Source organism: Artemia franciscana, chromosome 13, assembly GCF_032884065.1.
Source record: "Artemia franciscana chromosome 13, ASM3288406v1, whole genome shotgun sequence".
Taxonomy (NCBI): domain Eukaryota; kingdom Metazoa; phylum Arthropoda; class Branchiopoda; order Anostraca; family Artemiidae; genus Artemia; species Artemia franciscana.
The window spans coordinates 7446719-7568614 of record NC_088875.1 but is presented as its reverse complement, the minus strand read 5'-3'; the positions used below and the strand labels follow the sequence as shown (position 1 = coordinate 7568614).

The 121896-nt window shown below is 35.4% G+C and overlaps 1 protein-coding gene across 4 annotated transcripts; it reads right to left on the bottom strand.

Moving 5' to 3' along the window:
- Positions 1-2995: 2995 nt before the first annotated feature.
- On the bottom strand, positions 2996-97774 carry LOC136034470 (SNF-related serine/threonine-protein kinase-like). Of its 4 annotated transcripts, XM_065715664.1 has the most exons (10): positions 97678-97774; positions 89731-89860; positions 46539-46771; positions 40056-40232; positions 34275-34497; positions 29043-29184; positions 27900-28109; positions 23925-24038; positions 12408-12507; positions 3000-6510 (listed from the first exon to the last, which is right to left on the bottom strand). In XM_065715664.1, exons 3-10 carry the CDS (start codon positions 46743-46745, stop codon positions 5218-5220), a joined length of 2466 nt encoding a protein of 821 aa, XP_065571736.1. In that variant the 5' UTR covers positions 46746-46771; positions 89731-89860; positions 97678-97774; the 3' UTR covers positions 3000-5217. The 4 variants fall into 4 exon arrangements, with proteins under 4 accessions (XP_065571739.1, XP_065571736.1, XP_065571737.1 ...); XM_065715667.1 differs by lacking the exon at positions 27900-28109 and having other exon boundaries at positions 2996-6510; XM_065715665.1 differs by lacking the exons at positions 89731-89860; positions 97678-97774 and adding an exon at positions 58049-58135.
- Between the last annotated feature and the right edge of the window lie 24122 nt (positions 97775-121896).

The window sequence follows — 121896 nt, the reverse complement described above, 5'->3', positions numbered from 1 at the left end:
ATCACACTCAAAGTAAAATTATAAATAATACCTCAACTTTGGCTTGGTAAAAGGAAAGATCTCAAATTCGACTGACAAATGACAATGACATCATGACATTGATTCGAATGGCAAAAGCATCTTGTGCTTTCGGTGGACGTTCCTGCTAAAGGCTCGTCACGAAATCGCATCTTTTAGAAGGAGACAGGATGAAAAAAAATTGAAAAAATAGGATGCAAAGGAGATTTGAACTTCGCGAGGGAGATAAAACTCATTGGTTTCACGATGAATTGCAAACAGTATAATCCAAAATGTCAAATCATTTATGTTCAAACTAAAAGCTTACAATCTGTATTGTCAGTTTGCATATTTTTCTTATTAAGCATTTTGGCTACGTATGAATATATTACATACTTGCCGTCAATCCCGGCGTTGACGAATTAGAAATTAAATAAAATAACTGGTATATGAGAACAAGTCTTAATTGACATTTTATTTATTTATGATCCTAGTAAGCATGTCCCCAAAAATCGCCGAAAGCTTTTTGGATCTCAGTATAGTACGAATTATTATTGTTATTATTGTGAACAGACAAAACTCATTGAACTGAGTCGAGGCTCAGGCTACAAAGCCCTATTGCCTATTGCAATAGCACTATCGCAGGGCTATTGGCACCTTTTCGGGCGTGGTAATTTGAGACATGACTTCCCATCTTTTATTCCCTTTGTAGGACATCTATCCCTGGTTGTGTCAAGGTGTCCACCATTGCCTCCCCCCCTATCCAATGAGCCCCATCCGCAAGCTTCAGACCGACCTGAGCAGGCAAACTGGAGGGGAAAGTCACTCACCAGTTGGCAGCGATCTTCATCTTCAGAATCGGTAGTAACAAGAGAACGTCTTTCTCCCACCTCAGATTGCTCCTCAAGGGATTTTTTGTCACACCACGGTCAGCACTTCAGTTATACTGGAGAATTATGGTGGCCATTATGATTTCAGTCCATCCGATCTCATTAGCGTATCCTACAATATATCCTGCCTCATGGTCAACCACTTCAGTTATACTGGAGGATTTTGGTGGCCATTATGATTTCAGTCCATCCGATCTCATTAGCGTATCCTACAATATATCCTGCATCATGGTCAACCACAAGACGGGACAGACAGTAGCTGGACAGTGACTGAAATTAGAAGTACCAACAAGGTTTTCATCACTATCTTCGAGAAGCTATAGTTGAAGCAAGCTGTTTTCCGACACATATTGAAGTTTTTGCTCAAAAATGCCTTGGAAACCGAACATTTTCAATGGAGCAATAGCGACTCATCAGGTTCTACTATAGTACTAAGCACGACTATATGTATTAACTTCGGTACTTTGGAACTACTGGCGTAAACTATTGGAGAAAAAAAGTATATCGAGACCTCAGAATCATAATTCAAGCTTGTTTATTAAGTTTTTAATATTATATTTAGCCACATCAGAATGTTTATAGTTAGAAAACATGCGCATTTCCGCTGCTTTAATAATGTCTTATTATATGAGAGAATGTGGCCAATTAAGATCACCGAAAAATTTCATACCTTAGTTATTTTTGATTTACCGAATTTTTTTTACAGATATCAAGGAGGCACACTCGTGCCTCTATAAAGAGGCGACACACGACAATGTTAAGCGATCTTCGGTTCCAGTGGTCGCAGACGGATGGGGAGGGATGCATTTCGTAGCCAGAGCTCCAACTAAGAAACCTGCAAAATTTCATCCCCCTCCAACTTTTTCTTCATGGGGAAAATCTGGCCGAAAGTTTCGACCTGTCAACCCAAGCCCCCCTTTAACGTTGTCCGATCGGGCTGAAATTCACAAGTTAAGGTCCCCTAGGGCCCAGGAGCTTATCCGCGAAATTTCAGCTTGATCCGATAACTCCTTCCCTGTTTTCCAGAAACCACGCATAGCCACTTAAAATTCATTTACTTTTTTTTCCTAGACGCCTACATGTCACATCCGACATCGGATCTGGGTGTACGAAGACTCATTCGATGCGGAATTCTCCGAGTAAGTGCCCATGAAAGTTTCGTAGGAAAATCTTAACCCCCCGAAAGTTTCGAACCTCCAACCCCCCCACCCCTTTTAACGTTGTCCGATCGGGCTGAAATTCACAAGTTAAGGTCCCCTACGGCCCAGGAGCTTATCCGCGAAATTTCAGCTTGATCCGATAACTCCTTCCCTGTTTTCCAGAAACCACCCATTAGCTATTTAATTAACGGATTTCTCTCCATAAGAGCCCATGTTAATTTGAAATTTTTAAAAGCTATTGAGAAGTTATATTTACACACATGCAAGTTATTAGCTCAGTTGGTAGAGCGTGAGACTTTTAATCCTCGGGTCAAGGGTTCAAGTCCCTTACGGGCGGTTTTTTTTCCCAACATCAAAAAAATTTTGATAACACCTGGACAGCTTATCATTTGAGAGATAACAGAATATTAGCTTCTTATGAGCAAAAGAAACATTTCGGTCATTCTATCTATTTTTTTTCTATTTTATACAATGATTTAAAAGCGGGGGGGGGGGGGTTCCTCTCCTAATTCCTGTACGAGGAGTACAGGAATTATTAAATTACATCCACCATGGATTGTAGAAAAACGTACAGAAATAATATGAAAAAAACTTCGTTTTCTTAAAGAGTTAAAGAGGCTGCATCCCAAAGTCGAACCTTAAAACGTACAGGAATTAGAAAAGGCAGTTGGGGGGCTGCCGCCCCCCAAACCCCCCGCTTTTAAAGACTCTTTTGTACAGGTTTTTTGTTTTTTTGCTAACCCCCCGCTCTTGGCTTCGGAAAGGCCCTCTTTTAATTAAAAAATAATTGAAATGAATGAATAATGGAATAACTTCGAAAAATGTTAAACACAAGAGGACAGGAGAACCATTGCGCCGAAACTAGTAATTAGTAACAATGAAGTCCCCCCACAAAAAAAACCTGTCCAAAAGAGTCTTTAAAAGCGGGGGGTTTGGGGGGCGGCAGCCCCCCAACTGCCTTTTCTAATTCCTGTACGTTTTAAGGTTCGACTTTGGGACGCAGCCTCTTTAACTCTTTAAGAAAACGAAGTTTTTTTCATATTATGTAGCTAAAAGATGCACCAAATAGAATGTTACTGACAAGACCCAAAACAGCTTCAGTGGGTCTTTAAGCATATTTCCTGTTCAGAAGCTTATTTAAATATGTGTCATCAGCGATGAAAAAGAATAAATAAGTAACTAACAGTCGAAAAATTAAAACACAATAAAAGGCATCGACAAAACTAAATAAAACATATTTACAAATGCGAGCGTTATAACAGATAAATCTCGTTTATACCGTTTTGTAGCAGTGAAAAGGCAGCGTGGAGTTTGCAACTTCTCACTATATTTTTTTTATTTTAAATTACTTCTTTTCTTTTTTTATTCATTTTTTCTTTCCAGATTTGGAATCAACAATTAAAAGTTGGAAATAGATCCCGGTCAGTATATCGTAACAACTAAGACCATTGGGCGTATTTGATGCTTTGAAAAGCAAAAATAATTCTTCTATAAAAAAAAAAAAAAAAAAAAAAAAAAAAAAATCGAATACATCTGAAGAAGTCAAGGCGCACAGCTAAGTAACATGGCAATGTTTAAGTACACACTACATAAATTACAGCACATAGCCGTATAAGGGATCAGAAGTAGTCAATGAATATGTTACTCTAAAAACGTCATTTGCACATACACCCCATGGAATGATCTACAAATTACTAGTGAGAAAATAATAACAACTTTAAAGTTAAATATGCCTTTTCATTTGGAGTTTAAAATGGATATTGCCCGTTTGCACAAGGACACGTTTCTCCAATGCCATTTCCTTCGTATAATCGGATAAAAATTATAAGAAAAAATATATTTTTCAAAATCTAGAGGGAAGGGGGGAAACTCTTCATTTTTTCCTAATTTTATTCTTCTTTTCGTCTTTTTGTTTTCAATGAAAATACCAAAATAAAAATAAAAATTAAAGAAAAATATTTAACAAAGTATAGTTCAAAATACAGGTCGGGGTGATCAAGGAGGTCCCCTATCACCCCCTTCTCCTAATCGACACCCCTGCAAGAGATATGCTTAACAAAGTATAGTTCAAAATACAGGTCGGGGTGATCAAGGAGGTCCCCTATCACCCCCTTCTCCTAATCGACACCCCTGCAAGAGATATGCTTTAGTCTATAAATTTAGACGCAAATTTAAAAGAAACTTTGAAATGCAAATTCTTTTTCATTTCTGCTCACATACAGGAACAATTCAAGGATATGGTATGTATTAGGTTTTTATTCCTGTGAGTATTTTAATCAGTTTTTTCCACTATCCCCGAATTTTCTGAACAGGAAAATGGGTTCTCGAAAAATTTTCCGGAAATTAACATTTGCGAAACTGAAGGATTAGTACTTTGTGTTAACATTTGTGCATTAACGAACATCACAGTTTCGGGAAGATTTCGAAGAACCAATTTTCGTTCAGAGATATTTGGAGAAACCTCATAAAATTTGAGGTAGAAGAAACGCGATTTTGACAGATTAGCGATCTTTTGTAAATATAATAGCTCCCACTTCAAAATAAATGGATTACCACTACAATTAAAATTATGGCAAGCTCAATTTGAACTTACGAATCATAGTTTTAATATTAATATACTTTAATATCATTAATATTATAATTATTATAAATATTCATAATTATTATAAATATATATGATATTAGTTAATATTAATATTAAAAATATTAATATACGTTTTTGCGACAGGAAAAATTAAATAAACTAGCCCTAACTACAGCAACTTATTTGAAGTTGAATAAAACAATCAATGTAAATGATGACAAGCTCGCTATGAGCTTCTGAATTTTATTGATTTACTTCGTTGTAGTATTTAGTATATACTCGTCTTTGTTACAAGAAAATTATATAAGCTAGCTTTGATTATAAGAATTAATCTAAAGACAAATGATACAAACTTTGAAATTGCTAATTTTACTGTTTAATACTAGCTTCTGTCACAGAAAAATAAAATATATAGCTTTAATTACAACAAAATAATTTAGAATTAAATATTACTACTATTAACTCAAATATGACAAGCTCACTTTGAACTAACTGTAAAGCATTCGGCACGCAAAAAAAAAAAAAAAAAAAAAAAAAAAAAAAAAAAAAAAAAAAAAAAACACACAGACAGGTACATTTAACAAAATCAAAAACTAGATTTTTTAACACTTAAACTCACGCCACTGAAACGTTTCCAAATCTCTTGTTGACAATGATTCATACCCTTAACTAATGTACCCAAGCTCTTTGCCTTATGAAGTCTATTTCTAAGAGCAGATAACATTGACTCACTTTGAGTACTATCCCTTGTTTTTCCTTCCACTTCTTTAGTTTCATTCAAAAGACAATCAGTTGATTTACTGCACAAAGATTTCACATCTCCCACTGTTGAGGATTTAGCTGAACTGCGCCGACGCAAAAGAACACGATGATTATCCTCCTCATTATTTGAACACTGGCGAATAAAAATACGTGGGGTAGTATCGTCCAGATCAGTAAGAGAATTCAGAGAATGGCTAGATGAAACGCGAGTTTCTTCAGATCTTGTAGTTGATTGAGAAGCACCTATATTTTTATTGGAATTATTTTGATTTTGAGAGGCTATTTCCTCCCTTACATTAGGTTTTACAATGTCAAAAGCAGCAATATGTAGGTTTAGTGGCCGCCCACTATCTGATCCATTATCACTTGAATCGTCACGTGAATCACGTCGGCGAATGAAATAAGGTATATCCTCCGCTTTTTTCTTTCTGTCTTCATCATCTGATGTTTCAGAACTGCTACAGCTCGGAATTCTTGCTTTGTTCAATTTCTTTCGATGTTCATACCTCCTTGCTAAACTTTGTGATAAAGCGACCGGATTTGATCTTGCGTGAATTCGAAGTTTTCTTTGTCTAACATTTGGAATTACAGTTCTATAAAATACATTCTCACTTAGATTTTCGTGATCAGATTCATTTTCCTCTTCATAAATTTCATTTAATACAAGCTGAGGTGAGCTTCTTACGGAATGGAGGGTTCGAGTAGTAACCCTAGGCTTCCCTTGAGTGGGAGACTGTGATGGAGAAGTCGGGGTGCTGGGTGATGACGGTGATATTGATATAGGGGTATTACGACCTGATCCACCTCTACTTCTACTCCTTATTCCCAAGGGGGAAGCAGACGGAGAGGTACTTCTCGCGATCATACATCCTCTCTCTATGATATCCGAGACCTCTTGATCGCTATTAGTCCCACTAAGACTTAACTGGATTGATTTCTGTGGAAGAAAGCCTTTGGAGCGTGCTGAACTGGTCAATGAATGACTTGATGATCTCAAAGATGAACGTAAATAAGATTTTCGAATTGATTGGTTAGATCCTCTTTGACTTCCGTCAGAAGAAAGTTGATCTTCTGCTTCTTCTTCTAAAGTAGGGAATGCCAATGTTCGGAAATTAGTCTAAAAAAAGAGTAAATTTAAGTGATTAGTATTTTTTATAGTAAAAACAACTTCAAAGAATATATTTTTTTTAAGCCCAAGTTCAATCCAATTGAGTAACTCAATTCAGTAAGTCATTTTAATTCCATTTTTTTATAATTTTTTGTAACATTATTTCATAATTTACACGTTGAATGAAGTTGTGAATCTTGTTTTTGAACTAATTTACTATTATATTAGGTACATTCTTTACTTTAATTCGATAACGATAAACTACAAAATAAACAAATTATATTTTAAATGAGAAATTTTAAAAATAAAAAGTATGTTATGGCTTCGTTTCTAACTAGCAATTTAAAGAATGTTTAGGGTGTTTTATGCGTATAACATTCCATTTAAAGTTGAACTAGAATATGGCTAATTGCAAGACTATAAAAGAATAAATTTCGAGTGTTTTGGTCAAATTTTTATTTTTCGTTCACTATTTCTAGTACCCGTTTAAGAAAATTTTCTTTATCTTTTTAATGGTATTAAGCATACAGTAACCAAACGGCAGAAACTCATTTGAATATTTGGGTATCATACCTAAATATAAAATATAAATACCCAAGTATCTGGGTATCATACCTGTTCACTGTACCTAGTACTTGTTTAAGACAATTTTCTTTATCTTTTTAACAGTATTAAGCAAAAAGCATGAAAACGGCAGAAACTCATTTGAATATTTGGGTATCATATCCAAATATAAAATATAAATACCCGAGTACTTGAGTATTTCTATATTCCACATAGATCTCGAGCTTCGAGTCTGTTTAAATTTTTAACTTGTTTTCCTGACTTAATGGTTTAGTTTCATAGACATTCAAATTTGAGCCACTATGTAAAGTAATTGAATAAAAAAAAAGTGTATATTAACCAAATACACTAAAATTTCACACAACTTTTTAATATTTCTCATACGAATTTTACAACGGCTTCTTTGGATTTACTGTACTGGTAAGTCATCTAAGTCCAACAAACTGGCTACTACCACTTCTCCATCCCTCCCTGTCCAATGGTCCTTCATTTTCAGTTTTGACGGAGATTTAAAGGCATTTTAATATTGTCCGAACCTAGTTTGAGGTCTCTTATCTTTTTTTCTCTGTTTTTTTTTTTTTTTTTTTTTTTTTTTTTTTTTTTTTTTTTTTTTTTTTTTTTTTTTTTTTTTTTTTTTTTTTTTTTTTTTAACGAACGCAGGGATGTGGGAATATTGAGAGCAAAGGAAATTTCTAGAGCTAAGGATATCCATATCTATTAACAAATGAACTAAACATCATTTTATACAATCTTAATAAGGGGGGGGGATTAATGCCAGATTTACCTCTTGCTCAATTGGACTATCTGTCTTGGCCTTTTCTACAATTAGCCATGACTTATGTATATTTTAACAACAAGGGATTATAACAATTCAATATTTGAATATTTGGGTATCATACCTAAATATAAAATATAAATACCCAAATATTTGTGTATCATACCTGTTCACCAACTACTTGGGTATCATGCCCGTTCACTGCATCTAGCACTCGCTTAAGACAATTTTCTTTATCTTTTTAACAGTATTAAGCAAAAAGCGTTCAAACGGTGGAAGATCATTTGAATATTTGGGTATCATACTCAAATCTCAAGGCGTACTTTTTAACCAAATGTTACTGATACTTCAGCTGTTTCGCAGGAAGTGCCGCATTGGTACCAGCAAGCCTGTAGGCTTTAAATTGCTGGGAACATGCAGCCCGAGAACTTACCCTTCTCAAAAGCCAATAAAATTTTTATTCTGTTATGATTTCTTTTAGGTCTTTGAAAAAGAATTTCTATGGAGAAAAAATCTGTATAGAGAAAAAGAGGAATTAGCAGTTGAGGTATTTGGAGATAAGTTTGTTGAAAGCAGAAAGGAGCCCGTTTAGGGCTATGGCTGTTAAACAAAGAAGAAGAACCTATTGTGGAGGATCAAGGTGGCAATTGCAGCTTAATCCTTGTCATACTTCCAGAGTGATTATACATACTTCCAAGGTAATGAATAATAACAGTAAGCCAAATGAAAATTCGAGTTACTGAGGTACAAAATCGCTAAATTTACTCCCTACAGTCATTACAAAGTTAAGAATAACTTTATTAGTGCATTGTAATTCACCATATCAAGACTTCACTTTCAAATGTCAAGACTTGACATTTAAATGCCAATAATAAATTTAGTTTCCTAGGAAATAGACAAGTGAATAATAACAGAATTTGATACAAAAATAGGTTAAACAAAATTGGGAAGGGGGTTAGTGGCGTGACTCTGTAAGCTCAACCAGAGTCGACCGAGCTCTAAATGGGTACCCAGAGTTATCCGGAGAAGGTAAACAGGAAGGGTCTGCGAAAGCATTTGATAGTTGCCCCCCCCCCATTGCACTTCCTGGCTGAAGGGCCAAGAACAGCTTCTTGGCCCTTCAGCCAAGAAACGGAGATCAGCACCGCTGGTAGGGACTGTAAAGTCCAATGCCGTATTCTTTTTTCTTTTCTTTTTTACACGTAGCAACCTACACACTAGGGTTTCAACAAACAAAGGTCTATCGAAAAACTTCAGGAAACAGAGATAAACTTTGAGTTGTGGAGGTAGAGTGAAAATTAAATGACAACTTATAAACTGAATTTCGAGTTATACAAGTCACTTCAATTTACAGAGGTATATTATCCGCTTATTAGTTCGATAAGAGGATAGGTGATGCGAAAAATTCTTTGTTCGGTTGTTGTGCCTCCTCTTTAAAGAACGTAACAGGCTCGACTGTCCAAATTCACAAAATATTAAAAGCAATATTTAATTTTGCAATGGTTTTTAAATTACAAATATAAGAGCCAATAAGATTTCAAAAAGTGTGACTAAATTTTGCGTGCATAAAAAAAAAGAAAGAATAAAAAACAAAGAAAAAAAAATCGAAATTCAATTTTAAATCCGCAAAATTATTTCAAGTTATGCATGTTTTCTTTTCTTCGACTTCAAGTTCTATTTATTTTCATAAAATAACAACAACAAAAACAATATCCCAAAGGACTCAATGGCCCGTAATTTGGGAAACGGCATACAATAAACAAAGAATCATAAAACGTGTCATAAACATACTAACCAACATCTAAATATAAATATATAAGGAAAAGAAATCAACTCACCGGCAGTCCCCAAAAAACAGCGACCCTCACATCACCCGACAATAAAATACAAAATAAAATTATCTGCATCATTGAGGATACAACACCAACAAAACAACAACCAAAAAAATAAAAAAAATAAACCATAAGAAACATTTAATAAGAAGCCTTTAATAAGAAACTTTTCATCTGTCTCTTAAAGGAGCCAAGTGTCCGTGACTACCAGATCTCAGGAGGAACCAAGTTCCTAGCACACCCCAGAGTCAGAGCCAGGCCGAAGTCTGAACGAACCGAGGGATTAGCTGGAATCATCACATCCTCCCGGTCACGATCCATATACAAATTTACTTCCCCTACTAGTTTGAGCAGTCCCGAAAAACAACATGGGAGATCTTCCTGGTAGTATTGATATGCCAACGAAGATAGAGATAAAACATAAATATCTTTAATCTTGAGGAGGTCAAGAGGAGTGTATGCAGCCGACTGGAGAATTCTTGCCGCTTTCTCATGAAGATGGTGAATAGGAGCAAGTACCGAGGTAAATGTGGACATCCACACAGACGAACAGTAACATATATAAGGGTAAATCAGAGAGAAGTAAAAAAGACTTAAGACAGTTTTTTCCAGGGGGATTAAAAATAATTCGAGATATCGAGGATTTCGAGTAATCGAGATTCGAGCCACTGAGAATCGACTGTATCTGCTTAAGATCAAGCTATTTGATCCTTGGTTCCTGATTCCATAGTAATTTGGTTTTCTGTACTCATTTTACTCGCTTTTCTTCCACTATGCTATCATTCGGCTTTGGCACTTTCGTTTATTCCCTTTTCTTCCATAGCTGCTCCATTCAGTTTAAGCTATTTAATCCTTAATCTTTCTTATATTTTCCGGAGTAGTTCGGTTTTAAGCACTTGCTTTTATTCGCTTTCCTACCAATAAACTTTTCCATTACGACTAAGGTATTTTTTCATTACTTTTTCTTAAAATAAGTAGAAGAAACAAGTTTCTTTTTTAATAAAAATAATGAGCTACATTAAAACTTAAAGCAGACAGAAATTATTCCCAATAACTGACTCCCCCTTCTTGACTCCCGCTTTTTATGCAAGTTTCATACCTCTTATTTAAAAGCGTTTACGAATACAGCGAAAGTAAAACAGTTCAAAATAGGGATGATACCTTTTTATTGACAGTGAATAGATATAAAATTATTTAACTGGATATTTCGAACACATATACAGTGTTCATCATCAGCAGTAAAACTCTAATGATGAGTAAAACTCTGAGGTTTACTGCTGATGATGAACACTGTATATGTGTTCGAAATATCCAGTTAAATAATTTTATGTCTATTCACTGTCAATAAAAAGGTATCATCCCTATTTTGAACTGTTTTACTTTCGTCATGGAAAGGCAGTGTGGTCTTCGAAGTTATCTGAATACAGCGAACCTGGTAAAAGGGTAAATGCATGTGTTTTGTTTACCAATCACCTTTTAAACAGTCGAATTGTAAATTTTATTTGTTAAAGCGCATTAATAAATTAACCCATTTTTGAAGCTTTGTGAAAAATAAATTTTATCACATTCTAGAGTGCGGAGTTCAAGCGGGGACAGGCCACTCTACCTCACCCTTCATATACGGAATAGTTTCTGTTCGTTTCAAATTTAACAGCATTCTTTACTTTAAATGAAAAAACTTGTTTTTTCAGAAATCTAAAATTTGATTTCTGTTCATTTTTAATACCATAACAAGAGTTACTCTATATCTGAGGAGGGCTATCGCCTCCTCAAACCCCACTCGAGTTGAACAAAAAGAAGTTGAAACAAAAATTCAACTTCTACAGGGCAACATTTCGATAGAAAGAGGTCATATAGTCTATTTGCTCTTCGCAATTTCCCAAAATAAAGCATTGTCCCCGCAGTAAAAGGGAACGTTTCACCCCCAAAGGACTCATACTCCACGGTTCATCCTAAATTTATCAATATATGAATATTCATTAAATCCATCTCGAATATTTATAATAGAAAGCTTGAAAATATGGACTTGAAAAACCTTTTTTTGAGGACTAGGTACCCCTCCCCATTAGAGAATTCATTGGCCTAAACTCTATTAAATGCTGTGAAACTATGTGATACTCTACAGCCATCCCCATTAGAGCCCATCTACATCTACATCTACAGCCCTCCCCATTAGAGAATTCATTGGCCTAAACTCTATTAAATGCTGTGAAACTATGTGATACTCTACAGCCATTAGTTTCATTGGACAAACGGTTTATCCTTTACAGGTAGCATATATGTTTAGCAAAGAATGACATAGCACACGCCAGTATGTCGATGGCTTCTGAGGCAATATGTATTATTCGGTTTTGCTCGGGAAAATGTTTTGAAGATACTTCTGCATATCTCTTCTTCTCCATCTTCTTCTTCTTTGAATTGTTATCCAGACGCTTTCGCACAATCTTTTCTTCTTATTCATGTTTGTCTTGTTACGGAGAGGTTTTCAAATAAACTCGTCATTGGAATCAAATTCCAGGACTTCCAGCGCGGTGAAAGGTTCTATCTATATAAGGACTCGCAGAAAATCTACTAAGAAAAATGAATTTTTATATGGATTGTCATAAAGACTTTGGGACAGCAAAATCAGAAAATTCAGGCAACCCAGCCATCTTTGCTGTGAAAAAAAATGATAAAATAAAATTAATTAGAATAGCCACAACGGGACATATTCAAATGTGCTTGAAAAGATTTACCTGTGGAGATTCCAGTGTCTTAGTTAACGGGATGAAATATGACTCTGGACTGATCTTGGAATTAGGAGAAGGAGTTTTTTCTTTGGTCCCGGAGTCACACCTGAAAAAAATTCAATATGAGAGGGGAGAAGTCTAAAGAAAACAGATGCTAAAACCAAAAAATACAAAAATTTCAAATAAAAGATCAATAGAATGGGAGTCTTTTAACTATTTATAAAACTTTCAAAATTCCAAAATATTGTGGTGTGATAGCGACACAAATAGTGTATTTAAAGCCATTCAAAGGAATTTAATAAAGTCAGAATTATTAGACCAAATTTTGTAGTACTTTCTTCGAGTTAGGTTTGGTAATGTTGATGTTGCAAAAATCCACGAAACTTACAAGAACAAAAAATCCAAGGACGCTAGGTCTGAAATGCTGAAAATGGGCCTGTTGATGCTAATTTTACACTAAGCCTTCAGGCCAATTTGTGGGGCACTCTTACCCCTATATAATTTACCCCTATAGTTATCTGAATTGCGGAGTCAGATCAGTTTATTATCTTACTTGTTTGTTTGGGGACCCATTGGCATCTTTTTTTTTTTTATTGATTTTCTTTGTTGCAGATTTACTTGGTGGAGAACCCTTAGCCTTGGTCTCCTTAAAAATCCAACTAGGCCAAGACTAGCCTGACCAATTCGGAAAAGACTTGCCAGCAAAAGTTTTCAGGGTTGCTTTAAAATGTTTGATTTTACTCCACTGTGACAGTCTATCACCCTTGGACAATCCCACGTAGTTTGAAGCTCATTGAAGGAAAATATTTTTTGCCTTACCAGGAGGGGAGACCAACCATGCGAAAGCTTTTCAAAACTATTTGCCAATAAGCTATATAGGGGTTCCTCCTCAACGCCCCACTCTTTACGCTAAAGTTTGACTCTTTCTCTCAACACTACTTTTTGAAACAGAAAAAAAAATATTAACAGAACTTCTATATTCGTATGTTTTTATTACGTATATGAGAGGGTTCGCCCCTCGTCAATATATCCCTCTTTACACAAAAGCTTAAACTTTGTCCTAATTCCTTAAGAATAACCACCTGAATCACAAAGGCCGTAGAATAAATAGTTGAAATTACTAAAAATATTTTAACTTAAAGAGCGAGGTATTAGGAGGAGGTGTACCCTATATGTGTTATAATTTCTGTTCGTTTTATTTTTTAATGCTGCTCCTTACTTTCAGTTGAAAAAAACTTTTTCGTATTTATTTTTTCATTGTTTTTTTTTAAATAATGCTAGAAAATCCTGCTCTTCCTTCATGGAAATTCTCTTCTCCCATGAGAGATTCCTCCATGGAAAGATCCCCCCCTACATATAGATCCCCACATAAGATCCCACCACCAGAATTTCGATCCGGTGTCTTTGGGAAAAATGAGCGTGGGAGGGGGCCTAGGTGCCCTCCAATTTTTTGGTCACTTGAAAAGGGCACTAAAACTTTTAATTTTCGTTAGAATAAGCCCACTCGCGACATTCTAAGACCAATGGGTCGATATGCATCGCTCCTAAGAAAAAAACAAAGAAACAAAAAAAAAACACGCATCCGTGATCTATGTTTTGGCCAAAAATACAAAATTCCACATTTTTGTAGATATGAGCTTGAAACTACTGCAGAGGGGTTCTTTAATACGCTGAATCTGATGGTGTGATTTTCCATGACTTTTAGGGGGTGTTTCCCCCTATTTTCTAAAAAAAAGCAATTTTTTTAGCCTCGTACCTTTTGATGGATAAGACTAAACTTGACAAAACTTATATATTTGAAATCAGAATTAAAATGTAATTCTTTTGATGTAACTATTGGTATCAAAATTCCGTTTTCAGAGTTTCGATTACTATTGAGCCGGGTCGCTCCTTACTACAGTTCGTTACCACGAACTGATTGACAAGAACATATCACAGGATATGGAAGTACTTTTAAATATAGACACTTAAGTGAAACTGCCCACCTCATCAATCTTTTCATTATCCAACGTCACCTTTCCATCTTCAATTGTTCCTAGCCTTAGTGAATTAGTCTTCTCAATATTGATTTTAAAACCTTATTCTAGCACCCTGAATTCGCAAAAGCTCTAAAAGTTCCTGAATTTTGCTCAAACTTTCATCTAGGATGCTTAAATCATTAGTCTAATCTAAATCTAAAAGAGTTCTTCCTCCCCATTCGATTCTGTGGTCTCCCATTATCTTTCCTAAGCTTTAATATAAAATACAAGGATAAGACCTTGGCTAAAGCTCTTCTATCAACAGAATCGAACGCTTGCTCATAATCTATAAAATTGAGGACCAAAGGTGTTTGACAACTCACGCACTTCCCAATTATTAACCTAAGAGTAAAAATTTGGTCTACACATCCTCTACCTTTTCCAAAACCGCACTGTTCTTCTCTTAAAACTTTATCTACGGCATTTCTCAGTCTAAAAAGTATCATATTACTATGTAATTTGCTACCTATAGAGACCAGACTTATGCCTCAATAATAACGAAATTCACTCTTATCACCTTTCTTATACAGTGGTTTAATTTAGGTTTTCCTAAAATCGTTAGGTACTTCCCCTTTTTCAAAAATCATATTCATAATCTTCAGAAACTTATTTCTAACCTCAGAGCCCCCTTATTTAAGAAAGTCTTTTACCACACTATCGGCACCTGTCGTTAATTCTTCTTCAAAAATAAATCCTCCCTCACATCTTAGGTACCACCAATTTTTCCATTTTCCTCTTTATCTTTTCCAGCAATTCTACGGTTTAGGAAAATCTCAAAATGTTCTACCAATCTCTCTTTAACTCTTTCCTTATCCCTATGTGTGTCCCAATTCCTATCTTATACTGGGACAAGTCCGGATTGACTACCCCCTCTCAATTTGTTAGCGTACCAGTACAATATTTTGCTATTATGCAACATAGCTGCATCTTCCAGATACTCGGCAATTTTATCCAAGGCCTCCACTTCACGCCTGCTAAGCTCACATTTTAATGCTTTACCCCACTTCCTTTACCTTTCTATTGCTGTCATATGATCTATCACACAGATAATTATTGCACAAGCCCCTTCTCCTCTCTATTAAACATAGAGCTTTTTCACTAATATTCCTAGTCACAGTCCTAACTTTCTTCCTCAAGACATCATCAACAACTTCACAAATTGTTTTTCAAAAACTATTCCAACCATCTTCCACATTGTCAAATTTTGAACTTTCAAGTTTAGTATTCAACTGTTACTGGAAACTTCCTCTCAAATTCTCATCCTGGAATCTACCAACATCATAACTTCCCGGGAGGTAGTTACCATTCCGAAATTCAGCTTTACGTTAACCCTAGACATTACTACATGGTGATTTTTACCTTTAACACCAATAACAGCACTCCTATATACCCTAGTATCTTGTATTCATCCTGCCAGTTTTCGGTTTACTATAACATAATCAACAAGGTTTGCTGTCTTACCATCATGTGAAAACCATGTTAACTTAGGTGCCATTTTATGACCAAACACCATATTGGTTATAACTAGATTGTTATCTATTATTAGGTTGTTATTAACCTTCCTACCCTTGTGATGTGAGTTTCTGAAACTCGCTAATAAGTACAGTTCGAATCGTACACCTAATAAGTACACCAAAGCGCTTAAGCCGGCTTAGAGCGGGACAGCAAGAAGTCCCTGAGACCTCCAGTATGAGTAAAGGCTTTGTGCATCCCGGGCCAATCTGTGTCCCAACACGGTTTTCAGGACTTGGTGATGCTTTTCTATCAAGAAAATTCGAATTCCTGCACAGAGAGTCTCAACCCTGTTACCTCCGACTCATTATATCTTCATGGCTACAAATATTATGCTACTACAGTGAGGCCGCCCAGAGTAGAAAATTAGCTAGGAAAGAGGTTTTTCAGCCCAAAAACGCCCATCAAAACAGACCAAGCCCAGAAGAATTATCCATTAATCGGAATCCCGTACGAATGCTTTGTCGTTTACTATATTTCCCTCAAGAGGCACCATTCCTCAAGTGGCAATAGAGTTGATGGCAAGATCTGCTGTCTTACAAGTAACCCGGAAAGGTCAAGGCAGCCCTTGGCAAATGCCGTTGTCCATAGATCTGTATCTTAGAGCCTGCCGCAGTTGTCCTCCTATAGAGGGTCCTCCCACGATGGTGTTCTGCATCACCATATTTAAACAATACTGGGGGAAGTTCTGTAGCTCATGGGGCGTGTGGACACGCCAGTGGGCCCTGTTGAGTGTACATGAGGGGCCTGCTTCATCCTCCATCTGTATATATGGCCCCGGGCGAGGGTGCCCAAGTTCTATTGTGGACCCCCAGGGAAAAGGTCCTCCCTTGGTCCATGCCTCCTATGGAGGTACCCTACAACTAAGGGCCCTAGAGGAGGTCCCTTAAAGCTGGCAAATGGTAAAGACATTTTGTTATAATTACAATTTAGCTGTCCCAAAATATGATCAAATATTAATGTTGCTACCTATTTTATGAAATAATTCTATAAAGGAAAGGAAATTGTTCAGCTTAGTACAGGAAATAAACTTGTAGTACTTTTTCTAGTCATTTTGTTAGTAAGCAAGTATTTCAGTTTGCAAGTTGTCTTGGTTTGGGGAGGGGGACGCGACGACGAAAGTTGGAGAGTTTGAAGTTTATACTTTAAATCTCTTCTTTCTCTATAGGCTTAGCAAGCAGAAAGTTCCTGAGTAACGTGACAAATATAAAAAGAAACGCAAAGAATAAATTCAAGAAAAACCCTACAATGTACTACGTCTTGTACTACTTTCAATGTACTACTGTATATAATCTTACTGCACTTAAACCTATTTTAAATTCAGATCCGTGTGTCTATTTTTAGCATATTTTCCGACTTCTGACTTCTGAGTCGACTGTGTCGTTTAATAGTCTTTGTTATTCCATGTCCGTGTCCTTACAAACATTTACCCTGGCCACAGGTAAAATAAAATAATCCCTCATAATAAAGCAGTAAGAGACCAGACTAGTCCCCCCATAAAGGCTCCATGGCCTGGAAAAAAAGCAGGGAGGAATGCAAATGTAAATTAAACTAAAAATGAAAGAGAAGGGAAAACTGAAGAGAAAAAAAAATCAGCTTTCTATCTGATTTCTTACTGCTAAAAGGTCTGTTATGAAGAGTGGTCCTTACAGTTGTCTGATGTGTGGAGAGTGGGAGGGAAATTTATTACATTTTCGGGGCAAATGTCAAGAGTTAAGAGATTTGAAGAATTTAGCTTTTGGAGTGGAGGAGGGGGAAGAGTTGAGCGTGGAAAAATTGCCGAGGAATGGGTGTTTCATTAATATTAAAAAATCTGTCGTGGATTACTCTTGTTGGAATGGCCCACCATGACCCACGCGGCATAACTTAGGTATACACTACTGATTAAGTTCTTATTGTTCCTTTTTGTTCTTTTGATTATTTGTTTGATATTTTTTGTTCTTTGATTATTTGTTTCATATTTTTCGTTCTTAGATCATTGTTCTTTTTTGTTTGAACCATTCTGTTCAATTGTTTCACTGATTCTTTAAATTATTTTTGTATGATGTTTTCTTTTTTATTCTTTTCTTGTGGCCATGCCCCTGTCTTTTTTATTCCAATTATATTATACCATGTGAAAAATAGCTGTGTTAGGTCCTTCGTGCTTTTCTGAGTACGAGTAATGTCCTTTAGTTCTAAGAGCCAAACTTTATTTGCTGGTTTACTTGTTGTTTTATTCGTGTTCGCTTATCATAGAAGCTATCATACTACTTTTACAATCACAAAAGAAATAGAAAATGAGAAAAAAGAAAAAAGGTCACTTGTTAAATACGCTTATAAAACATAGTACGAAGGACTTTACGGACGGGTCGTAGTTTATTATGATACCCAATAATTTTACTGGTCTTTTAAGATGGCGGAAAAATAAATCGGTGCTTCTAATTTGCTAATAGTTTTGTATTTATATTTGTATTTCTTGGTTTTCTATTTTATAAATTTTATTTTATTTTCTATATTTTATTTTCAGTTTATAAATTTTCAATTCATATCTATAGATTTTATAAAGCATCGTGTTTTTTATATAAAGCATGGTGTTGTTGGTTTATGCGAGAATTAATACATTTTATTTGCGTTGGTTTGCGCAACTAAAACAAAGACAGGTCGATTGATATCACGAAATTATATTTTTTTTACAAAGCATAATAAAATTCATAAACATTGGGATAACTAAACCCATGAACCCAATTCTTTCAGGTAAGGTCAAATTCATCAAACTCTTGTTGAAAGGGTTTCCAAATACTATATTGAAGTTCAAGCAAGTAAGGCAAAGTACTATTATCCATTTCTTGAGCTGCAAGTACATTTTTGACATTTCCAGCTATTTGAGATCAAATCTAAAGGTAAAACTTAGGCTATTGAGGTGACGAAAGTTATGAAGGTATGTTTACTCTGATTTAAATCGTACGTCCATGATTTGCCATCATACATGTCTTGCTCTACATTCCCACACACAGAAAAAAACGGAAAGGCTTTTGAAAATGTTGGTAATTTCAATCAGAGGATTTGCAAAATAAGTAGATCCTCGTGCGCCTATATATCTCAACGCGCAAGTGAAAACGTAACTAGGTAACTGAAGTTGTGTTCTAAGAAAGGCATATTGATAGACGAACTCTATATGTGATGTGACAGAATGGTTTCCTGCTTAGTACCAGCACGGCATATGCATACGCAACTTAAATTATGTAGCTGTAAATTGAACATCCTCCAATTATTTAATTTTGACTCGCTTCTCTTTGTATGCAACTCAAAGTACTTTTTTTTCCACAGTTTCAATGCGCTTGTTAGCATCAAAATACGTTTCACTACTACTACAGGCAACTCACTGCAGCACCAAGCAACCTGAGGCTAACATAGCTACGCACGCTCCTCCTCCATCGCAATATATTCAAAGCTTTCCTCTTATCACCATCTCAGGAAGTTCCCATTTCCCTTAATTCATTCTTTATGACTTCCTCCCACCCCAGTCACGGACAACGTGCTTTCCGTTAAGCCCTGGTCGGTTGGCCGAAAAAGATGATCTTCGGCAATCTGTCATCCTTTATCGGCAGAACGTGCCTTAACCATCTCAACCTTCCTGTCATTATAGCCCTAGAAAGCGGTATTGAACCACACTTTTCGCATAGCTTACTATTGGAAATACGGTCATTCAGCCGGGTACTCAGAACAATCCAGCAATTGTTCTGAGTACCCGGCTGACTGACCGCATTTCCAACAACAGGCTGTACGAAAAGTGTGGTTCAATACCGCTTTCTAGGGCTGTAATGAGAGGAAGGTTGAGATGGCTAGGGCACGTTCTGCCGATAAAGGATGACAGATTGCCGAAGATCATCCTTTTCGGCCAACCGTCCAGGTTGAGTAAAATTACTTAACCTGTAATTTCGGAGCGCCTTCAATTCAGCTTTTCGGAGCGCCCATAGTGGAAATACGGTTTGACCTCGGGGGAATTACAACAGAATTTATTTCTACACCAAAATGTTCAGAAAAATCAGCTTAATTACATAAACAAAACTCCACCTGAATCCCCCATGCACAAGTTTCTCAAATTTGCCCTTGAAGGGGGAAAATGAGGGGGAGGAATCCATTTTGTGTTTATAAATATTTAGGAATTCAAATAGTCGTTTTCTATTAAATAAAGCAAAGTGCGCAGATCATTATTTGACGGACTCCTGTAGCTGAAGGGTCGTTTTATATAATATAAAGTAGTGTATTGCCAAAGATGAGGTCAAAAAGCACTTTTTTTACTATTTACCTTATTTTCACCTCTGAGGGGCCTTTAATATGAGGGGCTGCTGAGTGTTATTTCTTTAAAACCACTGCTTTGATCAAGATCAAAATTTCACATTAATCAGTTACAAAAAGAAACGTTTAGAACTCAGGTAAATTAATCACAAAAACATTTTGATTTTAAAGCACAACCTAAAGCTAATTCTTCTTCCTACTTGTCATCGTTATCGTCTTCATCATACCTTGCTGCAGCTTTAGCGCATAATGCCCCTTTACACTCGCCACAAGCAAAGCTGCACGGTAAACCGTTCCGATGGCAGCTCCATCTGATAGACCCACACCCGCTAGTACACTAGCACTGTACCATCTTCAGCAGATTTTCTGGTGCTGGTGAACCATCTGTCATACTGGGAAGATACATCTTCCCTGACGAAGAGAGGCACCAACATCACTCTTCGAGCTGAAGCGAATTGGACATGTCTTGCCACTTCATTGTTTGCAAATAGCACCTGTAGAAGTGGTACTTTGCGGCAGCTAAAGTTGGCAGAAGCCGCTCTGCCTGAATGAAAGTATTTGAACTTGTAACCCGCATAGTAAATAACCGCACCCGGACATCCTTCAGGGTCTTCTCATTACTTTTCCCTTTGTATATGCGGGGCGAAGCTTTCTCTCCAGCTTCGGTGATATCCTGGACTATTGGTTTCCCCACGCCGTAAAGTCTAGATGTGGTTCAAATAAAATATTATTAAAAATAAGTTAAATAAACATTGTGGTTAATAATAAAATAATAATAATGTGTCATAATAAAACCAAACATTGCGTGGCAAACGAGTAGATTTTCTGCTCCTTCGGTTCCTAGTTCGCTCTCAATCCTTCTTATGTCATATATTCGTCAGATATTTTCATGCGTGTCTGTCTGTATAAAGATATCACAAGCTACAAGCTTGGCATGGTAAGGACTAATAGGTTGGTATCATGCTAAATTAAAGTGGTCGACAAAGTTTCAGCACAACTGACTGCAGTTAGTATAACTAAGACATCAGCATCATCATGAACATGTAGAACTTTACATCTATTACATCTATATTCTCATTAACGTTTGTTTGATCACTAAATCAGGAGAAAGTGCCACCCAGTAGCTGTCTGCTCTAACAATGAATAAGTATTCAAGTAACATTCTGTACTGCTCTGGCTTGTCTTTCCTCATCTGAAAAGTCGACTGAACGAACATCCAAGTAGACTTCACGTAAAGATTATGGCCGGAAGCAGCAAAGTAAGGAAGTATTTCTAAAAAATACCGTAGATAAAGCTAAAAATTACTAATTCACCCAAACTTCAGGCTCTTTCTCAAGAGTCCAAGTAGGTCCAGATACTGAAACCCAACACAGCCAGTTCTGGACTAGCATAATCGCTCTTTTACACTATGAACTATTTCATGGATAAGCTCTGCTGCTTCCAACACCAGCGCTTCGTCAATAGTATCTCCTTCAAAGAGCAACACGTTTTGCCTTTTCAAGGGGTTCTGGTAGCATGACATTACCATCAAACAGTATTATTCAGTTCTGATTAAGGTTCGCATAAAGGGCTACCTCCAACAGACCATGGCCTCACAGAGCACGAGACAGCTTTTCCTTCTAACATACTTCAACCAGTGTTAAGCGCGTATACTTGACTTGTGAATTTCAAAAGTCCTTAGTCAGCCATAAGGAAGGCAATAGCTCCTGGGAAACTCATGCGAGTGTGAAATCTGCCTAAGAAAACAATAACATTTCTTAAAGCACTTATGGCAGGCTCTGGATTTACGATACACTTTGCCTTCCAGTAAAGCAGTTGGTCAAAGTAATAACTGATGTTTTTTCCATATGACTAGCGTGCTCGTTAGCTATATTTTCGGAAGTAAATTAAAGGAAACAAGCCTTTTATACAGCCTTGTTTCCAGTCATGTAGCAAGTACTATGGTAGATGGACCCACTGATTAGATCATCTGAAGAATGGAAAACAAAACTGGAGGGATGAGGGAACTGTTGAATACTGGTTTAAAATTAAACTGTTCGAGACTCATATTCTAAGGCGCCATTTTTAACTTGATAGGAAATGGTGAATCGACCAAAAATGTTTAAAATAGCTAGTTCATATTAGTCAATTTTCACAACTCTTTTAGGTAAGATGACGTACTTGATTACGTAAAATCAAGTTTTAACTTCATCTTCGAATTCACCACCATTCATTTCACAGGAAACAAAAAAAAACACGACAACCTCTTAATTTCAAGTTTTAACCCCTCCTCATCCTTTTAGGGTGGAAAAGGGCATAAGAATACAAAAAAACGGAGACCTGAATTCCGATTTGGAGTCAGCATGCTTAATTTGATAGGAAACAACTAGTTAAACTCCAAATTATTAATAAACACAAAAATCAATTTCCCCATTCATTTTCCCCCTTCAGGGGCAAATTTGAGACACTAGTGCAAGGGGGATCCGGTTGGATTTTTTGGTGTAATTGAGCTGATTTTTCAAAATATTTGGGTGTAAAAAAAATTCTGTGGCAATTTCCTGATGTTTGACCATTTTTCCCGGTAGTTTTCCTCCTCTGCCATGCTTCAAAACCACATTTGACCACTGTCATCAGTGTAGCTTCCAATATTCTAGTCTTGGTTTGCACATATATCCTCCCATTCTTGCAAACTGTTTTTAACTGCAAAAAAACACCCTGAGTTTGCCAACTCAACCAGCTCTAGGTTAGAGTTACGGGAAAAAAATTACACCCTGAGTTTGCCAACTCAACCAGCTCTAGGTTAGAGTTACGGAAAAAAAACACCCTGAGTTTGCCAACTCAACCAGCTCTAGGTTAGAGTTACGGAAAAAAAAAAACACCCTGAGTCATGCCAACTCAACCAGCTCTAGGTTAGAGTTACGGAAAAAAAAACACCCTGAGTTTGCCAACTCAACCAGCTCTAGGTTAGAGTTACGGAAAAAAAACACCCTGAGTTATGCCAACTCAACCAGCTCTAGGTTAGAGTTACGGAAAAAAAAACACCCTGAGTTATGCCAACTCAACCAGCTCTAGGTTAGAGTTACGGAAAAAAAACACCCTGAGTTATGCCAACTCAACCAGCTCTAGGTTAGAGTTACGGAAAAAAAAACACCCTGAGTTTGCCAACTCAACCAGCTCTAGGTTAGAGTTACGGAAAAAAAACACCCTGAGTTTGCCAACTCAACCAGCTCTAGGTTAGAGTTACGGAAAAAAAAAACACCCTGAGTTTGCCAACTCAACCAGCTCTAGGTTAGAGTTATGAAAAAAAAAAAAAAACACCCTGAGTTATGCCAACTCAACCAGCTCTAGGTTAGAGTTACGGAAAAAATAACTTAAAAATAAATAAAATAACTTAATAAAATAAATAAAGAGTAAAACATAACTACGTAAGTCTATATCCTGAAGGGCAATAATTTTAACGTCATTTAAATTGAGAACAATAGAATATAAATATATTCAAATCATAATATGGAAATTTAATTTTATAACAATAAAATTCAAACACACAACTGAATTTAGATTTATAATGAAAACTAATTTAAAATAAAAGAGCTTTAAATCCATTTTTTTAAGGTTCTAATATTTGGCATACACAACTTAATTTGTTAGCCCATCCTTAGTACACTAAGTTTACAAAACTATATAAAGTATGCACGTTAAAAAAAAATTTTCAGCAAATAAGTTAAAAAATATTTACCTGCAAGGAGGAGTTGGAGGAGGTTGATGTTCACTCATTTGGGCACGAAGCTTTCTCTCTGCCAATAAGTAATAAGTTGCTGTTATATGGCTGTACTCATCTTTACTTAAAGCACTGAAAAAACAATAAGCTTCTTTTATTAATTTAATCTGAACAAAACAAATATTTTGAATTCTGTGTGGCTAGGAATAAGATCATCAGGTCAAGACAAGAAATAGAATAAATGAAACTTATACTATTAAATTAATAATAAAAATATGAGCATCATGATAGCAAATCATATTTAAATAAAACTACAAACATTTACTCTGCAAATTCGACAACCTTTACAGCGAAACTAGAAACTCTAAAACTATACAATCTTCATATATACCTTGAGGAATATTTTAGGCCGCTTATTAGTATTTAAACATTCGGTGAAAATATTTATCATCCACACTAGCAGGAATTTACTCTTTTTTTTGTCATGCTTTTTTTAGTCTTTTTTAATAGTTTCTTTTCCTTTTTCGAATTTTTCGAATTTTCTTTTTTTTTCGAATTTTTGTTCAGAGCTAAACTATGTAATATTTAATCACAAGTGATTGTGATTAAATGATGAAAAATGATGAAATATGATTGTAATTGTCCAAATAAAAAAAAAGATTACAATGTGAGGTTAAATTTAGACGATTTTTTAGAGGCCACTACATGATGACTAACTGAATGATAACTGAATGATGTAAGCATCCGATCTTTTATTTATTTATTTTTTTATATGTGTATATGTGTTACTATTTATTTGTAATCTTAATAGAAAAAAATGCAACTTTTTAAGTTTATTATAATAATATGTCTTCTCACAAAAAAGCCCCAAGGGCCTCAGTGGGTCAAATAGTTGTTAATTTAGGGATACATTAACTCTTTTCACAATGCTATAAGAAATCATAGAATATTATTAGAATATCAACAGAAGATCAACCATCACACTGGTCAGATGCAATCACTAATACCTTTTTCAGGGGTGGAGGGGGTGTTGGGAACTCAACAGAAAACAGGCAAATTATATAAAAATATGAAATTATCAAGGAAAATATTTGGGTTTTGAGGTGAAGGAAGGGCCGAGCAAAGTCAATTATCTCCCTTCATAGAGGTCTGAAGAAAACATTGCTAATCAAACTGCGAACCAGTTTATTGTTTGTTTATAAAATTTACAAGAGCTAAGAGCTCTTATGGCACATGTGACGAGGTCGGAAGAGCAAAGAGCTCATATGGCATGAGCTCTAGCAATATTCTAAGAATCAATAGATTGATTTAAAGGGAAAATCAGAAGCTTAATGTCGGTCGGGACTTAGAATAAGAGCTCTAAGACACGAGGTTCTTCTAAATATTAAAATTCATTAAGATCTGATTACCCACTCGTAAGTTAAAAATACATAATTTTTTCTAATTTTTCCTCTTGAATCGGGGAAAACGACTTTATCAAGTAAATTTGTGCAGGTCCCTGACAAGCCTACCAATTTTCATCGTTCTAGCACGTCCAAAAGTACCGAACTCGCCAAAGCACTGGACCCCCCCCCCTAACTTCCCCAAAGAGAGCGGATCAAGCCCGGTTATATCAATCATAGATCTACGACATTTGCTTATTCTACCCACCAAGTTTCATCCCAATATCTCCACTCTAAGCGTTTTCAAGATTTCCGGCTTCCTCCTCCAGTTCCCCCAATGTCACCAGATCTGGTAGGATTTAAAATAAGAGCTCTGAGACTCGAGTTCCTTCTAAATATCAAATTTCATTAAAATCCGGTCATCCGTTCTTAAGTTAAAAATACCGCAATTTTTCTAATTTTTCCGAATTAACATCCCCCCCAACTCCCCAAAGAGAGCGGATTCAGTCCCATTACGTCAATCACGTATCTACGACATTTGCTTATTCTATCTACCAAGTTTCATCCCGATTTCACCACTCTAAGCGTTCTCCATGATTTCCGGTTTCCCCCTCCAACTCCCCCGAATGTCAACAGATTTGGTCGGGATTTGACATAAGAGCTCTGAGACATGAATTCTTTCTAAAATTAAAAAAGTTCACTAAGATCCGGTCACCCGTTCTTAAGATAAAAATACCTCAATTTTTCTAATTTTTCCAAATTAACACCCACTCCCAGCTCCCCAGGCAGAACAGATCCGTTCTAATTATGTCAATCACCCGTCTATAACTTGTGCTTATTCTTCCCATCAAGTTACATCCTGATCTTTCCACCCTAAGCGTTTTCCAAGATTTCCGGTTTCCAAAATTTCTCTTTCCCCCTCAAGCCCCCTATGTCTTCGGATACGATTCGAATTGAAAATAGAGCATATGAGACATAGGATCCTTCTATATATCAAGTTTCATTAAGATCCCATCACCCATTCGTAAGATAAAGATACCTCAATTTTCACGTTTTCCAAAAATTCCGGTTTCCCCCTCCAACTCCCCCAATGTCACCGGGTCTGGTCGGGATTCAAAATGAACTCTAAAGCACAAAATCCTTCTAAATATCAAATTTCATTAAGATCTGATCACCCGTTCGCAAGTTACAAATCCCACCAAAGAGAGCGGATCCAGTCCAGTTATTTCAGTAACGTATCTTGGACTTGTGTTTATTCTCCCCACCAAGTTTCATCCTGATCGCTCCGCTTTAAGCGCTTTCCAAGATCCCCCCCCCCCCCGCCAATGACGCTGGATCCGGTCGGAATTTAAAATAAGAGATCTGAGTAAAAGGGTTCTTTTAAATATGATATTTCATTAAGATCCGATCACTCATTCGTAAGTTAAAAATATCTCATTTTTTCAAATTTTTCACAATTAAACCCCCCAAATAGAGCGGACCCGTTCCAGTTATGTCAATCACGTATCTAGGACTTCTGCTTATTTTTACCAAAAGGTTTCATCCCGATCCCTCCACTTTAAGCGTTTTCCGAGATTTTTGGTCCCCCCCCACAACTCCCCCAATGTCACCAAATACAGTAGGGATATAAAATTAGAGCTCTGAAACACGATATCCTTCTAAATATCAAATTTCATTAAGATCCGATCACCCGTTCGTAAGTTAGAAATACCTCATTTTTTCTGATTTTGCTGATTTAACTGTCCCCCATTTCCCCCCCCCCCCAGATGGTCGAATCGGGGAAACGACAATTTCTAATTTAATCTGGTCTGGTTCCTGATACGCCAGCCAAATTTCATCGTCCTAGCTTACCTGGAAGTGCCTAAACTAGCAAAACCGGGACCGACAGAACGACAAAATTTACTTGGTGGATACCAAGTGCCATAAAAATCAGTAACTTATTCGGACCACTTAAAATTCATTAAGATAAAAGCTAAGTATCAGAAGTTATGAATCGTCAGCATAAATATAGAAAAAGGATGGAAAACCCTAAAAAAAGAGGGGGGGGGGTCTTGATGATAATATGTCTATTTGTATTTCAAATGGCGGAAATTTTTGTCTCTTACTTAGACCAGCTCATGAAAAAATTTGGGTCATACCAACTGCTGTTATTTTTGTTTCTTATAAGTGCTAGTTTGGATTTGTAAATTTGCCTTACATTTGTTGTGCAAATAATCTGGTAAAAAACAATAATAAACAAAAATATAAACCAGGAAAAAAAAATAAACGGATTGAAAAATTCATAAAAGACGAGAAACAACTTTTTATCATAGAGCAATCCATGATGCTTTAGAAGCCCCAATTTGATTTAAACTAATCTAGAGTATACTTAAAAAGATCCCTAATTTAAGCGGACAAACTAAAACAAGATAGTGGCGGATAAGTTAACACAAGCTGGATTATTAGTGCATTAAAGCCAACCCAGTAATAAACCTTCTTTTTGCATTTTCGACACTTTTTTAAATGTACTTGGTCAAATTGTCCTCTGATAGTCCAATTGACACTAGCAAAGGTATGAAACGACATCAATGATGTGACAAACTGAACTTCATTTATAGTAAACTTCACTTACTCAATAATTTCTTCTTTTGTCGAAATCCCACCGTTCACCATTCTATTTATAATTATTGCCTGTTCTTCTTCGTTAAGTTGTTCTCTTAATATCAAAGGGAGATTCTCAAATGTTGATATATTACAATCTATGCAAAGCCAAGGGTCGGTAGCTACCTCTTCCAGTGTACATCTCTTATCAGGGTCTCGTTGTAACATTCTATCTATTAGTCTGAAAGCAATTTTTTTGTTAAATGATGGCTCTGATTAGTCGTTATTACAACTAGTTTTTTAGACTTTAAAATTATTTAAAGATATCACCCCAAACAAATCACCTCAGATATATCCAATTTTTTTTATATAAAAAAATATATTAGAATATATCCAATTCTAATTTTTCCGAATTAACCGTCCCCCAACTCCCCCCCCCCCCCAGATGGTCGAATCGGGAAGACGACTATTTCTAATTTAATCTGGTCTTGTCCCTGATGCACCTGCCAAATTTCATCGTCCTAGCTTATCTGGAAGTGCCTAAACTAGCAAAACCTGGAAGACAAACAGACCGACAGACAGACCGACCAACAGAATTTACGATCGCTATATGTCACTTGGTTAATACCAAGTGCCATAAAAAAGAATCTATGATAGCACAGTGGATTAATACTCTCCTTGCCCCTTTAATTTTAACCTTTAGCCCAAAATTTACCTTTGCCCCTTTTGAATTAAAATTAACTTTAGTATAATCGCATCCACCTGTTCATCCTACGCAGACAACGGCTATAATAAAATCCTGTTTGTTATATTAAAACAAATTCAAAATTCTCTTTGGATCTCGATGGATCTCTTTGTTATATTATCTCTTTGTTATATTAAAATTGGATCTCTTTGTTATATTAAAACAAATTCAAAATTCTCTTTGGGTCTCAATGAGAGAAATCTTTAAGGGTACAAAGCGGCAATCACATGTCAACTACGTCATTGAGAGTAGATATACATTGTTTTCGCGATCTGTTATTTTGAATTTCAAGCTGGTATTTGAACATCGTGAATTAGATTTCAAGAGTTGAACAGACTACCCTATATTACCCTACTTCAGCAATGGCTCTGTAGAATATTTATCATTTTATCCTTATTCATTTGAAAAGGGATTTAAGTAAACGATTACCTTTTACATTCAGTTGAAACATGATTTGGCACAGTGTATTTGGCGTCCATTATCTTGGTCAGTGTTTCACTATCATTTGCTTCTTGAAATGGGGGTCTACCACATACGAGCATATATAATACTACACCCAATGACCAAATATCTGAAAATATTAAAACTTAATAAGATTTCATTTCATAAGCAAATATAGATTGATTTATGTTTAATGCTTTGAATATAAAAAGTTCAGCACTACAAAAAGAAAACACCTTCAATATAATTTGCAACACTCACCCCTCTTCCCTATAAAAACCTGTCTCTATGTGTGATTAATAATTTGATATATTTTGATATCTGTTTACTATTCCGTAATCTTTTGATCCTATTACTTATCCGAGCCACTCATTTGGTCACATATAAATATAAAATAATTATTTCTTTAAATCCTGTAATTTAGGACAAAGGACCATTAAGTGAAGAAGATGCTTGCCACTGTTTCTGCACATGGGGCAAGAGTAATGAGACTCCATCACCCTTCCCGTCATTAAATATTTCCTTGGTTCTCAAGAGCTAGAAAATTACCCCTCCCTGACATATCCTACTTCATTTCTTCGCTATTTAAATCCACTTCAATCTCACCTCCAGATGTCCTTCCATTGTCAGAAATCTCCAAGGGAAGTCAAAGCTAGGACCCCACAGTGCCATTTCTGAATCTATTTGTCTTCCAATAAACCCTTTAACTACTTTCCCTACATTTTCTTTTTCCAGTCCTATTCATATCATCACAAACACCAGATAACCCACAACTATTTATATATATGCATACGTGTGATGACAATCTTACAATTTACTAAGGAACACAGTAAATTCTGACGATTAAAAACTTTTAGCTTTCACGAATTCTTTATCAACATTTATAACATGGGAACTTCCTTCTTAGCTGTATTGTAAATCATTGAGTGTTGTGCTTGACATTTCCCAGCAACTTTCGCTGATGATTTGACTTACTGAAGAAAGAAATACTCTTGGATATAAGCTAGTGTGGCTTTTCCGAGCATCTAATTTACTAAACCCTAAATACATGAATTTTTTTTAATATAATCAAGCAGGCATTTTGTGTTCCAGGATAAATTGTACCAGGATAGTAGGGCCGTTATACCAGTATACTCACATTATCTCTATTTTCTTCCAATAAAAGAAAGTAAAAACCACATGCCTAATAACTACCAGCGCAGCATAAAAACAACCCCACCAATAGTTCAATCACATGCACATTTCTTAAAGACACTTCATCATACTTTCAACCAAGTTTGCTTCAGATCCCATAATCCTTTCTGATAGACTTTAGGTGCATCTACCACGCTACCCCTCCCTAGTACGTCAGATCAGTTTTCAACCGTCAAAAGACATAACTAGGACATTCTCCTTAGTTTCCCACAACAATTGGCAGAGGTTCTTTCCTTCAGATATTCCTATAAAAAGAATTTTCGAAAAAGAACTTCTTTAACCAGCCCCCACAGAGTTCAAATTTACTCAAGGCACTGAAAAGAATGTTATTTATTATGTTTTTTTGGCGCGGGGGAGGGGGCTGATAAGCCTTTTAGGTAGATTTTGTGATGACAAAAATTTTGCAATCCTTATTCCTTCCCTAAAAATATCTGGTATCCAATAAAGGTACGTCTTAGACAAAGGTCATCCAGGGAGGGTATCAAGTTTGAGCCCCCCCCCCCCCCATGCAATTTCTGTCCGATCTATGAAAAACTAACAAAAATGTAAATAAACAAATTTTTGATGCGTCCCCCACCCCCGAAATAACAAAATCCCCCCCCCACCCCCGAAATAAATCCTGGATATGGCCCTGTCTGAGTCACTAGGTTTTATTTAAATCAAGATAGGTTGAGATCCAACAATCTTTTTTGGTGAATGTTTTACTTACAAGGATTTAATGACACCCTCAGCTTCCCTCAATAGAAACTCGATTGTGTTTGGGCACCCAAAAGGACAACTAGGATACTAACTCTCGGGTTCCTGAAGAGATAATTCCACGATAGACACGAGACAGACATTAGAAGATTCTTCAGAAGTTTACTTTCAAAACTAACACAGTTTCTTTTTTTAACACTTCTTAGCAGGTTAGGAAAAAAGAGCTAGAGTATAAAATAAATTTAGTAGGCTATAGTTCTATCTTCTTCCTGGAAAATTTATATAAACTTTAGAAACTTCAGAAAAGCGTTTCTCCTCCAATTCAGAGTCCCCATATAGGGGGAAAGATGATAAACATAATCTTTTACTGTTGCCGAGCTGCAAATCACTGATGGCAAGAAAAGGGAAAAAAAACGAGAGAAGTAGTGTTACTTTACATCGCAATAAAAGTATCAACATGCAAACATCCACATTAGAGAGCAAAAATTACTATTATATTATGTAAGTAATTATTATATTGATTAATTATTATCTAATTATATTAATTAATTAATTATAAAAAAATTTAAAAATATGAAATAAAAAAAAATAAAAAAATAACATAAATAATATAAAATAATATAAATAATATTATAATATAAATAATATAAGTAATAATATAAATGCATAAATAATAATAATAGCAAATATACTAACAAATATACAAATAATATAATAATATAAATAATATATAGTAATATAATATAATATAATATAAATATAAATAATAAAAAAAATTATAAAAAATAAATTAAATTAATTATATTAATTATTATATTGTTTTGTAATGAATTCAATTTAATCCAATACTAAAGTAGAGGTGATCTCGGATCTATCATTTACAGATAATGACCGTGAATAGGCAAACACAAGTCCAAGACTACTTTCCCAAGGGATATCGTATAAAAATCGCAGTCCTAGAAAATTAGGAGAAGGCTCATTCGACCAGCTCGAGAGCTCAACCGTCTTTTTAGTAGCCAAGTATATTGTACCATAGTAAAGTGGCGTTTTCTGCTATTTTTTCGAGAGATATCGCATCAAACTAATGGGAGATGTCGTAACAAACTAGAAGTCATAAATATTGAAAGAAGATTGACCCCCACATACAGGTATAATTATTTAGTAGCCAAAGATATTGAACACGGCAAAGTGGCGTTTTCTGCTCTTGGGGGGGGGACACCGTACCAAATTAATAGTCATAAAAAATCGAGAAAGCCAAAATATAGCCAAAAATATTGAGCCCAAGCAAAGTGGCATTTTCTACGATTTTACGGCAAAACCATTAAAAACTCTGAGATAGCCAATCAATATAAAATTATCAAAAACTCTATTGAGTCTCCCAGGTTCAAAGGCAGTAATGCCACGCAGTGGCAAATTTTTTCTTAAAGAGTCATACCTATTTGAGGTTTAATAAGATTATTTTTTTATCCAACATTTTACGAATTAAAACTTCATATGTATTTTTGTATTATTTGAAAAATGATCAGATATTACATGAACAAAAGCTTTTTTACTTATAGTAAGGAGCGAGATTAAAACTTAAAACGAACAAACATTATTCCGTATATGAAAGGAGCTGTCCCCTTCTCAACACCCTGCGCTTTAGGCTAAAGTTTGACTCTGTGTCATGACTCTACTTTTTAAATTAATAAAAAACTTTAGCTTAAAGAGCGTAAATTTAGCGTATTTTCTAAAAAAGAAGGCGAATATTTCTCAGACTCGTGACGTTTGACTCTGTGTCATGACTCTACTTTTTAAGTTAATAAAAAACTTCAGCTTAAAGAGCACGGTTTTGAGGAGGGGACAGCCACTTTCATATACGGAATAGTTTCTGTTCGTTTTAAGTTTTAATGTCGCTCCTTAATTTCAGTAATTTTTTTATTATTATTTAATCCTACTGACAAAAAACAAAATATAAAAATTAAGAATCAAAATAACCTGTATCTGAGACTATAAAGATAAAACTAATGCCGGTATTATCGTTAAAAGAAATACTATTCCACGAGTTAGGTTTGATAAAATTACTTTTTTCCGCATGTTCCGCGTATTCTGTAGGCTTTTAGTTTTAATGTCGTTCTTTAATGTTACTTGAAAAAAAAACTTGCGTTTTTTTTTACTTACTTAATCTATTTCACAGATGACACTTGTTTTCAACTGTTCTAAATTACAGGCTCTTGAACGACATCTGGAGATTTGGAGACGATATTTGGAGAACGGTATTTGGAAATATGAAATCTTCAAACGAGATAATTGTCTTCTTATTCGACCACTTTTATACAATGCCAAAAGAAAGCATATAAAACCAAAAAATCACGAGAAGACAACACTAGAATAAAACTAAAAACTGCAGTAAAATTTTTATTGGTTTCAACACAAACTAGATGTCAGTGACCACACTGCTTTCCTCAAGGAAAAGTCACTCTTTAACTTATTTAACTGCGTCTCGAGCACTTAAAGAAGTTTCATGTTTGTTCGCTTGTTTTGTTCCCTCCCCCTTTTTATATATTCTTATTTAAACTTCTTCAAATACTAATTTTAAATACTTAGTATTTTTGCAATTATTTTATGCATATAAACCATTTCTTTCTTGAAGAAAGTATATTAATTTCAGCAATGAAATAATATGCTAATAGGGGCTCTTGTACAGCACTCAATTGTATCCCGATAAATAAAAAACAGGTTTTTCAACTTATAGTAAGGAGCACCATTAAAATTTAAACGAATAGAAAGTACTCTGTATATTAAGGGGAATTCCCCCTCCTCAATACCTCGCTCTTCACGCTAAAGTTTGCTGCACGTTTAAAAGTTTCTTATTCTAATTAAACGACCCTTTCGTTTCAGGAGTCGTTCTTAAATAAATAATTGGGACAACAAGAAAAACTTTATAGTGAAGAATGAGGTATTGAGAAGGCAACCTCCCTCACATAGGAGTATCACATAGTAGAGGGATCCTCCCTCTTTTTATATATTCTTATATAAACTTTCGTAATGCATTAATTATTCAATTATTTTTAGTTTTATAATTTTTATCGTTTCAACTTGCTGATATAATGCAGTTTAATAATTTTGACTAGGAATGATTTGCAATTCTGATGCTATTGTTTTGGCCGTTTGCCAGTTTTTTAGTCGTTTTTCTTTTTTTATGATTTTTTGCTTATATTTTTTAGTATGACCACAAAATACGAATTCAGCCCTTCAGGGCTTGTGATAGGAATTTTTTTGAAAACAAATTTTTTACCTTATTTTTTAATTATATTCTTAAATAAAACTAATAAAAAAAGCCCAAAGTACCTATAGCTTGTGCATCATAAGAGTCTCCCAGTAATATTTCTGGAGCAGAGTAAGCCAAAGAGCCACATGAAGTCTCTAATTTCTCGCCAGGATGATACTTATTTGAGAATCCAAAGTCAGTTACTTTGACCACCCCCAGCTTTTCAAAGAAGACAACATTCTCGGGTTTCAGGTCTCGATGAACGACGTGCAATTGATGACAGTATGAGATCGCTTGTACTACCTACAAAAGAAAACAAGTTTAATTATATTCTATATAATTGTTGTAAAAGGAGGATGACCTTCTTCCTCTGAAAAAGACAAAAAACTAAAACCAAAAATAACTAAAAATAAAAAAACAAATGGGATAACTATTAAAGACGAGTGAGGTCCAACAACAAGTTGAAAATCTTCTAACAGTACTTAGAACTTGAAGTTAAGTTGTAACAGTTGAAGTTAGTTGAAGTTGAAGTTAAGTTGTAACAGTTGAAGTAACAGTTGAAGTTAGAACACCTAACTTCAACTGAAGTTGAAGTTAGGTGTTAGAAGACACACACAGACAAAACGAAAAAAATCAGGATTTGTATGGTGTTACGAATGAATCCCATAATGATTTGCATGTAACCTTTGCATTTCCTTTTATCGATTTTCAAAAAAAGAAAATTCAATTTTCAAAAAATGAAAATAATTCATTTTGCATTAGAAACCACCTACATTCATGTAAAGATAAATTTAATTTGTTTTCCTCAAAGAGGACAACAATTTCTGGTTTTAAATCCCAATGAACGGAATGTAATAATAAGATTGCTTGTCGTTATTTGATTGTGCCTATTTCAGATAAAATAATTAAGTTTTCTAATATTTACAGAAGTACTAGCTAGTCCCATACTGAATCATTTTGTAATCAACATGCACAATAATTGGCATTTTGATCCATCAACAAAATAGGGAAGTAATCTTTATATAGCATACTGTTAACTCTATCAAAATTGTTCTTTATATACTAGACTGGTGGATTCAGTACAATATGGGATTGTTTGTACTATCTACTAACGATTCGTGTTTACACCATAGTTATAGTTAAGGCAAGTTCAGAGACAGAGGTAATAGTCTCTCAGCCCTAAGTAAAGATAACGGAACAAAAGTATTTTAAGTAGAAGCAATTTAATTAGAACAGTATAATAATTAGAAATGTAAAAACAAAATTCATGAACTATGCAGAAAAGTTAAGGTGAAAGGGTTCCTTCAACTGTAAGAACATAAAAAAATAAATGATCGAAAGCAATTGATAATTGATCTCCTTAGGTTAAAATAAAGAGCGAACTGGAACACTTCCACTACACGTTGTCAGTATGAACATACCATCGGGTATAAGGTAAATTTATATCTATCTAAATTTATATCTATATGTTGTATGTCTATATTGGGTATATCTATATCAGGTAGTTCCTGGGAGTTCTAAATAAGAAAAAATACAGCGGTCACTTCGACTCAGGTAGCTATTAAGCGCAGATGTCAATATTGGAAACTTCTTATTCATAATATTCAATCAAAAATAGCAGACACAGCAACTCTTACATCTGTACGAAATTATAAATACTGAAAAAGTGACAAGTCCAGCTACGATTAGGTGCACTATCAACTCACAGCAGTACCTTGAGGCCAGCACACTGAGTCCAACTTGACCTCACTTGAGGCCAACACAGCTGCCCGCGCTACTCCTCCATTTCAATCTATCAAAAACTTTACCCTTAACCCTCTCCCATAAAATTCCGATTTCCTTTAAATCGTTTCTTATGACCTCTTTCCACTCCACCGTATCCTACCTTTTATTAAAGCCACAGAAATTTCATATCTTGGATAAAAATTTTCCTATCTTATAACGTTATGCTGAAAATAAAATCCAGTTCAGGTCCTATTACAACTACTGAGCATTTTAAATACGCGAATACAAAAGCAGACAATCTGACTCACTAGGGGCTGAAGACACTTTTCGTATAGAAAAATACTATAAATAACTTAACGGTTGCCCACTTTTATCAAATTTTTCACCTTGATTTGGATTTTTTTTTGCTTATAGTCACGACTCGACACTGGGCTATAGAAAAATGTAATTTGGCTTCAAAAAAATGGATATCATTTTATAAACTTTCAAGGAATATATAAAGTTTTTAAATTTCATAAAATCTCGTCAATCAAAAAGTGGGCTTCTTGCCAAATTCTGTAAAGAAACACTAAATCTGAAGTACTAAATAATGCAGCTTAATACTATCACTTTGTTTTTTCCATGAATTATTGTGGCTTCTCATGAGTTACTATGGCCTCGTTAGCTCATGGACGTCCGTCTCCTTTTCGTATGAGATTTTACATGGCAATGTAAATTCTTTTAATCTCAATACTGGAAAATTCCTATCTCGTCAATACAAAGCTCAGGGATAGATGCCCGCTACAGCAAGGCTGGGCGACAGACTTGTAACTCATCCCTATAAAAAAGACGCAGGAGCTGAAACGCAATTTCGACGCCCTGTGCGCCCACAGGGGCGCAATAAAAATAGAAATATTAGCTGGATAACTTCGAAGACAAGTTTGATGAGGTCCTAGGTTGATGAGGTACCGCTTTTGATTATCTGTCAGGGTTTTTGGGCGATGTCCAGGATCAGGTTGCACTCTAAACTCTCGAGGTAATAGCACTTTAGACCCTTTCTCAACCCTATTCGACGCCCTATGCACCCACAAGGGCTCTGGAGAATCCTTATCCCACCTAGTAATATTAATTTTCAAATAGTTGACTGGAGTGCTTCTTGTAGATGCTGGAAATAGTAAATATGAACAAATAATGCGATTAGTTGGATTTAAATAATTATTAAGTTTTTAAGACATTTTTTCACTGAAACAAAGTTACATTATATACTAAATAATGCAGCTGAACATTACTAGCTAGTTTTCCCATGAATTACTACGGCCAAGTAAACTCGTGAATGTTCTCTCGTCTCTATTTCAAATTAAATACAAAAAAAAGTTTTCAACTGAAAGTAAGGAGCAACATTAAAACTAACAGATATAGTTCCGTATATGAGGGGGGATGTACTTTTCTCAACCCTCACCCTTAACGATAAAGTCTCAAAGTTATTGACAATAAAGTCGGCCCTTGTGTTTTTGGAGTTGTTTTGAAAGAATTATGACAAAATGTCAAACCCTCTCCAATTTGCATAAAAATAGGGATGGTAGGTAGGAGTTTAAAATGTCTACAGCAGTGTTCTCTGATGCACCGAGTCTGACAGCGTGACTTTCATTGATACCGCTTGACTTTTAGGGGGTGTTTCTCCCCTTTTTAAAAATCAGTCAAACTCACAGGCTTGTATCTTTTTTAATGGGTAACAACAAATTTAATGAACCTTATATACTTAGAATCTTATGATTCTATTCATGTGATATATCTTAATCATAATACATATATATATATATATATATATATATATATATATATATATATATATATATATATATATATATATATATATATATATATATATATATATATATATATATATATAGTACTTGATTTGATTGAAATAACATTTCTTCATTGAAAAACCCCACTAATAATGAATTTGATGTACTAAATAATGCAGATGAATATTACTAGCTAGTTTTCCCATGGATTACTATGGCCCAGTAAAGGCATGAGTGGTCTCTAGTCTCTATTTCAAATTAAACTTAAAAAAAAGAGTTCAGCTGAAAGTAAGGATAAACATTACAGAAAAAAATAAAAAAATAAGGAAAGTAAGGATAAGGATTTACGAACGGTTTTATTAGTAATAAATATACGTAACTTACGAATTAACTTACGTAACTAAATTCTATATTTGTGTATTTTTATTACACATATGAGGGGGTTCTCCCCCTCGTCAATACCTTGTTCTTTACACTAAAGCTTCAACTTGGTCCTAATTCTTTAAGAATGACCACTGAATCACAAACGCCGTAGAATAAATAGTTGAAATTACTAAAAATACTTTAGCGTAAAGAGTGAGGTATTGTGGAGGAGATGAACCCCTTATATACGTAATAATTTCTGTTCGTTTTAGGTTCTAATGCTGCTCCTTATTTCCACCAGAAAAAACTTTTTTTTTATTTTCTCTTTGTTTTTTTATAATGCTAGAAAATCCTGCGGCCGCTTCATGGAAATTTCTTCCCTCGTGATAAATTCCTCCATGGAACGATCTTCCCATGTAACCCCCTCCCCCGACCCCCCTTTAACATGAAAAAGTCCCCCTGAAATCGTCTGTTCATGTCCCAATTAAAATGAACAAAAATTATTCTGTATATGAGGGGCGGCTGCACCTTCCTCAACCCTCGCCCTTAACGCTAAAATCTCAAGGTTCTTTAACAATACTCCTTGCTCAAATTCAACGGCCCTTGTGTTTCAAGAGGTGTTCTGGAAGAATTACGACAAAGAGTCAAACTATCCCTATTTTGCATAAAAATGGTAATAGTAGGTAGGAACTTCAAATTTCTGCAGTATTATTCTTTGGTATGCCTACTATGGATTCAAGAATCTGGAGTCAGTTGGATTCAAACAATTACTATGTTATTTCTTGCACTAAAACAACTTGCTACGCCCAAATTCAGTGCACTAGAAATTACAGCCTTTCATGAATTACTACTGTTTCGTTAACTCATCAACGGTCTCTCAAATCGTTTTCACACAAGATATTAGATGGCAATGGTGTTTTTCAAGTAGAAATTATTAGAGTTCCATAACTTATTATTTACGTAACTATCGTTTTGACACAAGATATTAGATGGCAATGGTGTTTTTCAAGTAGAAATTATTAGAGTTCCATAACTTATTATTTGTCTGTAGCAAAACAATGACGTGTTTGTACTGCATGGAACGTCTGACGGGATGTCAACAGTGTATCTGAAATCCAATTGCAGTCGTGGATTTTACACTGCATGGGTAAGTTATTCTACTAGCAATCGATGATTTATAAAACAGATTCACATTTTATTCAACAAAATAACTACTCTTCTTGATTTTAAATACAGGATCGAAAAATTTAATCAGGCTTAGTTTCAAAATGAAAATACATATGTTGTTCATAAAAAATGAACATACATATGTTGTTCTATGTCAAACAGCCGTTTTTACAGGAAGGGGGGGGGCATTTTTCTATTATGTCTAAACGTAACTTTACGGCCTACGAAATGTAAATCAAATTAGGAGAATACGGAAAATAAGATTAGGAGACCACAACAAACACGAAACAAATTGGTTTTGTCTGCTGTCTCCAAATATACGAAATTGATTAAGTTTAATATTACCCATCAAAAGCTAGGAGCCAGCGAAAATTTCCCTGACTTTCGAAAAAAGGGTAGGGGGAACACTCCCGAAAAGACATGCGATCTTAACGAAAATCCTGCCATAAGATTCAGCAGTTTTGAGAATCCTTTTTTAGAGGTTTCAAGCTCTTCTTTACAAAAACGTGGAATTTTGTATTTAATGCTAGAATAAAGATGAGGAATGCATGTTAATATGTTTCGATTGTTGTTTCTCTCTCTCTCTCTCTCTCTCTCTTTATATATATATATATATATATATATATATATATATATATATATATATATATATATATATATATATATATATATATAATTCAATACTTCAATTAAACATTTCTAATTTAAAAAAAAAGGTAAGAAAAAGAAATATACACCTTCTAAACCTAGAAAGCAGTAATAATTTGACAATAAATAGGTACCTGACTATTGACAAAACAAATATATTGTATTGCCTACCTGGCTAAAATACCTGCGTGCAATTGGTTCTTGTAAACCGTTTTCGTGCTTCATGATGACGTCGTAGAGGTCACCCCCATCAGCTAGCTCAAGTATCAAGTATAATTTTGTGTGAGTATCAATTACTTCATAGAGTCTGACTACGTGGGGATGCTGAACCAGTTTCATGCATCTTACCTGCCAAGAGAATTGTATTCAAAAACATTCACATTCTCTGGAGCCAAGGCTATATTCAGGGGGGGTTAGGGGGTTCGAATCTCCCCCCCCCCAAAAAAAAAATGTTTGTCTGACTCGTAAAAACGTAACTAAAGTGAATACAAACATAATTTGCATGTGTTTTTTTTAAGTTGCGTTTTTTTAACTGAAAATCCTTTTGTAATTCCTCCCCCCTCCCGAAAATATCCTGGATGTAGCCCTGCCCGTGGCATAATTTTTTTTTAACCCTTAAAAAGGAAGTCGTTATAAATTAGAAATCCTGTTTCAATAACCTCTATTCCATCATTATATTTAGGCGTAATATTAGATCTGATTATATATATATATATATATATATATATATATATATATATATATATATATATATATATATATATATATATTACAAACAGGAGCTTTTGAAAATATTGAAATCAAATCAGCAGATCTGACTTTTTTCAACAACAGATAGAACAATGAAGAATTAATTCATTAAAATAATGGTAGAAATAATTTTGTGAATATATCATAGTATGTACCAGTCATTCAAAGGTACCAGCCTAAGAATCCACAATATATGGTATCCTTATAAGCGGGAACTCCCAGATATGCATACTCTTGTGAAACCCCCTGGTTATCCTAAGCACGCACCCTGAAACGTTCTTCAAGTCACTGATGAATTGTTCTTTTTTCCTGCTGGGATGTCAAAGACTCTAATACCTCCAATGAACTGTTTATCAAAATCAAACTGTAAAGGCATCAATTTTTGATAGTCCCTCAAAACCCCTTAATTCTCTCTATAACCAGCCTAGACCTCACCACAATATTTTGCAAGGATACACTATTACCAGCTCTGAGGTGAGGACAAGCTTCAAAATTTAAGAGGGATCCATTACAACCTGACTTATTTCAATTACCACCATCAGGGGTCAGGTAGAAACTATTGAATACCTCTTTCAAGGGAGTTTTTAAGGGTTTTAAGCAAACAAAGAGTCATTAGAACGAAAAGTGGAATATCCTTATTGAGGTGCTCCAAATTTGAACAAAAAACTGGATGGATTAAAAATGGATTAAAGAGGAGGTTCTGAAGTTTGTAGCTGTTGAAGTGTGCTTTTATTTCTGTTGTTTCTGTTTTCTTGATGTTTATTCTGTCTTTTTCAGGGCTCTGTCCAGTTTTTGGTGAAAGGTTATAAATAAAGCGATGATGATGAGACAACCTGATTTTCATACAATAACTTCCAAATGGTTTATTGTGGCTTTTAGGCTAAAGTTGTGTACTTTTGGCAACAGAACACAACTTTAGCCTAACTTTGAGCCTCAACTATGAGATGCCCTAAATCTTACAGTTAAAAAAAACTGAGTGGATTAAAAAATGGATAGAAGAGGAGGTTCTGAAAATAGATAAACATAAATAGTCTCATTTCAATACTGAGCCCATGGATGAGTTGAATCTGTATTTTCTTTTTAAAAAGTTTCAACTCTTCATGATATTATTAGTGTGTTCATCCCATTTAAGATTATATGAAATAGTTACACCACTACCAGTACAAAAATCCTGTAACTTATAAGCTCTTCAGCTTTTAGACAGAGGCGCCACTTGGGGTGGGCAAATGCCCACCACAGATTTTCTAGGGGTCCAAACTTCCACCACAAAGGGCCCTTTGCCGGCCATAAAAATCCATTATGTACAACATAATCCATTCTGTTCAATTGATTTGAAATTACTGCACGCCTATTAACCGAAGAGCGTAATTTCCTGACGACCTTTGGGGTAATTACGCTATTTGCTATTAATCATTGTAAACTTTGAAAGTAGGTTAGATTCATAATAAAAGTCTAAAGTTCTGTCAAATACCAATTTCCTAGGCGATTATATTAATATTATAAGTTCTGAATATTTCTAGTAATTCCTCTAAGTTGACAGATTAAAATAGGTCAGTTCCTGTCAAATTTTTCAACGTTTATTTCCTTCTTTTAGTGAATATAAGCCACCGTTTTATATTACTCGAGTCAGTTCTTATTCTGTTTCTGTCCTCGTTTTATGTACATTTACTGTATAATATGTGCAAATAAACATTTTTATGCTCGACATATAAACCTTATGAAAGTTAGAGACGCTTGACATCCTCTACCGGTCGAACCCCAGATTGTAGGCCAACGCTACCATAAGACTCTAAAGACGAGAGCACAGAGAGAAGTAGAAGACTTTACATCATTAAGCCTATTAACTTTTTAGTTAGGTAAATATAAAGGTATTAATAGCTATTAGCATTAGAACTCAAAAGATCAACAAGCATCTGAAACAATTTGTGACAACTTCGACGCTAGGAAAGAACTTCGTCCAATCTGGAAATCGAACTACTACTTTGGCGGATGAAATGAAGCGAGAGTACTCCGAGACTTTCGACCGTCTACTAGCCGAATTTGACAGAAGGTTCACAGATAACTTGCCAGTGCTGAGCACACTCAAAGCCTTGGGTCCAAGCTCGACCAGGTTTATGGACACAGAGTTGCTCAAACGTTTCTCTGCTCTTTACGGCGAGCTGGATATCGACGACATTCTTCTCGAATCTCAAGCTGGTATTGCCAAGCGTTTCTTGCTGGATGAGGAGAAAAAGCCGGAAAACTTCCTAGACATTGTCGACCATCTTCAGGCATTACCATGGGCTTACTCAGAAGTAATTAAAGTACTTCGCATTGCTACCACACTTCTTGTGACAACAGCGAGCAAAGAGCGTTTGTTTTCTAGCCTAGACATAGTGAAAAACTACCTGCAGTCTACAACAGGAGACAATCGTATCAGTCACCTCCTTTTGATATTTGCAGAGAAGGATTTAGTAAAATATTTGACTACAACCAGCTTGTTGACGATTTTGCAAAGATGAAACCTCGGCGGTTCCCCTTGTTACATTGAGTGTTGTAATATATTTTTTCTCTTGTTATGTTTTTCCTTTCTGTAAATATATTTGATCTGAAAGATTTCTGCTGAAGAAAAACCGAGATTTTGGTTACAACCCTCAGCATGTTAATGAAGATTAATTTCATCGACGTATTGTTTACTTAAATAAGAAAGTTTCTCGCTGAGGGAGGCCAGTCTGTAGTCTGGTTGAATTTTTCAGTTTAATCACTTAACCTTGTTGATTGTGATCTTCGATGTTATAATTAATCTTAGAGGTCAGTGTGGTTGAGTTCCACATTCGGTTACAGTACATTCCCAAGCAACACACGGGTGCTGAAACTGCGTTTTTACTTAGAATATTCAATCAATGTGCTGCCAAAACCCAAGAAAAGCATTTTTTCTTACGCGACACGAAGTGAGTCGGGGGGGGGGGGGGCAAGATGGAGTTCATGCCCACCCCAAGATTTGGCCCAAATGGCGCCTCTGCTTTTAGAGTAAATATCGCACACAAGAACAAACTAGATAAATCTCAATCAGGTAAGTATTATCTTTACTGGATCGAATTCCCCGCAAAGGATCCAATAAGCTTTTAATAAGACATAATTTGTCCCTCCTGGTTGTAATCTTTACAACAGAAATTTCGGAAATAAACAGAAGCATTAACAAAAATACATCACAAACATAAACTGAAAAATTGTGAAAAGATACTTTTTTCCACCACAGAGTTTAGATAGATAAAAGAGTTAAAAGAACAAGTAAAATGAAAGGAGAGTTAAAGGAAAGCCTCTTTGATTACACAAAATATTTCAACATCAATGATGACGTTTGCAAGTTTTGAAAAAAAAACATCCTATTTAAACAAGAGCTAAGAGCTCATACGGCACTTGTGACGAGGCAAGAAGAACTAAGAGCCAAGAGCTCATATGGTATGAGCTTTGAGCTCTAACAAAATTCTAAGAACCTTAAAGATTGATTTAAAAGGAAAATCAGAGGCTTAATGCCGGTCAGGATTTAAAATAAGAGCTCTGAGTTATGATGTCCTTCTAAATATCAAAATTCATTAAGATCTGATCACCCATTTGTAAGTCATAAATACCTCATTTTTTCTAATTTTTCCTCTCCCTTTAGCCCCCCAGACTTTTGAGTCTGGGAAAACGACTTTATCAAGTCAATTTGTGCAGCTCCCTGACACACCTACCAATTTCCATCGTCTTAGCACGTCCAGATGCACCAAATTCGCCACAGCACTGAACCCCTCCCCCCAACTCCCCCAAAGAGAGCGAATCCAGTACGGTTACGTCTATCACGTATCTACGATATTTGCTTATTCTATCCACCAAGCTTCATCCCGATTCCTCCACTCTAAGCGTTTTCCAAGATTTCCAATTTACCCCTCCAACTCCCCCCCAATGTCAGCAGATCTGGTCGGTATTTGAAAGAAGAGCTCTGAAACATGAATTCCTTCTAGATATCAAATTTCATTAAGATTCGGTCACCTGTTCTTAAGTTAAAAATACCTCAATTTTTCTAATTCTTTCAAATTAACACCCCCCAGCTCCTCCAAAGAGAATGGATCCATTCCAATTATATCAATCACGTATCTAGAACGTGTGCTTATTCTTCCCATCAAGTTTCACACCGATCTCTCCACTCTAAGCGTTTTCCAAGATTTCTGTTTCCCTCCTCCAACCCCCTATGTCCCCGGATCCAATTCGAGTCGAAAATGGAGCATCTGACACATAATATCCTTCTATATATCAAGTTTCATTAAGATCCGATCACCTATTTGTAAGATAAAAATACCCCAATTTTCACGTTTTCCAAGAATTCCGGTTTCCCCCTCCAACTCCCCCAATGTCACAGGATCTAGTCGGAATTTAAAATAAGAGCTTTAAAGCACAAGATTTTTCAAAATATCAAATTTCATTAAGATCTAGTCATCCATTAGTAAGTTACAAATACCTCATTTTACCCAATTACCACCCAACACCACCAAAGAGAGTGGATCCGGTCCGGTTATGTCAGACACGTATCTTAGACTTGTTTTATTCTTCCAATCCAGTTTCATCCTGATCACTCCGCTTTAAGTATTTTCTAAGATTTCCGGTCCCCCCGCCCCAACTGCCCCCCATGACGCTGGATCCGGTTGAGATTAAAATAAGAGATCTGAGTTACAAGGTCCTTCTAAATATGAAGTTTCATGAAGATCCGATCACTCATACGTATGTTAAAAATACATCCTTTTTTCTAATTTTTCAGAATTAACCCCCTCCCCCACCCAATAGAGCTGATCCGTTCCAATTATGTCAATCACGTATCTAAGACTTCTGCTTATTTTTCCCCATAGTTTCATCCCGATCCCTCCACTCTAAGTGTTTTCCATGATTTTAGGTTCCCCCCAAACTCCCCCCAATGTCACCAGATCCGGTCGGGATTTAAAATAAGAGCTTTGAGACACGATATCCTTGTAAATATTAAATTTCATTGAGATCCGATCACCCGTTCGTAAGTCAAAAATACCTCGTTTTTTTTTATTTTTCAGAATTAACCCCCCCCCAACTAGCCCAAAAAGAGCGGATCCGTTCCAGTTATGTCAATCATGTATCTAGGACTTGCGCTTATTTTTCCCACCAAGTTTCATCCCGATCCCTCCACTCTAAGTGTTTTCCAAGATTTTAGGTTTCCTCCTCTCAACTCCCCCCCAATGTCACCAGATCCGGTCGGGATTTAAAATAAGAGCTCTGAGACACGATATCCTTCCAAACATCAAATTTCATTAAGATCTGATCAACCGTTTGTAAGTTAAAAATACTTCATTTTTTCTATTTTTTCTGAATTAACCGGCCCCCCACTCCCCCCCAGATGGTCAAATCGGGAAAACGACTATTTCTAATTTAATCTGGTCTGGTCCCTGATACGCCTGTCAAATTTCATCGTCCTAGCTTACCTGGAAGTGCCTAAAGTAGCAAAACCGGGACTGACAGACAGACAGACAGAATTTGTGATTCCTATATATCACTTGGTTAATACCAAGTGCCATAAAACCAACATGAGTTATGTCATAGAGACATCAACTTTCATATACAGCATTACCAGAAAGTTCATTCAATGTATCTATCTGTTCTATTATTAGCCTGTTTGCAAACCTGCAATTAGTTCATTTTGTCAATATATTGCTGTATTAAAGGAATATTATTAGCCAGTTCGTTAATCATTACTAGGAAAAGAAGGGGGAGAGGAGTAATTTGTCGGGCCCATAAGAAAGCATGCAAGGGATCCAAGAAAATACCAAACCAATACCCTTTTTGACACATTTGTTTCTACCAAAAAAATCTATTCTGATAATATTAGCTAAGAATGGACATAACAAATGCTAAACATTGCATTACCTCTTGAAATAAGTGATCCCGTGAGATTTCATCTAATTTCGTTTTGTCAATGACCTTGACAGCAACTTTTTCCCCAGTAAACACATGCCTGGCTAGTTTTACCACTGCATAGTGCCCTCTGCCAATTGTCTCCTCTAAATCATAGAGGCCAGCAATAGTTCCTGAATATTTGGAACTGCGGTTGCTAGGATGTAGAGTGGTGCCCATTTTTTATGCACTGTCAGCTCATCCTTCTGAAATAACAAAATGATTACTCAGATTTGTTTGTATTACCAGTCACACTAAAAGATTGGTGGTTCAATTGACAGAGGAATTTTCCTTTGGTTGGTTGGGACTAAAACAGACAAAAATGTTCCTTTTCTGGCTACAGTTTTGTTGTCTATGAAGTTTACATCTCTTCTGTATCTATGTGCAGAAGGCAAAGATGTGTTCAAACTTTCAAAAATTATTAAAAATATAGACAAAAATCATAAGCCAACATAAGTAGTTAACACATTTTGAGGCTTCTTCAACTATACTTTACCCTTAACTTCACCCACCTAATGTGCAAATATATAGCCCAAATTATATATTTCCCATGCATCACTCTTGCTTCAACCAGTGCACCCACAAATTGATTTAATGCTAACAAAATCAAGAAACAGAAAAATAAGGAAATTATAAAATTTGAGCTACAGATTTGACCATTAGGGGGGTTGAGGGTAAAGTATAGTGGAAGAACCATCAAAACGTGATAGCTATAACTTTTCTGTACGTATTGAAGTAATAATTATTTTCTTAACATGCTTGTTTCTGAATGGCCCTTATTAGGGTAATGAATGAATGAACTTTATTTCCTGTAAAAGTATAAAAAACACAAAGTATAGAGTATTATAAATAAACAAAAAACAAAAACAATAAACAGCAAAGAAACAAATTCAAACTAACAAAAGACAACATGGACTAATTAACCAGTATCAATATGGAAAAAAGGCTGCAGAGGGTCATAAACGTGAATAAAGTTGATAGTCTTTTTACATAAATCATCACTGGAAGACCGAATCTGAGAAGGCACATCAATTAAACTAAATCGAGCAATTATTTTTTTGTTTTGGTGCCATCTAGGAAGCCAGAGGAGGAATTTGCAATATCTGAAATAAGCTGTATGTAGAGTATGTCAATCTTTCTTATGAAACAGATGAGCCATGCCTGATAAGAACAAAAGCACGGGGGCGTGCTTTTGTAAAGGCACCAATGATTTGAGAGTACAATTTTGGAACCATTGTCAAAATTTTCCTTCAAAACAGGATAACTCTGCTTAGTCATGATTTGTAACACCATCTCTTGAAGCCTTTGTTATATTTTGACAATGCAAAACTTGAACCCTATATCCAATACACACAAATAAGAATAGAATATTCAATTCAATCAGTTTCCTGTTTTTGACATAAAACAAGCTCCCAACACTTTTTTAGATACAATGAAAAGAGAAATCACGAATGCAACAGCACAAACACATTAAAAAAAATGGAAGACAGAAGGAGAAAAGGAAGACTGTTTTCCTACATTAGTGATTAATATAGATCAACACTTGAATGAGGCCTTAACCCTACCAATCCATACAATCACACAGGTCAAACAGCATAGCTATACACAATCAACCATAAAGAATAGTCCATGGACAGGCAGTCGTGTCGTCAGTAAGTATAAGTTGTCATTTACCAAAAAAAGGACAAATAATTCAGAGGCAACAACCCAACACAAGGGCTCATCAGGAGAATACACACTTGCCTATAGGGTTTCGGCACTTTAAATTCTCTACTCAGGCAAGTGGCGTGCCTACCATAAATTCCCCATGGTATCCCCGTGTTAGGTATCACCCCCAAAATATATGCCTATGAAAAAACAAGCAAATGTAGAACAACTAAGTAACACCAAAACATGTAATCTTCACTGTCATTGCCTGGTTATTTTTTAGCAGAAAAAAGTTGGGATCAGCATCAGTGCATCAAGATTCATTTGATCTTCTCTAAAATGTAGCCATATTGGCTTTTTCTTCATAAAATTAAGTTAAAATGGCAGCTAACATTATATTGACATAACTATGTTCCAATTGTCAAAAATTCTTGTCTGATATAGTGGAAATACTGGACTGACTAAAAATATACCTTCAGCCAAATTCAAATGTAGATATTGGCTTCTATTATGAGATTCATTTCTTTTGAGAATATCAAACAACAAAGAGAGGTAAAACTCAACAAAGAAAACCTCAAAAGCCAGTAGAGAGAAAAGATATGAAAGACTAAAATAATGCAGATATTTTGCCTGTTAAACTAGGCGTTCTCAGCACAAGATAAAAAGAAAAAACGCTAAACTAAAAACAAATCAAACCACCACAAATAATAATAAATACAATTGTCGCTACTGATTCACGTAGGGAAAAGAAGCTATTAGAGTTACATCAGTGAGAACATCAAAGCAACTGCGGAAAAATTATAAAAATTGTAACTAAGTTAACTTAGAGGAATATTCTGTTGCGAAATAATCCTCTTGTTAGCTAATATTGAAACAACCTTTTTTGGTCTAGTAGTTAATCTTGTCCCCTAGTGATTAGTTAAAATTTTAATTCCCTTAAAAATTTAGCATAATCACCAGGGGACAAGATTACCAACTAGACCAAAAAGAGTTGCTTCAATATTAGCTAACAAGAGGATTATTTTGCAACAGAATAATTAACTTAGTTTCAACTTTTCCTCAGTTGTTTTAATGCTTTCACTGAAATAACTTAGTTATTTACAGTTTAGTGTTTATTCTTTTTATCTTGTGCTGAGGACACCTAGTTTAGATACTGGCAAAATATCTGCATTATTTTAGTCTTTCATCTCTTTTCTCTCTTCTGGCTAGAGTCTCATTTGAGGTTTTTTTTTGTTAAGTTTTATCTCTCTTGTTGTTTGTTGTCATGGCTGGCCAGTTCAGCTTAAAAACTTTCAGTTGAGAATATCTTGCAGTAACCTTGTCAAAATTTTTGACAGACAGCATCAGGCCCTGTCAAAATATAGGTTACTCAGTCAAAACTTCACTGAACATGTAAAACAGCTGAGAAAAAATTTATGTCGAAATTAAAGGGTCCTCTGACAAAAGCATAGTTTCTGAATTTACAGGTACTTTCTTAACAACAAGAGATATTGATGATTATTATTTGTAATAATATTCCAAATGAAAAAAAAAACATTACTGTTTTTAATCATAGTTTTACTGACTTGATGCTAGATTTTTCCAACATCTGAGGAACTGCTCCTTGGAGCAGTTTGGAGGAGCTAATTGGAGGAACCCCTCCAATTAGCATAGAATTCCTATCCCACCCAAAATGCTAATAAAACATGTTAAACGTCTTCCCCAAGTTGCTTAAGCAGAGAGACAGGAAAAAAAGGTTATCAAAAATAATGATATGTTCTTTTCCACTGAGGCCTGGTGTCAGTTAATGAACAACTCTACCGCCAAGTCTGAATGCTATATCATCCATCAAAGCTTGTACTTTTCTTTGACAAACGTCAAAATTGTAAACATAACCACTCATTCAGGCTAAGCACCAAAGCTTAGAGACTCTTTTTATTGGTTTCATTGGATTATACTGCTTTGAGCATGAACCATCCTTTGAAGAGAATGATGGAGTCATCAATACCCAGGTAAGTTCCAAGCTTCACTAACTGCTTGAAGTGGAAGTTTAGCAGGTCGATCATTGGTCATAGCCTGAACAGTCTGTCTTTCAGACATGTTTTCTTAAGATTATCAGGGTTGCAACAGTAGCTAACAACCTAGTAAGGAATAATTCCGACCCATACTAACGCATATATATGCCCACAACTCCTAAGAAAAGTTTCAAATCAAAACACAATATACACTGTTTGAACCGTCTTGTCTGAAATCTCTATATATGAAACTTGGAGTCCTGTGGTTAAACGTCTTGGTGTCACAAACTTCTAATAATCATAAGTAGGATAAGCATACTTAAAGAATTCTGGACTTTCCAGACATAGAATAGTCAAAACTAAAAAAATTTAAAGTGAATTAAATGGGTAGATTAACTTTGAAATGGCCAAATGATGACAACACTTTAACTGTAAACAACAAATAAATCTTTGCTGGACCATTAAAGGTGAGAGAAAGTGAGGCATTCAAGATAATGTTTATAAAATGACCTATATAACACTATTATATCACACACTATACTATATAGAGACATAGGTCACACACTCACACTCCATATAAATATCCAATTTAGTCCTTATACTTCTGGGAATTGTTTCAGTTTTTTGCTTTCACTATCTGAATAGTGTTTTATACATTTACACATTTAAAAAAGTTGAAACAGAACAGGCATGTTGAATCCACCAGGATCCAACCACAAGTATTTTGACACATGTTGAATTGGGTTCTGACTTCTGTCAAAACAGGTAAATTTTTTGTTCTGTCAAATTTGTAGGTGAAAACACTCCAATTTAAGAAAATTGGAGTTTGGTAACCCTTTTCTGATAAAACTTCAAACTTCTAATAAAACAGTTAGATTTGTATATGTCTTTGCCTATATACTGAAATACTTTTAAAACCAAAAGTCTTTAAATTAAGCCTTCTGGAGTAGAAAAGTGATTTTTCACAAAAACTGTTGAATCATTGGTAACTTTATCCTATAGGCTAATACCCTTTTCTGATGTTTTTTTTTCTTTTGATAAAATCAAGAAGAGGAATAACACATGGGAAACAGGTAATTTGGGCTTTATATTGACCATTAGGGAGATCAGGGGTAATGTACAGTGGAAACACCATCAAAGTGTGTTAACCATGATTTTCTGTATATTTCAAAGTAAAGATTGTTTTCAAACATTTTACCTTCTCAAAAACCCCAATTGTAGACAAATATCCTTTTTTAATGTAGTAGGCTAACATTTTTTTTTCGTTATTTATATCAAGAGCCAAATGATAACCAGCCAATAGCTCTATTCTAACTTCTATTCCATGTCCATGATTGGGCAGCACTTCCCAAGATTAAGTCAAAGCTTAAAGTGTGTGCATGAGTTTCTACTATTGACTTAACAATGTTTAGGTGATTTAACATTGTTAGTTTTGTATATGGTTAAAATATTCAAGCTAAACAAATGCTTATTAAGAAAACATATATAGATCCAATGGTAAAACAGTCCATTTTCTATATCATTTAGGCCTATTAGAGATTTTGGGTTAAGTCTAGGGTTCATCCAGTACATAAGAAAACATGTTAAGAAAACAATCCTTTTCATAATATGCAGAATAATCCTAGTTAACATATATTGTAGGGACAGAAATATTTATCTTCACCACATAAAAGGTAATATACAGTAGCAAAAAGTCCTATACTCCCTATTGAAAATTTTTGACACAAATGTAAAACAACACAGGATTCATGATCCTGCTTTTGTCCACATGTAATGACAAATGTTTCCAATGGAAAACCAAGTACCAACTGAAACTATAGCTCTGACATATATTTTCAGAGTCTATCTATGGCTCTCACATATATGCTCAGAATCTAATTAGGCACTATGATATATTTGTCATGTTCAGAAAAAGATTTTGCTACTGGTATATACTTATACTGTGATCTTCACTTCTTTCACTGCTGCACATTTATCTTAACAAAATTCTGAAAAATAAACACGGATTTGACTGAATCTATCTATTTTCAAATAATCTAAACATGAAAGTTAAACACCTTCAGTGCCATCTAATAATACATCACAAAACATTTTAATAGACAAATACTGATAAATTAGGCTAAGTTAGGTTAGAATAGTTAGAGGCACTTAGGTGTTTATTTATACATGATTTTCAAGTCTTAGAGAATAGACATAAATATTGAAAATGTGAAAGAGAGAGAGAGAAAGATGGGTTTATTAATATAAATAACACAACAAAACAAGCAAATGGCCCAAAGCAAAGCTTGTTTGGGCTTACAACCCCAATACACATACATATAAAACAATACGAAAAAGAAGAAAAAATAAAAAGAAAAGAAAAGGAAAAGAAAAAAGAAAGAAAGAAGAAGAAGAAAAAATCAATTACCCTGCATTTCAATCGAAACGGATTTACACTTCAAAAGAGACAAAACAAAAAGAAACTAAAACCACTTAACCAGTATCGCCAAAATCAAAACCAACATCTTGGCTCCACTTGAGGTCCACTCAACTATCAAAACCATAAATATTAAGGCAAAATAGCTTTAATTCCCGCCGAAATTCAAGAAAGCTATCCAAGTTTCTCAAAGTCGTAGGTAAACAATTCCATGCATGGGGTCCTAGATGCCGAATAGAGAATTGAGATCTACGAGTAATAGTAAGCGGACGACGAATTATATCGGACTGTCTCGTAGAATGTGTATGAATATCACTTCCTAATTCAAACATACTTTTAAAACATATTGGTAAACAATTTTGAAAATATTTATATATAAACAGGCTTCGATAAAAAATAATAAGTCCTGCTAAAGGCAAGATTTTGCAATCTATATACCTCTTTTGTACCGAGTCTTTAAAACATACACCACATAACACTCGAAGCGCTTTATTCTGCAAAACTCGAACACGATCGAGATGAGAAGGAAATGTACTACCCCAAACATTGCAACAATATGGCAGATAAGGATGAATTAAGGAATAATACATTGTTCTTAAAATATCTCTTGGGAAAATATACTGCAACTTTCTTAAAATGCCAACATTCCTAGCGAGTTTAAGACTAATATAATCTATATGTTCTCTAAAGCTGAGACATTCATCAATTAAAACTCCTAGATATTTTGTACAATTCATTCTTAGAATACCCATATCAGCAATATTAAGTCTGTCTATCCAAGGGTAATAATTTGAGCTCCTACCATACAATAAAAAGCAAGATTTACTATAATTCAAATTTAACTTATTAAGCTTCATCCAATTGTGTACAAACTCCAGACAAGAACTAATACGACTCAACAGCTGAATTCCTGTTCATGCAGCCACAGTTATATGAGTATCATCCGCAAAGCTGGGGACAATTACTTTTTCCCCGTCACATCCAATGTCAAGATCATACGAAATCATATTAAAAGCTCTACATAAATCATTTATAAAAATTAAAAATAACAGGGGACCAAGAACAGATCCTTGAGGTACTCCAAATTTAACACTACTGACTGAAGAAACATTATCTCCTAGTTGTACATATTGAGTTCTTTCTTTTAAAAACGAGGACAGTAATTCAAGAAATGGTCCTCTAAAACCGTAATTTTCTAATTTGGCAATGAGTATAAAATGGTCAACGCAGTCAAAAGCTTTTACAATATCAAGAAAAACAGAAGCGACTTTCATACCATTATCCAACGCATCATTCACAAAAGTTGTCAAAAATAAAACAGCATGCTCAGTAGATAAACCCTTCCGAAAACCAAATTGATTTGGATTAAAAAATGATTTACTCTCCAAAAATTCAACCATTCTTTTAACTATCAATTTCTCAAACAATCTAGATACTACTGGTAACAAAGAAATGGGCCTATAATTTCCTAGTACATTTTTATCTCCACCTTTATAGACAGGAATAACTTTTGCAATTTTAAAACAACTTGGAAACACCCCAGTCCTTAAACATTCATTAAATAAATACACTAAATGACCGGAAATAACACGGTAAATATACTTTAAAGTTTTAACTGTTACAAAATCAGAGCCTGAAGCTCCAATTTTTAAATTTTTCAATGTTTCAGAAAGCTCAGAAGCGTTGATTGGCTTCAAATACGCCGAAACATCACTTGCATTCGATAAATATTTCTTAAAACTACCTTCATGCTCAGAAATAACTATACTTTGGACCAAATCCTTTCCCACATTAGCAAAATGACGGCACATTCTATCAGCAGTTGTACTATCATTATGTATACCGTCAGGAAATATACCATCATTATTAGGACTTACGACGGATTTTATAATTTGCCATGTTTTTCTAGGGTTACCTTCACAAGATTTAAATTTATTACGATAGTAATCAGCTTTGGCTTTACGAAGTAGTGCATTTAACTGGTTACTATAAATCTTGTATTCTATTTTATCACTTACACTATTACTAGCCGCACACATTTTGAACAAATATCTTCTTCTAATAATAGCCTTTAAAAGAGCTTGGGTGATCCAGGGTTTCATTGGAGTTTCTCTACGACGAGTTGCATTTTTACAAATACTACAATCAATCAATAAACTATTTATAATTGAATACCAGTTTTGAAACTTAGCATTAATATCTAGTTCATTACTATTTAAAAATTCAAAATTACATTTCTCTAACTTTACTTTATAAAGAATGAGCACATTATTATCAATAATCACTTTTTTATATCTATTTTGTGAATTTGAGTTAAGCCTAGTACCTTTACTAAAAAAATTTTGAACACTCAAAAATATCCCAAAATGGTCAGATACTTCATTTATTATCACACTTGCATTATAGTAACTGACATTAGCAAAAATATTATCAATCAACGATGCTGAATTCATAGTAACCCTAGTTGGGACTGTAATTGTAGGCTTCAACCCATGACTCAGCATAATATTTAAAAACTGGCTAACTTCTGTATTAATAAACAGATTCATTAGGTCAATATTGAAATCACCACACACAAATATAGGTAAGTTTCTACTCCTAATCATGTCCAACTGTTCTTCTAGTAACATAAAAAATTCATTAATATTGCTCGACGGAGGTCTATAAACAACAACCAAATAAAACACCTTGGATTTCTTGCTAACCTCTAATACCAAGCTCTCAAATACCATTTCTCTATTAACCCTTAAATCATCTCTTTCTATAGCTAGCAAGTCTTAGATTTCAAGTCTTGAGATATTTTCAAGTCTTAGAGAATAGACATAAATATTGAAAATGTGAAAGAAAAACTGGAAATACAAGGAAAGAAGTAAAGATAAGGGTTCTTGCCTTGCAAAATATATTAGCTAGGATTGTTTTGATTATTATGAAGTAAGAATAGTTTTATACCATGTTCCATTATGTACTGGACAAAGCCTAGATGTACACCAAGATATTAAAAAGAAATAGAGTATTAAAGAGAAATAGCTGCTGAAGCAGTTAGGCTATTACCTATTGAGCTGCTGTATGTCTTAGCTGATTTCAAACCAAAATAATCAACTTTGTATAGGGCTATATCTGCCACCTATTAGGAGATGCAGCTGGAATATCATTGTGATGGTAGCAACAATTGTGAATATACAACTTTCCATATTATTGACTTACCAATAAAGTGAACATACTACTCAATGCCATTTTTTATGCTCTTTATGAATATAATTATCCTGTCTATTGCAGATCCAAATTTAAGCACTCTTTTGAATCAGTGTTTGTGGACTATATAACATTAAAAAATAGATTTATAATGAAACAGTAAGTTTGAGACAAATGTTTGAAAGTTTAAGACTTATGTCTTAAGCCTGTTTTGGCCATTTTTAAGAGCTCAAAAAGTGCTTAAACTTGAATTTGCAATAAAAGCAATTATTATATTTGTAAACAACATAAAAAAGGGCATCAAGTAGTATGTTCAAAGTTTAAAAGCAATGTTTGAAGCCTTTTTTATACCCCATATTTTGTTATTACTCAATTTTTCTGCCACCACTCAATGCCATTTTTTATGCTTTTTATAAAAAATGATATTACAGGATATAATTATCCTGTCAATTGCCAATCCAAATTTAATCACTCTTTTGAATCAGTGCTTGTGGACTATATAACATTAAAAAAACAGATTTATAATGGAACAGTAAGTTTGAGACAAATGTTTTAAAGTTTGAGAACCTTTGAAGCCTTTTTTATACCCCATATTTTGTTAGTTTTTAAAAGCCCAAAAGTATTTAAATTTGAATTTGCAATAGAAGCAATTATTATATTTGTAAAGAGCATAAAAAAGGGCACTGAGTGGCATGTTCATTTTATTGGTAAGTCAATAATATGGACAGTCATATATTACTGCAACAATTATATTTGGAAATGGTAAGATTCTAGTTTTGCTGCTATTTAATATCTTGGAAAGGGGTTAGGCTAGGAAAATGAAACTCCACAGACTAAAGTATGTCTTGGGATGGTATTTTGAAGCACCTACCTCCATTTCTTCTCCCTCTAGAGGACAGTGACCTTTAAAAATCTTTGAGTTGTAATAGTGAAACCTAGTAAAATAAATCTTCTGCTTAAATGAAGTACAACAAAAGTGTTTTTAACTTCACAGCATTGCTCAATCTGAATTTGGGCCTATGAGGTTTCAAAAATCAGAAAATAAATTTTCAACATTAAAAAAAAAAGACTGGTATGGTTTAAAGTTCAGTAAACTTATGACAGTTCATATTAGTGACTTGCTATTAAAGTAAACATACCACTCAATGCCTTTTTTATGCTCTTTACAAATACAGTAATTGATTCTATTGCAAATTCAAATCTAAGCCAATTTTGAACTCTTAGTTAATTGATTGCTTGCTATTTTGGAAAGGGTTTAGGTTAGGAAAATGAAATTTTAAGGAATGGGTTTACAGGCTAAAGAATGTCCCAGGAAGGTATTTTGAAGCAACTTCCTCTACTCCTTCTCCCTCTAGAGTGCCCTGACCTTTGATGATTTTTAAAAATATGTGTGTTATAAAAGTGATACCTTGCAAATTAGATCTTCTGCTTAATTGAAGTACAACAAAATTGTTTTCAGCTTTATAACTTTGCTCAATTCCATTTTATAAGGTTTTAAAGATATGCAAATACATTTCCTAAATTTTGAAAAAAAAAACATTGATATGGCTCAAAATTCTACTCAAATAACACGAATTGCATTTTCAGAACTAAAGGCAGAGATACAGCAACTAGTAACTAAAAATTAAGGTAAAATGTTGTTTTGTCAAAATTTCAATAGGTGTAGACCTGTCATGTAGGCATATTTCAGGGCCCTCTAGAGGGAGAAGGAGTGGAGGTCGGTACTTTAAAATACCTTCCTGGGACATACTTTAGCCTGTAGACCCATTCCTGAAAGTTTCATTTTCCTAACCTAAACCCTTTCCAAGATAGCAAGAAGTCAATTAACTAGAATTTTACTGAAAATTGCAATAGGCTAGTGTAAACTCTAAAATGTTCTTTTGTCAAAATTCTAATATGCTAGGTCTAAATCCTGTAAAATAGGCAAATTTCTAAGACTTAGACAACAAAAGAAAGCTAACAGAGAAGCTTGACAATTAACTTCCCAGAGTATGCTTCTGGGCCTAGATTCACAAGGCTGCTGAAAGTTTCATTTTCCTAACCTAACCCCTTTCCAAGATAGAGAAAAGTAACTAAACTAGATTTTTACGTTGGAAATAAAGCATATGTAATTCCCCCAAATAGGAGATTGAATAGTAGCCTATCCCTGGCCAAATTTTTTTTTTGGCCTATTATAGACTGGCGTTCAGGTACGAAGAGGCTAGGCTCACGAGTGTCACCGAAATGCACCTTACGTTTACCAAAAACAAAATCATTTAATGGCATATTATTAATCTCCGAAATAATTCAAAGAATTCACATAAAAAGTGTATTTTCTCCTATTTCTTGTACTTCTTCAAAAACTTTCTTTTGTGACAGAGTTGCAAAACTGCTGTTTTGTTTTTTAAGACAGGGTAACAACAGAATTCTCGCGAAATATTGGATCTGCGTATAATGTTTTATAGTGATTAATTACATTTCAATGACATCTTCAGTCATGTAGTGAGTGAAGATTTTCTATTTTCATTAGGGTATAAGCTCTAATATGTGTTAGGGGGGCTCGTCATGTTTCTGTTATTCGCCTTCATAATCGCCTTTTCACGACCAAGTCCTTATTTTTCGATCAAATTTGGCAAAAAATATATGGTTCCTGAAGAGAAAGACACTTTTATTTTGAATATATTAGAAAAAAAGTCATAATTTTAGTACAAAAATATATCTTCAAAACGGAACACCGCAGTCTTGCTGGCCAAATCGATTTTATTAAATGATTAACTAAATTAAACTAAAGAAACCGAGAGGTTCCGCAGAGCAAGTAACTTTTTTCTAAAAGAAAAAATTGTTCATTCAGAATAGAAAATGTCGATCAAAAAGTTTAATCATAACTTCGTCATTGAGGACTCTGATTACAGTTACCAAAAAAGTTCTTCAATTCGTTGACGTACGACACCACACCACATTTGGAGTAAATCAAGAACGGTCTTGACTCAACTTGCTTTAGACAAAACATTTGAGATCTCGGGCGTTAAATGAAACAAGGCCAGTGGGTCGCATAGGCCACTAAGATGTACATATCTGGAACCAATCCACTACAACTTCCTCTTCTCATTTTATTAACTGCAACGATCTGCTGGAAACTACTTTCATTTTTCGTTTTCGACTGCTGTACAGACACGTGTCCTCTCACAACCCTTTGCAGAAACCCGAGTAGTGTCATTTTTTCTTTGGGAAACAGAGGAGTTCGCAAACATTGGCATTGAAGAGCGTCAACTCAACGAAATAACAGAAAAGCCAGTGCCACTATTTCAACGACTTTCTATCTCTTTCATATGCTGCCCTTTTCTGGTCTGACAGTTCCAGACCCTTTATAATCTTTTGCTGCTTGAGGAGCAGGGATAATGGAGTTAGGCCCATCATAATTCTTTCTCCTTTCAGAGGCTACCTCTATACCATGGTAATTGCAAGCAAACAGAACAGTCTTGGAATCCATCCATTTATAGACACCAATCGCTCCCTATATGTAAAGTTTTGTCGGAAGCAATAACAGGGAGCCTCTTCTTATTTGAGTGAAGAGTACAAGATGCTAAAATACCGTCTTCCCCAAGTTGCTTAAGCAGAGAGACAGGAAAAAAAGGTTATCAAAAATAATGATATGTTCTGTTCCACTGATGCCTGGTGTCAGTTGCTGAACAATTCTACCGCCAAGTCCGAATGCTAAATCATCCATCAAAGCTTGTACTTTTCTTTGAGAAACGTCAAAATTGTAAACATAACCACTCATTCAGGCTAAGCACCGAAGCTTAAAGACTCTGTTTATTGCTTTCATTGGATTATACTGCTTTGAGCGTGAACCGTCCTTTGAAGAGAATGATGGAGTCGTCAATACCCAGGTAAGTTCCAAGCTTCACTAACAGCTTGAAGTGGAAGTTTAGTAGGTCGATCATTGGTCGTAGCTTGAACAGTCTGTCTTTCAGACATGCTTTTTTTAAGATTATCAGGGTTGCAACGGTAGCTAACAACCTAGTAAGGGATAATCCCGACCCATACTAACGCATATATATGCCCACAACTCCTAAGAAAAGTTTCAAATCAAAAAACAATATACACTGTTTGAACCGTCTTGTCTGAAATCTCTATATATGAAACTTAAAGTCCCGTGGTTTGAACATCAAGAAAAATCCATTGGCTTCAATAAAAAAGAAAATGGGTAGAACCGCGATATTCTGCATCGACAGAATTTTTTTTTCTATTTTTCCCTCCTCAGCTAGCGGGGCACACGAATAAGCTACAAACCGATTTAATAGCTCAATTTAAAAGAAACTGTAGTATTAACAAAAATATTTTCTTAATAAAATCATTATATTCAAAGAACTCAATTTTCGTATAACACAGGAATAACAAGTGCTATTGATATCATCTTGCATCTAGCTAGCCACTTATTAATAGACAATCACGTCCCTTACTAAGAAAAACAATAGGACATAACGCCTAAAAAAAAGAGTCAGATCAAACACATAGTACACTGTCACAACTGCTTTTTCAGACCCCCATGCCATGTTGTTGTTCTGATGGTGGGCTAAAATAACCTATCTATCTATCTATATAGAAAACTTACAGTCCATGACTTAAACAACAATTCATTGGGTTGAAAAACAAGAAAAGTTGCTGCAACCACGATATTGTGGATCGACTGCATCTTTATTTTTCTTCCGTTTTTTTTCCGCAGTTGGCAAAACACCGGAACATAATAAAGAGCTGTTTAATGGCTCATTTTAAAGGAATAGACTGTATTTTGAAACCTTCTCTAATTAACGAAAATAATTTTTCAACACTTTTTAAAACTGCATTTTCGTATAATACTGGAGTAACGAATTTTATTAAAACCATTTGGCATTTGAAGATTAAAATTAGTTTTCACAGTTTAAGAGACAGCGTGCATATTTGAAGGATGCTTATATTAAGTATTATCAGCATTTTCTTTAAGGTGTATTTTATGTCTATTTTAATTTAATTTTATTTTATTTTGATTTAATTCAATAAGCATCTTTTAAAAAGTTGTTACATAAAGGATCAATATATTTCTTTATGAATAGATATTATGAATGTTTGATTAGTAAAGTGATTGTATGGATAGCTAGAACTAAGTAAAGAACAAACCAAGGCATATAGTAACTAGATGTTAAGAGAATACGAGTATCTTTAGAAAAAATGCTTTTCAGTTGTATTGTGCCATATTTAACTCATTTAGCTGCCTTATTCTCTTGGGATTGTCTCTTATTATACCAGCTAAGAAACCACCAAACGCTTTTTCCTGTTTTTAATTACCTTTGATAAAATATTCTTAAATGTAAAACGAACTCTAACCCATAGTTGCTGCTTATAGAAAAGAATAAACATTAGTTTATATTCTGACTCTAAATCTTTGAAATACGAGTTAGAGCAGCTTAAATTGTTTGTTCAGAATATTGCGTCATCGGAAATGTCAAGCTTAAAACCTGAACTTGATGAGATCAAATCTAAACTTTATGCAATTTGATGCTAAGCAACAGATGACACCCGCAACTAAGTTATCGTAGTTTTCTGAGGCTCCCAGCCTGGTGCAACCCAAAGAGGCTGTTTTGACGGATAGTGCTGATGAGTATGCGCCTGTTCCTATTAATAGAGCGAGTAGTGGCACCGTGACTCTTTTTTCTAGGCCACTGACTGGTACCAAGAGTCAAATTGAAGCCGGAACCTATGCCAGTGCTATAGCGAAACCAGCTAACACACGTAAGGTTAAAACGGCTAAGGCAGCTGGAGGTTGTGGTTCTCTTTCACATGGTCTTCAAGGTCCCAAATACACTTTGGGAGCTAATATCAGATCTGTGATCCCTAATATGAAGTCAGTCCTGCAAACTAAGGTATCAAAGCTCTTTGTTAGTAGATTTGCTCCCGAAACTACTGAGTACACAGTTGTTAATTTTGTTTCAAAGAAGCTGAAGTGTCCAGTATCTTGCTAAAAAAATGTGACGGCCAGTCCCAACAGTGCTTCGTTCAAGCTCGTTGTGTCGGCTGCGCTACGTGCGAAACTGGTTTCACCTGAGTTCTGGCCTGCCGGTATCCTTGTTAGGACTTATTATGGACCTGAGCCTCAAAGTGCCCACTAGTGAGCCCACGCCTTCCAAAGGTCAAACTTACATAGATGGGTGAGAAACTACGTGTAGCGTCACATACCTGTCACTCGGTGAAGCATAATGCAGGTCCAGTGAAAGCTCTCTGTGAAGAGTCTGACTTAATTTTTCTACAGGAAACCATGTTAATTGATTTTGACAATGCTTTTTTAGAGAGTTTAAGTGGATATTTGGTTTATTTTGCAGTGAATGCTACGAATGCAGGTAATGGCCTTCTGAGAGGGAGGCCTTCTGAGAGGGAGGCCTGTGTTAGCCATTCTTTGTGGAAAAGCTTACTCCCACATCATATCTTTTCCATTCCCCTCAGATGAGAGGCTGCAGCCAGTCTGCCTCCGTTGTGATGATTGGGAATTCCTTTTTGTTAATGTTTTTATGCCAGTTTACTCAAGCGAGAATTTGCATGAATTCTCCCTGTACTTAGGCAAGCTAGTATCGTTTTTATCTGAAGAATATACTTATGTTTGTTTCCTGGGTGATTCTAATGCTAATTACAGTGCAGAAACTATTTTCAGCCGTGAGCTGAAGGCAGCAATAGCTAAAAATGATTTGGTTTTGTTGTGATGAAGTGGCTCTAGAGCCACTTCATCGACTTTACATCGACTTTACATATTTGAGCCCGTCAGGCCATACGTCATTGATTGATCACGTGGTGTGTCCAAGTCCTTTATGCCTGTTGTGCCTATTTCTGTAAGATATGATATATTTGGTTCAGACCATTTCCCTCTTTTGTTTGAATTATCGTGTGCTATTCGTGCTGTGGATTCGTTGTGTGCAGATCCGCCACCTTCTGGTCCGGCTGCTGTGGACTGGGAGCGTGCTAGTGCGTCTCAGCTTGTGGCCTATGGTGTGGAGGTTGAAAGGTGTATCCTTGCTTTGGATATAACAACTAGCTACCATTGTACTCTCCCTTATTGTACTAATCCTTCTCATACTAATGGGTTAGGGGCTCTTTATTATACACTGATTTCGATTCTTATTGTTAGCGCATGTCATACTCTACCTCTTCGTCCGGGTAGTACTAACTGGAAAAGGGTGGGGCTGAATGTTATTCCTGGCTGGAATACTCACGTTCGTCCTCATTATGTAGCTGCGACAAATGCCTTGCTTTTGTGGGTTGCTAATGGCAGACCTTTTGGAGGTGGGCTCGATTCTGAGAGGAGAATTCTTCACAGTAGGTTCCGGAGTGCCCTTCGGTGGCACAAAAAGAATATGGAGAGTTTGAGGACTTCGGCTCTAGCCAGTAGTTTGGGTTCACTTAATCTCCGTAATTTTTGGAAAAAAGTTGCTAGTTCTAAGAGTGCTTGTCCCCAAAAAATGTCGAACAGAGTCGGTTCATAGACTGGTCCCAAAGACATTGCTGAGCTATGGAGGGATCATTACAGTGCTGTTTTCTCGTCAGTGGCTTCGGATCCCAAAGCAGCAAGGGCAAGGTCCTTCTCCAAACCTTGGACTGATCCTGTTAAGCAGCTGATAACGGCAGAGTCTGTGGCGGGGTCGTTGCTTGGGCTTTCGGGCAGCAAGTCTGGTGGAATTGATGGAGTCACGGCAAATTACATTAAGCATAGTGGCCCATCCCTGATTTGTTTGTTGACACTGCTCTTCAATGGTTTCCTTAACCGCAGCTATATCCCAGATTCCCTTACTCAGGTTTGCCTGGTTCCTATTCTGAAGTCGAATACCACTGATTTGGCATCGTTAAGCAAATATAGACCGATTGCTCTAGCTGCTGCCATCTCAAAACTTTTTGAAAAATGTCTATACTCTTTGATATCACCCCAGATTGGTTCATCGCATATCAATTTGGGTTCAAAGAAGAATCTTCGACGGAGTTCTGCGTGTTTATCCTTAAATCTGTAGTGCAGTACTTTTGGCTTTTTTCTAGTCCTGTGTTTGCATGATTCATTGATGAAAAGGCGGCTTTCGACCAAGTGAACCTTGAGAAGCTCCTCGACAAAATAGGCACTAAAGGAGTTGACCGTCTTATCATTGAAACTCTTCAATACTAGTTTGAAGTGCAGCGTTTCAAAATCAAATGGAGTGGTTATTTCAGTGAGTCTTTCCCTGTTTTGAACGGTGTGCGGCAAGGTGGGGCACTGTGGTTGGCTGTTTCATTGGTGGTGTTTGCTTCAATATCCTGAGTTATGCTGACGACCTGGTTATTTTAGCTCCTACAGTGGCTGCACTCAACCATTTACTTTCAATATGTGATGACTTTGGGTCAGCCAATGATATCGTGTTCAACACGACTAAGTGTATGGTGTTTATTCCCCGGAGAACTCCTTTGAAATATATCCCTCTGGCCTGGCTTTCTGGAGTGTCGTTATTTTTGTTGGATCCGACAAATATCTTGGATTCACGGTGGCTCCAACTCTGAGTGATGAGCTTCATGTTAAGGCACTTCCACGTTCGTTTTGCTGCAGGGCTAACTTACTCATTTGTAAGTTCGGGAATTGCGACCCTTCTGTAAGATACTTTCTTTTCAGAGCTTACTACACTCCGTTGTACGGTCTAACTTTTGTACACTCTCTGTCTGTTAAGTGTGAGAATTCTCTTCGGGTTGTTTATAACAATTCTTTACGGTGGCTTCCTAATCTTCCTTTGAATTTTAGTGCATCTGGAATGTTTGCTGGTGGTAGCCTCCCATCTTTTCTTGGGCTGCGTAGTGAAAATCTTCTCTTTCTATCCAGACAAGGATACTTGCTTTGGATAACCTACTCATTTTGGTGCTTTCTGAGCCGCTTTTTTGCCTCTGTCTGCCACTTTGGCTGACTTGGTCAAGTGTGATTTAAACACAACAAACAATTTTGACATGTTTAAATGTACTATTGTTATTTGAAGGAACTTTTTTTTCTTTTTTTTTTTTGTTGCTGATTGTTTTTTGTGTGGTATTGATTTATCTGTTTTTGTTCTATTTTTTTTCTTTTCTTTTTGTAAGTGGCCCTAGTTGGTCTCAAGTTTAGTAAATAAATAAATAAATAAATGATTCGCCAAAGTGATTAGATCTAGATTAAAGATTACTTTAGGAACAAATTGAGAGCCTAAACTTTGGTCTGGAAAAATATTTCTGAATTCCACCTCCCTGGGGGACTTGTTTGCAGATTAGTTTTCTTTCCTAAGGGCTGCTTGGAATTTTAACGATCGGATTGGTATCATGTTTGAAGGGTTACAAATTGGGCTTTTGTGGAAGTTGCAAATAAAAGTTCAATTTTTTATGAAACATACGATATTTCATATATAATATCATTTCTATAGGATATTTACAGAGATTTTGGAAAACTAAAAGACGAGGTGTAATTAATATAATTCCCCAAAATCTATCTCATTATTTTTTCATAAATTATGAAAATTAATTTTCATAAATTTTTCCTCAGTTGCTCTTTGATTCTCATTGAAATAACTCAAATAGCTGCTTTTCCCTACGTGGATAAGTAGCAACAATTGTATTTATTATAATTGGTGGTGGTTTTTATTTGTTTTTAGATTAGTTTTCTTTTAATTTTCTATCTTGTGCTGAAGACGCCTTGTTTGGATACAGGCGAAATATCCGCGTTGTTTTAGTCTTTTAATTCTACTGGCCGTCGTCTCGTTTGAAGTTTTCTTTTTGTAGAGTTTTATCTCTCTTGATTATTTATCTCATTATTATTGTGATTTCTCTACAACAATGCTGAAAAGAATGTTTAACTTCTCACAGGGCAGTATCCAGTGAGCAAGAAGAGGTGGAGAGTACCTGTATGACTCCCCCCCCCCGTCTTATAAAGAAAAATTGTCTGACTCGTACAAAAGTAACAAAAAGGTATAAATAGCCCTAGCAGTTCCATTTTTGTTGCTGTAATGCACCTACAGATGGTAAAATTTATAAAAAGCCCGTAGGTATGAGTAACATTTTTTAAATCAGAAGTTAAACATCTCTTTACGATGGTATGGCAGCCTGCTAGCCCTGCTAATGTTGCATTTGGCTGGTGTAGAACAGAAGATTTATGAAACTTAATAAGGAGGCTGGAAGGTGGAGTATATGAGAGGTGCGATTGTGACCCTCCAGTGAAAGATTTTGGGCCGTAAATATTACAATAGTCCCCTTTTTATACTTCCAATCCTTTTCACTCGAGAAATGGCATCAAAAGTGCCATTTTCATTGTTACACGATGCTTTAATTGTTTCATTGTAAATACAAGCAATAGCTTTTAAATGAGCCATTACACATCTCCTTATGATAATCTGGCAGTTCACTAGCTCAGCTTTTACGATTGACACATGACACCCAAAATGTCATTTTTGAGCCATGTGGTACATGCAGATAATGGAACCTATACAAAGCATGTAGATATAAGCAGTAGCTTTTATACAAGAGCTCGCAACTATGCTCTCGTAGCTCCCAAGCCCCAATACTTGAGACATGGCACCAAAAGTACCATTTTCAAAAGTACTCAAATCAATAGCACTCAAATTAGTATTAAAAATCTCGCTAAGTTGTTCTGGTAACCCGCTTATTCTAATGCTGTAGTTTTATTTCGTCTTGTTGCTATTTTTAGGGGTTTCAGGCTTGTTTTTGAAATCACGATTAAATAGTTTAAGCAATAAACTTTTACTTTTAAATCTAACTCAAATAATAGTTACAATTCCTGAATCAGTGTCAAATGAAATTTTTTTCTCATTAAGCAGTTTTTTTTCAAAGCACATTTTCCAACTATTGATTATTTTGGGCTAAGGTTCGGTCTTTACTAGATTGCAGCTACTGCAGCAACCATGGTATTCAAGACTTGCACATACTTAATATTTCTTTCCCTCCATAGTAGAATATTAAGACAATTTAAAAATAGGTGTAAAAATACCCAAAGAGATTCTCGGGATAGTTTCAATAGCATATTCCAGTTAAAATTGTTTTCATTTTAGCTTGAGTTGGAACATCGGATTTTACTCAAAATTGAACAGAAATTGTGCAAGATAAAATAATATTATATCAATAACATACCTTAGATACCAATACAGCTATGAAAACTACTATCTTGCCCATGAGAAGCTTTTGGTACAGAGCTCTGAACTTGGCACCTCCTCCAAGCCCACGCTCCGACGCTTAAATCTTAATACAACACCATAGGTGGGAACACAATTTTGTTTTAATTTTGTTAACAGCTTTACAATTCTATTCACGACGTCAGTCCAATTGCTCTTACTTTTAGATTCAGACTGCCAGTTTCCTCTCTCCAGCCACTAGCATCGCTACCGCGCACTGTTTCTCAAAAATAAATCGAGTTTTCATAACTGTATTGGTATCTAAGCTGTGATCAATAATTAACACAACCTAGAGTACGCTAAAACTAGTTGAGTAAACTATCTATTGTGTCTCTTGGGAATGAAAATAAAGCAATCGTTTTTTTTTGCCTCATCTTCAAAATTTTGATGCTCCTGTTACAAAATTGCAGGCATAAAATCCTACTGCTTCTTGCATTAAGGCTTCAATGTTGCTCTTGATATAAAATTAGTATTATTGACGTTCTCTTCCCTTCGATTTTGCGTCTTTTTTGCTTAAACTCTCTTCACGACATGATCGTTTGTGGTCAATCTTGTTCAAGAGTTTACGAAACCCGACCAAAATTTAGTTTCTGAAAATTATTTAGAATCATAAGTTAGAATATAAAGCTGATAAAAAAACAAAGCCTAATGTATTCAATTTTTCTACTGCCGAAGGAGAAAACATTTTATTTTCTGTGTTCTAATCTAGCTTTTTTGCTAATGAGTTCCTTAAGTTTTCCTTCAAAAAATTTGTTGACAGATTTTAGCTTTTCCTTGGGATTCCAAAAAAAACTTTTAAGTTATACGACTTCTCAACTCTATTATTCAGTCTTCTCATTCAAGGTACCTGTCTTTCCTATTATTAGTTTGTAAATAGTTCTAAAACATCCAATGCTCTCTTTTAAGCTGTCTCGTTTTAGCGTTACTCGTATTTTTACAATAACAGGGCATACCTACCAATGTTTGAAGGGTGTCGGAGTGAATGAACCTTCTTTCAAAATTAGCCAACTAACAACTTTAGATAAAAAAAAACATAAATTATAACATAATATTTTATATAAATAGCTTTAGAACTCTTAAAATACTGGATACAATAGAAAGAAAACTGTCTTCAAGACGAAAGAGATTAATCGTACTAGGACCCATAAATTAAAGTTTCTGAAATATGAGCAAGGTACATATTCTCATCATTTTTAAAACACACCCGAAGCTCTGGGGTGTATTTTGCTATTAAAATACATTTAAATTTATTTCTACTGATTGTTCAATCTCGTTTGCATCAGTAGAATTGTTTGGAGTATTCAAAGTATATAAGTGCCTGGGATGAGATAGTTCAAAGGCACAACAAATTAAACTACCAAAACAGGTAAGCTACAGAGTATTCGCTTCAGTCACTGAGCAAAATATAGTTTTAACCCCTCGCATTAGATGATGCAACAGTCTGAATAATTTTATTATCTGTATTTTTTTTTTTACTGTTTTTGACCCAATAAACCAAGGAAAATGACATAAATTATGGCTGAAGATGGTGTAACCCAACAAGTTAGATCACACAAAAGGGCTTGTTGAGACTTGCCTATTGTCCGGCGAGAGAGCTTAAAATTATTCCTTATAGTTTGATAAAAATTAGGGAGTCTCTGTATGCACGTTACAAGACATGTGAACGATGGAAGGAGAGGCTTCGATAACGTTTGTTTCTCAAAATCATCGGAAAATTTTCCTTTCTTTTTTTTTTAGTTCCGATTTAATTTATCTAGTTAGTTTGTTTTCAGTGATTTCCCCTCCTCTCCCCCCAAAAAATTTTACTTGACAAGTTATCAATTATGTAACATCTTACATAATGCTAGAAATTTTCTTAAGCCACCAAAGAAGTATCTTCAGGGCAATTTGTTGTTCCCTTCAATTTCTGATAAAAATTCTGCTTCTCCAGCCATCACGTTCCTCAAAAAATTAACATCTTAAGTATTCAGGAATTCGAGATTAAATTCATTCAGGTCGCAATGGGCATCTTACTCACAAGTATTAGTTTTAATACACAAGCTGTTTGCCTTTTTTGGTGCAGGCGAAACCAAATCCGCTACGTCAGTCATATTATAATCGTAGACTTTGACCCTGCCCGAGTGAAGTGAGGGCAATTTTGAAAACAAAACCCTGTCGTGTTGAAAGTAAAAGCAGAATATATCCTGTTGAAGCCATCGCTATGCCGAAAACTTATTTGATAAATATGCGTTTCCTTTTAACCGCTTTTGTGCCATCTAGATTGATTGCGCTAAGTACATTGCACTTAATGCAAGAAGATCTAGATGGCGTATCCTCAACCAGTGGAAACAAACCGATACGAAGGAGACGTGGATATCGGGAGGGAAAAATGAAAGGAGAAGGCGTACGGGGTACGCTATTTCGGTACTAGTGATAAACCATGACAATTGCCCTTTGCTAAAAGTGTTTGAGCGAAACCTGATGAAAAATCAAGATATCAAATACACATAAAATACCAAGTCTGAAGAGATTTGACAAAACCCCCGTGTGTCCCATCCAGGACAGTCCGCCTGTTCTTAAGTCAATAGTGTCCCACAAGCCCACCATTCCTAATTTCTTCTTGGCTAACTGTCGATCCCTTTTTAACAAGGTCTAAGAGCTGCTACGCAGCAGCAACGTAGCTGTTGCTACTGTGACGGAAATTCGGAACCTTCATGAGGTTACAGGACGGATTGCTAGATATAACTCATTCCAAAGTACTCGAAATATCCAAGGTGACAACAGGCTTAGCGGTGGTATAGGAACCTATATGCGGAAAGACATTTCGCGCAAACTCCTACCTGAACTCACAAATCCAGATCATGAGGTTATATGGGTAAATGTGCAAAATCGTGTGCTTGTCTCGTCGTTTTTCATGCGTGATAACGGCAACTGTATATAACCCTGAAAGCTTTCAAAACAGCCCTGACGTAGTTTTCTACCTCCAAGCAACGGTTGATACATTTAGAAGTCGATATATCAGTCCTGCTTTTATAATTGCTGGCGATTTTAACCAGACAAAGATAGCTTGGTTAGCCTCCAGTTTTTCTCTTATTAAGACTGTGAACATTCCCACTCACTCGTCTGGCAATACCCTCGATCTGATCCTTACAAATACTGAGAATCTATACCACCCAATGACATCGCTTAGACGAGTCGACTTGTCTGATCACTATGCCCTGTTTCTCAAAGCCAAGAGTTCTGTGAGAAAACCTAAGCTTTAACGGATTACTGCTAGACCAATAACTAACTCTGCAATCCGTGAATATGGCCACTGGATTGCCGAATTATGACTTCCCAGAGGTTTCAATGGACGCTTCTCTTGAGCAAAGGGTGTGTACTTTTAGCGAAAAATTGTAATCCAATTTCCTCAAGATATTTCCAACAAAGACTGTGGTAAAAAGTGAATACGACAAGCCATGGATTTTGCCCACTATTAAGGCCCTGATCCGTGGACGTAGCCGCCTTTACTCGAGCAGCAAGGGAAATCAAGAAGTGACGAAAGGAAACCTAATAGTTAACACGATCAGAAATGAAAAACGCAAGTATGGTCATGAAGAATTTGACCCCCTGCTCAATACTGAACTTACAAAGTGCCACCGCTCAGTCAAAGCGATGAGTAGAAATATTTCGAAACCCAGTGTCAAGATATCTGACGATAATGTGTGAATACTGGGGTCCAGTGATGTTAATGTATTTCTTGCCTCCATTGGTGCCTCTTTATCAGCTGTTACCCCCCCCCCCAGGAGAAAGCCTCAATTCTTGATGACTGCCCCAACGAAGGCACAATAGCATTCAGTGAATTTGAGGTGTATAGTGAAATCCGAAAAGTGAAGACAAGCGTCTCTCCTCTCCCAGACGAAATCCCTGCAAAGCTCATACAAGCTCATACAAAAAATTTTCAGTGTTGACTCTCTCACGGCCAAAAATAAATTGGATTACGATTGATAAAGAGCGCGTTCTTTTCAGAGAAAGAGGAGTAACTGATTGACATCACAATTCAAATCTTTTAAGTCTGTTTGAACGGGATTTTTTAAATTGTCAACTTGTTTTTGTTTGACATGAAAACATATAGACTGAAAAATCATTTGGATAATCTTAACATTGAAAATCTCAACATTGAATTTCTATGGTAGCGTTAAAAAGACAACCCACAATCACATTTTGTTTTGTTTCGATTAGTAGATCAATAAATTGAGTAAATGCGTTTTGGTTGCGGCCTATAAGCTCCATTTAGTAATTCAAAGTTGGTGATTCATCTTTCATAATATCATCAATCATTGTTTGAGAGAATATATTCATCTGCAGTGATGGCTTTTGAAAACGATCATTTAGATTCAGACAATTTTCCAAAATCCCAACATTCTGCATGATTCTATGTTTCATAAATCCATCCATTTTTTAACCCTAAAATGTCATGACAACAGTCTGTCAAACAGACTAACTAAGAAATCCAAAGATTCTCTCAGTTCGAGAATATTTTTAGAGAGAGGAGTGGTAACCTACTAAAATATCTAACAAGAAAAAAACATTTTTGATCTAAAAATATTTTTATTTTTAAAAATAAGATAGTTACATTTTCACTCTTTTTTCACAAGGTGACCCAATTCATTGTCTTCAATATATTTCATGATCTTATTCAATGCGTATTATAATCTATTTATTTGCATCGTAGTCAATTTTGCTGCATAACATAACTGTTTCTGCAAACTTGAAAAGTTGCTCAATGCTAACAAATATATACCGAAAATTTCATCCCGCTCAATTTTTAGTCGACTTTTCTTTGTAACTAACCATGGAATATTGGAGACTCTTGTCTTTGCATTATTGGTGCTGCCAGCTCTACAGTCAACTTCTGATACGGTAAACACACCACTCATTTTTGCTAGTATGTCTTGTCAAATACAAACTTGATGAAAGAAAGTATATTCAAACTCTTTCCTCTCTGAATTTCACTTTTTTTACTAGTATAAAATACATCTAAAATCCAGCCTTATGCTACGGCTGGTTGCTAGGGCCTCATGGGTATATTTAGATTATGTTCTTATGGAAGAATAAAAATTATGTATCTCTTGTTGGAGGAGTAGTTCTTTTTGCAGCAAAACTTAATATAATGCATATACATAGACTTCAAACTGTTTCAAATGCAATAGCAGAATATAGTCTGGATAATAACTTGTATCAATATGTGAAAAAAGAGTGATATTTAAGTTATTGAGGTTATGAAATAAAAATATTCCTAAATCGGAAATGTTTCATGGACCTTCCCCATTAGCATAATAAAAGTATCGGAAGCATAGAAAAAATGAGGTGATTGCTCGGAAAAAAAAAAAATATATTACTACATTGGTCAGCAGAAATCTGCTAATGTTACCTCAAGAAATTGAAAGAAGCGCAAGACAGAAATAGAGAGATTCCAAGTCAAGCATGGGTTTAAGTAGGGAGCATTTATTATTCTGTATAAAAGTCCTTGCTTTATTATATAGTTCTGAAAGTGGCTTCAGTGATGAGGGGAAAGTTGACATACAAATACTAGAACAGTATATAACATAAGGCTGAACAAGGCTGTTGACTAGGAGTCTATGAAATGACCCTGGTAAAATGTGTTTCAATTTTTTAAGGATCCCAAGGCTTCTGGAGACTTTCATTTTAACGAGGTCAAAATGCGGCTTGAAGGAGAGATTTTCACCAAGCAGAATGGCTAGAAATAGAACGCAACGATGCTTAAGCCTGTTAAGGGAACCCCTCAATACATGTATTTCATTTAAACCAGAACAATTCCTTGAAAATCTTGAGAAAATAAGAAAACATTACTTTCCACCATTTAAGGCAATAGAATTAACATGAAACCACTGAGTAACTCTTTCAAAGAAGGCCATCATGTTTGAACGGAGAAAAGACTCGGTTCTACCGGACCTGCCAAGAGTAATGTCTTCCGCAGAAGCACGAAGTGTATCAGAGAGGGGTAAATTCTGGTAACAATTAGTGACAGTTGCAGGTTTACGAGGACGACAGTAAGTGGTAGATTTTAGATTTTTAGCCACATTCACAAGGTCATTAACATAAAGTACAAAGAGTATCGGCCCAATCACAGATTTTGTCTAACACCAAACTGTATTTCAGATGGGTTGGAAAAAACAGGATCAATCGAGATAGCTCGACTAGATAAATATGATAGAATCCAAGAATAAGTACTTCCTCGTATTCCAATATGGGATAGTTTCCAAAGAAGAATCTTGTGTGATATCAAATGCTTTTCTTATATCGAGAAAAAGAGTATCAGGTATCAGACCAGAGTCAAGAGATGAATGCATATAATTCAAAAGATTCACACATGCATGCTCAGTCGAGTGTTTTACGTTAAAACGAAACTGGGAATCATGAAATGGTTAGACTTTAAAAAAATCAAGAAGTCGAGAAAGCAGAGCTTTTTCAAAAATTTGAAACGAGACACTTTAAAGCACTTAGGAAGACATCCTTTTCAAAAGACATATTGGCAAGTCTCGTAAAAGCAAAAACGATGACAAGAAGAATGAACATGACAACTTTAGTAGAGATACGATATGCACAAGAAGATGAAGAACCCTTCAAACCATAAACAACCGGATATTGGGTCGAAGCTCACGGAGCTTGCTGGCAAAATACCCCAGTCTACTTATAAGTATCTGCCCGCCCACAGAGGCCTTACTCGTTTGCTTTAGTTTCTTGTCCTTTCTGTTTTGTGTAGCGTTTGTTTTGTTTCTTTTATTGATACTCCGCTTTGATTTTTTGTAGCGGGTCAAAAATAAATTATTATTATTATTGCTTCATAGATAGGCTCCAAAGCCATTGAATTAAGACAGGGAGGCCAAAGATAAGACCTACAATCATTTAGTGAAGAAGAAAGACTTACAGAAAAGGTTGTAGCTTTCCCGATATTAGCAAAGTAATAGCAAATTAGCTAATTATTAGTAAATTAGCAAATTATATAGCAAATAGCAAAGTAATAGTGATAATTAGCAAAGTAAGTACGTCTTGCACTTGTAGCTCATCCTCTACGATTTTGTATCATAACAATCATAACAATTGGAGGGACTGAAAGGGGCCAAGAAGGATGACCTGATAACAGAATTGATTACTTGCCATGTTTTCTTAATGTCTTCGCCTCACGCAGAGAATTTACTATAGTGAAAAAACGATTTTGCCCTCCGCCAAAGTGAATTGTAGACTCTTCTATAAGCTTTAAAATCTGATTTTAAAATCTGATTTAAGAATTTAAAAATCTGAAGTCAATAATCGTGCGAAGATGGCTTAGAGGACTTGAAAATCGGATTTTTATGCTGCTTTCAAATATATAAGTTTCAATAAGTTTAATCTTACGAATCAAAGGTTACGAGCCTGAGAAAATTTGTATAATTTTCGATAAAAGAGTGAAATACCCCCTAAAAGTCATAGAATCATAATGAAAATCACACCATCAGATTCAGCGTATTAGATAGCCCTACTACAGAGGTTTCAAGCACCTATCTAAAAAAAAGTGAAATTTTGTATTTTTTGCCAGAAGAAAGATTACGGATGCGTGTTTATTTGTTTTTTTTTTTCAGGGATGATTGTATCGACCCAGTGGTCCTAGAATATCGTGACAGTGCTCATTCGAACCGAAATTAAAATTTCTAGTGCCCTTTTTAAGTAACCCGAAAATTGGAGCGCAACTAGCTCCCCTCCCATGCCCCTTTTGTTCTCAAAATTGTCTGGCAAAAACTTTGAGATAGCTATTTTGTTCAGTATGGTTGAAAGGTCGAATATCTATGAGTTTGGGGTAGTCATGACCCTCTCAAAGCTCCTGGGGAAAGGTTTTTAAGTTATAAATCTGGTTATTGTTTACGTATAGTATTTGGTATTGTGAAGTAAGCATACATTTTTAGCAGGGGGGGGATTCTGCTGTCGGGATTTTCCACAGGGATAATTTTCTGTTGGTAGGGAAGTTTCCAAGGGTCTGAACTTTTCATGTCTTTTCATGTATTGCTTTCTCTTTGCCGACTCAATTTTACGCGTGGAGACGTTAAGGGTCATGTCCCGGGGTAGATTTTAACAAATAATGAATTATCTAGTGGATAAATCCTTGGGGAGGAGGGATGTTTCCATGGAGGAGTAACCAGATTATCTGGTATTTTGTAAAAAAAACATCAGAAATTAAATAAAAAACACATTTTTTCAACTGAAAGTAAGTACCAACACTAAAACTTAAAACGAACAGACATTATTACGTATATGAGTGGAGTTACCCCTCCAAAACACCTTGCTTTTTGCCGTAAACTTTGAATTCTTTCCCAATTCTTCATGAATGACTCTTGAAACACTTTTTTCGCTTAATTAAAACAATAAGAAGCTTTGTTAAGTACTAAAGAACTTTATGATTTTTATATGGTTTAGACCCGAAGAGCTGTTTTAAAATCACTGATTCGTGATTTTTAATTGTCCACCAAATTCAATATCCCAGTGAATCCTGACCGGGAATTATCTTACATTCTAAGTATTGATGTGGCAGTGAAGTTTAGACCCTCTTTTTCAACCTAAGTAGATGTTGTTGACGGCCTTCGGGGGGGGGGGGTTATGATATTATTGACAAAGGGTTATAATTTTCTCTGTTTTTCTGTGGGGTCAAAACTGTGAAAAGATTGAAAAATAAAAGTCTAGACTAGACACTGTAAAAGTTTCAAGGAAAATAGGTGAGTTTTCAAGGGCATTACTTTCTGAACAGTTTGATGTTCATGAACAGTCTTTGAAAATGAGTCTAGAAAGGGTCACAGGCATAGAAGAAATTTTTTAGGCTCTCAATGGCACATCTTTTTTTAGCCTATTTTTGGAAGGATCTTGATCATAAGTTATTACACAAACTTCAACCCTGTCTAAGGTTCTCGTCAAAGAGAACGCCTGGTGAAACTAATACTACCTTAGTTCTGTTACATATGCCACCTCATTACTTTTAAACCAGTTAATTGAACGTAAAGGCACTTAGTCATTTTTCTTGAAACATGAATGACTCAAATTTTTAAACAGGAAATTGATAAGAATTGGATTATGTGGCACGCTTAAATTAGCCATCCTTATCTCATAAGTTTTCATTAGTTGGTTTAAAAAGAGAAAAAAAAAATCAGCCTTGGCCGAATGAATACCATTAATCGCTACCTCTTTACATTGTTCCTGTCATTCGAGAAAGGAAAACCGCAAACTTTAGATGAAGCATAAATTGATGACCGGATGCAAAAACAGAATCTTAATAGACATGAGGTTAGAAGATTGCTTTGTGACCGTCACAGTCGACCGCGAAACGCTGGTCCTCAAGGCACCCTCTAAGCTTTGAGTAAGCAATTTTTCTCTCACTGGACAGACAATTTTCTCAATTAAAAAACAAGCAAGCCTATTGATGAAAATTGGAGCATTTGGAAATGCTGAAAAATTTAGCATTAGTAAGTTATTATCTACTCACGATTAGCAGAACTAAAATAATTAACTTTAAAGTACACAAACCGAAATTTATTCTCCTTTGAGGTTTTGGGCAAGGGCTATGAGAGTACTATAGGTCACCCGGGTAATTTAGAGCACTGGGCTCAAACCGGACTATTAAAATTCTCTAAAATTAGTCTCTGTGAGTGTGGGATTCCAAGGTTTGTTGGGCTGACAAGTATGCGTGCATTAGTCATCTGTAACTCAAAGTAAAATATTGCTAATTCGGGACTTAGGTAGCGGTCACTGCTATATTTCTTTTCGCATGTAGAGGTAGAGACGGGCCTAAAGGTCTAGACCCTCTTGAGATTCACGTTTTATTTTTTTACAATTTCCACTTTAATTGACTACATTTCCCACATTCCACCTTTTTTACAGTTTTTAAATCTGTCCCACTGAAATGGGTCTATCCCCCTCCAAAATTAACTTGTGCTTACGTGTTAATGCTATTTAGATAGCTGAATTGGAAACGTGACGTAGAGTGTCATTTCCAATATAGTTTTCTTTTCTAAACATAATTTCTCTTTTTAATGGAAGTACAGAACCAAATAAAAACGGAAATAAACAAACATAATTGCAATGCTGATTATGTAACAAAAAATCTGTATGAGTACCTCGAATAAACTCACCAGTGGCATTCTTTAATATTTATAGTTTCAAACAATTTGCTTTTCACTATAAAATCATAACCTTATGATTTTAATCGAGTAAAGCTAAAAAACGCTTTACATTTTGACAGTTAAAAAAAAGCATTTAAAAATATTGTTATTTGATTTAAATCCACTTGTTTAGTTCAGACAATGTGGTTGTATTGATTCTTAGTGTCAAATATTCCTCTTCTATGTAGATCTGCTTAAGATTTTTGGAAATGAAGACGCCTCATTTAAAGTTTCACAATCAAGGGAACTTCAACCTGAAACAAGTCTTGTTACATTGATTTTCCACGTCATATTTTTATTTTAACTTTTTAGTTGAAAAACAAAACAACCTAGAAGTCTTATTAATAATTAAATGAAAAAAACATGCTTTTTAAACTGAAAGTAAGGAGCAACATTAAAACTCATAAAGAACAGAAATTACTCCGTATATGAAGGGTTGCCCCTTCTTAATTACTCTTTACGCTAAAGCTGTTGTCACTTTTAAAAGAGCTTCATATTCTAATTAAACGGCGCCTGTGTTTCAGTAGGCGTTCTAAATAATTGGGATAAATAGTCAAACCTTAGCGTAAAGAGCGAGGAATTGAGGAGGGGGCACTCCTTCATATAAGGAATAATTTCGGCTCATTTTGTGTTTAAAGTAACGATTCGCTCGTTACTTTCAGTTACTTTCAGTACCACGAACTGTTTGATTGAGCTCAAAATTGAACTTATTTAAACAAACTAGCAGCTCAAGAAAATATAATACTATTAGATTCATAAAATAAAACAGCCAGCCGAAATTCTCAATATTCAAGATTGTAACAAGATGGGGGTCAGGATGGCTCCAGCCCAATAGAAGCCGAGAAATTATGCAGATTTTCAACAAGTTATTTGAATAATAATCCCCTTATCAATCCTCCAGAAGTACTACAGTAACACTATTGTTTAACTTGTTTTCAAATTTTGTCCAAAATAAAAATAGCAAGCTAAGATCTTAACTCTTAAAATCAGTGAAAACGATACAGCTTTGTTTATAGTAAAGAGACATGAACCTTCAATGTATTATTATTATTATTTATTACCATTTTTCCCAGAGACACTTCATATGGAATGTGTAATCGCATAAGCTTCGGAGGGAGCTCAGTCAATTGGAAATTAGAAGTTCTAGTGTCCTTTTCAAAAGTTAAGTAACTACCCCCTTACGTTCTCTTTTCCCGAAGTGCTTCCGATTAAAATTTTGACAGGGCCGTTTTAATCAAAATTGTTCAAAGGTCAAATGGCTTTGCCTGAGTGGCTGGCATAGCGCCCAAAGCCCCTGGGGTTAGGGCTGTAAGTTGTGTAAGTTGTCTGCTGTTGAAATATAAGGTGCTTATGTAGGGGGGTGGTATACATTTTGGAGGAATAGTTCTCTTTTTGAAAGTCAAAAGTAATCGGAGGCAAGTCAGCTCTGACCCTCCATACTTTTTCCCCAAATGCACCAGATCAAATACTGAGATAGCCATTATGTTCAAAATATTCCTAAGGCGAAATAACTATACCTCCAGGGTGGACAGCCCCAGATCCTGGGGCAATGGTTGTAAGTTATTATAATTGTCCATTGCTAACGTAAAAGGTTTTCATTGGTTTCTATTTCAATTGGTTTTATTGTATATCTTTTTTAAGAGACAAAAGTGATCGGAGGGCAACTACCCCTACAGTCCCCATCTTTTTTCCACAAATGCTTCTGATCAAAATTTTGAGACAGCTATTTGATCAAAACAGTCCACAGAAGTAGTATAGTAATTGCTGATTCTCTACCACCTAGACCACCCCATCAATTTACACCATTTTCTGTCCACTTTACATCATTTCAATATCAAATATTGAACGTTTAGAACATTTTCAATTCCGACGTTCAATATGAAAACAGGTCCTTGGAAATCAAAATTTTATCTCGTTTTTATACTTTTTCACAATGTGATTACGGATTCTAGGGTCCACCTAGATCACCTCATCATTTTACCCGATTTTCAATTGAATTCACACCAAATTAAGTAATAATTTCCAAGGTTTTACGGTTTCCTATCATGAACTTCAAGAGCAAAACAGGTCCTTTGAAATGAGAATTTGATGAATTTGTGAAACAAGAGTTTAATTAGTTTTTCCTTTTTCCTATTATACTGATAAAATGTAATAATCTAATATGATTTAAAATTAACGGATAGTTCGATGTCAATATCTAAATAATTGTTATTATCTTTTACTTTTCTTTCTATGACCTTTAAAATCATATCTTTATTTAATTTTTTTAATTTCTTTTCAAGATCAGCTGCTTTAGAGCCAAAACGCTTAAGTAGATCAACCATTTAACCTTTGAAATCAATAGTGATAACAATTTTCTTTCCATATTTAGTTGTAACACATTTCATTGCTTTAATCGTTTGTTTCATTCCAGTGTCTAAATCTACTTTCATAGTTTAATTATATTTATTTTCTATTTTCATTTCACTTAAAAGCCATTAATAACCTTCGATTTTCTTCCCAGATATCTTTCACCGGTGAAAGATTTCTGGAAGGAAGTCCAAACACGCGTCAGAAATAATTTGAGTAATCACGCGTTATTTGTTTAGATGGTGTACGCAGGCTAAGCATTCTAGTAAATATGTTTGGTCTATGCCTTTAAAAATATAAGAAAAAGAAGGAAATTATTAATGCTTTTATGGATTTATATAAAAATTGAAAACCTAAAAAGTTGCAAACAGATAAAGGTAAAAAAATTTTATGATAAGTCATGTTTTTATCTGAAAGTGATTTTATGATAGACTCATCGGTTTTTATCTGAAAGTGAATTGGAAGCTCAAATAGTGGAACGATTTAATACAACTATTAAAGGGAAATTCTAGAAATTTTTACTTACAATAATAGTAAACGGTGGATAGATGTATTACCGCTATTCGTTGACAATTATAATAATTCGTATCATATATTAATCAAAATGAAACCAAGAGAATTTAGTTGAAAAGTAAATGTAAATAAGGTGTTTAAAAATCTGTTTCCAGATATAGAACCTCAAACAACAAAATATAAATTTAATGTAGATGATTTGGTTGGAATTAATAAAAAAAAGTTTTTTTGATAAAGGCTATCTTCCAAACTATACAACGGAGATGTTGTATATTGCTACGGTTAAAGAAACAATTCCTATTGCGCATGAATTGTCCAATAAATTGGGTGAGTTAATTATCGGTGCTTTTTATGAAAGAGTTGTCAAAAGTTATTGTATAATAATAATTATATCTTAAATATAATTTGATCTATATAAATAGATGTTCAGGAATTAAAAAAGTTAACAACAAACACAGTTAAAAACAGGAAAATACTAAGGCAAAAGGTTAAACAAAATGCGTTAATACAAGATGGATTTCATGAAGATAGGATCATGAGGATGACATCTTTAACACAGTTAAAAACAGGAAAATACTAAGGCAAAAGGTTAAACAAAATGCGTTAATACAAGAAGGATTTCATGAAGATAGGATCATGAGGATTCCATGAAGAAGAATGAGATTGTTAAAGGTTGCTGAAATTCATAAAATGGACATAGAAATACCGCAAGTAGGAACTTTATTGTTTTTAAGTGTAAATGATATGACTGAACTATTGCACACTCTAATAGGTGGTAGAGCTGCTGGAAATACATCAAATGGGGTTAGATATGAGGATTAAGTTTGTTAGATCCCTTAATAAAAGATAAAACAGTAAAGAACAATGAGTACAATATAATTTATTAAAATTCCTTTGAATAGAAATGCTATCTCAGAATTTTGATCCTGTGACTTTGGGAAAATAATTAGCGTAGGAGGGGGCCTAGGTGCCCTCCAATTTTTTGGTCACTGAAAAAGGGCACTAGAACGTTTCATGTCCGTTAGAATGAGCCCTCTCGCAAGATTCTAGGACCACTGGGTCGATACGATCACCCCTGGGGAAAAAAACAAAAAAAAAACAAATAAACAAGCATCCGTGATCTGCCTTCTGCCAAAAATTACAAAATTCCACATTTTTGTAGATAGGAGCTTGAAACTTCTACAATAGGGTTCTCTGATACGCTGAATCTTATGGTGTGATTTTCGTTAAGATTCTATGACCTTTGGGTGGTGTTTTCTCCTATTTTCTAAAATAAGGCAAATTTTCGCAGGCTCGTAACTTCTGATGGTCTAAACTTAACAAAACTTACATATTTAAAATCAGCATGAAAATGCAATTCTTTTAATGTAACTATTGTTATAAAAATTTAGTTTTTTAGAGTTTTGGTTACTGTTTAGCCAGGTCGCTCCTTACTACAGTTCGTTACCACGAACTGTTTGATATTTTTTTCTCAATGGGTGATCTAAATGCTTGTTTATTTGTCTGTTTTCTTTTTCTTTTTTTCTTTTTCCCAGGGGTGATCGTATCGGACAAAGTGTCCTAAATTATCAGTAGAGAGCTCATTCAAATATAATTTAAAAGTTCTTGCGACTTTTTAAGTGACCAGAACATTGGAGGAATGTTAAGCCCTCTCCCATGCACATTTCCCCCCTAAATCGTTCAGTCAACATGTTGACATATCCACCCATTCCAGCATATTTGAAAAGGTTCAATCACTATACCTTTGGACATGAAATGACCCCAACAGTCCCTGGGAAAGGTCTTTAAGTTCTGAAATTTGCCTCCCCCCCCAAAAAAAAATCTAAAAACAATGGATTTTGATAATTATAGTTGCATCAAAAGAGTTGGCTTTTTGTACTGATTTTAAATATATAAAGTTCATTGTGTTTAATTGTATCCATCAAAAGCTACGAGCCTAAGAAATTGGACTAATTTTCGGGAAAGATGGAAACACCCTAAAGCGTCAAGTAATGTCTTTTTACCATTAATGCATTTTGCAATGTTAATGGCTTAATGGCAGTTTTTAGGCTTTTTGGTGCCATCTGATTTTAGTTTATTTTTACCCATTCTTTTTTCTTCACCCATTTTGATTCTTCGCCCATTTTCTCTTTTCTAAGATGTCTCCATTGTATTTTTTTTTCTGGCATATTTATTGAAAAAAAAAATCGAAAAAAAACACATTTTCTCCCCGCCTCTATATTTTGGAAATATGTATTACCCCTGCCTGAATACAGAAATTTTTTCGATCGAAGTATTTTCGGTGGGGGAGCTGTTGTTTTATACGGGGCTCTTTTCACATTGGGAGGATAGTCTCTGGAGTTGGACTTTCCAAAGAAAAATTTGCCAAAATTAATATGCAAATTTCTTTTTAATTTTTCATGTACGGTGACCCAAATTCAAACTTGCATTAGTTGAAGAACGTTCAGAAAATAAATAAAAACATGTTTTTTTGACTGAAAGTAAAGAGCAACATTAAAACTTAAAACGAACAGAAATTATTCCGTATATGAAAGTCACTGTCCCCTCCTCATCACCTTGCTCTTTACGCTCAATTTTAACTCTTTGTCACAGCTCTACTTTTTAAAGTAATACAAAACTTTAGCCTAAAAAGCGGGGCAATGAGGAGGGGACACTGCCTTTCATATATGGAATAGTTTTATGTCGCTCTTTACTTTCAGTTAAAAAAGCTTGTTTTTTATTTAATGCAAAATTTCACATTTTGCAGATGGGAGCTTGAAACTTCTACAGTAGGATTCTCTCATTTGAGAATATGACCTCTGAAACCGGAAAAAAATTCATACAGCCTTTTGATAATTCTATGCCGATTGGCTGTTTTAGAATTTTCAATTGATGGCATTTTGCTCGTGTTCAGGCCAAGATTTTCATTTTGCGAAACAAAATGGCAGAAACTTGCAATTCGCTTTGATAGAATCTGAAACTTTATGTCTGCACGTATGCCGTATCGAATTTTTACCGTATCGAAGCGATCTGATATTTTATATTTTTCACTCGATACCGCTATAGGCCTGTCTGATCCTAGACATTGATTTACAGGATAAATGGCAAAAATAAGTACTTTTGGTTGCTCAAAACAACGCCACTAGATTTTTTTATTTCCGTTCAATTAGTATCTTCCGATTTTCAACAAATTCAACATGATCAGCTTCAGCAGGCAGGTGTTAGAAACCACCTAACTAACAAATAAACCTCCTATCAAATTTCTTGCAAAAATTGCAAAATTCTGAATTTTTTTTGGTACATAAGAGCTGGAAACCTTTACAGTAAGACTCAAGAACATGCTGAATTTGACACTAAAATTTCCGTTAAGACTGTACTCCATTATGTGTGTTTCCCCTTTTTCATAAATTAAGTAATTTTTTTTTAGACCCGTAACTTTTTATACATAATTTTAAAGTTAGTAAATTTGCAATATTTTGAATCATTATGAAAGAAAATTCTTTTGATATATTTCCTGAAATGAAAATTGGTTTTTTAGAATTTTGGTTGCAAGAGAAAAAAAAATGCAATTCTTTGTTTACAGTTTATTACCAAGAAGTATTTAAATTTGTTATTTAAACTAGCTTTGATTTTGTTTACTATCAGTGCAAGTCACTCTTTACTTACAAATTGTAACAATCACTGTTTGATTTCAGCTTCTGAGATTTTTCTCATACTTTAAAATGAAGCCCTTTGAAAAATGAATATAAAATAAGATTTAATTAAAGTTTAATTAATACCGTTGCTATTTTTTGGAAGAAGAGACTTCTCTCTTAGGAGCTATATAGAAATACTGTTTAACCTTTTGTAAATGTCAGGCAGTGGGAAAAGCAATTTTCATCATCATCTTAGTCCCTTGTGAATCAAGGAAAATGGAGAAAACCAACTTAGAAATAAATATCTATATTTAGATTGAAAAAACGGTAATCAAATGAAAAAATACACTTATTCTTTTCTATAAAAGAATATATTGTAGGCACAAGAAAGACTTTCTAACCTATGAATTCAATTTAAGAAAAAAAATGAACGACTAGGAAGATATATTCTCTAATGATTAGAAATGTTTGTCTTATTCATCGTCCTAGCGACTATATTCAAGGTGAACAATTTCATGCGAACTTGTTTTCATCAGTAATCTTTCAAAGGCAACGCTCTAGTACTGCCTATAGTAAGGAACCGTAAGGCTTCACTGCGTTATTTATTTATTTTCTTTTTCTCCCAGAACCACTCGGGAGTTCTTGCTCATATAAACTTTGAAAGGGGTCATTTCGATTGGAAAATAAGCGTTCCAATGTCCTTTTTAAGAGTTGAAAGTAATTGGAGGGTATTCGGCCCCACTCCCACGCCTTATTTATCCCTCCCCCAAAAGACATCTGATCCAAATTTTGAAATAGCCCTTTTTATCAAAATAGTCTAAAGACCATGAAATGGGGGTCAGATGACCTCCACTTGGGTAGGAGTTGTAAGTATTGTAAGTTGTATTCACATTTAAGATTCGTTACTGGGAAAGGAAGGGGGCTGGTAGACATTTGATACAGAGTCTTTAAAAAGACTTACAGTATCGAGGTGAAACTTTAAAGAGATGCTGAAGGGGATGTTGAACAAAATCAAAACGCAGTATGTTCACACTGGATTTTAAGAAGGGTTATCAGCACAGTATCAGGAAAAGGGTCTTTTAATTTAAACTTTCAGTGCAGGTTGAGGGGAATGTTGAAAAGTCACTGGAGGGCAACCAGCCCTCTCGCCCTTTTTAGATGGCTTCTATCACTGTTAGATGGCCTCCTAAACGCTGATCAACATTTTGAAATAGCATTTTTCTATATTTACGATTGTTGCAATAATATACCTCCGGAGTTGCCATGGTCCCCAAAGTCCTCTGGGCAAGAGTTGTAAATTGTGAAATTTCGCCATTTTTCATACATAGACTTTATCACTGGGAAGGCAACGAATGTCTGACCCTGTAAGTGTCCAAATAGGCAATGGGTATTAAAGACAAGCTTTAGAGAATGTTGAGGGGAATGTTGAACTAAATCAAAAGACAGAAATATTCTACATTGATCTTTGATATAACATATAAAATAATTTAAAATGTATAAACTTAACTTTTAAGAGGATATTACGTTAAGATTAATTATTCATAGCTATTCTTTACACATTAAATTCCGTGAATTTCCAACCAATTTTGGGTCATGCCCTACCTAGGTATTTTTAAAATCCTGATGCCCCTTGTGATATTTACATTCTGTTATGAAAAATGTTATGCATATTCACCCGAGGGGAGCGTCTTCTAGATATATTCTATACTAGTGACAAATATTTTCCGAATACAGCACCTTTTTTAAAGTGTATACCGGCATTACAAAACTATCATTTATGTTGTTCGCTCTTTAAATATATTTGAATATAACGTCATTCTCTTGATTTTTTTTTTTCAAAATTAAGGCTCAAAAGTACAGTCAGCCGAAGGGTGCACGTCCTACCCATGGCCAACCAAAGTATTGCTTTGTCCCACCGGTGGGACCTGTACTCCAAGTTGGGAATCATGGGTCTATATGCTTAAATTTACTGTGTGTTAAGTTTATACGATGTATTAATATAAAAGTATAATTTTCCGAATCATTAAAATTAGATTATCTCAATTACATTGTCGTCCTTAAACTATTTTAACTTTCCTTAAACCTTGTTTAAACTATTGTAATCTTGCTTAAGTTATTTTAACCTTGATTAAACAATTTTAAAGAAGAAGGTAGCAAACTTCTCTTATGTCTCAAATGGAATTGAATGGGGAATATTCAAGTTGTTTTGTCTGTTTCACAAGAGCAGAAAATAATTTTTAGTTTAAAATTAAATAAAAAATATATTTTTTTTAACTTAAAGTAAGGAGCGACATTAAAACTTAAAACGAACAGAAATTACTCCGTGTATGAAAGGGGCTGTTCCATCCTAAACGCCCCGCTCTTTACACTAAAGTTTGATTCTTTCTCTCAACTCTTCTTTTTAAAACAGTAAAAACTTTAGCGTAAAGAGCGGGGTATCTTGGGCACTAGAGCGGTTTCCAAGATATTGTATATATGTCATTCGGGTGACCGGGATACACAAGTAGTATAAGGGAATCCCGTAATTGGGATATCACTCACCCAGATGCCGCTGTGATAACCCTAATCTATGCACTATTTATGGCTATGAAGTTCTTATACGGACAACTCTGAGCTAATTCCCTGAACACCATATATCCTAGAAATAGAGGACTTATCGGGAAGAAACTTTCAGAGGTTGCTGAAGTAGGAACACTGAGCTAAATCCGTTTATTTAATGTTTTTTACAGACCTCTGTCTAGTAATCCAGCGATTTTTTTGTGTTTTTGATCAAATACTTCTTCAGTTAGCAGAGTGTGAAAAAATCTAGTTCTTATGTCAGGTGATTTCGATTTCGACCTTTTAATTTTGGATTTTAATATAAATAGAGATTTTTTCAAAATATGCTTTCATGTTTTCTTTTTTTTATTTCAGTAAATTTGTTGTCCTATTATTTATGGAAAAATTTTACTTTTTTTAACTGGTAAATTATGTACATCCCCAGTTTGTTGTGCTTCTAGGAATAATTTACCCCCTTATGGACGACTTTTTCATTAGAAAATACCCCGTTAGATATTGTAAGTATGATTAATAATTCGATTGGGCACTTTAACATTGGTTTAACTACAATGAACCCCACAGTAAAGACTAAATATATTTCTAATGCAATGGAGACTGCCAGACGGGTTTGATATCTTCCAGTGCTCCAGCTGAATATTTAGGGTCTCTGTTCCTCAATTCACCATCTAAAACAAGTTCTTTCTGGAGTACTACCGAATGTTGTTGTCTATGTGAGATTTCCTTAGATTCTAAAGATGATGTGCTTTTGCGCTTTCAAGTTTATAAGGTGGGGCGACCAAATTGACAAAAGATGGCCAATAGTGGTCTCGCCTTTTATATATCTAATAATCTCCCATATTCTCTTAGAATGGATTTATCTAGAAAATATCAAAATGTCTTTTAATCACCGTTTATCAATATTAGATGTGGAGGTAAGGATTTAATTGTTGGTAGTAGTTATCGATCTCCTAGTGGATCAATTCCTCTGTTTCTACGCATCCCTAATGACCTACTGAATACCATCCTCAAACAGTCGAATGAGTTAATTATTACGAGAGATTTTAATGTAAATTTTACAGATATACGGACTTCCGCATCTTTAGATGTTCTTTTGTTCATGCTTGCCGCAGGTACTTTACTTTCTGTATGCTTCCCATCTCGCATAACAGAGAGCACATCATCTCTAATTGACAATATTTTCTGTACGGCTACCTTAATCCAAAATTATGTCTTAGTGACATTCCTGATTATTTCCCGGTTTAATCTAGAAGCTGGTTTGGTGATCTGGCTATTAAGCGGACTAGTGAGTCTGGTAAGACACCTTTTAAATTTTGTCAAGTGGAATAAATGCTCCTAAGGTCAAGATTAGCAGAAATTTATTGGGGTAGTTGTGAGAGTGGTCCTGATTTTGTAATTTTTCTGATACTTTTTATGAGTCTAAGTAGTATAGTATTTTGGATTTAGAATTGCCCATAGCCACCACTCTTTTCTTCCGTTAACGATTTAACATAAACAGGAAGTTTAACGACGATTCCTTCAAGACGTATTCTCATCACTGAGTGATAGGCTGTTGATGAGACATGGCCCAGCCATTTTGAAATGCTTTTGAATAGACCACCATCTGATAAGCTTTTTGAGGTACCTTCTATAGCTTTCCTCAACCTTGACATTAATACTGAACCCCCAACTCGTGGCAAACTACTGGCAGTCGCAAAAAAAAACCAGCAAGGCACCAGGCGACGATTGTATCACGGCAGAGTTGATAAGGGCATCAATCAGTTCATGCATGTCTATATGGCTGTCCCTATTCCAAAATATTTGGACGATACAACAAGTACCAACAGATGGAAGCGCAGCCCACTCATAAAACTTTTCAAAAAAGGTGATAAAACACTACCTGGCAATTGGAGAGGCATTAGTCTGTCATCCATACCTGGTAAACGTCTTGCACTAATAATCCTCCAAAGAATACAAAGTCCACTCGACAAGTACTTGAGAGAAGAGCAACATGGCTCTGGACCAGGACGTTCATGTACCGATTTAATCTTTACCCTAAGGGTGTTAATAGATGATAGCCGAGAGTGGCAAAACAAATTGTATATTGCATTTACAGATTTTGAAAAGGCCTTTGACTCACTGCATCTTGAAACTCTATGGAAACTACTATCCTTTTACAGGATCGTAGCTCTAGAAGTTGGTAGCCCTCATAATGGCTCTAAACAAAGACTCTGAATCTTGTGTTAAAACGACAGAAGGAAGGACAAGATACTTTCGTGTCCTTTCTGGTATTAAACAAGGCTGTGTCTTGTCAACTTTTTTGTTTGCCGTAGCCATTGACCATCTACTCAGTAACACTGACGCCTGAAGCATATAATTAAACGTAGAACACCAAATTAATGATTTAATCTTTGCCGACGATATGACACTCATTGACTGCATCGGGCAGGCCTCCTGTACATTCAATAGACGAAAACCAGTATAGAGGTCGCAAAGTTTGTCCCTCTGACTCAAAATTCGTCTATTCAATAGCAACGTCATCCTCGCCCTGTTATATGCTTCTGAAGCCTGACATCTGAATAACACACAAGAAAGGCGAATTCTAGCTTTCGAGAATGCTTTTCTCCAGAGAATATTAAACATCCATTGGTCACAAAAAATCTCCAATGAGAAGAATGAGACGGATGACCGGACAACCTATAGTGACAGATGTCATTAAAACACACAGGTGGAAATACCTGGGGCATGTACTTCGTATGGATGAATCCCGGATCCTAAAAGTGACGTTCCAGAGACAACCCAAAGGAAAAAGAAAAGGAAGCAGGCCGCACAAGACACTCAGGCGCACCTATCAGACGGACCTGTGAAACTTAAATGCTTCCTTTCAACCAGCGCTGGAAGATATTCTTGCTGTGGCGCACATGAGGGATTACTGGTGGCTGCTTGTAGATGCCCTGGGTACCTCTGGAGGCACAGGAGGATCTATCGTCTAAGGTCTATTTACTCACGATCCTGTGAGGGCCAGGGCTTGTTTCCTTCTGGATTTCTTTGGTTGCTACGTAATAGGGTTTGTTTAATTATGCAAATGTTAACTAATAGAGAGTTGTTTTCTTTGGTCGTTTAAAAACCTAAAAATGCAGGAAAAACCTCCAAGGCCCGCCAAATCTTGTGTTCTAAACGATAAATGTGTTAATTATTTAAAACCTACGAGGGAAGCTCTTGAAAAAAACCTTCAGGGCCCAATACTTTCTAACGGAAACGTTTCGAAAACCAGTGGATCGTGTGTTTCCTTTTGCCGTGATAATTGACGTACAGGTGATGGTAGGGAGGATCGACTATTAGAAATTGGTTAAATTTGACGTGTACCTTATTGGTAAGTAATGCATTAGAGGGTATTATCAGATAATATTGGGGTTGTTCATTATCCATTTTTTAGTAGTAGAGACTTTTACCATGCTAAGGTTAGATGTAATCCAATAGATAGAAAACAAGAATTTTGTTAAAAAAAAAAACTATTCTTCAGTCAAACCAACTACCATAACCGTCTTTAAATATATCAAATCGGGTTAAATCGATATAATACCTTTATCGTCCTCTACGACTTCGTCCACTTCTTCAATTACTATCTCCAACTCAAAGTTTTTTACCAATCTGATTACCTCCTCCACTTCCTCAGGTGTTAGCTCCCACAAGCTCCAAATGATCGCATGTTTCTATAAAAAAGAAAGAAAGAATTCATTGCGTTTTATTCAATTTTATTCAATTGCGTTGTACTTACTCATTATAAATGACTGATGAAATGAACGGCATTTTTCGAGCACATTCTTGGATGTAACACGATTTTGTTCAGAATACTTTCACTCAAATAGAATGTCAAATTTAAGTTGATTTTTAACCCATTTATCTTTTTTGTCCCCTCAATTTGCAAATATTTAATTAATTTTGAATTTCCCATGGGGGTTTCCCCTTTCATAGATTTATTTTGGTTTTATTCACTTTAAGACTATTGAGTTGAAGAAAGAGTGACTCACGGTGAAATGTTTGGAGAAGCATTGTCAAAACTATGTTAACTATAATTCTTTCTACATTCAAGAGCTAAGTATTGCTTTTTTAACATGTTTCCCTCTCAATAACCCCAAATTGTACGTTAATAATAAATAATAACCCCTTAGCCGCCTTCTTAAAACCTCATTTAGACATAGCTTCTTCAGATAGTAGCATTCAGATTTATTACCCAACTCACCATTAATTTTTGTTTAAAGTATAGCAAGTAAAATTAACCCTCAAATTCTATTTTTCAAATAAAGGTAAAGAACTCAATCCAAACTTAAAAAGAGCAAAAATTACTCGGATTGAAATTTGTTAGAACAGCAAACAAAACTATAAATTTCTAAGAAAAAAACGAAAAGATTTAAAATATTATTCTGTAGCATCCTGTTGTCCACAAGCCACCATAGTGGTGGCTTATATCATAGTGGCTATGCACAGGTGCATAGTGGATCTATGCATCTATGCACCTGTTGACGTAGTCCAATGCTAGCTTCTAATTCGAGCTGCGTGTTTGCTAATTTTGAAATGTAGAAAAAGGCAAGAAACAAAAATTTTCAATTGGAATCAACTTACATTTCAATCGACTCCGTAAAAATACAGAATCTATAATCCCTCTAAATCTTCACTTGAATCATAAACTCTTCACTTGAGGGATACTCCGAAATCACTATAAGAAAATTCCCCACTAAAAGTGCACATTTTGAGACATTGCCTGAAACAGAAGGGGCTGTAAAACCCTCAAGAAGAACGCGATGTAGGAAGGACCGGGGTGAAATAGAAAGGCTCATATTTATTACTTCAAATTGGTAAAAATTGGAAAAATGCATTATATTAAAGAAAAGAAAACATGGAATCTGACTATTACTTTAGGATTTATCTCCTTTTTAATCAAAGCCAAATGAAAGAATAAAAATGTCCTTCTATATCCTGTGAAAAGTTGGTTGCTTGTTTTAAGATGTAAAAAAAAAAAAAACTTTTATGCTCATAATTCATGTTTATCATGGCACTTGAATAAACTATCGTTAATTTTTGACGTTTAATTACATTTATACTTAATAGGAGTGGTCCTCTATGCACTTTCACCTTGCACGGATGGTCCGGGACACAGAAGGTCATGGGACACAGGTCTTGATGCGCCGGCAACTTAACTGCCGTAGGACTTGAGGGCTAGTCACTCGCAGAAGCAGGTAATTTCATTCTAACTTTACGGGGAGGGCCGAGACTTTTGCAAAAAGTCAGTGAATTGTTTATATTTTTCCAGATAATTCTTAAACAAAATACAAAACTAGCGAAAAGCACTATTTCATTACGCCCAATCTGGAACATATCTCGAATCTCGACTATGAGTGACAATGTTAATCAACTACCATTACAGTAAAACCATAGGGTTCCTTAATTTCCAACCCTTAGTGCACGTCTCAGAACCTCATTTACTCCACCATGCATAGCACACTTCCACCACAACACGGCTTCATTGAACCACTCAAAATTACTTTGTGCCACGCTTCGCAAACTAACACCATGCTAGGGGTTCTTCACCATCTGTATACTATTTTTATAACAATTAGCCCCTTGGGTAAAACCTGGCTCTGAAGCATGGGCACTCCGAAAAGCAGATGAAAATTTACTAGATGTTTTCCAGAGAAATTGCCTACGGATTGTTCTGGGTACCCGGGTGACTGACCGAATTTCAAACAGTAGGTTGTACGGAAAGTGTGGTTCAATCCCCCTTTCTGGGGCTATAATGAAAGAAAGGTTGAGATGGCTAGGCCACGTTCTACGGATGAAGGATGACAGATTACCGAAGATTGTCCCTTTTGGCCAACCGTCTGGGGCTACACGGAAAGCAGGTCGTCCTTGTCTGGGTTGGGAGGATGTCATAAATAAAGATTTAAAGGAAATGGGAACTTCCTGGGAGGGTGTAAAGAGGGAGGCTTTAAATAGATTAGGTTGGAGGAGGAGCGTGCCTAGCTGTGTTGGCCTCAGGCGGCTTGGTGCTGCAGTGAGTTATTATTAGTTATTTATTATATATATATATATATATATATATATATATATATATATATATTCACCACAACATATTCACACACTTCCACCGCAGCAAGCTTCATTGAGCCACTCATAAGTACTTTGATCCACGCTTCGCAAACTAACACCGCGCTTGGGGTGCTTTACCAGCTGAATACTGTTTAATATAACACTACGCCCCTTAAGTAAAACCTATGTCATGTGGAACCTGAATGGAGCAGGCGTTATATCAAACAGTTCGTGGTAACGAGCGACGTCAATCGAGCGAGCGTAATCAATTGTAGTAAGGAGTGACCCGGCTCAATAGTAACCGAAACTCTAAAAAATGGAATTTTGATACCAATAGCTACATCAAAAGAATTGCATTTTAATTATGACTTTAAATACATAAATTTCATCAAGATTAGTCTTATCCATCAAAAGTTACGAGCCTGAGAAAATTTGCCTCATTTTAGAAAATTGGGGAAAACACCCCTTAAAAGTCATACAATCTTTAAAAAAATCACATCATCAGATTCAGTGTATCAGAGAACCCTATTGTAGAAGTTTAAAGCTCTGTTTGTGTCAAACTCTTTCTCATCAACGCCCCACTCTTTACGCTAAAGTTTTTTTACTGTTTTAAAAAGTAGAGTTAAGAGAAAGAGTCAAACTTTAGCGTAAAGAGCGGGGCGTTGATGAGGAAGCATCTCCTTTCGTATACGAAGTAATTTTTGTTCGTTTTAAGTTTTAATGTCGCTCCTTACTTTCCGTCAAAAAAACTTGTTATTTTTATTTAATTTCTGAACGTTTTTGAATCAATGCATGTTTTGATTTTGGCTCTTCGCAGCTGAATAATTAAAACGAAATTTGCATTTTATTTTTTTTTGCTAAATGGCCTTCTCATAGTTTTGATCGAATGATTTTGAGAAAAAAGGAGCGGAGGAGCAGGCCTAGTTGCCCTCCGATTTTTGGTTACTTAAAAAGGCAACTAGAACTTTAATTTTTTTTTTACGAATGTTTTTATTAGTAAAAGATATACGTAACTTACAAATTAGCTTACGTAGCGAACTTCTGTATTCTCATGTTTTTGTTACGCATAAAAACGGGTTCACCCCCTCGTCAGAACCTCGCTCTTTACACTAAAGCTTAAATTCTGTTCCAATTTCTTAAGAATTACCCCTGAATGACAAAAGCCGTAGAATAAATAGTTGAAATTACTGAAAATACTTTAGCTTTAAAAATAGCGAGGTATTAGGAGGAGGTGATCCCATCATATGCGTAATAATTTCTGTTTGTTTTAAATTTTAGTGGTTCTCCTTACTTTCAGTTAAAAAAAAATGTTCATATTTATTTTTTCATTGTACTTTTTTAAATAATGCTAGATATTCCTGCGCTCCCTTCATGAAAATTTCCTTTCCCCATGAAAAATTACTCCAAGGAAAGCTCCCACAACATATCCCCCTCTTAACTCCAACTCCTCCCCCCAACCTAAAAGTCCCCCTGAAAACGTTTGTACACTTCCAAATAACCATTACTATATGTAAGCACTGGTCAAAGTTTGTAATTTGCGGCCCCTCCCACGGGGACTGTGGGGGAACACAAAAAAAACAAAACAAACAAACAAACAAATAAACACGCATCCGTGATCTGCCTTCTGGCAAAAAATACAAAATTCCACACTTTTGTAGATAGGAGCTTGAAACTTCTACAGTAGGGTTCTATGATACGCTGAATCTGATGGTGTGATTTTCGTTAAGATTCTATGACTTTTAGGGGTTGTTTTCTCCTATTTTCTAAAATAAGGCAAATATTTGTAGATAGGAGCTTGAAACTTCTACAGTAGGGTTCTATGATACGCTGAATCTGATGGTGTGATTTTCATTAAGATTCTATGACTTTTAGGGGGTTGTTTTCTCCTATTTTCTAAAATAAGGCAAATATTTTCAGGCTCGTAACTTTTGATGGGTAACACTAAACTTGATTAAAATTATATATTTAAAATCGGCGTTAAAATTTGATTCTTTTGGTGTAGCTATTGATATCAAAATTCCCTTTTTTAGAGTTTTGGTTACAATTGAGCCGGGTCGCTCCTTACTACAGTTCGTTACCACGAACTGTAGTATATATATATATATATATATATATATATATATATATATATATATATATATATATATATATATATATATATATATATATATGGTGCAATACAGATTCAAATATGAAAGGAAAATCCAAATACGGTAAAATAGCCCGTGAAGCCTATCCTAGGATGTTTTGCCCCCCATAAAAAAGACTATTGGGTGGGAATACTGAGAGATTTAAAACGTATTGGAAACTATTATCCAGTAGAAATCAAGGTTGATTGGTAGAAATCCAGACTAAATTATGGAAATTAAGACCAAACTGTATAAAGCCAGAAAAAAAACCACTGAAATTTAGAAAAAAAAACTCTAGAAACATATACCAAACCATAAAAATTCAAATATGAAAGGAAAATCCAAATACGGTAAAATAACCCGTAAAGCCTATCCTAGGATGTGTTGCCCCCCATAAAAAAGACTATTGGGTGGGAATACTGAGAGAGTTAAAACGTATTGGAAACCATTATCCTGTAGAAATCAAGGTTGATTGGTAGAAATCCAGACTAAATTATGGAAATTAAGACCAAACTGTATAAAGCCAGAAAAAAACCCACCAAAATTTAGAACAAACTGTAGAAACATATACCAAATCATAAAAATTCAGACCAGATCGTAGAATTCAAGGCCAGCATAGACATTATGGCTGTCAAAAGTAAAAATAAGACTTAACGGAATAAAACAAGAAAATTCAGACCAAGCCATTGAAATCCAGATGAATCCAGATGAATTCAACTCATAGAAATGATGACGAATCCAAAGAAAAAATAAGGTTATTCTAGATGAATTCATTGAAACCAACTCCAGTCAAGTCTGAGAAAAAAAAGAAGGAAAAAATGTTCATACAAAATGTAAAATCTTGTAATGTATTGTATGAACGATCCTGCTTCTTTAGCAAATATTGATGACTAACCGTTACACAACCAGACCATTTATCTTAAAATATTTTAATATGTTTGCCAAGCATAACAGGTCAATAAACAGCACAGATGCATGATGGTTAATTGGTTGCTTCCCAACACACTACCAAATCATAATTCATCAAACAGTTCGTGGTAACGAACTGTAGTAAGGAGCGACCCGGCTCAATAGCAACCAAAACTCTAAAAAATGGGGTTTTGATATCAATAGCTACATCAAAAGAATCGCATTTTAATTCTGATCTTAAATATATAAGTTTAATCAAGTTTAGTCTTACCCATCAAAAGTTACGAGCCTGAGAAAATTTGCCTTATTTTAAAAAATACAGGAAAACAACCCCTAAAAGTAATAGATTCTTAACGAAAATCACACCATCAGATTCAGCGTATCAGAGAACCCTATTGTTAAAGTTTCAAGCTCCTATCTACAAAAATGAGGAATTTCGTATTTTTTGCCAGAAGACAAATCATGGGTGCGTGTTTATTTGTTTGTTTTTTTGTTGTTTTTTTCCCCAGGGGTCATCGTATCGACCAAGTGGTCCTAGAATGTCGCAAGAGGGCTTATTCTAACGGAAATGAAAAGTACTATTGCCCTTTTTAAGTGACCAAAGAAATTGGAGGGCACCTAGACCCCCTCCCACGCTCATTTTTTCACCAAAGTCAACGGATCAAAATTTTGAGATAGCCATTTTTTTCCGCATAGTCAAAAACCATAATAACTATGTCTTTGGGAATGACTTACTCCCCCACAGTCCCGGGGGAGGGGCTGCAAGTTACAAACTTCGGCCAGTGTTTACATATAATAATGGTTACTGGGAAGTGTACAGCGTTTTCAGGGGATTTTTTTTTGGTTTTGGGGGTGGGGTCGAGGGGAGGGAGCTATGTGGGAGGATCTTTCCTTGGAGAAATATGTCATGGGGGAACAGAAATTCAATGACAAGCGCGCAGGATTTTCTAAAATTACTATAAAAAAAAACAATTAAAAAATAAACATGGAAAAGTTTTTTCAATTGAAAGTAAGCAGTAGCATTGAAACTTAAAACGAACACAGATTATTACGCATATGAGGGGTTCTAAAAATACTTTAGCATAAAGAGCGAGGTATTTAGGAGGAGATAAATACCTCGCTCTTTATGCTATAGTATTTTTAGTAATTTCAACTATTTATTCTACGGCCTTTCGGGTTCAGGGGTCATTCTTAAAGAATTGGGACAAAAATCACGATTTAGTGCAAAGAGCGAGGTATTAACGAGGGTACAAACCCCCTCATATACATAATAAAAATTTAAAAATATAAAAGTTTGTTACGTAAGCTAATTCTTAAGTTACGTATATTTTTTACTAATAAAAATATTCGTTAAAAATTAAAATTTAGAGTTGCCTTTTTATGTAACCGAAAAATTGCCGGGCAACTAGGCCTTCCCCACCCCTTATTTCTCAAAATCGTCTGATCAAAACTAAGAGAAAGCCATTTAGCCAAAAAAGGAATTAATATGCAAATTTTATTTTAATAATTTATCTGTGGAGAGCCAAAATCAAACATGCATTAATTCAAAAACCTTCAGGAATTACATAAAAAAAAAAACTAGTTATTTTAACTGAAAGTAAGGAGCGACATTAAAACTTAAAACGAACAGAAATAACTCCGTATATGAAATGGGTTGTCCCCTCCACAATCCCTTGCTCTTTACACCAAAGTTTTTAACTGTTTTAAAAAGCAGAATTGTGGCAAAGAGTCAAACTTTAGCGTAAAGATTTTTCTGATTTTTCTGAAAGGGACCACGATATCCTAGGATTTTTCTCTGGGATCATCTCAAAATTGTGAACTTCTTTGAGTACTACCTCACTTCTATGAATCTTCTTAGGTTGAGTTATTCCAGTTTTATTTATAATCATCGAAAAAAGCAGCAATATCCCACATTATTTTGTGGATAGGAGCTTGAAACATTTACAAATGGGTTCGCTGACAAGTTAAATCTGAGTTAAATTTTCATTGAGATTCTTTGATTTTCATTGAGATTCTTTGATTTTCAGGAAGTTTTTCCTCTCTTTTTCGAAAATCAGGCAACTTTTTGAAATTGCACTATCAACATGAGGAGCTGATGACAGGTTAGGTGGGACATGTCTTTTCAACCCCTCCTTCTCTCATTCTCATCAATCTTCCCAGATTGAATTTCTTCATTTTATATGTATTTTCATCGGAAAAACATCAAAATGCCGCATTTTTTGCAGATAGAAGCTTGAAAAATCTACAATAGGGTTCTAAACAAATACAAAGTAGAAACAATAGGGAAAATCTTTTCAAGACGGTGGAAATCAGTTCTGTGAATATTTCGGCCCTATGTCCAAGGGCCGTCTTCAACACAATACGAGAACAAGAGAGAAAATATGTATATATATAAATAAACTTACATTAAATTTTGAGAATTAAAACTAAATAATGTTTTCTAAAAACTTTTTTTTAAAAACAGCCCTAGCATCCTTACTTCAATAAAGTTCAACCAGGACTGACAAAAAGAATGAAGTGAGAATATAAATTCATTCAAACTAAAGATAACAAAGTGATTAAGTGCAATTTCTCAGAGCCAACCTTACTTTTTTAGCAGCCTGTCTCAAAGGCCTTTTCGTAGCTGGTTCAATACTATTATAAATCGGTTAAGTAAAATATTTTGTTAGATCATTTTTAATTAAATTTGAGTATAAAGAATTTGGTGAGTATTCCCCTAAGTCCCTGTTCAAAGACATATTATTATTTATTTTGAGATTAATCTCGATTGATTCACGAACCACCTGTTTTATCCCCAAATCATTACTGATGAGTGAAGATTTTTCAGAAAGTATCGTTTGGGACGGATTATTAAATATATGCCAACCTAAAGTAGAATCAAAGGAGTTGTTGGAACTATTTGAAATTAATGCCTTGTCTATGTCTTTTTTATGCTGTTGTTCTAGATTCTGATGGGTCCTGCCGACATAGTAATCTCCGCAATCACAGGGTATTTGATAGACCCCTCTTTGGCGAGTAACTGGGGTCTTATCTTTACCGGAATTTAAGAAATTAATGATTTTAAAATCATTAGTAAAAACTACGTACAGATTATTTTTTGTTCAAATATTTTTTTAATTTTGTTGATTTTTGGGATATACGGAAGATAGACATACGGAAGATAGGGGAAAACTAAAAGTCATAGAATCTTAACAAAAATCACACCATCAGATTCGGCGTATCAGAGAACCCTATTGTAGAAGTTTCAAGCTCATATCTACAAAAATGTAGAATTTTGTATTTTTTGCCAGAAGGCAGATCACAGATGCGTGTTTATTTGTTTGTTTGTATGTTGTGTTTTTCCCAGGGGCGATCGTATCGACCCAGTGGTCCTAGAATCATGCGAGAGGGCTCGTTCTAACGGAAATTAAAAGTTCTAGTGCCCTTTTCCAGTGACCAAAAAATTGGAGGGCACATAGGCCCCCCTCCCACGCTAATTATTTTCCCAAAGTTACCGGATCAGAATTCTGAGATAGACATTCTATTCAACGTAGTCGAAAAACCTTATAACTATGTCTTTGGGGAAGACTTACTCCCCCACAGTCCCCTGGGAGGGGCTACAAGTTACAAACTTTGACCAGTGCTTACACATAGTAATGGGTATTTGGAAGTGTAGAGACGTTTTCAGGGGGATTTTTTGGTTTGTGGTGGGGGGGTCGAAAAGAGTGAGATATGTTAGGGGAACTTTCCTTGGAGGAATTTATCATTGGGGAAGAAAATTTCCATGAAGGAAGCACAGGATTTTCTAGCATTATTTAAAAAAACAATGAAAAAATAAATATGAAAAAGTTTTTTCAACTGAAAGTAAGGAGCGGAATCAAAACCACTTAAAACGAACAGAAATTATTACGCATACGATAGGCTCACCTCCTCCTAATACCTCGCCCTTTGTGCTAAAGTATTTTTGGTAATTCCATCTATTTATTCTACGGCTTTTGTGACTTAGGGGTCATTCTTAATAAATTGGGACAAAATTTAAGATTTAATGTAACGAGCGAGGTACTAACTAGGGGGTGAACCCCCTCATAAACGTAATAAAACAAGAGAATACAGAAGTTTGTTACGTAAACTAATTTATAAGTTACGTATAGCTTTTACTAATAAAAACATTCACAAGAAATTAAGTTCTAGTTGCCTTTCTAAGTAACCAAAAACCGGCGGGCAACTAGGCCTCCTCCACCGCTCCTTTTTTTCTCATAATCGTTTGATCAAAAATATGAGAAAGCCATTTAGCCAAAAAAATTAATATGCAAATTTCGTTTTAATTATTCATCTGCGGAGAGCCAAAATCAAAACATGCATTGATTCAAAAACGTTCAGAAATTAAATAAAAAAACAAGTTTTTTTTAACGGAAAGTAAGGAGCGACATTAAACTTAAAATGAACAGAAATTACTTCGTATGTGAAAAGGGCTGCTTCCTCATCAACGCCCCGCTCTTTACGCTAAAGTGTTTTACTGTTTTCAAACAGTTCGCGGTAACGAACTGTAGTAAGGAGCGACCCAGCTCAACAATAACCAAAACTCTAAAATAATAACCAAACAATAGCCAAAACTCTGGAATTTTGATACCAATAGCTTCGTCAAAAGGATCGCATTTTAATGCTGATTTTAAATATATAAGTTTCATCAAGTTTAGTCTTACCCATCAAAAGTTACGAGCCTGAGAAAATTTACGTTATTTTAGAAAATAGGGGGAAATACCCCTAAAAGTCATAGAATCTTAACGAAAATCACACCATCAGATTCAGCGTATCAGAGAACCCTACTGTTAGAAGTTTCAAGCTCCTATCTACATTCATAGCCATTTTATTCAGCGTAGTCGAAAAACCGTATAACTATGTCTTTGGGGACGACTTACTCCCCCACAGTCCCCGTGGTAGGGGCTACAAGTTACAAACTTTGACCAGTGCTTAATTATAGTAATGGTTATTGGGAAGTGTACAGGCGTTTTCAGGAGGATCTTTTGGTTGGGGGGAGGGATTGAGAAGAGGGGGATATGCTGGGGGAACTTTCCATCGGGAAATTTGTCATGGGGGAAAAAGTTTCCATGAAGGGAGCGCAGGATTTACTAGCATTACTTAAAAAAAAAAAAACAATGAAAAATAAATATGAAAAAGTTTTTTTTCAGCTGGAAGTAAGGAGCAGCATTAAAACAGAACAGAAATTTTTACCCATATGAGGGGCTCGCCTCCTCCTAATACCTCGCTCTTTACGCTAAAGTATTTTTAGTAACGTCAACTATTTATTCTACGGCTTTTGTGATTCAGGGGTCATTCTTAATGAATTGGGACAAAATTATATCTTTTACTAATAAAAAGATTCGTAAAAGATTAAAAGTTCTAGTTGCCTTTTTAATTAACCAAAAATTGGAGGGCAACTAGGGTTCCTCCCTCGCTCTTTTTTTATCAAAATCATTTGATCAAAATTATGAGAAAGCCATTTAGCAAAAAAAAAAATGCAAATTTCGTTTTAATTATTCCTCTGCGGACAGCCAAAATCAAAACATGCATTGATTCAAAAAAGGTTCAGAAATTAAATAAAAAAACAAGTTTTTTCAACTGAAAGTAAGGAGCGACATTAAAACTTAAAACGAACAGAAATTACTTCGTATATTAAAGGGGCTGCTTCCTCATCAACGCCCCGCTCTTTACGCTAATGTTTTTTACTGTTTTAAAAAGAAGAGTTGAGAGAAAGAGTCAAACATTAGCGTAAAAAGCGGGGCGTTGATGAGGAAGCAGCCCCTTTCATATACGAAGTAATTTCTGTTCGTTTTAAGTTTTAATGTCGCTACTTAGTTTCAGTTGAAAGAACTTGTTTTGATTTTTTTTAATTTAATTTGTTGAAAGGTTCAGTAGTTATGCGTAACAATAGCCGTAGTAGAAGTAGTAGCATTAGTAGCAGTATGCAAATAGTATCTTTTTTTCAACACCCCATTCAACAAACGATGAAATTTTCAAACAGTTCGTGGTAACGAACTGTAGTAAGGAGCGACCCGGCTCAATAGTAACCGAAACTCTAAAGAATGGAATTTTCATACCAATAGTTACATCAAAAGAATCACATTTTAATGCTGATTTTAAATATATAATTTTCATCAAGATCAGTTATACCCATCGAAAGTTACGAGCCTGAGAAAATTTGCCCCATTTTAGAAAATAGGGGGAAACACCCCCTAAAAGTCATACAATCTTAACGAAAATCACATCATCAGATTCAGCTTATCAGAGAACCTTGTTATAGAATTTTCAAGCTCCTGTCTACAAAAATGTGGAATTTCGCATTTTTTGCAACAACAGGTGTTTATTTGTTTTTTGTTTGTTTGTTTTTTTGTTTTTTTCCCCAGGGATGATCGTATCGACTGAGTGGTCCCATATTGTCGCGAAAGGGCTCATTCTAACGGAAATGAAAAGTTCTAGTGTCCTTTTTAAGTGACCAAAAAAATTGGAGGGCACCTAGGCCCCCTCCCACGCTCATTTTCCCCAAAAGTCACCAGATCAAAATTCTGAGATTGCCATTTTATTCATCATAGTCCAAAAGCCTAATAAATATGTCTTTCGGGACGACTTACTCCTCCGCAGTCCCCGTGGGAGGGGCTGCAAGTTACAAACTTTGACCTGTGTTTACATATAGTAATGGTTACTGGGAAGTGTACAGACGTTTTCAGGGGGATTTTTTGGTTTAGGGGGGAGAGTTGAGGGTAAGGGTTACGTGGGAGGATATTTCCGTGGAGAAAATTTTCATGGGGGAAGACAATTTCAATTAAGGGGGCGCGGGATTTTCTAGTATTATTTGAAAAAAAAACAATGAAAAAATAAATATGAAAAGTTTTTTCTACTGAAAGTAAGGAGCTGCATTAAAACTTAAAACGAACAAAAATTATTGTGCACATGAGGGGTTTACCTCCTCGTTATGCCTCACTCTTTACGCTAAGTATTTTTAGTAATTTCAACTATTTATTCTACGGCCTTTTTGGTTCAGAGGTCATTCTTAAGGAATTGGGACATTTAAGTTTTAGTGTAAACAGCGAGGTATCGACGAGGGTTGAACCCCTCATATACGCAATAAAAACATACGAATATAGAAGTTCGTTACGTAAGTTAATTCGTGAGATACGCATAATTTTTACCAAGGAAAACGTTTGTAAAAATTAAAAGTCCTACTTGCCTTTTTAAGTAATCAAAAAATTGGAGGGAGACTAGACCTCTTCCTTCACTCCTTTTTTCTCAAAGTCTTCCAATAATTGCAATTAATTAATATGAAAAAAAATTATTATTTATGTGCGGAGAGCCAAGATCAAAACATGCATTAATTCAAAAACTGCCAGAAATTAAATAGAAAAAAACAAGTTTTTTTTTAAATGAAAGTAAGGAGCAACATTCCGAAAGTAAGGAAAAATTATTCCGTATATGGATCTGGGGCTTTTTCTCCTCAACGCCCCGATCTTTACGCTAAAGTGTCTTACTGTTTTAAAAAGTAGAGTTAACAGAGTAGAGGAGAGTTAGAGTCAAACTTTAACGTAAAGAGCGGGACGCTGATGAGGAAGCAGCCCTTTTCACATACGAAGTAATTTCTGTTCATTTTAGTTTTCATGTCACTCCTTACTTTCCGTTAAAAAATTTGTTTTTCTTTTATTTAATACAATAAAGGTTTGAAAGCTGTGCAAAGCCATTTCCCAATATTGACAGCGGGGGCTTTAGTACACGCTACGATAGGTCTTAAGGGAATACCCTGTTTATGTATTTTTGATAAACCGTAGAGTTTAGGACAGAAACTACCACGGGAAAAAAATTTATTGCATAATTGTCGGTTATTTTAACATTTTGTTTTAGCTGCTTTAATTCATTTATAATATTATTAGCAAACTGATCAGTAGGATCATGAGTTATTGTTTTATATGTAATTGAGTCATTTAAATGCAAAAGAATTTTGTTGTCATAGTCTGTCATATTCATGACAACAAATGAATTGCTTTTGTCGGCTTTAGTTATTATAATAGAAGGATCTTTTCGGAGATTAGATAGTCTTTTTACGTCGTGCAAATTTTTTGGCGTGGAAGTTGTAGGAGGCTTAAACTTTTTTTGGCTGTTATAAAGGGTATTTATAAGACCAGATCCAACTTCATCAGGGTTAGAAACAGAAGGATAGTGTTTATGCAAAGCGGACTCTAGAGAGGAAACTATATCTGCCACAGGACCCTGTTTCGGTAGAAAAGAGAATTTTGGACCTTTTTCTAGTGTTTCGATTTCCTGGGGTTCCAATGTTTTAGAAGAGAGGTTAACAATAGCAGGTCCAGGAGTGAATCTTGGAGAATAAACTCCTTTGATTCTGCTTTAGGTTGGCATATATTTAATAATCCGTCCCACACGATACTTTTTGAAAAATTATCACTCATCAGTAATGATTTGGGGATAAAACAGGTGGTTCGAGAATCGATCGAAATTAATCTCAAAATAAATAATAATATTTCTTTGAACAGGGACTTAGGGGAATACTCACTAAATTCTTTATACTCAAATTTAATTAAAATTGATCTAACAAAATATTTTACTAAGCCGATTTATAGTAGTATTGAACCAGCTACGAAAAGGCCTTTGAGACAGGCTGCTAATAAAGTAAGGTTGGCTCTGAGAAATTGCACTTAATCACTTTGTTATCTTTAGTTTGAATGAATTTATATTCTCACTTCATTCTTTTTGTCAGTCCTGGTTGAACTTCGTTGAAGTAAGGATGCTAGGGCTGTTTAAAAAAAAAAATAGAAAACATTATTTAGTTTTATTTCTCACAATTTAATGTAAGTTTATTTATATATACATATTTTCTCGTATTGTGCTGAAGACTGCCCTTGGACATAGGGCCTAATTATTCACAGAACTGATTTCAACTGTCTTGAAAAGATTTTCGCTATTGTTTCTACATTGTATTTGTTTGTTATAGAAAGGCAGTGTGGTCTTCGTCGCTATTTTCAATAGAGTTCTCTGACACGCTGAATCTAATAATGTGATCTCCATTGAAATTCTTCGACTTTTATGAGGTTTTTCCTCTCTTTTTCAAAAATCAGGCAATATTTCGAAATTGGACTATCAACATTAGGGATTGATGACAGGTTAGTTACACTAGGCTAGGTGGGGAATGTCTCTTCAGCCCCACATTTCGTGATTTTTATCAGTCTTCCCAGATTGAATCTCTTCATTTTTTATGCCTTTTCACCAAAAAAAGCAATAAAATCCCACACTTTTGTAGAGACGAGCTTAAAACATCTACAGTAGGGTTCTCTGATATGCTGAATCAGATGATGTAATTTTTATTAAGATTCTTTGACTTTTAGAAGGTTTTTACTCTCTTTTTCGATAATTAGCCAATTTTCTTAAATTGCGCTATCAACATTAGAGATTGCACTAGATTAGGTGGGGGTATGTCTCTTCACCCCTTTTTCTCTCACTTTTGTCAATCTTTCTAGATTGAATTTCTTCATTTTTCACGTATTTTCATTGAAGAAAGCAACAAAATTCCATATTTGTTTTTAGCTAAGAGCTTGAAACATCTACAGTAGGGTTCTCGGACACGCTGGACCTGATAATATGAGTTTCATTGAGATTCTTTGACTTTTACAAGGAATTTCTTCTCTTTTTCAAAAATTGGGCAAAATTTCAAAATTGCGCTATCAACATTAGGGATTGATGACAGGTTAGGTTACACTAGGCTAAGTGAGGCATGTCTCTTCAACCCCACATTCTCTCATTTTAATCGATTTTCCCATACATCAGAGGGCAACTACCCCGTTTCGCCCTTTTTTTCCTAAATACATCTGATAAAAATTTTGACTGAGCCATTTTGTTAAAAATAGTTCAAAGATCATATTACAAAAGCTCCAGGGTCAACACAATCCCCCAAGGCCCGGCGGCTAGCGTTGTAAGTTATTCCTTGGGATCATATATGATTCATATAGAAGGGATGCTCGTATAAACTTCAGAGGGGGCTCATTTGATTGGAAATTGAAAGTTCTAGTTTACTTTTTAAGTGTCAAAAGAGGTCAGTAGGTGGATATCTCTCCCACCCCCTTCCCCCGGTCCCACCCTATAAAAATTTTCAGATAGCCATTTTCTTAAGACTAGTTCAAACATTAAAATACAAACCCCTGCCCCCCCCCCCGGCCCGAGGACAGGTGTTTAAGCTATACCTGTGGGGCAAGTGTCATTCTATTAGAGAGGATCCTCGTATGAACTTCATAAAGGACTCTTTTGATTGGAAATTAAAAGTTCTAGTTCACTTTTTAAGAGCCAAAAGAGATCAGTGGGCATCTAGGCCCCTCCCCCACGCCCTTTTTTCCCCAAAAATAATTGACAAAATTTTCAGATAGCCATGTTATTACAAATAGTTCAAACATTACATAACAAAAACCCCGGGGTCCATCCCCCCATGGCGTGGGGGCAGCCATTGTAATTTATGCCGTGGGGGTATATATGGTTCTTGTAGAAGAGACGCTCGTATAAACTTCAGAGATGGCTCATTTATTAAAAATTGAAGGTTCTATTTCACTTTTTAAGATTCAAAGAGATCAGAGGGTAAATAGCCCCCCTCCATGCCCACTTTCCCAAAATTCATTCGATAAAAATTTTGAGATAGCCGTTTTTTTTAACATATTTCAAGCATCAAATGATAAAAACTACTGGTTTGACACAACCTGTAAGGGACCAGGGGTAGTAAGCTATTACCGGGGGGCATATATGGTTCTTATTGAAGGGATGCTCGTATAAACAATACAGAGGGCTTATTTGATTGGAAATTTAAAGTTTTATTTCAATTTTGAAGAGTCAAAAGATACATAGGGGCAACTAGCCGCCTGCCACGCCCTTTTTTCCCCAAACAAATCCGATAAATTTTTAAGATAGCCGTTTTGTTAGAATAGTCCAAAAATCAGACATTAAAAACTCCAGAGACGGACGAAAACCCGCAGAGGCCACAGACCCACAGAGCCCCTAGGGCATATAAGGTTTTTATGTAAAGGGAGGTCGTATAAACTTCAGAAGTGGCTCAATTGATTGCAAATTGAAAGTTTTAGTTACCTTTTTATGAGTCATAAGAGATAGGAGGGTATATACCTCGCCAAACATACACCCTCTTTTCGGCAAATGCATCCAATCAAAATTCTGAGATTGCCAGTTTGATTGAAATAGTTCAACGATCAGATAACAAAAACTTCGGGTACAGCATACTCTCCCCCCCCCCCAAGTTATTATGGAAGAAGTGGTTGTGTAGACCTCGGAGGGGGCTCAAATGATTAAAATTGAAAGTTCTAATTCCCTTTTTAATTGTCAAAAGTAATCCGATTACAATTACCCTCCCACCACCAACCATCTTTCCCCCAAATGTATCCGATTAAATTTTTTACAGAGCCCTTTTGTTCAAAATAGAACAAAGATCATATAACAAAGTTTCCAGAGATTAAAAAAAGCCCACCAAAACCTGGGGGCAAACGCTGTAAATTATGCCCGGGGGCGTATAAGGTTTTTATGAAAGGGATGGTAGTACAAAATCCTGAGGGGGCTCATTCGATTGTAAATTTGAATTTCTAGTTCTATTTTTGAGAGTCAATAGTGATCGAAGGGTAACTAGCTCCTCCAAGGCCTTTTTTTCCCAAATTCATCTGGTCAAAATTTTGAGATAGCCATTTTGTTCAAAATAATTTAAAGATCAAATAACAAAAACTCAGAGGTCAACATAGCCCCGTAGAGCCCAGGGGAAGCGTAAAAATGTTATGCCCCTGGGATAAATAATATCTTTTCAAAGGAATGGTCGTATAAACCTCAGAAGTGGCTCTTTTGGTTAGAAATTTTAATTTCTGTTTACATTTTAAGAGTCATCAAAAGTGATCGGTGGGCATATACCCCCCTCTCTCACCACCCTCTTTTCCCAAAATGTATCCAATCAAAATTTTGATATAGCCATTTTGTTTGAAATATTCCAAAAATCAATGACAAAACTTCGGTGTCCATATCCCACCCCCTCCAAAACCCGGGGAAGAGTTGTAACTTATGTCCCGGGGAGCATATAAAGTTCTTACGAAAAAGTTGGTCTTATAAGCTTTCGAAGAGACTCAAATGATTAGAAATTTAAAGTTCAAGTTCCCTTTTAAGGGTCAAAAGTGATTTGGTAGTAACTAGCATCTGCCCACCAACCCTAAGGTCATAAGGCTAAATTTTTCTCCAAGGACGCTTCATGTGGAAGGGGTGGTGGTATAAACTTCAGAGGGGGCTCATTCAATCTGAAAAATAATATGTAGTGTCCTTTTTAAGATTCTAAAGTGATTGGAGGGCATAAAGCCCCCTCCGCTTTCCATGCCCTCTTTTCCCCAAACGTAACCAGTCAAAATTTTGAGATGGCCGTCATTTCCGAAATAGCCAAGAGGTGAAGTAATTAAAATAATTTTTCAAGGTGGGGGGGGGGTTGAAAAATTTCCCACTATCCCCAAGGCAAGGGTTGTAAGTTATGCAAGTTGTCCATTGTTCATATATAAGGTTTTTGTCGAAAGAGTAATCATATACACTTCAGAAAAGCCTTCTTCAATTTAAATTGAAAGTTCCAGCTCCATTAAAAATGAAGAGTAATCAGAAAGTAAAGTAAAGAGTAATTTTAAAAGTAAAAACAATTTTGAAAGTAAAGAGTAATCAGAAGGTTGGCACCAACCACCCACCCACCCTCCCCCACTTACACCTTTTTTCTGAATGATTTTGATCAAATTTTGAGTTAGCGATTGTGTTCAAAATAGTGTAAAAGTCAAATAGCTATGTTTGACCCCCCCCTCCAAGTACTAGAGGAATGGGCTGTAAGTTATACTGGCAGACCACTGTTAACATAAACGTGTGGTCGTATAAATTTTGAAGGAAGTTCATTTGATCAGAAATCGAAATTTATTGTGTCCTTTTTAAGAATCGAAAATGATTAAAAGGCAACAAGCCCCGCCTCCATTGTGCCCTTTTCCCCCAAATGACTTTACAAAAAATTTGAAATAGTCACTTTTTTCAAAATAGTCCTAAATTCAAATTGCTATAACTTAGAGGTTGAGAAATCCTTCATAGCCCCCAGGAAAAGGATTGTAGCTTATGTTAGTTGCCCATTATTAAAATATAAGTTTTTTGTGGAAGGCGTGATCGTATTAACTTTAGAGGGGGCTCATTGATACTTCGATACTTTGGTACTTTGATACTAGTTTTGATACTTTGATGAAAGTTTGATGTTAAAAAAAAATGGATTTTAAAATAAGGCATTTTCTAAAAACTTGAAACTTTTTACAATCAAAGGCGAGCAAAATCAATTTTCCAAAAAAGAGTTTTTTTTTAAAAAAAAGAAAAAGCCATATTTACCTTAAGATCAGCAGATACAAATACCTGTTAAAACTCAAACTAGAAACGACCAGAAATCACAGGCAGCGCAATAGCGCGGCCTAAGTAAAGAACGATGTTTGCATAATGTATTATTTAGTTTATTGATTTTTTTATCTTAGACCAGGGCACTTCGTAGAAACTTCTAAAAGGAATCATTTGATAGGAAATTGAAACGGCTAGTGCCCATTTTAATAATCAAAAGCGATTGGAGGGCAACTAACCCCCGCCCACGCCCACCCTTTTCCCAAAAACATTCAATCAAAATTTTGAGATAGCCATTTATATCAACGTAGTTGAAAGGTCCAGAAATTTCGTCTTTGGGGATAACAAACCCCCAGAGCCCCCAGAGAGAATGTTGTAAGTTATGCCCTGGGGTCTCATAAGGTTTTTATATAAAGTTTTGTCGTAGAAAATTCAAAAAGGACCCAATCAATCGGAAATTGAGAGGGCTAGTACCCCATTTGATAGTCGAAAGTAATCGGAAGGTGAATATCTCCCCCACACGCCCATCATTTCTCCAAACTCTTCCGATCAAAATTTTAATATAGCCATTTTGTTCAACGTAGTTCAAAAGTCTTGAGATTATGACTGTGAAGATGACATCCCCCCTCCCAAAGCCTTCTGGAGAATGGTTTTAAGTTATGCCCTTATGGCATATAAGGTTTTGTATAATAAGCATTGCCATAGAGACTTCAAAAAGGGCTTATTCGATTTGAAATTGAGAGGACTACCGCCTTTTTAATTAGTCGAAAGTGACCGGAGGGCGAATGCCCCCACACGAGCTATTTTGAGATGTATATTTTGTTCAACGTAGTTGTATGTTCAGGAAATTTTGTTTTAGATGATGACAAATCCCCTCCAGCCCTAAGGGCAAGGGCTGTAAGGTATGCCCTGGGGCATATAAAGTTTTTACAGAAAGAGTGGTCACAAAAACTTCGGAGGTGGATCATTGGATTGGTAATCAGAAGCTCTAGTGCCCTTTTCAAGAGTCAAAGTGATTAGAGGGCAGCTATCCCCTCCCACACACACACATCGTATTGTCCCAAAATGCATCAAATAGAAATTTTGAGATAGCCATTTTATTCACAATAGTCTAAATATCATATAACAAGGCTTTTTGAGATGAAAAAACACCCAGAGCCTGAGGGCAAGGGTTGTAAGCTACAACTTGGGGATATTTAAGATTTATATGGAAGAGATGGTTGTATAAATCTTAGAGGAGGCTCATTTGGTTGAAAATTGGCATTTCTACTTCCCTTTTAAAAGTCAAAAGTGATGGAGGGTATTTAAACCCCATCCCTACAATCCCCTCTTTTCACCAAACACATCTGATTGAAATTTCTGTTCAAAACAGTCCAAAGAACATATAATAATAATAATGCCTTTAGGATTGACACTACTCCCCATTGCCCTGGGGATAGGATTGCAAGTTATACCACGAGGGAATAAAGTTTTATGCAATGGTCGGTCGTATAAACTTCATATGGGGCTCATTTGATTTGAAATTGGAAGTTATAGTGCCCTCTTTAAGAGTCAAAGTGATTTGAGAGTAACCAGCCCTCTCCCTCAACGCGCATCATCTCCCTTAATACTCCAATCAAAATTTGAGGTAATAATGTTTTCCATTGTAATTTAGGCGTCCGGAAATTATATCTGTGAGGAGGGGTTGTAAGTTATGCCTTGGGGTAAGGCTCTTACAGAAAAGGTGGTCATATATGCTTTGGACGGGATTTGTTGGATTGGTAATGAGAAGTTCTAATGCCCTTTTAAGAGTCAAAGTCATCAGAACGCAGCTACCCTCCCCCTTTCACACACACACACACAAACGCGTCGTGTTTTCCTGGAATGCATACAATAGATATTTTGAGACGCGTCTTTTATTGAAAATAGTCAAAAGATCGTATAACAAGGCTTTTAAGGTTGCTACAAACCACCAGAGCCTAAAGGCGAGGGTTTATGCAAGTTATGGCCCTGGGAATTTAAGGTTGTTATGGAAAGGATGGTGGTATAAACTTTAGAGGGGTCATTTGCTTGAAATCGAAAGTTCTACTTCCCTTTTAAGCGTCAATAGTGATGGAAGTCAACTAGACCCCCCCCCCCCAACTACCCCTCTAAAGTATAACAGTTCAAAGTAGGAATGAAACCTTTTAATCGATAGGGAACAGATATATAATTTTTAACTGGATATTTCAAACACATATACAGTGTTCATCATCAGCAGTAAAACTGCTGTTAATGTACTTTCTGTTATATGTATAATATGTACTGAACTGTTATACTTTCGGCATGGAAAGACAGTAAAAGCAGTTTTACTGCTGAGGATGAACACTATATGTGTTCGAAATATCCAGTTAAAAATGTTATACTCTCCACTGTCGATTAAAAGGTTTCATCCCCATTTTGAATTGTTATACTTTCGTCATGGAAAGGCAGTGTGGTCTTCGAAGTTATCAACTACCCCTCTTTTCACCAAATGTATCTGATTGAAGTTTTGGCACTTGATGTCGATAGCAGTTTTGTTTAAAATAGTCCAAACAACATATAACAATAGCTCCAGTGTTGCCACGACCCCCACAGCCCTGGGGCAACGGCTTTCAGTTATGCCATTCGGGCATATAAATGATATTAAGTTGAAACTTTGAGTGTATGATGAGGGGTATGTTGAAAAAACTTCATAGGTGCTATGTATATATTGCTACTAATGCTGTTTCTACAACTGCTACTATTGCTGCTACTGAACACTTTCAATGAGTGTTTAGGTGGATGTTGAATTAAGTCAAAACGAACTATGAGCATGAATGCTGTGAAAAGATGTAACGGCAATATCTAAGCGTACATTATTATTTTGGGATAGGTTTTGCTGGGTTTTGAACTAACCAAAAGGCAATAATTGTGTACTACTACTACTGCTACTATGATTGTTGTGACTAATGAGGCTTAGGGTACTAAGGTAGGACTCTTATGGAAAGTTTTAGGGTGAGGGATCAGTTAAACGAAATAATGTATGCATGTTGGTTTTCAAAAGGGCATATAAGTCTCATCTGCAGCCCAGCACTATCATAGAAAATTAACTCCCCATAGTCTTCAGCGCAAAAGATGTATGTTATGTAATTTACCCATTGTTTATATATAGTGTTTTTAATTAGGAAAGAAGGCATGTTTGACCTTTGGAGTTTGAAAAGATAAATAATAAAAACAAGTTTTTCTTCAAAATGAAAGAAAGGAGCAACATTAAAACTTAAAACGAACAAAAATTACTACGTATATGAAAGGGGCTTTTCCTCCTCAACGCCTCGCTCTTTACGCTAAAGTTTGACTCTTTCTCTTAACTCTATTTTTAAAACAGTAAGAAACTTTAGCGTAAAGAGCTGGGCGTTGAGGAGGAAAAGCCCCTTTCATATACGGAGTAATTTCTGTTCGTTTTAAGTTTTAATGTTGCTCCTTACTTTCATTTTAAAAAACTTGTTTTTTTATTTAATTTCTGAACGTTTTTGCATTAATGTATGTTTTGATCTTGGCTCTCCGAATATAAATAATTAAAACGAAATTTACATATTAATCAATTGCAATTAATCGGAAGATTTTGAGAAAAAAGAAGCGAGGGAGGAGGAGTAGTTGCCCTCCAATTTTTGGATTACTTAAAAAAGCCACTAGAACCTTTAATTTTTTTACAAACGTTTTCATTGGTAAAAAATATACGTAACTTACGAATTAACTTACGTAACGAACTTCTATATTCGTATATTTTTATTGCTTTTATGAAGGGGTTCAATCGTCGTCGATACCTCGCTCTTTATACTAAAGCTGAAATCTTGTCCCAATTCCTTAAGAATGACCTCTGAATCACAAAGGCCGGAGAATAAACAGTTGAAATTACTAAAAATACTTTACCGTAAACAGTGAGGTATAACGAGAAAGTAAACCCCTCATATTCGTAATAGTTTTTGTTCGTTTTAAGTTTTAATGCTGCTCCTTACTTTCAGTAGAAAAAACTTTTCATATTTTTACCTTGTTTTTTCAAAAAATGCTAGAAAATCCTGCGCCCCCTTCATTGAAATTCTCTTCCCACATGAGAAGTTTCTCCATGGAAATATCCTGGAAAATAGTATCTCCATGGAAAAACAAATAAACACGCATCCGTGATCTGTCTTCTGGGAAAAAATGTGAAATTCCACACTTTTATAGATAGGAGCTTGAAACTGCTACAATACGATTTTCTGACACGCTGAATCTGATGGTGTAATTTTCGTTAAGATTGTATGACTTTTAGGGGGTGTTTCACCCTATTTTCTAAAATGAGGCAAATTTTCTCAGGCTCGTAACTTTTGATAGGTATAACTGATCTTGATGAAACTTATATATTTAAAATCAGCATTAAAATGCGATTCTTTTGATGTAATTATTGGTATCAAAATTCCATGGTTACTATTGAGCCGGGTCGCTCCTTACTACAGTTCGTTACCAGGAACTGGTTGACAAAGTATATTCAAGTGACGCTTTCGGAGAATGTTGAGGGGAAAGTTGAGCGAAATCAAAACATGTTATGTGTATACTGATTTTCAAAAGGGGGAAACAGAATGACTGAGGGTATCGAGTTGCAACTTTAATGGAAAGAGTAGGATGGCTATTAATTGGCCAAGGGTAGGTTCAGGGGGATTTTGAACCAACTGAAAGATACTATAGGTATGTTGCCACAATTGCTACTATTACGACAGACACGAATACTACTTATTTTGGTTTGAGGAAGCACTTCAGGGACCACTCTGTTCATTCTGCTACTGCTACTCCTGCTGCTACTTTTAAGACCATCTCCTACTTTTATTGCCAAGACTACTACAACTTAGGCTATAAGTAGGAAGTAGATTCTTTAAGGGAATTTTTAGGGGGTTGTTTAGCTAAATAAAAACATACCCTGTACAAGCAGGTCGTTAAAAGAACGTACCAGCAGAATCGCATGAACGGACTAGGGCATTAAGTTGATACTATCAGGACGTGTTAAGAGTAATATTGAACAAAGTATAAAAGTCCATGAGGTGGAAGTGTGATCCTGTGTGTGGAAAAAAATCCTAGCTACAACTCTGAGGACTATACATCGATTTCTGCCTCACCCTCCCCTCGTCTCTTCCTGAGGACTAATTCTGTATTTATATGATGGCTCAATGAGAGCTAGGATGTTTATGCATAAAAATGCGCCTTTTGAGATATCTCCCTCCCTCCCTAACTACAAAACAATCAGAGGCCCACATTGTACAAGTTTAAGCGCCTTTTAAACTTTTGTAACTTATTTATTATTTGGATTTTTCTGTAGGGGGGAGAGTGTCTGGGGAAATTTGTGGGAGTGCTTTCCTTTCAGCGGAGATCAAATTGTCTGGCAAGAGTGTTCCACGGAAAATCTTAGTAACGTCCACAAGGGTCCTGCAAGGTGACATTTTCCTTCTTATTGCACAATTAAACAAAAAAACAAGTTTTTTTCAAATGAAAGTAAGGAGCGACATTAAAACTTAAAACGAACAGAAATTACTCCGTATATGAAAGGGGCTTTTCCTCCTCAACGCCCCATTCTTTACGCTAAAGTTTGACTCTTTCTCTTAACTCTACATTTTAAAACAGTAAAAAACTTTAGCGTAAAGAGCGGGGCGTTGAGGAGGAAAAGCCTCTTTCATATACGGAGTAATTTCTGTTCTTTTTAAGTTTTAATGTTGCTCCTTACTTTCACTTCAAAAACTTGTTTTTTTGTTTAATTTCTGGAGATTTTTGAATTAATGCATTTTTTTATCTTGGCTCTTTGCGCATAAATAATTAAAACGAAATTTGCATATTATTTTTTTTGGCTAAATGACTTTTTCATAGTTTTAATCGGAAGATTTTGAGAAAAAGGGAGCGAGAGAGGAGGCCTAGTTGCCCTCCAATTTTTTGATTACTTAAAAAGGCAACTATAACTTTTAATTTTGTACGAACGTCTTCATAAATAAAAAATATACACAACTTACGAACTAACTTACGTAGCAAACTTCTATATTCGTATGTTTTCATTGCGTATACGAGGTGGCTCAATCCTCGTCAATACCTCGCTCTTTACACTAAAGCTTAAATTTTGTCCCAATTCCTTAAGAATGACCCCTGAATCACAAAGGCCGTTGAATAAATAGTTGAAATTACTAAAAATACTTTAGGGTAAAGAGCGAGGTATTAAGAGGAGGTAAACCCCTCATATGCGTAATAATTTCTGTTCGTTTTAAGTTTTAATGCTGCTCCTCACTTTCAATAGAAAAAACTTTTCATATTTTGAATAATGCTAGAAAATCCTGCACCCCTCCATTGAAAGTCTCTTCCCCCATGAGAAGTTCCTTCATGGAAAGATCCTCCCACGTAAAACCCCCTTCCTCCCTCAACTCTCCCCCCAAACCCAAAAAATCCCCGCTGAAAATGTCTACACTTCCCAATAACCATTACTATATGTAAACACAGGTCGAAGTTTGTAACTTGCAGCCCCTCCCACGGGGACTGCGGGGGAGTAAGTCGTCCTCAAAGACATAGTTATTAGGTTTTTCGACTATGGTGAATAAAATGGCTATCTCAGAATTGATCCGGTGACTTTGGGTAAAAATGTGCGTGGGAGGGGGCCTAGGTGCCCTCCAGTTTTTTGATCACTTAAAAAGCGCACTAGAACTTTTAATTTCCGTTAGAATGAGCCCTTTCGCGACATTTTAGGACCACGGAGTTGATACGCTCACCCCTGGGAAAAAAAACAAAAAAAACAAATAAACACACATCCGTGATTTGACGTCTGGCAAAAAATATGAAATTCCACATTTTTGTAGATAGGGGCTTGAAACTTCTGAAATGTGGTTCTCTGATACGCTGAATCTGATGGCGTGATTTTCGTTAAGATCGTATGACTTTTAGGGGGTCTTTCCCCCTATTTTCTAAAATGAGGCAAATTTTCTCGGGCTTGTAACTTTTAACGGGTAAGATTAATCTTGATGATACTTATATATTTAAAATCAGAATTAAAATGCAATTCTTTTGATCTAACTATTGGCATCAAAATTATATTTTTTGAGTTTTGGTTACTATTAAGCCGGGTCGCTCCTTACTACAGTTCGTTACCACGAACTGTTTGATAATGTCTATTGAGTCAAACCCAAAACGAGAAAAATTAACATGAGAAGGGCTGACCAACACCATGCCTTCTCAAGACCAGAACATAGTTTGTACTTTACTGAAAACAAAATACATTTTAAATGTTATAACCTTCTTTTACTTAATAAATAAAAAATTCGTGAAACTTTAAGGTATAAATATTAGTATATGTATTTTCAACTGGTAATCCACGGTTATTTATTTTTATTTAGTAAACTGCAATTTTTCTGGTCTTGAGAAGACATGGGGGTTGTCACCCCTAATCCTGTCAATTTTTGCTAGTTTTGAGTTAGACTACATTATTTATTCTGATTTCAATTCGTATTGGGTTTCATTTATTTATTAATGGTGGCTTATGGTAGTCTTACACTTGGAAGATATGAAAACTAACTCTTAGGATTTGACAATGCTTTCGTTCGTAAAAAGTTAAACAATATAAATTTATTGATGCTAACCATGCATTCAAAGAAAATCTGAACCTTCTTAACCTTTTTCGTGCCGTTTTTTGGCTCAAATTGATGATTTTTAGCCTACATTTATTTTTTCTTGTTTTTTTTTCTTCTTCTTTTTGTTTAATTTGGTGACCAAAACTGCCAAAAACTTGCGAAACTTCATTTGGAAGTATTTTCAACAAAATTTGATTTGTGGCTTCTTTCAAAATTTTTAAGATGCTTATGGTGTTTAAATTCCTCTTTTTCACTTTCCTTAGCATTTCTCAACTGAACTAAAAAAAACAAAAAAACAACTCAAATAAAATTCTAAAATTTTGGAAACCCTATTTTCCGGGGGGTATTTTTAGGGGTGGGCATTTTCCACGGGGAGTATTTTCCACGAGAGAGAGGGGTATTTTTCGGTGGGTAGATTCCTAGAATCGTATTCGTGTAAGAAGTTTGTGCTATAAGCTGAAGAAAATAAAAAAGGGGAGGGGTGTTTCAGGTTTATATCCTCCTACAGAAAAAAATATTCAGATTTTTGCAAGTCCTCTTTCGTAATATTTTATGTTTACTACATTATTAGCCTTTTTTCATCTGTCACACCCCCTCCCCCCAAAATACAGAAAGATTACAACAATCTGATCCTGCTACCATGTCATCAGTAACAACTATTTACAACAATTTCGTAAATTGTAATTTTATATAGCTATTTTTGTTTCATATCCTATATATATTCTTCAGTAATTCATTAACGTCTGCCTATGTAATTACATAAACTAGTATTCAATTAACAATATTAATTGACAGTAGGGCTACGACGTATTGAAACAAATCCTTCGCTTTAATTACTGCTAACTATCGTAAATGACCATATATGTTTTCATCATAAAAGGACTTCCTAAAAGCAGAAATAAATTCCACACATCAGGAACACTCTGTCTTTATTAACTTGTTTGTATACCTATTTATTGTAGCTTTTATTACAACAGAGAGGTCAATGCTCTAATCTAGATCATAAATAGAAAAAACGGTATAGAATTTGGTTTATTTTGGATCTAGGTATGTCCGAAACACTTTTTTTTCTCAGAGACACGAGAAGAATTGATAATTTGATTCCTTTTTGCAATCACCGCAACAAAAATTGAGAAAAATTAAGGATTCATCTCAGGAGAGGGAAATTAATTTTTCCTTCTACCAGTATTTCTTTATTTAACTTATATATATGCATGACTTTTCATCTGTTTCTGTAACTAATTGTCTTAAACACCTATACTAAATACGATCTACTATAGCCTGTCGAAGATGTGGAATGAAGGAAAAGGCCTGATGGATAAGAGCGTGTCAGTATTAAAGGAAGTTCAGCAAACCTTATACAGAAAAATTAAGCAAAAAAAAACACGGGTTTTTAATTTCAACAAAGCAGTGAAAAATAAAAATGAAACCACACTTTAACTAAAAGAAAAATATTCGGAATCTTTGGGTTCCATGTCCGGGAGCCCTTCTCAACGAAAGAAAAAGAAAAATAAGAAATAAAGTTGTTTTTATTTTAAACATAACACACACAAAAAAACCACAGCTAAACACACGAAGAAAAATAAATAACAACATTTTTTTTATTAAAGTTTTGTTTTTTTTTATTTTTTCACTGCTATGTTGAAATTAAAACCCGTTGTTCTTGCTTTTTTTTTTGCTTAATTTTTGTAGATAAAAAACAGTGTTGTCTAAGAAAATATTTACGTCTAACCAAAAAGAAATCCAAGAGTGGGAAGCTCATTATGCAATTTTCCGATAGTTTTAGCGATTAGCAGTCTTTAGGCAGAAAAGCCAGTTCACCGTGGTATAATCTTTTTTGCTACTTAACAAGGACACGAGAAGTTTTGATTTTGTCCCAATGAGCCTCCTCCTGGTTTTCTAGGACTATTTATTCGACACAATCATGTCTGGAAAAGAAATTAATAAATAAACAAACATACATTTTTGACTAAAAACTTCGCATTTTATAGATAAGGATTTGAAACCTTTGCATTTTTAAGTTTTCAGATATGTCGAATCCAAGTACACGATTTTAATCAAGATAGCTCGCCCTTTTGGGGGTGTTTCGCCTCATCTTAAAAAATCTTTCAAAGACTCTCAGACTCGTTGCTTCTGGTGAGTAACTATAAACTTAACGAATTCTACAAAATTATAATTATCATAAATGGAAATTTTTGGACGCATTTATTGATTTCAAAACTCCTGGTTTTAATATGGGTTACAAGCACAAGCTACTGCCTGATCACATCTGTTTATTTACGTGCAAGGGGGATTGAGCTGTACTGTAAAAGAGTTTCAGAGCAAGCAATTGCTCTCATCTTGCGACTAAGGACACTCAGATTAAGAGTTGCCAGATAGGGCACAATTGCGCCATTTGGCTCCTTTTTTAGGCGGTGGCACATCGCTCTTTTCAAACCGGCGCATTTTGGTGGTGGGGATAATCATTCTCTCGATACATTTTCGCTTCTATAGTGGCGCTAATTTAAACCAGACATCTAGCAACACTGCTCGGGTTGCCGCAGAGTTTCGAGTGCGAGATGTGTTATTCTGAAATTTTAAGAAACAGAAGAAACAATCTTACAGATGAATCCATGGCATCTGTTTTGATTACGGTACCACATATTACAATAACATAAAAATAATTAGAAGAAGGTGCAATCTTATAAACGCTATCCTATTGTATCATCAAACAAAACTATGCACGAATTAATATTTCACCTCTATAAGTGTAAGCTAAAAATATATTATTGTCGTAAAAATTGACATTCCTTTTTCAGAATACCTAGCACTAGTTTATTAAAGACCAAAATAAATCAAACATGAACTATCTAAACTACATGAAGAGCTTCAACTGTAATTAGCTATTTGAATTTCGAAACTGTAACGGAACGAAAGAGAAGAACTTCCGCTTATCACGTAGTTGTGGTCAAGTCAATCTCATTCTTGTCCGAAGGCTGGAAGAATAACGAAAAACTAATACAGAAAATACCGTTGTCAGTAAGTACAACTTACGGCAAAATATAATTCGCCCAAGAATCTCGGCCAGATTTCCGTTGGTTGCTTTTTTTTCGAGATTGACCCGGCTCAATTTGGGCAGTAAATTGTCTCTCTCTCTCTCCAAGTATTTACGGTAACGGTCTTTGATTTGATAAATCTCCCAAGTTTGACACATAAACAAACAAGCGAAGAAACCACAAATCCCAAGTCTGGGCGTTGCTGCAAGGATGGCCTAGAGCAGGGTTTCTTGGCATTTTTCTAGATACTCCCCCTTTAAATCTTATAAAGAGATCTTGTGTGACAGAAAAACTTACCCTGGAAAACTCACTCTGAAAAGCTTGGCCCTGAAAAACGTAGCCCCGCAAAACTTTTGCCGAGAACTTTTACCTTTAAAGAAATCTAGAACCGGGAAAACTCCAGGAAACTTCTCCCCTCAAAGCCTACCCTGTGAAAAACTTGTCCCTGGAAAGCTCGCCCCTGATAGCTTACCCCAATATTGCCCCATGGTTACCACAGATTGCCATAACGAGATATCGTCCGAAAATCAATTGGCACGAGGATTTTAAGTTCGCGAAAAGTGACAGTTGCAATTTTTGTGTTAAATATCTTGCTGCAGAGTCTCTTCAACCCAAAATATGGGGTACATATTTTGATATATGAAAAATGAAATATTAACATAACTGAAAATATGGGGATCCATATAGGGGTACTTATAAACAGATTATCCAGAAGGGGAGACCAAAGTGATTCAGGCATAAATTTTCCTTGGGGACAAGCTTTTCGGAAGCAAGTTCTTAGGGACAAGTTTTCCAGGTTGATTTTTGAGCGAACCGTGATTTTGCCCCCCACCCCCTCTTAAGCAAAGTTTGCTTGGAATGTTACTTTCAACCATAAAGCCTTTTCTATAATTGCATAAACTATTGCATAGCGTCACCCCAACTATTCTTGGGCTTCAAAGTTCTTTTTTACACCTTAAGTGGAATGAGCACCCACATTTACGGTCAATTGACATAAAGAAAGACATAGCTTCCTAAAGGCTGAATCTTTTATAATATTAAATAAAAAAACAAGTTTTTTTAATGAAAGTAAGGAGCAACATTAAAACTTAAAACGAACAGAAATTACTCCGTATATAAAAGGGGCTTTTCTCCTCAACGCCCCGCTCTTTACGTTAAAGTTTGACTCTTTGTCTTAATTCTATTTTTAAAACAGTAAGAAACTTTAGCGTAAAGAGCGGGGCGTTGAGGAGAAAAGTCCCTTTCATATACGAAGTAATTTCTGTTCGTTTTAAGTTTTAATGTTGCTCCTTACTTTCATTAAAAAGAACTTGTTTTTTTTATTTAATTTCTAGACATTTTTGAATTAATGCATGTTTTGATCTTGGCTCTCCGCATATAAATAATTAAAACAAAATTTGCATATTAATTAATTGCAATTTTGAAAATTTTAGGAAGATTTTGAGAAAAAAGAAGTGAGGGAGGAGGCCTAGTTGCCCTCCAATTTTTTGATTACTTAAAAAAGCAACTAGAACTTTTAATTTTTTACAAACGTTTTCATTGGTAAAAAATATACGTAACTTACGAATTAACTTACGTAACGAACTTCTATATTCATATGTTTTTATTGCGTATATGAGGGGGTTCAACCCTCGTCGATACCTCGCTCTTTACGTTAAAGCTTAAATTTTCTCCCAATTCCTTAAGAATGACATCTGAATCACAAATGCCGGAGAATAAATAGTTGAAATTACTAAAAATACTTTAGCGTAAAGAATGAGATATAACGAGGAGGTAAACCCCTCATATGCGTAATAATTTTTTTTCGTTTTAAGTTTTAATGCTGCTCCTTACTTTCAGTAGAAAAAACTTTTCATATTTATTTTTTCATTGTTTTTTTTCAAATAATGCTAGAAAATCCTGCGCCCCCTTCATTGAAATTCTCTTCCCCCATGAGCAGTTTCTCCATGAAGATATCCTCCCACGTAATCCCCCCCTCAACTCTCTCCCCTAAACCAAAAAAATCCCCCTGAAAACGTCTGTACACTTCCCAATAACCATTACTATATGTAAACACAGGTCAAAGTTTGTAACTTGCAGCCCCTCCCACGGGGACTGCGGGGGAGTAAGTCGTCCCTAAGGACATAGTTGTTAGGTTTTTCGACTATGGTGAATAAAATGGCTATCTCAGAATTTTGATCCGGTGACTTTTGGGAAAAAATGAGCGTGGGAGGGGGCTTAGGTGCCCTCCAATTTTTTGGTCACTTAAAAAGGGCATTAGAACTTTTAATTTCCGTTAGAATGAGCCCTCTCATGACATTCTAGGACCACTCAGTCGATACGATCACCCCTGGAAAAAAAAAAAAACAAACAAATAAACACGCATCCGTGATCTCTCTTCTGGTAAAAAATGCGAAATTCCACATTTTTGTAGATAGGAGCTTGAAACTTCTATAATAAGGTTCTCTGATACGCTGAATCTGATGGTGTGATTTTTGTTAAGATTGTATGACTTTTAGGGGGTGTTCCCCCTATTTTCTAAAATAAGGCAAATTTTCTTAGGCTCGTAACTTTTGATGGCTATAACTGATCTTGATGA

Bases quoted from the DNA above. Each gene is read 5' to 3' on its own strand.
- LOC136034470 (XM_065715664.1), bottom strand. From the start codon at position 46,745: ATGGGCACCACTCTACATCCTAGCAACCGCAGTTCCAAATATTCAGGA. The intron at 40,233-46,538 runs GTAATGCAATGT...TTCTCTTGGCAG, and splicing joins GGGATCACTTATTTCAAGAG to GTAAGATGCATGAAACTGGT. The intron at 29,185-34,274 runs GTACTTTGGGCT...TAATATTTTCAG, and splicing joins TTATGATGCACAAGCTATAG to ATATTTGGTCATTGGGTGTA.